Source organism: Podarcis tiliguerta, assembly GCF_965153285.1.
Source record: "Podarcis tiliguerta genome assembly, chromosome: 8".
Taxonomy (NCBI): Eukaryota; Metazoa; Chordata; class Lepidosauria; order Squamata; family Lacertidae; genus Podarcis; species Podarcis tiliguerta.
The window spans coordinates 70,322,900-70,424,673 of NC_139541.1; the positions used below are offsets into that span (position 1 = coordinate 70,322,900).

At 46.8% G+C, this 101,774-nt stretch overlaps 4 protein-coding genes and 1 long non-coding RNA gene across 11 annotated transcripts in view; 3 read left to right on the forward strand and 2 right to left on the reverse strand.

Moving 5' to 3' along the window:
• LSR (lipolysis stimulated lipoprotein receptor) overlaps window positions 1–27,512 on the forward strand; it is a 30,140-nt gene extending 2,628 nt beyond the window's left edge. Inside the window, exons 2-10 of one of the 4 annotated variants that reach the window (XM_083455305.1) lie at window positions 3,227–3,568; window positions 11,096–11,215; window positions 19,027–19,083; window positions 21,175–21,321; window positions 21,728–21,898; window positions 23,049–23,108; window positions 24,534–24,665; window positions 24,824–25,446; window positions 26,569–27,512. In XM_083455305.1, coding sequence (XP_083311431.1) covers window positions 3,227–3,568; window positions 11,096–11,215; window positions 19,027–19,083; window positions 21,175–21,321; window positions 21,728–21,898; window positions 23,049–23,108; window positions 24,534–24,665; window positions 24,824–25,446; window positions 26,569–26,604 — 1,688 coding nt within the window. In that variant the 3' untranslated portion in view covers window positions 26,605–27,512. The remainder of the gene's footprint in view (window positions 1–3,226; window positions 3,569–11,095; window positions 11,216–19,026; window positions 19,084–21,174; window positions 21,322–21,727; window positions 21,899–23,048; window positions 23,109–24,533; window positions 24,666–24,823; window positions 25,447–26,568) is intronic. The other 3 variants (XM_083455306.1, XM_083455307.1, XM_083455308.1) reach the window with 3 other exon arrangements.
• Window positions 27,513–32,829: 5,317 nt separating this feature from the next.
• Window positions 32,830–37,091, reverse strand: LOC310684937. The gene is made up of 3 exons (XR_014514986.1): window positions 37,030–37,091; window positions 35,065–35,236; window positions 32,830–33,899 (listed from the first exon to the last, which is right to left on the reverse strand). It is a non-coding gene; the product is annotated as an uncharacterized lncRNA (long non-coding RNA).
• A 52-nt stretch (window positions 37,092–37,143) lies between these two features.
• On the forward strand, window positions 37,144–53,816 carry GAPDHS (glyceraldehyde-3-phosphate dehydrogenase, spermatogenic). 3 transcript variants are annotated; one of them, XM_083455460.1, is made up of 12 exons: window positions 37,235–37,394; window positions 42,730–42,835; window positions 45,488–45,676; window positions 47,458–47,554; window positions 48,036–48,142; window positions 49,022–49,112; window positions 49,348–49,466; window positions 49,987–50,068; window positions 50,700–50,851; window positions 51,634–51,796; window positions 52,280–52,377; window positions 53,391–53,816. In XM_083455460.1, exons 2-12 carry the CDS (start codon window positions 42,771–42,773, stop codon window positions 53,464–53,466), a joined length of 1,239 nt encoding a protein of 412 aa, XP_083311586.1. In that variant the 5' UTR covers window positions 37,235–37,394; window positions 42,730–42,770; the 3' UTR covers window positions 53,467–53,816. The 3 variants fall into 3 exon arrangements, with proteins under 3 accessions (XP_083311585.1, XP_083311586.1, XP_083311587.1); XM_083455461.1 differs by having other exon boundaries at window positions 37,317–37,394; window positions 42,730–44,322; window positions 44,365–45,676; XM_083455459.1 differs by lacking the exon at window positions 42,730–42,835 and having other exon boundaries at window positions 37,144–37,394.
• Window positions 53,817–62,266: 8,450 nt separating this feature from the next.
• TMEM147 (transmembrane protein 147) lies at window positions 62,267–71,069 on the forward strand. 2 transcript variants are annotated; one of them, XM_083455991.1, is made up of 8 exons: window positions 62,267–62,344; window positions 62,855–62,980; window positions 64,491–64,560; window positions 66,094–66,159; window positions 66,360–66,496; window positions 68,047–68,131; window positions 69,381–69,502; window positions 70,768–71,069. In XM_083455991.1, exons 2-8 carry the CDS (start codon window positions 62,904–62,906, stop codon window positions 70,886–70,888), a joined length of 678 nt encoding a protein of 225 aa, XP_083312117.1. In that variant the 5' UTR covers window positions 62,267–62,344; window positions 62,855–62,903; the 3' UTR covers window positions 70,889–71,069. The 2 variants fall into 2 exon arrangements, with proteins under 2 accessions (XP_083312117.1, XP_083312116.1); XM_083455990.1 differs by having other exon boundaries at window positions 62,334–62,408.
• Window positions 71,070–73,159: 2,090 nt separating this feature from the next.
• ATP4A (ATPase H+/K+ transporting subunit alpha) lies at window positions 73,160–101,441 on the reverse strand. The gene is made up of 23 exons (XM_083454878.1): window positions 101,177–101,441; window positions 97,745–97,876; window positions 96,913–96,972; window positions 94,699–94,902; window positions 94,230–94,343; window positions 92,333–92,467; window positions 90,796–90,913; window positions 89,904–90,172; window positions 89,196–89,394; window positions 87,732–87,841; window positions 86,767–86,901; window positions 85,661–85,853; window positions 84,482–84,657; window positions 82,707–82,843; window positions 81,160–81,310; window positions 79,935–80,103; window positions 79,133–79,287; window positions 78,902–79,025; window positions 77,666–77,811; window positions 76,269–76,402; window positions 75,958–76,059; window positions 75,045–75,136; window positions 73,160–74,275 (listed from the first exon to the last, which is right to left on the reverse strand). The coding sequence occupies exons 1-23, from the start codon at window positions 101,186–101,188 to the stop codon at window positions 74,247–74,249; spliced, it is 3,096 nt and encodes a 1,031-aa protein (XP_083311004.1). The 5' UTR covers window positions 101,189–101,441; the 3' UTR covers window positions 73,160–74,246.
• Window positions 101,442–101,774: the final 333 nt, after the last annotated feature.

Genomic DNA, 101,774 nt, shown 5'->3' on the forward strand with positions numbered 1-101,774 from the left:
TTTCATGAGTCTTCCCCCCCCCCCCCCAATATGGTGCTTTTGGAGCTGCCATGGCACAGATACATAACTCTGAGGTACATTTCCTCATGGATCCTCAATTTTTTTTATAAGGGGTCCCTTCAAACCACCATCACATCAGAGGTCACCTCTTTTTACACAGATATATTTGTTCTGTGATTTTCAACTGATTATATGTAAAAATCATGAGAATCCGTGACTTGAGCCAATGTTCTTTGGTACTGACAGGCACCAGAACCCCTAGTTTATTATGACAGGACCAGGCATGGCCTCCCCTATCCTTCCATGGTTGGGCCCTGAAGAAAAGGTCAAAAAAGTATGCTCCTGTTTATGGCTTATATCTGAACTGAACAAAATGTGTTTAACTTACTAGGATTTGTTTACAATAAACTAATTTTACTTTACACCACAACCAAACTGGCTTCTTTTAACAAACCATAGTTAACATTAAGCATATTTCGGAGTTCAGATACAACCATAATGGATTATCATGGTGTCTGAGCACAGCCAGTACATGAAGTAGTTATGCATGCTTGGCTGTATATGTGGAAAGGTGAAATACTTGGGGCGGGAGACTCCTATTGGAGTTTTGAGTCTCAGGGTTGATTATGAACAGTGGTTGTTGCATGATTTGGTAATCAGATCAGAAGAATTTTATTTGCATCAGCCACTAGCCATAGCAATAAAATAAAATAAAATGTACTGAAGATAGAGAAATGTACAGAATACATTTTAAAGGTGTCCATCAATAAATAATAGGTAGCAATTGGTGTTGACAAGTGTTATGAATAAATTAAGAAGTAGCTGTGGTCCATCACTTCATTTAAGTGCTAGAATGTTGACTGGTTTGATTGGAAGAAAATGGAAGGTGTGTTTATGTAGTATTGCAAATAGCTGCTCCCCTAAATTAGCTGCAAGTAAATTGCCTCCCGCCGACTAGGTCTGCTGAACTGGAAAAACTGTTGTGTGGCTAATGTACTGCAAGAATGTCTTTGTGGATTCGCAAGTTCTATGTAGGCTTATTTACAAGGCTTGGCTAATGAGTCAGTTGGATTACTGGGGAAGATGAGAATAACATATGCTGGGGTTAGCAGGCCATCGATAGGAAGCCATTTGTTCCTTTCAGAATGGGAAACGATTTTCTGTAACCCAGAAGCTGTTGCAAGTTTCCCCTTCTTCAGGCTGTTTTTCAGTTACTGATTAACCCTCCTGGTTTAGCATGTATAGCTCTAGTTCTGTGTTTAGAGCAGGCTGAGGAACTGGCTGGTGGTGGACTAAATTGCCCCCACCCCTTGCAGGCTGACTGCTGGGAAAGACCTCCGCTATCTTAATGATGCAGTTGTGATTGACACATGTCAAAGTTCAATGGAGGTTGCCAGGACTGCTGATCAGTAGTGACTGCAACCTCCTTTGAAGAGGTACTTTCAGCACCATTCAGCTGATTGGTGCTGGGTGTGCATGTTCAAAGAGGCTTGGTGTAGCCACCAATCAGCTGATTTAAAAATGGAGCATTTCCCGCTCTTTAGAATCATAGAATCATAGAGTTGGAAGAGACCACAAGGGCCATCGAGTCCAACCCCCTGCCAAGCAGGAAACACCATCAGAGCACTCCTGACATATGGTTGTCAAGCCTCTGCTTAAAGACCTCCAAAGAAGGAGACTCCACCACACTCCTTGGCAGCAAATTCCACTGTCGAACAGCTCTTACTGTCAGGAAATTCTTCCTAATGTTTAGGTGGAATCTTCTTTCTTGTAGTTTGGATCCATTGCTCCGTGTCCGCTTCTCTGGAGCAGCAGAAAACAACCTTTCTCCCTTCTCTATGTGACATCCTTTTATATATTTGAACATGGCTATCATATCACCCCTTGACCTCCTCTTCTCCAGGCTAAACATGCCCAGCTCCCTTAGCCGTTCCTCATAAGGCATCGTTTAGAGGAAGGCATTCCATTTAGAGGAAGCAGTTTGGATTCAGACTGCTTCCTCCAGTGTTTTGAATCCAAAGTGTTTCCTTTGGAGAAGGAAAAAAAAAAAAGTTCCAGACATCAGGTATAGAGCAGGTGGGGATGATTTGTGGGAAATGTTTTTGCAAGTCAAATTGAGTCCTGTGGCCGGCCAAATTAGTGCTGGAGGTCTCCCACCTCTGGTTTATTGAAAGTAGGCAGCTGGACTGTGGAAGTGTCTAAAATGCAGAGCTGGAGAAAATTTTACTCTCAAACCTTTGTGGTTGTTTTTTCGTGAAATGTGATATATAAATATTTGAGATAAAATAAAGCCTGGTGAGTCAAGGAAAGAGATCGTCTTGAGAAAGATTCCTGGAAGACAGACTAGAAACAAAGGCTCATGGGGTTCATTACTCTCTCTCTTTCACCCCACCATCCTGCATTTCTTTTTGTTTGAAAGATGCCAATAACAACTCTCTGGCTTTCTTTTCTGGCTGTTAGCCGGAAACAGGTTAAGGGTATGAATGAAGTTAAATGCATAATGGTTCTCTTGCCTGTGAGAGTGCATTTCTTTTTTTTTAAAAAAAATGATATTTATTAAATATTTAATAGTTACAAAGAGAAAAAGAAACAACAAAAATTTAACAATCAATACATTAAAAATAAAAAGAAAAAACAATACCACAAAACAACAAGAGAGAGTGCATTTCCTCACTCTGTGCTAATGCCAGTTCTTGTTCCCTGTTGAAGTCGTGATAAAAACCCTTGGCTTAATAAATTTGCTTCTGTATTTGTGACAGCAAAGCTTTCTAGCTCACCTCATGTGTAGAAAGATACATCAGATTCCCAGGAGGCTAGGCTGTGGGATATTTCTTGCCTCTCCATCAACATTTGACAGGTTTGGATGGGCAGCATTTAGTTACAGAAAATGCTGTGTTTTCACTGAGCTTGCAAACACCATGTCTGATTTCCACACTTGAGACTTAAATGTTTATTTCCTCTTGGAAGATGAAGCAGAGAAGCCAGACTGGCTTAACTAGGTGGTAGGGCTGACTGCATGCCCCTGAAATGAATTTGTTAAAAAGCGTAAGGGGCGTTTGCTAAGAGGATAAGGCAGGAGTATTCACAGTCCTGGATTCTAGTGTGCAATGGTCATAGTAATTGACTGTGGTGGAGAAACATTCCAGGAGGGAACTCTGTGGCATTTCCCACTACTTTCCTGCTCATTACGATGTCGTCCTGTCTGACTGTCTGCTCTTATCTCCAGATCCTGCCTCTGCGATGCAAGTCACAGTGCAGAACCCATTCAACGTGGTCATCCTATTTCAACCTGTCACTCTCCAGTGCAACTACCAGACTTCGGCCACCCAACCACCTATTGTCACGTGGAAGTACAAGTCTTACTGCCGGAGCCGCCTGGCAGATGCCTTTAACCCCAGCAGCCAGGACAGCCAGATCACCAACCAGCTGCAGCAGAACAACCCCGGGTACAACCCATATGTGGAGTGTCAGGACAACTCCAGGACAGTGCGGGTTGTAGCTACCAAGCAAGGCAATGCAGTGACCCTTGGGGACTTCTACCAGGGCCGGCGCATCACCGTCACCAATAGTAAGTAAATAGCAACAGGCGTGGTGGCTGTCTCCAAGAACCCTAATAGCAGCTGCTCTGTGAAGTAGGTTAGGTTGGGAATGTTGGGGCCAAAGTCACCCAGAGAGCTTCTTGTTTGGGCGGGGATCTGACCCCAGATCAAAGTCCCATAGGCTAACTGTGGCATCAGATTGCCTTTCTCAAAGAAGGTATGTATGTATGAAGAGAAAGCAGTGTTCTAGGTGGGCACAGGATGATATAAGTTAAGAATGTAGACAGGTCGGGATTATGGAATAGAAGCCAAGATCTGGAAGCTGGAAAAATGGAAGATGTTTTTTTGGAAGTGTATTTCAGTCAGATCTGGCTTATCTTGGAGACAAAGGCCGTGATCCTAAAACACTGTCGCTTATTTGTGGCTACAGATTCACAGCTTGGTACAGCTTCCCAGGGGCTTTATTCTGCTGTTTGTCTTGATTTTTTTGGTACCCAGTTCCTGCTGTCCTGTGATTCTGTCAGTTTCACTGGTGCAGGCTGTTGTATTTGCGGTCTTCTTGCTGTGGCTCAGATTGCTAGGTGCCATAGGTTCCTTTGGTGAGAACAGCAGCAGCATATGCATTCTAAAGACAAGATAACTGTTGGGCCAGAGAGGAGCATGGCCTGAGGGGTGAAGGACTGCATTTAGCCTGAGGTTTGCCACCCCTGGTCAAATGTTTAGCTGTCTTCGGTGGTGCATAAGCCCTAGAAGGATGGGATGTAAATTTTCACATAAAATAAAATAAAAGTATCACAGGGCTCTTGTAATGATAACTGGGTAACATTATGTGAAGTGCTTTGAACACATAAAGCACTGTCTCACTTCTAAAGTATTCTTTCCCCAGGCTTTCTCTTTTGAGTTTCATGGAGATTTTTTTAAACCTACGTCTTATCTGTAGCACAAGGAAGAAGAAAGGCAAAGTGCCAGGATTACAACTGGGTGCGACCAGATTCCACACCTTCCTGTGCCCCAGTTTCTCCGTTGGCTGGAGCTAGAGAACAATAAGTTTACAAGTGCTGGAATGATTAGCTGTGCTTCCTGGCTAGGCAACTCCTCCCCTAGCCTAACATACAGCCGCTTAATGTGCAGAGAGAATTTCGGTTCTGCGAGAAAACTTAATCCTAAAAGCCTTTGGAAAATTGAATTTTTGATTATTTGGCCTCAAGCTACAAAAGCTGAATTTGCAGGCAGTGCAGTCCCCAGAGTTCTGCGTAGCAGCACTCTGCAGGCCACACTTGATAAGAGACTGATTTTGTCATGTAAACTCAGTGCAGGAGTTCCCAGTAATCCATGTTAAAGCCAAAACCAATAGCCTAGATAGTTGAATTTTTGTCAACTCTTGTTGGTAACAGCCTCCCCTTCCTGGGTCTTTCTCAGCCCAGATACTTGAGATTAAACGGAGGTGCCAAGAATTCAGTGTGAGAGCATACAGGCAAAGAATGCTATGCCTCTAAGCTTCTAAAGAGAAATTGTGGTGTTGCAACAGTATTCACATTACTGTATGTATTAGGAGTCTTCCGTGGTGGAGAGAGAGACTGAGTGATAGGTGCTTGAGTCACTTAACAGTTTGACAAATCACAGGCTTCAGTGAAAAATGTTTTGCCTGGGCTGGTAGATTTGAACCACAAACTGCAAGCAGCAGGTACTTGATATGGCAAGATTGGGGAGGGTCAGAAATCTGATTGTAATTCAGGGGTTGGCAAACTAAGGTCCGCAGGCCGGATCAGGCCCAATCAGGATCCGGCCTGCAGACTGTCTGTGGATCGGCTTGGGGATTCTGTTTGTTCGGGCTGCGCCATTTCTCCCCGTGCCATTCTATTCCCCCCCCTCCACACACACCGCGGTGGCGCCTCCTCCCTCCCTCGTCCTGGCTTCTCCCTGCCCTACGTAGAGGAGGAAGGGGGCTGGCTGAGCGCCATTTTAAGCAGCCCCTCCAGAGTCAGCCCTTTCGTGCCGCTCATCTTCCCTCCGCCGCCACCCTGGTGCTCCTGTGGACCAGGGAGCGGAGCGGATGAGCTCGCTCTGCCTACCCACGGGAAAAAGCAGTGGTGGTGGTTGTGGCAGCCCCAGGGAAGGTAAGCGCAGCGGGTGGGGCTGGGGGTGGTGGGGAGGAGGACTACTTGCCCCCCTCGCCTCTTCGTCCAGCTCCTCCTACCTGGTGCTGCTTCTCTGGCCTGCCACAAGGTCTGAGGGACAGTGGACCAACCTGCGGCTAAAAAAAATTGCCGATCCCTATTGTAATTGATGGAGCATGGCACTGAGATGTGTAGGGCCAAATCTTCTAAAGTTTTTAAAAGGTCAAACCCACCACCCTCGGTTGTACAAACCCTGGAGTACTTAAGCAATGTACTTTCTTTATGTTTCGCTTGCATTCACTCTATGTAGGTTTTGAGTTGTTGCTTCTGCATGGATTGAATGTTGTTGTTTTTTTAACACCCTAAAGTATTCTTGCAACCAGCAAATGAACTGCTTGGGGCTCACTACGAACTACATCTTATCAATCGTAAAACAAATCTTACAACCCTGAAAGGGCTTTGAATCCGGTTCTACTTCTAAACCCCAACAATCCTGTTAACTGCTTTTTGATGATATTGGTAGGTATTGCACAACTGGAGAACAGCACAGTTCACTGGTTGATAGCATGACTTCTGAAAGCAGCAAAACCCTATTCCAGGGGCAGGGAACATGCTGGACTGCCAACTTGCATCCTCCCTGAGCATTGCCCACGTTCGCTGAGGCTGCCAGGAGTTGGAATCCCGCAGCATCTGGAAGGCCCAGGTTCCCACATTTCTGCTCTAAGGAGATAGAATGGAAGAGAGAATGGAAGATTGTTTTCGAAGGGGAAAAGAATCATACTTGATTTTATACCTGTCTTTTCCAGCAAGTAAAATCTTAGAGGCATTTTCCCTTTCTCTCTTGCAGAGAGGAGAATGCCTTATGTTGTTGTTTTTTAATTGTCTCAAAATGACTTCCAACAGATTAATCAGACACCTTTTTAGTCTGATTTAATACTTAGTCGAGAGTGAACCCTATTGGCTGTGGTGAGGCTTGGTTCACGCATAACACCAAGCCAGACTATGACTCTGCAAGAGAGTCCATGTTTGTGGGTAACTGGAATGAAAATGGCAGCTGCTTTGCTCCAGCGCCATTCCTGCTGTTGCCACGCTGGCCAGAACTAAGCCAGCTTAATGGTTTGTCTCCCAACAAATTGAGAGCTGTAACCAAGGTTTGCACTTTGTATACTGCTTATGGTTTGCCTGAGGTTTACAGACCATAAGCCTGGGATTGCACGTTATTCTAAAGCAAACCATGAACTAGCTCTGGGAAGAAGAAGAAGGAGGAGGAGGAGGAGGAGGAGGAGTTTGGATTTAATATTCCGCTTTATCACTACCCTAAGGAGTCTCAAAGCGGCTAACATTCTCCTTTCCCTTCCTCCCCCACAACAAACACTCTGTGAGGTGAGTGAAGCTGAGAGACTTCAGAGAAGTGTGACTGGCCCAAGGTCACCCAGCAGCTGCATGTGGAAGAGCGGGACGCGAACCCGATTCACCAGATTACGAGTCCACCACTCTTAACCACTACACCACACTGGCTCTGGAGCAGGGAAGAAGCAAAGTTTCTGCTCTGGGTACCTGCACCTTTGCTCTTTCCTTCTAAGCCAAAGATTGACTTATTATTGGGACTGTTTTCCCAGTAAGCATGCATAGGATTAAGCTGTATATATTGCAGCCCTAGTTCGTTTAAAATAAAATAAACCAAATAAAAATAATTACAAATTGGGACCAAGAACAGCAACCATTCTGCAATCTTTTCACTATCTCGTTCCTGCTGTTGTGCATCACAAAATCGACCCCTGCTAAATTCTGGCAAGTACTGCTGCTTTCTTTTTCTCTCTCTTATGAACTCTGACATCAGCAAAGACTTGAGAGGAGAGGCGAAACAGGAATAAACAGCATTTACTGTTCCAGCAGGTCAGAAGTTCATGGCAAAAAACCTACGGCTTGTGATAACATGTTTCAAAACAAGGGTCGATCGCCAGATTTGGAGTCATCACAGGCATGTTCTCTTTCTTGCCTCCTTGCAAACCCATGGAAAAGATTGCAGTGTGATAACAGGGGTTTTTTCTCTCCTGCTACACTAAGGTCTGACTCACATTGCAGAAAACCAAAACAACCCTTTTGGACACCTGTGCTGTTTTCCCCCTGCTGCTTAAGCTCTGCATAGTTCTCGTCTTAGTAATGGGCAGAGTGAATTTAGTTGTGAAACCTTCAGCAGCACCATAACCAGCAGTTAAAAAAAATAATTGCAATGCACTTTCCATCCTCGCAGCACTTTCTAAGCACCTAATTGCAGTTATTTCAGGAAGTACAGAACGTCTACTTAAAAACTTGGTGCAGCTTAGGCTGATGTTCAGGTTCTGGAAACAATTGGTTTGTAGAATATGCTGATATTCCGCTGATTTGCAAGTGTTGGTGCACTCGAAACAGGGATGGTGAAGTGGTGGCTCAAGACCTTGGTGTGGTCCTGGCCTTTGTACAGAATTTTAGGAACAGGAGAGGGTGGGGAAAGAATACACATGTTTATTTGCAAAACCCATCTATATAGGTTTTTAATGGTCCCGTCCAACTCTATGATTCTATGTTGCTGTGCTTGAGCATGTCCCTAGTATCTCCTGGGCTTATGCAGGTGGCGCTGTGGTCTAAACCGTTGAGCCTCTTGGGCTTGCTGATCAGAAGGTCGGCGGTTCGAATCCCCATGATGCAGTGATCTCCCGTTGCTCTGTCCCAGCTCCTGCCAACCTAGCAGTTGAAAAGCACGCCAGTGCAAGTACCACTGCGGCAGGAAGGTAAATGGCTTTTCCGTGCACTCTGGCACTCTTCACAGTGTCCTGTTGCATCAGAAGCAGTTTAGTCAAGGCCTGGAAAGCAGTTCTGTAAAAGTGAGGCCAACCCCATCAACTCTTGTATTGCCACTGCCGGTGTATCTGATATTTGCACATATATCGGTTTGCTATGGGGAAACATTCCTGAGTGCTGTTGCAGAACAAACCCTATTTTATTTATGCAGCTGTGAACCCCTATAGCAAGGCTGCGGGTTCCCTGCCTGAAAAGACCCAGTTTCTCATTCCTGCAAAACAGCAGAGATGCTGTTTGGACCAGGGGTAGTTGACATGGTGCCCTCAGGATGTTCTTGGACTACAGCTCCCATCATCCCTGACTGACAGGCATTCTCACTGTGGCTGATGGGAGAGAACATCTAGAGGGCACCATGTTGGCTATCCCTGGTTTTTACAGTCAGAGATAGGGAGCCGTACTTGTTGCTTCAGCAACTGCGCTAGAATGTGTATGTGACCAATTTCCTTCTCCCTCACCCAATGCTGCCTCTGTGGACTTGTTAAAGTGGAAGAAGTTGAAGGCATAAATTGCCACCAGGTGAGTTAGCACGTGGGGAATAATTGCATGTTATTTTGGGCTGTATAAGGAAGTGGGGAAGTGGTTTCCCTGTGATCTTAGGTGTTGATGGCTTGATCTACCCAACTAATTGTTGTTAACCTGGCCCAGCCAGAAGCCTTGGAGCAAATGAGGAGTACCAGAATCCAAACCAGCTGAGAGAAAACCCTTTTCCCTGCACTTCCGCCCTATTTCACTCCTCCTATATTTTCCAGGATTGAGTCATTCATTCTCCACACTGACTTTCCCTTGGAGAGCCTTGATGGGCCAAAGCTGTCTACTTTCCAGAGAAGGGAGAATAACTGGCCCATGAATTGCCACACAGCAGCACTGCAGAGTTGTGCAGATGAGGAAAAAATAAATACTTGGGAGATTCAATACATCCTGTGGGCTGGTCCTTGCCTGCTTGCGATTTAATTCTACTTCAAGTTCAACCATTTCTGCATCCTGGTATGACTCAAAGAAGGAAAAAAAGAGCATCTGCTAATAGCCCTTACCTAACCATAGCGAGAGCATCCAATGCAATGTGTTAAAATTGTAACTTCCCTTTTAAGAAGGGAAGTATCACTGTTGATGGATGGAATTTTGTACAGGGAATATTTTTTTCCTTGAGACTTTGGGCAGAGAATCCAGCAAAAGTCTCAAAACAACCTTCCCCCCTCCTACTGCTGGTGAGTGGTCCCAACGTGAACTACCACTGCATTGGATACTACCTTCTTGTACCCTCCTACTAAATAGAAGTGCTTACCTGCACAACTCTTCATCTTTGCAGACCTCCATCCTCAGCCAGGCACAGAGATTGGTCAGTAGTGTAACATTTTCAGAAGTGCAGGGTCCCTTCATCATGGTCACAAGCCACACCCCTTCTAAGATTATGCAAGTTTAGCATAATAATAATAATAATAATAATAATAGAGGTACATTGCAACATCAGTGCCGATCTCCATGTGCTCCCTTCCTGTTAGATCTATTTTCTGTGCACACACACGGGCAAATGATTTGGTGTGCTCCAATATAATGGCTTGTGCTCTACATGAAGTTCAATTATGTTTAGAAGAACTTGCACACCATAAAAAAAAAAACACCTGAATAGCCTTGTGTTTTCGGTTTTCATAAATGCTTGGCTTTGGAGCATACAGTGCCTAAGAACCTTCCTTTTTGTGCTGATTGGGCTGTTCTTGGATGCTGGAGACAGGGACACTGCTGCAGAAATAGTAATGGGTGTTCGACCCTTTGCGACCTTGGACTCTTGCTTCACTGAGTGCAAGGAGGAGAGCTGCCTTAGGTTGTCTCTCTTGTCTGTAAAAGAAGGTGTAGCAGGGACAACTGCCCCCCCCCAGTCAAGCCCTCTTGCAAGAAGTTGCTGGGCAATTTAATTGTGAATTTGGAATGTCTTCCCTGGAGAAGGCCCTCTGACAGTTTCTGGCTTAATCCTAGGACTTTTTTCCCTGGCAGGGTAGGATGGCTTGCCTCTGCAGATTTCCTTTTTTACTTTTCGTGTTCCTCTTGAACAATGAGTCTTCCACCAATTGAGAGAGGCCCAGTATGGTTGCCTATTTCTGATCTCCTTGCAGCAGAAAAGCTAGGTTAAGCTTTTGAAAACAATTCAGGCTGAAATTGGGGCACAGCTTCTCTCTAGGGTCCAGAGCTCGCTTTCAGAGACAGGTGCTATTCAACACTTGTGCACAAAATACTCCACCTTGCTGCAGTTTCCAGTTCTTACATATAGGTAAATTTCCTTAAATGAATGGTTGGAAAGGTAGGTATCTGTATGGTTTCTCGTCATGAGCAATGGTTTGCAGCTTTCTGCGATGCTCATAGATTCCCAAGACAAAAACCAAACTGATGGTACAGTTTATAATAACCAGCGGAAGAATATTATTTTTCTTTAGAACAATATTATGGTTTTGTATGTAGGAATATACAAGGTTTCCCTACAGAGGCGCAACCTTGAGAGAAGATGCCGTGACTCTGCTTAACATTCATCTATCCAAGGAGCTGAGTTTTAGCATCTGGGTTGATACTTTTTTCTTCTTCTCTGCCTTCTTTGTCATCCTTCTCTAGATGCTGACCTCAGCATTGACCAGACAGCTTGGGGAGACAGTGGGGTGTACTACTGCACAGTGACTTCCAATCAAGACTTGCAAGGCAACAACGAGGCCTACGCTGAGCTCATTGTTTTGGGTAAGTGACAAGGCTGCTGTTGAGCACACAGGAATCTCTCAGGACAGATCAGGGCAACTTAATTGCATGCTGTGGGAGGCTTCATAGGAGAGGATGCTCTCGCACAAGTCTAGCTGGCCTACTGGGTAAATCCCCAGGAGGAAAGGAAGACCTGGATGGTTGTCAAGCTTAGTTTGCCCTGCAAAACTGGTGTGTGTACCTTTGCTTTTCAAGTCCCACCCACTCAGAAGAAGATAAGGGGTTTTGGTTCATCCACAGAAGAATGAGGTGATGTAGTTCATATTGCAGGTGGTAGCTTTTATTTTGTTACTGCTAGCCCAAATTTGTTGGGTTACAAAAATACACCAAGGAGAAAAACAACACAGGAGAGAAGAGAGGTGCTGTGCTAGTTTTCACTCAGACTTTTTAAATGTAAGGAAGCATCCAAAATGTTTATCTCCCCACCTCAATAACTCAGGGTCTGAACCGGTGCAGCCCATTCTGTTGCCCAGGCTCTACTGCAGGGGTCAGCACAAGCGGCCCATGGGGGTCGTTTAACCGGCCCATGGACCCCTGCCACCCGCTTGGTTAGCTCCCATGTGCCGTGCTACTGCCCGGAGGAGAGTGGGGACTGCCTTCCGCAACGCTGGCTGGCTTCCCATTGGCTGCAGGAAGCTCCTGCAGCCAACAGGAAGCTGTGCATGCCTCCTCCACGCTGGAAGGAGTGCCGGAAATAGCGTTTGCGTGTGCGTGCGCACACACACTGGCCCACGGCGGCGTCTGCAGGACTGTGAACCGGCCCAAGCCACGAAAACATTGCCGACCCCTGCTCTACTGTCTTAGCCTGCTTTGTGCGCTGCACCAGCAGCCTGAGAAACCGCTTCTGGGACCCCAGCACTGTGCTTCCTGTCCTAGCACTGGCTGTATCCAGGCAGCATATAATTCCTTCTGTTTGATTGCCTGCCATATCAGCCGAACTGCTTTATGCCCAGCTTTGTTATAGCACTGGATCCCTCACACTCCCAACCTATGCCACACCCTATCTGGGACACTCATGCGTAGACACACAAAAATTTGCTACTCGGGTGTCCTCTTGTAGTCAGTTGTAAATACTCTCCAATGTGTGTGTGTGTGTCTTCTGGGAAGAAAGCAGGGTCTCTGGACTGGAGCCAGGCTGCAGGTTGATCTTTGTTTGCTATGCACACTTTCTTTGCAAAACCTCTGTGTGTGCGTGTGCATGTCTGTGATACTGTACTGGAGCAACCAGTTCTAAGTGCGGGTGGAGACTGGCATTCTGAAGTGTCCCTTTATCGCGGGCAGTGCCACGTCACCCTGCCCTATAACATTGGCCCCTGTCATGAGGAATTTTGTGTCCTTTGTGTAGCTTAAAAATATACTATTCTTGTATATTGTTACTTAAGCAAAATGCATGGAATTTTGCTTATTCTACATGTTTCTGCCTTTCTCAATGATTGTGTGCTACGAAGGGCACACAAGCCTTTATGCTACCTGCTGGAAATATTATTGCTTGAGTTGCTAGGGATTGATTTTGGGACCTTGTGCATATGCAGTAGTAGTTGCAGTTAAGACTGTCTTGGGTAGCAGGGCTGGGAACAACCCTTTTGTTTTGTCTGAGGACTTGGGGAATTGTTGACGGTCGGAAATGGATCAGTGGTCTAACTGGGTGAAAGGCAACTTGCTTGGCCTAATCCCACACACCCTCTTCCTTCCAGTTCCATTGTAGTTGGATTAATTTCATAAGGCTTTGCCTGTGTACTTTTCAGGCTCCTTGTTGCATACATTAGGACTAGAAGCTCGTTTTGTTCTTAAAAGAACGAAACCAAACACAGATCCTTAGTGTTGAATTTTGTGCACCAACACGCTGCTTGTGGTTGTGTGCTGTGAGCAGATCTTCCACTATGAGAAGCAGTGAGGAAATGAATGTGAATGGACTTTCCTGCAGTGGCAGGGATTAAGGGTGTGGAGCATCATATCTTATCTGTTTTGTTTATTAACATCTTTTGTATACCAAGGGGGCAACATGCCCTTGGGACCCAGACTTGGTTTTCAAACTGCTGCTGTTCTTTGTTTGTGTGACTGCGTTCTTTAATTTGTATTTTGCAATTTGTGCTGTGATTTTTACTTATCTTTTGCACTCATGGCTCTTGGCTAAATGGAACCTCCATGTCCAGAGCAAGTATATCTCTGTGTACTGTACGTCTAGGGCAAAAAACAACAACATGCGAGGGCTACTGGCCCTGGTGAGCTTCTCAAAGTCATCTGTGTGGCCACCATTAGAATCCAGATTTCAACTAGGCAGATTGTTGGTCCTATCCTGCAGTCTCCTGAGCAACTTTCTGGCATTGCCTGACTGCCAAGTTAACTAATGTTCAGATAATAATAATAAATAATAATAAATTTTATTTATACCCCGCCCTCCCCAGCCAAAGCCGGGCTCAGGGCGGCTAACAACAATAAAAACAATCCAACATTCTAAAAACTTTTCACCATAAAATCAATCAGAAACAAATTGATGGCAACCAGCAAGCAGGACCCTGTGCAGATTGCCAGAGGAGGGGGTCAGGCTGCGCCCTGACCAAAGGCCTGGTGGAACAGCTCTGTCTTACAGGCCCTGCGGAAAGATGTCAAGTCCCGCAGGGCCCTAGTCTCTTGTGACAGAGCGTTCCACCAGATTGGTGCCACAGCCGAGAAAGCTCTGGCTCTGGTTGAGGCCAGCCTAACCTCTCTGAGGCCTGGGACCTTCAGGATGTTTTTATTTGCAGACCGTAGGTTTCTCTGTGGGGCATACCAGGAGAGGCGGTCCCGCAGGTACGAGGGTCCTAAGCCGTATAGGGCTTTAAAGGTTAAAACCAGCACCTTAAACCTGATCCTGTACTCCACCGGGAGCCAGTGCAGCTGATATAGTACTGGATGAATGTGATCTCGCAGTGACGACCCCATAAGGAGTCTCGCTGCGGCATTCTGCACCCGTTGGAGTTTCTGGGTCAGTCTCAAGGGCAGCCCCACGTAGAGCGAGTTACAATAATCCAGTCTGGAGGTGACCGTCGCGTGGATCACAGTGGCTAGGTCAGGGCGAGAGAGATAAGGAGCCAACTGCTTAGCTTGGCGGAGATGAAAAAAAGCCGCCTTTGTTATAGCTGTAATCTGCGCCTCCATAGAGAGGGAGGTATCGAAGATTACACCCAAACTCTTAACGGACGATGCTGGCACTAGTTGCACCCCCGCAAGAGATGGGAGTTGCCCCCTCAATCCCATATCGCCCCGTCCCAGCCAGAGGACCTCTGTCTTCGAAGGATTTAACTTCAACCGGCTCCCACGAAACCATCCAGCCACAGCTTCCAGGCATCTGGTCAGTGTGTCTGGGGCCGAGTCAGGATGGCCATCCATCAACAGATAGAGTTGGGTGTCATCAGCATACTGATGGCAGCCCAGCCCAAAACTCCGGACAAGCTGGGCGAGGGGGCGCATAAAGATGTTAAAAAGCATCGGAGAGAGAATCGCACCCTGAGGCACTCCACACACCAGGGAGTGGCGCGATGACAATTCCCCCCCAAGCGCCACCCTCTGTCCCCGACCAGAGAGAAACGAGCGCAGCCATTGAAGGACTGTGCCCTGGATCCCCACGTCGGCAAGGCGGTGGTCCAGGAGTTCGTGATCGACCATGTCGAAGGCTGCTGACAGGTCTAGAAGAATCAGCAGCCCCGACCCGCCTCGATCCAGCTGCCTGCGGAGATCATCTGTTAGGGCGACCAGAGCCGTCTCGGTCCCATGACCAGCGCGGAAGCCGGACTGGAATGGATCGAGAGCCGATGTTTCATCCAGAAACCTACCAAGCTGTTCAGCAACCGCTCTCTCAATCACCTTACCCAGGAATGGAAGATTCGAAACCGGGCGGTAATTGGATAGATCTAAAGGATCTAATGATGTTTTCTTTAAGAGCGGACGCACCACTGCCTCCTTCAGTTCCCCTGGGAATATCCCAGTGCCAAGGGACAAATTGATGATATCACCCAGGGGGGCCCGCACCTCGTCTGGACACGCTCTAATCAGCCAAGACGGGCACGGGTCAAGAGGACAGGTGGTGGGCTTTCCAGCTCGGAGGAGTCTGTCCACATCGGCTGGGGATATCTGGTCAAAGTGGTCCAATACTGGACCCGAGGACAGTCGAGGGGCCTCCAGTTCCCTTATTGTGTCCAAATTGGCAGGGAGGTCATGGCGGAGCAACAGGACCTTCTCCGCAAAAAAGCTCGCAAATGCCTCACAGCTGTGTGTCGAATTGTTATTTAAATTTGGCTGTCCTTCAAGGGACGTTAAGGACCTAATTACCCTAAATAATTGCGCCGGGCGAGAGCTAGCGGATGCAATGGAGGCCGAGAAGTAGGACTTCTTAGCGGCCTTCACTGCCATCTCATAGGTTTTCATAAAAACCCTATAAGATGTTCTTGAGGCTCCGTCACGGGCACCCCGCCATACTCGCTCTAGCCGTCTGAGGTCCCGCTTCATTTTCCGAAGCTCCTCGGTAAACCAGGGAGCCCGGTTTCTGCGGGGTCGCAGAGGGCGCTTAGGTGCGATCTCATCGATGGCTGCTAGGAGCTGGGTATTCCAGCCCTCAACAAGCTCAGTCAATGAGTCGCCAGGGGGAGCAAGGTCCCGCAAGGCCTGACGGAATCTATCAGGGTCCATCAGCCTCTGCGGGCGAGCCCAAATCGGCTCGCCACCTAAGCAGGGTGGGGGTGGAACGTCAATCCTGGCTTTCAGAGCGCAGTGATCAGACCATGGCACCTTCATTGAGGGAAACATGATCACATCTATACCAACACCAAAGATCAAATCCAGCGTGTGGCCTGCTTGATGTGTGGGGACCGAAACAAACTGGGAGAGCCCTAGTGTCGCCATGGAAGACACCAGGTCCAGAGCCTGTGAGGAGGGAGCGGCATCAGCATGGATGTTGAAGTCCCCCAATACCAATAGGTTAGGAAACTCCAAGGCCCAGCCGGCCACAGCCTCCAGCAGGCCTGACAGGGTGGCTGCTGGTGCGCTAGGTGGCCGGTACACCAGCCAGACAGCCAAGCTCACCTCGGAGCCCCACACTAGGCCAACACATTCAATGCCGGGGATCGATGGCGATGGTAGAGCCCTGAAAGAACAATCTTCCCGGATTAATAGTGCCACCCCTCCCCCCCGGCCCACAGTCCGCGACTGGTGGAGGACGGAGAAACCTGGGGGCGCCATCTCTCGTAGGGTAACAGTATCCCCTTCGCGCACCCAGGTCTCCGTCACACAAGCCAGGTCGACCCCCTGCGAGATAAAGAAATCTCGCAGGGTGGCGGTTTTGTTGCCTATAGACCTGGCATTGCACAACACCAGTGACGGAGGTGAGTTATCCTTGCTCACCCTACCCTCGTTCCTCGGGATGGGGCGCAGATTGGAAGGGGTACGAGCATATCCATATCTCGATCCCCTTCGCCTATAACATCTGCCCCCACCGCCATACCTCCCTCGCCCCACCACGGTAGCAATCCCAAGCCTCATACCAACCTCCATTTACAAGTAGAAAGCAAGCAAAAAACAAAAACAAAAAACAAAAAACAAAACAAAACAAAAAACAACAAAACAACAAAACAATTGTGCCAAGCAACACCAGTCCCCACCCCACTCAATAACCAACCCCAAACCAAAATAAAACGGAACAAAATAAACATACATCAATAAAAACCACCGTACATGGTGGTACAACAAAGTAAAAAGTAAAAACCCCTTTAAAATACTTTAAAATAGATAAAAACATTTTTAACATTTGCTGCAGCAGCACCAGTGTCTTTAGAACTATAGCAGAGGGGAGTCTGGGCCCCGCCCCCTGGGCCAGGTGGAATCAGCCTGAGGGGGGAGCGGCCTTCCCAACTCACAGTGCAGCAGCAGCAGCAATGTCCCTGTGCCTCCTGAGGCCTCTTAAGCTCTGGCGATGGTGAGTCGGTCTGGGCCCCGCCCCCTGGGCCAGATGGAATCAGCCTGAGGGGGGAGCGGCCTTCCCAACTCACAGTGCAGCAGCAGCAGCAATGTCCCTGTGCCTCCTGAGGCCTCTTAAGCTCTGGCAATGGTGAGTCGGTCTGGGCCCCGCCCCCTGGACCAGGTGGAATCAGCCTGAGGGGGGAGCGGCCTTCCCAACTCACAGTGCAGCAGCAGCAGCAATGTCCCTGTGCCTCCTGAGGCCTCTTAAGCTCTGGCGATGGTGAGTCGGTCTGGGCCCCGCCCCCTGGGCCAGATGGAATCAGCCTGAGGGGGGAGCGGCCTTCCCAACTCACAGTGCAGCAGCAGCAGCAATGTCCCTGTGCCTCCTGAGGCCTCTTAGGCTCTGGCGATGGTGAGTCGGTCTGGGCCCCACCCCCTGGGCCAGGTGGAATCAGCCTGAGGGGGGAGCGGCCTTCCCAACTCACAGTGCAGCAGCAGCAGCAATGTCCCTGTGCCTCCTGAGGCCTCTTAGGCTCTGGCGATGGTGAGTCGGTCTGGGCCCCACCCCCTGGGCCAGGTGGAATCAGCCTGAGGGGGGAGCGGCCTTCCCAACTCACAGTGCAGCAGCAGCAGCAATGTCCCTGTGCCTCCTGAGGCCTCTTAAGCTCTGGCGATGGTGAGTCGGTCTGGGCCCCGCCCCCTGGGCCAGATGGAATCAGCCTGAGGGGGGAGCGGCCTTCCCAACTCACAGTGCAGCAGCAGCAGCCTGTGACCTGGTTCTCGTCCCATGCAATTATGTTGTTTACATCAATCCATTCCTCTGGGGGGCTCTAGGAGTTCTCCCCCCAGAGGGAGCAGAGCAGGTAGGGAATATATTGGGACGCCTCTGTGCAGGCAGCTATTTCATACTGTGTGTGTTATTGTCTTGAGGTTTTCTACTCCCAAGTTGGCTAAAACTGGGAGACCTGCTTTCTTCCAGCTAGTACCCTCTCTGTGGAGCATGTCTGCTTCCTGTCACTTCTTGTACTCTTCTCTTTCCTCTCTTTTTTTTATGTCAGAAACCATATTCCGCCCCCATGCTCAGGAACTGCAGCAGGGTGATGTGCCTGGCTGTGCCAGGGTTGCATGTTCTGAAAAAATGCCGGTTGCTTACAGCAGGGCCTGGGAAAGGAAATATTTTCCCAAACATTCCACTCTGTAGGTGAGAGTGCGTGCCTGGCTTGCAGTTGCTCCATCAGGGGGACTGATGGGGACACACACAGACAAACACACCCAGGAATGTGAGTCCTTACCTCTCTGCCTTCTCCATTTCCTTAAGACAAAAGCAATGGGCTTATCTTAGGACAAGGTAACAATTGCAGGCTCATCACTTCTTGGCTGCAGCATTTAAATAAGGACTTCTGTGCATCACAGATAAATCACTGCAGATGGAATTTCTAATATTACCGTTTGCCCTCTAGGGTTCCTTTTCAGTCTGAGGGCCGCATTTCCTCATAAACAGCCTTCCAGGGGCCACATGCCAGCACGGCATGCCGGATGGGTTAGCCTTTGTACAGTGGGCTTCGTTCCAGTTGTGCAGAAGTCTCTTGTTTTCCACACACACACCTCTCCCATCATTCGTGCAAGCTCAGGGCATTATGATAGTCGGAGGAGACATTCTAGCCAACCAAAGCTGTTGAGGAAAGCTCAGAGCAGGGACGGCATGGGTCTGGGGTGAGTCCCAAGGACAGAGGCCTGGAGGGGGCTGCATTTGGCCCTAGGTTCCAAACCACTGGTTTAGCTGGCCCAAAAGTGCCTGCCTCCAGGAGCAGCCAGCTGTATTTAGTAACTTTCTTTTCCCTGTGTTTTTGTTTGTTCTGTAGGCAAATCCTCCGGTGTCTCAGAGCTTTTGCCAGGCTTTCAGATAGGGCATATGGAAGGTACTGGCTTTGCTTCTTTTTCCATGCTGTCTTTCCTGGGGTGGTGAGGGGTGGGTGGATAATACTCCTTTGTTCTTTAATATGCCCTATCCTTGAATCTGTCGGGGTAGCAGTAGGTGTGCCTGGGTTTGGAAAGGAGTCCAAAATGTCTGTCTCTTAGGGTACTTCTTTTGTTAACTTGCTAACACTGCAAAACTCTGTAGGCTTCTTTTACGTTTCTTCCAACCTCCCCACCCACCACCTACCTCTAACTGTGATGTATAAGAGAACTTGTCTTTTCATGTCCCTGCTGTAGAGATGCAGGCTTAAGTGCAGTGTGCGATTCAGGGTCCCTTGAGCCTATAACTGAATTGGGAGTGGTTCACACATACATTGGGGGGTGTTCACCTAAAAAAAAAAAAAAAGGTCAAGTGTGAAGACATCTGAAGGCAGCCCTATTTAGAGAAGTTATTAATGACTGATGTTTTAATGTATTTTTAATCTTTTGTTGGGAACCGCCCAGAGTGGCTGGGGAAACCCAGCCAGATGGGTGGAGTATAATGTATTATTATTATTATTATTATTATTATTATTATTTATTAAAGTTACCAGCATCTGGATTGTGCAGAAAACACATTTGGGCAAGCTGGAACTGGCTGCAGCCTGCCTGCCGACTGTAACTTCATAGCAAACCTTGGTGTTCATTTGCACATGATATTGTTATGATGATGGTATGCACAGGGGTTGCTGTTGTGTCTTAACACTAGCACCCTCGATAAACTGTGTATTGGAGTTCCCCATTGTCCCTGATCACTGGCCATACTGGCTGGGGTGCTGGGAATTGTAGTGCAAAACATTGGGAGGGTGCCAGGTTGGTGAAGGCTGGGTTGTGCATTGTTCTGATATTCTTTGGCTGGAGGACATAAGCAAAGGGTCCCCAGCTTTGGTTTGTCAGGACTTGCTATGGGGCTGCTGCTATGCAAGTCCTTTCAGCCCCAGCAGCTAGTGAGAGGGAAGGGTGAACCACACTGGTATCCTACACAGAATGCAACTGCTTGCAAAGCAGAAAGGCAGTCCCCCTAACACTCCATTAGAAGTTGGTGTGAGAGCTATACTTAAAACCATGCTCTGTAGCCAGCTGAACACAACAAACTCATCCTGGAAAACTATCCTTAAATGACGAGGACTGCTGAGGCTGGCTTCAAAGCATGAATGATGGACACCAGCACTCGAGAGCTTGCTGAATTTGACAGACCTAGGTGGAGAGATCTGTGCCATGAGGCCTTGTCCATCTTTGAGTTGTGGTGTGTATGAGTTCGAAAGAGAACACGCTCCATACTGCAAGTTCTGCGGTCTTCATCTGTTGGGCTAATCCCAGAACCTGTGTTGGTAATATATGGAAATTGGTCTGCCAGTCTAGGATCATACTTCATTTTGCAGCTGTAGGGCCCTTGAGTTTAAAGAACCATGTATAAAAGCAGTGGATAAAGCACCCAATAGAAAGAGAAGGAACGAGAGGAGCAAAAAATGTGGCACACTGAAGGCTTTTGCTTCCCTGGGCGACTTGTTAGGTGTAGGTTCAGCATTGACACTGGACTTGCACATTACTGACACATGGGAGGGATTTTGCCTCTGCAAAGCAATCTTGGTGCAGCAGTTCTTTTGCTTAGGAATATCAAGAGGGGGCTGAGGGCCTGATCCTGATCCTGTAGGAGACAGAACGGCGCAATGAATGGGATAGATGTAGAATGAATGGCTAGATTTTTAGCAGCCCCTTGGGATCCAGGATTCAAGAGGATCTGTTGCATGCACTCAGCATTCAACAGGATCAGTTAGGGTCTGAGAGGGAGGGACTTCCGGGCCTGGGCGATGCAGGAGCTGGTGTGAGGAGGGGGCTGGAATTGTCAGTTTGCTAAGGCTGTCAGACTGTGAGAGCTGTATATTAGGGCAAGGAGTGCCTGGCATCACAACTGGCATTCTCTTCCTTAATGGAAGCTTGTTGGCTCCTTGTAGAAGCTGCCAAGATGGCCTTGCCCTTCTCTCTAGATGGAACTTGATTCATAGGCTCTGTCTCAAAAGGACTTTTCCCTCCCCACCCCCCTTTCTTCCCAGACTGGCTCTTCGTCGTCCTGGTGGTGCTAGGGTTCTTTCTGGTCTTAATGCTCTTTGGGATCTGCTGGTGTCAGTGCTGCCCTCACACCTGCTGCTGCTACGTCCGATGCCCCTGCTGCTCTGAGAAGTGCTGCTGCCCTGAAGCACGTAAGTCGTCTTCTTCTCTTCCCCTGAACCGAGAGCAGGCAGAGCAGCTTCTGTTCTCAGGTCTGCAATGAACCTTCTGCCTGACCCTAGGACAAGTTCTCCCATCTTTGTGTGACTGCCCACAGGCCTATTAGTAAAACACCCTTGGCTCTGTGTCTGAGCAGTCCCTAACTTTCCCCAAGCTACCTAATGCTTCATTATATCAGCATATTTCTGCAAGGGAAACATGGGCAATATGGAAGCCTACATTTGCACTAATGAAAAGCGGAGCAGGGCAGATGTTATCGCTGACCCTGAATTTGTGATTCCCCCGAATGTTGCTGGAGGAATGCCCTGAACATTTGGCTTAGAATTCCTCTTTTCCAGCATTAATATATTGTAATCCCTAACACAAGCATGTCTTCAGTCTACCTTGCAGGGAAAGCTGCAACTTCAGGGGCCCCCAGTGTTTATGCACCCACCCTCTATGCATCCAGTAACCATCTGAAGCAGGGGCCCCCAGCCACTGTGATCCCCATGGGTCCAATGCCTGCCATGTACAATGGTTATGGAGTGGATTACGACAGAGCCAGTTCAGGTAAGTGGCTTCTCCTTGCCAAATCCTTGCTGTCCCAGAGCTAGTTCCCTGCTGGACTGAATTGACAGTTCTAAAAGGCTTTGTGCTAGCCAAGGGCCTGACTCTTGTGAGCTCTCATTTGGGCTTAAACCCAGGTCTGCTGGGTGATAGAGCTGGTTCCTCACTTCTTGTAACTATTTGGGCAGCTGCTGTCTTGCCTAACACAGTGATAAGCACATTCGGCTTTGGAAACAATCATTTAGAGGGGGTGGGTGGGCTCTCCTTCGCTGGAAATCTTCAGGCAGAGCAGGTAGTGAGGATCCTCTGGCTTGCGGGTCAGATGTGGCCTTTGAGGCTGTTTTCCCCAGACAACGCCCACCTCCCCACACCTGATGTGTGATGTCAGGGGTCAGGCAAGTAGAGAAGTGGCTGCCAGTGCACAACCAGGGGTCTTAAAGTGATTTACTCCAGCTACAAAATGAGAGGCCCCAGACCATCTGGGCTGTGAGTCCTCGTACCTGCCTTGCAGGCCTTACCCCACCTCCTGGCCTGGGAGGGCATGGCCCTGACTGACTCCAGCTACAAAAGCTGAGACTGCTGAATTGTCAGTTGAGTAGGGTTTATTGAGGGGCGTTGTTGCTATCTTTATTTTAGAACTTACTATGATTTATGTGGAAATTGTCCAATTAGTGTACTTCTTTATGTTTTATTTATTGTTTATGCCTCCTTTTGCCATGTTTGTAATTATCTGATTTTTTTTATAAGCCGCCTTGCACATTGTTTGAACCTATGGAAAGGCAGCATCCAAATAAAATTATGAATGAATTAATGATTGTGCATTGGCAAAAGAAGGCAGGCTTCACCTTTGCCACCCAGTGACTAATGGGAAGTAGAGCTGAAGCCTCCAGAATTGGCTGTGCATAGTGCTTTGAAGGCCCAGCTTTTGAGACTTCAAAGTGCCGAATCACCTGGCATCAGGTGCTTGACAGGCAACTCTAAGTAAAAGGGGTCTTGTTTACAGGGTATAACAGTGAGCCCCAGAACTGCAAGAATGACCTGATATTGCTTGTACAAGTTTGCAGGATTGAGGAGTGTAGGCTTGAGCAGTCATTTTCATGGCTGAATACCAAAGTTCTTTGACAATCCTTGCTGTCTCTTTATTTCATTGCAGTTGGTGGGAACAGCTCCCAGGTGCCCCTCCTGAGGGATACAGATAGTATTGCAAATGCTGGTAAGAAACATGTGTATTCGGGATAGAAGCAGAACTGTCTGCTTGGACCTTCATTGAGGGGTATATAAAAATGAAGTAGTGACAGCAGGCAACCTTTTAGGTGGGCAAGTGCTTCACCCTTGGCTGAACTAACCTGCTTCATTGTGGGGGAGCTGCTTATGAGCTCACTAGGGGAATTATGCTTTTGTGTGATCCAGCTGTTTGTATTTGCAAGCAACTGAGGTTGAAAGCTTATGGGGTGTGGAGAGAGAGATATTGAGGGCTAATGCTTCCCTCTGCTGCACAGAAGCAGAATTGCTTGCTAATTAATAAAGCTAGAGCAGGAAATTGCTCATGTAGCGAGTTTGCTTAGGATTTCCTTCTCACCTTCCAGATGCACACTTCCCAGGATAGTATGAGAGGATACCGCATAGGCTTCTGAGATATAGCCCTGTTTAGTGCCCAGGAAGGGCACTTGCAAGATCCTGGGCAGCTCCTTGCTACCTCTTCTATGCTGAGCAGGGCCAGCAATGGTGCCTCTTGGAGGAATAGCACCCCACCCCCTGCCAAAGTATCTTAACTGGGAAGAGTTCAATTCCCCCAGTGGGCCATTGCTGACCATACTGGGTGGGCAAGTTCCTATATAGAATCTTCAAGCTCCCAGAATGCAAATATGTGGCCCGAAAAGAAAGCTAAAAATGCAGCAGCAGCAAAAACAAGCCAGAAAATGGACAGACTGGCAGAAAGTGGACAGATTTTAAAAACTCCTGCTTGGAACAGAGGTGGCAAAAGAACATAGGCAGGGTGCTGTTGCCCTCTTTGTACCGATACTCAGTTCTGTAGCAAACCTAGTTCGAGCTGTTCGAGCATATAGCTGTGCTGAATACTTTCTGCTACATGGTTTAGGGTCATAGTGGCACAGATATATGAATGCTATCTTGCCATTTGCACTTAGAAAGCCTTGGAAAGGGATTCATGGAGACGACGACTGCCTCTTGGGGAGAAACGTCGTGCCCAGCAGAGGAGAGAATTTTCCAGGCTGTGTTGGGAGGACCTTTCCCAACATGCAGAGAAATGTGCCCTTGTTCATAGAGTGCCTGTTGCATCCTGGAGGTTCCTCCTTTATTTTTAAATCTGCTGAAGCAGGCAATGAGGTTGTCGTTTATTCTCCCACTTTCCTGCCCCCTGCCCCTTCATCTGCTGTGGGCTGTGCAGGCAGGTTGGGGGGCAGCTGCAGACCCAAAGACTGGGAGAGGCAGGGTGCAGGAGAAGGGACACCTGTTGCCTCTTTCCAGTTCAGAGCTGCATTTAAAGATCTTGGTGGTGGGCAAATCCCTCGGTTGTAGCCCTGTTTGCTGCGTTTTGTCCCGTGGAAGACGTTTGGCTCCCTGCAAATGGGGAAATGGGCCTCTGTCCTAAAGCCTGCTCCTGATGTCTCTTCCCCAGCTGTGCGCAGCGGCTACCGTATCCAAGCCAACCAGCAGGATGACTCCATGCGGGTGCTCTACTATATGGAGAAGGAGCTGGCCAACTTTGACCCCACCCGCCCGGGCCAGCCTAATGGGAGGCTTGAGAAAGGTACTTTGGTTGGGTCCTTCTTTACGTGTGGAAGCACACCGCGGGGCTCCCCAAGAACAGCCCTCAGGGACAGCTGTTTTTTAGGAGAGCATAATAACTAGCTGATGACTCATTTGTAGTCTAGAAGCTTTTAACCCCCTCTTGCACTTACTTTCCAGCCTCCGTGATGAGCGAACTGAGCTCTCTGCATGAGGACGATCGGCGCTACGAACTGCGGCAGGGGCTGGGGCGGCTGCGCGGCCAGGCCATGTCCCCCATCAGCGACGTGGAAGAGGAGAGCATGCGGAGCAGCGAGACCAGGCGCTTGCTACCCCCCTTGCGGCGCGGCCACTACGAGGACCCTCCGTCGCGAGGCTATGGCCGGCGGCCCCGATCCCGCTCGGTGGACGCGCTGGATGATTTGGACCGGGACCCTTACCCAGAACGGCCCAGGAGCCGTGGCCGACATGGCTCTGATGATGACGAGTGGCACCGCCGCGACTATTCCCCGGACTCCCGCGACGACTATGACCGCTACGGTGGACGGCGCAGCCGGAGCAGGGATGACCTGAGGGACCTGGACCGATCGCACTACGATGACCGGATCTTGCAGGAAGCGCTGCGGCGGAAGCAGAAGGCGGCCGGCCGTGAGGACCGGGATCATGCCAGTACACCAAGTGGGAGGCCCGGCAACAGGAGAAACGGAGATGACGATAGCAATGGGTTCCCGCCACCACCACCTCCGTACACAGAGACAGAGTCTGTTTCTTCCCGTGGCAAGAATGACCGCAAGCTCCGGAGGGTGAGTAGGGGGGTAGGGAGAGCACCCTGCCAACATGGTGCATGATAGAATTGCCTTGGAGTTTCAGATGAAACATGGCCTTCAGTTGACTGCTGGATCCTTTTACGTTTCTAGCGAGGTGGAGGAATGAGGCCCTCAAGGGCGATTTGTTTCTTTCTCCTGAGGAGATTGAGCTGCTGTTGGTTCAACAGAGGAGATGTTCCAGGGTAGGAGTGGGTACTTTCAGGTGTTGTGGGACTCCCAGTTTCCATCCACACCAGCCGGCATAGCCGGTCTTCAGGGATGATGGGAATTGGAGTCTAGTAGTGTCTAGGGAGGCCACAGTCTCCCCACCCGTGTTCTTGGGGCTGACCCAAATCAAAGACCCAGCGTTGTACTGATAAGAGTAACTGAAGTGATTGGAGTGGTTCAGTCAGCTTTATAAAGGTAAAGGGACCCCTGACCATTAGGTCCAGTCGTGGCCGACTCTGGGGTTGCTGCGCTCATCTCGCTTTATTGGCCGAGGGAGCCGGTGTACAGCTTCCGGGTCATGTGGCCAGCATGACTAAGCCGCTTCTGGCAAACCAGAGCAGCGCACAGAAACACTGTTTACCTTCCCGCCGGAGCGGCACCTATTTATCTACTTGCAGTTTGACGTGTTTTCGAACTGCTAGGTTGGCAGGAGCAGGGACCGAGCAACGGGAGCTCACCCCATCGCGGGGATTCGAACCTCCGACCTTTTGATCGGCAAGTCCTAGGCTCTGTGGTTTAACCCACAGCGCCACCTGTGTCCCAGTCAGCTTTATAGGGGAAGTTTATCCAGCAGCTAGGGCTTTTTAGGATCTGCTATGGGAATGTTGCTTAAAGGAAGACCAAAACTAGCTTTCTGGTTAGTGGCTCCAAGATAGTAGAATTGGAGACCCACCAGTATCAGTCTTTATTATTGAGGCTCAGGAAGCTGTGCAAAGGTGTTTTAGGGGCCCCGTGTTTGGATCTTGGTCAATAAAAGCATGTGTGTCTTCTATTTGTAGTGTTTTTGTTACATCTTGTGGTGTTAACAGCCTTGGGTTGTTCTAAAAATCTGGTGAGATATAAACATCTTAAAATGTATTACTGAACCTTGACTTTCTTTTTGCCCTACAGAATCATGCTGTCAGCAGGGAAAGTTTGGTGGTTTAACCCTTTCCATACCTCTGCCTTGGGTGGATGAGAGAAGTCCTGTGCCTTGGACAGCTACAGCAACTGTGTCTTGGCTTGTTGATATGAGCGTTATTCACCTGGAGTCTATAAAGTGGAGCAAGTGGAGCTTTCGTGTATGCCCAGCTGACAACAGGGACTGGTTGACTGGACAAAACTTGAGAAACAGACCTCTTGGTGCCTTAGGTTTAACTTCATTGCATATCAGCTGAGAATCTCAAGGAGTTTGCACTGCAGGAGAACTTTTAAGCTCCTTTTTGGGTGCTCCTTTTAAATTTCAGGCCTAGTTTTATTTTTTACGTAGTGTTCAGGAGGGCACTTGAACGCGATCCTACAGTACTGTGCTGGAAACGGAAACCAGTGGTCTTATTCTGCCAAAAGGAGATCTTCCTCTCCCTTTTCCTTTTTGAATAATTTTGAAGACGATTCCAAAGAGAATCTACTGGAACTACATTTTCCGCATAGGTTTTTGAAGTGCTTCAAACACATTTTTTTCTTTTCATTTTATTTTTTATTCCATAAAATTTATGTACCGCTTGATTGTAAAAAGAAAAAAAAAACCAACCTCAAAAGCGGTTTATGAAAGTGGTTTATACATGAGTTGTGTGATTTTGTGCGTGCAAGATTTCCCCCCTTTGTAAACAAAGTATAGACTGCCAGTGCTGTAAATATTCTAAGGCAGGCGTGAGAAACCTGTGGCCTCCCAGATGTTGCTGGACTACAAATTCCATCACCCCCGACCATTTGCTGCGTTGGCTGGGGCTGACAGGAGTCTTAACAACAGCGGCATCACTACAGGCTCCCAACCCTTGTTTCTAGAGCGCAAAGAGCTTATAATTTTGTTGAAATTGCTGTTTTATAGAAATGAAAATAAAACGAGTAGGATTGAATTCTTGACTAGGATGTGATGTTGGAAAAGGGTGGGTGAAAAACATACCTCTTACTAGCTTTTGTGTATTTTTTTTTAAAAAAATAATTATTATTCTGAGGTGGGTTTCTTTTTTAAAAAAAACACATGTAGAGAGGGGAGTTAAGGCAGCTCTGAAGTTAGTTGCGTAAATGTTCATGTTTGTGCAAGTAGGCCACCACTAATTAAAGGCTGAACATAACAGCATAAATAAAGGGTCATGCAATGTTGAATACTACAGATTTCTCCCCCTCCCCCCAACAAAATGGTGAGTTCTATGCCTGTAGCGCTGAGAATTATATCTTTTGCACTGACATTTTCCATTTTAGAGGCCACAGTATTAAGTTGTTCTAAGGCAACTGTTTGCTGCAAACTATGTTTCCAACTTCCTATGGAAGATCCTCTGCCAGTGGTAGCAGTGACATTTAAGCCGGTTTGAGGATGGTGTAAAGTTTGTAATGGACACCCATGTTAGGAACTTGTAAAAATTTGCCGTAGGAGAAGCCTTGAGAGGAGGAAAGGCTTGCAGGGGGAGGAGAGAGGTTATTATTAAGGCCTTCCTCCTGTGCTTATTTTTCCTACTCAAAATCTACAACTCACAGCTGCTTTTCCACTCCTGGAGAAAATACTTTGACTAGAGCAGAAAAGGCTCAGTTTCCTTTCTTCCTCTCCCTTCCACTCATATCTGGAGCCTCTTGCAAGCGCTTTTCATTTAAACACAAAACGCCATCTTCCATGTCTAGTTTGAATCCCTTGTGATGGTTGCAGAGCGGTGGGGGAAAGAAGCGGAGGAGCTTTGATGTTCTCAAACTGTCCAGCAGGTGGCAAGTCAACAGCAGCAACCACTGGGCTTACTATATTGGAAGTGATGGTTGTGCAATGAGTTCTTGCTGGGGTGGCGTCGTGAAATGCTGAAGCGTGCAGTTTTCCAGGCTGGCCATGAGAGGGACAACTTTTGGGCTGGCACATTCACATGTCGTGCTGCGTGACCAAGCGCTGCAAAGAGATGCATGCAGCCCAAAGCCTCCACTCCCAGAGACAACAGAGGCCACAGGCCACAGATGCCCTCTCAATCCAGGGATGCGTGATTTTGGTTGGGTTCCTTTTTTGAATGAAGAGTATTAAATACTGGAATGTGCATTGATAGCAGTATTGGCCTACAGAAGTGCACAGCCCTTCTGATATTTCGGTCTGTCTCTGCACACAAACGCCTGCTTCATAATAAAACCTTTACGACTAAAACCTTACGCGACTAAGCAGCAGCTGGTTGCAGCAGGGCTATCCTTGCAACAAAGTCTCCCCTCAAAAAGGATATTGGAGAGTTGGAAAAGATTCAGAAACAGGTTGTAGTGATGGGGAGACTCCCCTATGTGGAGTGGTATGGAGCTTGCTTTTTTTAGAGACTAAGAGGTGGCAGGATAGAGGCACATAAAATTATACATGATGCGGAGAACGTGAGTAGAGGGAAGTTTACTTTCCCTTGCATAATACTAGAACATGGGGCTGCCCACTAACGAAGCTGAATATTGGGAGATTCAGGACAGACAAAATTACTGATTTATATGGTGCATAGTTAAAGTATGGAATTCATTCCCACAAGAGGTATGGTCACCAACTTGGCTGTCTTTAAAAGAGGATTAGAAAAAATCAAGGAGGCTAGGGTGATGTTTACCTGTCCTGTTGGGAGGCAGTAAGCATCTAAATGCAAGTTGTTAGGAATCGCAGGTGGGAAGAGTGCTGTTGCACCCAGGGCCTGCTTCCCATAGGCACCTGGCCATTGTGAGAACAGGATGCTGGACTAGATGGGCCTTTACCCTTGTATTCTTAAGCAGAGCTGTGTCCAGTATTTGGCATGCAGTAGTGCTTTAATATATCAATATATCTGATTGTGCGTCAGCCAGGATTATATCTGACAGTTTTCGATTGCTTTGCATGCCATGGAACCTAATAGCTGGCAATATTTGATTGATAGCGTGCCACAAAATATGGATGTGATGAAAGGTTCGGATTTACTTATTTGGTTTTATTTTGGCTTGTGTCTGTCATACAGTGGCTACAAGTCCTAACAATATAGGAAGCCAGCAGCACTTAAGGTGGTGCAAGTTACCCCTATTCCAAACTTTGTTCTGGAGTGGGGTTACTGCTGGTTAAGCCAGCCTGAGCCTAGCGCAGGGAAAACAAGCCTTTAAAATAGAGTTTGACCAGCTTTGAGCAGCCTGAGATGTGCTTGTGCCAAGCTTGCTCTTCCCAGCAGATCTTGGGCTTGGATTGCACAGTTACGACCGCAATCCTATACACGTTGTACCTTTCTTCATTGCACAGATGAGGAAACTTGACACAAGCAGCTTGTTCTGACACTGGGGCACTTTAATGGAGGAAAAATAGTTTTTTGATTGTATGCTTTTGTGTGTATTTTTGAAATGGTGCAGGAATTTGACTGCTCAAAGTAAACCAGCAGCAACTCTTGCAAGGGAGGGGATACTAAGATTACTGACCACAGCCCTTAAACCCTTACTGGCTTCCACTGCCGCACAATGCTCAAGATAGTGGAAAAGGGCTGTGTTGTACTCTCCACTTTATATTGCACAAACCAACATTGCAATGCAGATCATAGGCACCAGTAGTTGTATACTTGTGGAAGCTGCTGTGGCATTTGGGTTTGGATTGAAAAATGAAACAATCAGAAATGCCAACAGCTATTCCCAGTGGAGTATTTCTATTCCTAGTCTTGCTTTTCTAGAACAAATTATCCTAAATCCCCAAGTGCACTCCGGCAAGCTGAATTATTTAAAATGCTGAGTCACTAAACTCCAGGTCAAGGAGGAGATGGGCCGCTGTCAGGTCCTCTGCTTGCAGATATCAGTGTGTCTTTGTTTTAAAACTTTGCAAGAGGGACCGCTAGGGCAAACATAAAAAGGCTTTCACTACTTCACCCAAAAACAGTAAAGGCCTTGGGAGGTATATTTACTGATGGTCACATTTTAAACTTTTTATATGCTGCTTTTCAGGTGGACTGTCAATATGGTTGATGAAATTTGGAAACTCTACAAATGCAACCAACACAACCTCCCCCTCCCCCCGAAAAGGCTCTGATCCCACTTGAAAAATAATGTTGTACCTGATGCTGAAAGGATAATGAAAATGGTACAACCATTAGTAGAGAGAGGGGTGTGTTGACCTCTACCACATATCACCCATTAGCAGACATACAGAAACAGAGTCTTACTGAGTTGCTGCTGGGAAAAGGCCTAGCCATAACAAAGACATTTCCACCGTTTTAAAGATTGCAGTAGAACTATGCAATGTGCATAGATGTGCCCAGGTTTCGATTGTGAAGGGTGAAAGCCATGCATGGCATGAAAGATCTTGCTGCTTTTGCCTTGGTCATTTTCAGGTTTTTTGTTATTAGTTTCATTTCTATAACGCTTTATATTTCAAAGAAAAAAAATCTCAACCTTCAAGTTTGAAACATCCTGCTGTAGTCTTCGGTCCTAGCCTACTTTTGCCCTAGGCTTCCATTGTCTTCTAATGCTCCATGAATGAGGGAACATATGGCTTTCCAGATGTTGTGGGACTTCAACTCCCATAATGCCCCCACCCAGCTTTGCCGATAGTGAGGGAAGATTGGCAGGTCCCTTGCCCCTGTTGTAGGCTATTGGCAGCTCAAGCTAGAGCACTATCTGTTTAATACTTTTAATAATAATAATTTTACTATTTATACCCTGCCCATCTGGCTGGGTTTACCCAGCCACTCTGGGTGACTTCCAGCAAAATATAAAAACACAATAAAATGTCAAACCTTAACTTGTCCTGTCCTTTTGTGACATCTGAGAAGCTCAGCTCATAGGTTGCCAATGGCTTCATCATCACTTCCCCACAAAAAAATGGCAGTAGTCATAGAGTGAGAATTAAATCAAGTTTGCAGAATGGTTTGTGTTACCTTTTCTGAAAAAAATATACTGAAGCCTAAAGTAGCTCGGCCCAGCCTAAAACGGCCTCGGCCCAGTATACTTGAAGGAGCGTCTCTGCCCCCATCGTTCTGCCCGGACGCTGAGGTCCAGCGTCAAGGGCCTTCTGGTGGTTCCCTCATTGCGAGAAGCAAAGCTACAGGGAACCAGGCAAAGGGGCTTCTCGGTAGTGGCTCCCATCCTGTGGAACACCCTCCCATCAGATGTCAAAGAAATAAACAACTACCTGACATTTAGAAGATATCTGAAGGCAGCCCTGTTCAGGGAAGTTTTTAATGTGTGACATTTTAATGTGTTTTTAATTTTTGTTGGAAGCTGCCCAGAGTGTCTGGGGAAACTCAGCCAGATGGGTGGGATACAAATAATAAAATTATTATTATTATTATTATTGCTATGAAGCACACTGAGCAAAAAAGCAAACTGGTGTAATTATTTTGACTTTGGTTTTGGGCATCAAACTTATTTGATTGTAAAATGTGGTTTTCTTTGGATGCTTTTGATGTTGAATGCCTAGCACAAGTTATAAATTTAGATGGTAACTTTCCCCCCAATCTATATATTTGCATTCATTTTATGCTAATGCCCCAGTTAACCCAGAATATTGCATGTGTACCCTCCACCATCAGACTGCTTTCTGCCTTCACCTCTTTCTCTCTCATGTGATTCCTTCTTTCTCCATTGCCTTTTCTCTCTCTCGCACGCTCCACTGGAGCTCCTGATGAGTTATTTTTAGTGCTGCTCTACTACTGCCCCGGGCCTCCTGACCAATCTGCAGCAAAGAAGCTGCAGAGTTGAAATGCATCGAGAGACTCCAGCTCCATCCACCCCTTCCTCGGCGGCACCGGGGTGTCTTTGAAGAGGACTAGGGTGGGCAAAAGGGCATTGCATGGCATTTCCCAAAGTTGGCAGTTTTGAAGCAAAGTGGTTAAGGCAGGGTGGGATGGGGCATTGTGCAACACCTCAAGGGATGGTGGTGGCCTTGGCAGAGGAGTTCTTGCAAGCGCTGTCATTGATTCTGACACCATAACCTTTCTTCTTCCTTTTGCACCCCATTCACTGGGGGAGGGAAGGAATGGTACTTTCAATTCAAGGAGGAGGTAGATACTTGACACCTGCTGGAGGTTCTGGTTTTAAAAAAAACAAAACCCTGTTCAGCCACAAAGCATGCATACATACATACATACATACATACATTCATTTTATTTGTATGCCACCCTTCCATAGTTAAAACCATGCTCAATTAAATACAAACATAACAAAATTAGTAATAAACAAAAAAACACATTAGAAAGTATACAACCAAGTCAACAATTTCCACTTTAGATCATAATAAGAACTAAAAATAAAGGGGGAAAAGATACAAAAAGATAAGTAACAGCAACAAGCCCTCTAAGCAATACCTAGCCCAAGGGTCTGTTCAGCCTCAGTTTTTGTAGCCGGAGTCAGTTCAGGCCCCGCCCTCCTAGGGCAGGTGGAAAAAGCCTGCAAGGCAGGGAGCAGGTCTTCCAGCAGTCACAGCCAAGACTTGCTCCTAGGTAAGAGGGTATAGGATGCTACTTGTCTTACTTATCAAAGTTACATACTGGTACTTGAGTCTGATTTTGTTTGTAATGGGAAACAGCAAAGAGATACGGACCTCATTACATCATCCCAAATTGCATAAGACGAAGATTGATTTATTGGACTATATGCTCAATATATATTCCATATATTTACTGGAATATATGTTCTGCCAAGGAACTCTATGGTGGCTTAAAATTAAAAATTACCTATGATAAAGATGCAAAAGACACAACAATAAAATAGAAGCAAACTCCTTTGTCTGTTGATCCTTTGTTTTCTAGGAGCTGATGGCATGAGGACACAAGCCTAGCCAACTCTCTCCCTTTCCCCTTGGGAAATATGTTGGTTAAGGCCTGGAAAGAGACTATCCCAACCAATTGAAACCTGAGCTTTCGAAAAGGACAAATGGGGTAGTTTTCTGTGTGTAGTAAAATCTCCTTCCCTACAGGCCCTCTCGTGAGTGGTCCCACAGTTCTCAGAAGCTTGGGTGGTGGAGACCTGGGAGAGGGCATTATATGTGGCGTTGTGGAACCCCCTTTCCACAGAGGTGTGCCTGGTACAGTTTTTGTCGTACGCTGAAGGTGCTCTCCTTTAAATAAATCATATTCTTCACCATCGCCATCGGTTGTGTCTCCATACTGGTTGCGTGGAGGCAGACGTCTCCTTGAGGCCTTTTCAAAGACATCGAGGCAGGCAGCTGCTTCTGCGGTCCCTCCCCCCTCCCACCCTGTTGCTCCTGTCTTCTCAATTATTAATGGCTCAATAGTGCTGGCTCATCCTGCCGAAGGAGACGTCAGCACGGATGCGGTGCCCCGCCTCTGTTGCTCCCTTGTGGCCGACTGAATGGAGGAAAGCAACTTAAAACAGGGAGGCAATAGCAGCCTGAAAGAACTCCTGCAGCTTTCATCTGCTTCTGTGGCTTCCACCACCACCCCTGTGGGTCTGCCTCCCGCTGTTGCTGTTTTCATCCTTTTTTACCCAGTATGTCTCTCTGTTCCATTTAATCAAACTCAGTGTCTGCATTTATTTGTCCCTTCCCTCTTTCGAGTGTGACAGTAATCTTTTAGGTAAAATACTTTGCCATTAATATTTCTGCCTCTTCCTCCATCTTCCTGTGTGGTTTTTTTTTAAATATTCTGCAATTGCAGTACAATCATAGAACTAGTCTAACTCCCTGCAATGAAGGACTCTCAGCTAAAGCATCCATGGCAGATGGCCATCTGACCTCTGCTTAAAAACCTCCAAGGAAGGAGTGTCCACAACCTCCTGAGGGAGACTGTTGCACTGTCAAACAGCTCTTACATTTATAGCAATCTATTTATTATTATTTTACTATTTCTTAAATTTGTGTACTGAAGACAGCTGGGCAGTTCACAACATATTCAAAATGAGAACACAAAATACGTATTGGAGCAAAAACAAAGCAATAAGACCCCTCCCACAACACATTTAAAAGGCCATAGAATGTTAATCAGCCCAAGGAGAAATATTTTCACCTGGCACCTGAAGAAATGTAATGAAGGTGAGCCTCCCTGGGGAGAGCATTCTACAAATGGGAAGCCGCTGCAGAAAAGGCCCGTTTTCATGTTGCCACTGTATGGAACTTCTCGTGGAGGAGACACATAAAGAAGGGCCTCAGAGCCTGGGTCAGTTCCTATGGAGAGAGGCAGTCCTTGAGGCATTGCAATCCTGAGCCATTTAAGGCTTTATAGGTCTAAGCCAGCACTTTGAACTGGGCCTGGAAGTTAATTGGCAGCCAGTGCAGTTGGGCCAGGATTAGTGTAATATTCTCAAATCGTCTTGCCCCAGTGAGCAACCTGGCCGCCAAATTCTGCACTAGTTACGTATAACATATTGCAGCAAAGTAACCTAGATGTTACCAGAGCATAGACGACAGAAATTAAGCTATCTCTGCCCAAGTAGGGATGGAAGGCAGCCCACACCACTGAGGCCACCTGAGCCTCAATGAAGCAAAGGATCCAGAAATCCCCTGAAGCTATGTACCTGCTCCTTCGAAGCAGTGTAACCCCAGCAACAGCAGGCGACACACCCAGCCATCTGGTCAAGGGAACTGTCCACTAACAATGTCTCAGTCTTGTTTGGATTGAGCTTCAGTTTATTGACTCTCATCCAGTCCATTACCAAGTTAACGGTCCAAACACATCCATTGCCACACCTGCAGATGTAAAGGAGAAGCAGAGCTGTATGTCATCAGCATATACCGTATATAACAATGTACTCCAAAACTCAATAACCCCACTCAGAGGTTTCATGTAGATGTTAAACTGCATAGGGGATAAAACTGAACCATGAGGAACCCCACAATGAAGGCTCTATGGGCCTGAGGAACACCCCCCAAGCAACACCCTCTGCAAACAACCATCCAAGTAGGACAGGAACCACTGCAAAGCAATGCCACCCACCCCTAACTTGGATAGCTGCTCCAGAAGGAAACCATGGTTGGTGTTCTCAAAAGCAACTGAGAAATTAGCTCACAAAAGCTACCAGCCTTCCATTTTTAAATTTTTTTTTTAGTAAGCTGCTGGGAGCTGGCAGAGGGTTCCTGTCCCTCCTCCGGCAACCTGCTACATCTGCCTCTGCATGGTGCAGAAGAGTGAGTTTTCGTCATCTGGCAGGTTGTATGGTTTCAGCACTGTTGGCAGAGGATGATGAATCACTTCATTCTTCCTCTGCCAGTCCACTTACTCACCTTTCTGGCATTCCATGTATTTGCCTACATGCAGTTCCTGGTTGACTATAGCTATCAGACTACTGCTTAAACATAAGAATGGTTTTCTATGCTTATTCTGCATGACTACTGTTAATAATGCAATCAGGTAGTGGAGCAGCAGGCCAGTGTGAAATTTATTTCACAACAGGGGTGATGTCATCTCCTGGGACACTTTTTGCCAATCCTCTGCATGCCAATAAGTTTTTCTCAGAGAAAAACCCACCAATTAAGCTAAGCAGAGGGAGGTTACATTAGCACACATAGCTAAGGGTTAAACGGCTACTTTTATCATGAAATAGCTCCCAAGTTCCTTTATTATGACCAAAGTGTTGTAAAGCAAGCTTTTGAGTTCATCAGAACTTTTCTTGAGGCTAGCTGTTAAGCGAAGGGTTAATAATGAAAGTGTCGATGAGGAACACCTGCACTTCAGAATGCATCAGTGCAATAATTATCACCAACTGTGCTTCTGCATTGCCTTCCTTCTGACCTCATTGTCTGCTTCTTTCTTCTTTAGCAATCACTGGTAGCTGAGTAAGATTGTCTTCCATAAACACGGTTTTAACAATGCACACACAGAGCATCTGTGTATACTATAATCCAGGCCAAGACTTTAACACAGGCTATAGGCCACAAAAGCCCATGCCATAATAATTTGCAATCAAGCCACATATAACTGCTGCTAAATCATCTTCCTTGAGGATTTGGCAAGCAAATATTTCAAACAGCTATGATTATGAGGCTCGTGACTTTTTAACATTCTCAGAAACTTCTGCCCTGAGGTACGTTTTGAAAGAAGGCATAAATACAAGGCTTCCAGTTGCCAGCCAGTTCCACCCCACCCTTTCCAACATCATTCATTGACTACACCCTTTGCTTTTCTTATCCCCATCCCACAAAAAAGTTTGGAACTGCATAGGAATTGTTCTTGGACGTTCTAATTCCTTTATCACTTGCGTGTTTGTGGCCCTGCGCTCCTCTGGCTGGAAAGGCGGGGTTATAAATTTAATAATGTGCAATATATTCGTTGCTAAGCCTTAGAGGTGCCCCCATATCTTTCTTCCACGCGACAGAGCACACCTGCTGCATTCCTACAGGTAATGGGTAGCTTTGCTTTTCCTTTTTAAACAAGGAAACCCGTCACGTGTGAAGGCGCCTCAACGATGCGCGAGAATGAAAACAAAGAATGCCCAGCGACCCTGGTTTCCTTCCTTCCTCCCTGCTCTTTCTCTTCCCCTCACCTGGACAGCAGGTGCACACACACAAAAAAACCCCGAGCCGCGAAAGATGCCCAAGAGGGCAGAACTACGCATGCGGGAAGGAGGGGAGCGCGCGCCGCGGCCGTTGTGCGCGGATGGGGCCGGGTACCAATGGGCTTCGAGGGAGAGGGCGCGCGAGCGCACGCGCCGCCTCGGGCTGACTTGCTAAGTAGAACAAGCGCAGGCGCGCGTGCGCGCAGGTGCCGCAAGAGCGCGTTCGGGGAGGGGGGAGGAGGAGGCGGGGGCGGGAGCTTAGGCGTTGCCTGGCAGCAGAGGGTATATAAGCTGCAGCCCGGCCGTTGCTTTCGCTTGTTCGACGCCATCTGGTCTGTCGCTTGGATAGACTTGTGAGTGGGGCGGGGTGGGGGGGATGCTGCGGCTGGAGAGGGAGCTTTAGGGTGGGCCTAGAGGGTCTGGGGGGTGGTCTGGGTTGTCCAGTCCACCACGGTGGGTGGGGGGTGGGGGGGGTCGTATAGAGGATGCTGGGAGGGGGGAAGGGGCGCCCTATAGAGGATGCTAGCTGGGTGGATGGGGGCTGCAAGGCTGGGGAATGGGGATTATTGTTTAATTTAAAAATCGATGGTCTTGACATTTATTTGCCTGTTAATGCATTTATATCCTCCGTATTCAGTGCTTTTAAATTGCTCGTTGCCTTCTGGTGACTTTTATTCATTCTTTCCGTACATGTGTGTGGGTTTTTTCGTTCTCAAGGTGCACATGGTTCTGCTTCGGCAGCTCACAAACAACCCTGTGAGGTAGGTTGCTCAGAGGGCGGGGGGGGGGGAGGAGAGCCCCCCCTAAAGTGAGCAGCTGAACCACCACTTGGACACCTGCTCTCTTAGCTCCCTAATCTGGTGCTCTAACCCCTGAAAACCACACTAGTGGGCTGAGGTATTGAAAAGGTGGCTTAGGCATCTTTCCAGTTAAGAAATAGACTGTGGCTGGGTAACTAAAATGGAGGCGGAAGGAGAGATGATGTCTGCGAGGACTGCGCTGTGTTGGGGGTTGACCCCAGAAGACCACCGTGAGCTTGGCTCTGAACAGTTTTGAGAAGGGATGCATGAGGGGGCAAGAGAGGCATGGGGCAAAGTGGATGTGTGTCATCTTCAGAGAAGGGGTGATGTTTTGGGGTGGGGTGGATTGTACGTGTGGTTGTCGCGGGGAGTAGCCTTCAAGAGCTAGAGCATTAGGAGAGCTCAGAAGCATGAGTCAACCACATAGCAACATGGTGCTTCTTTCTGCAGTGCTATGAAGCAGATAGCAGGAGGCTTGTGGTCGGGGGGGGGGGGCAGGCCTGTGGACAGGAACAGTCCCTAAATGGCTTTAGGGCATAGATGGAGGAGGGTGCTGTTGTAGTGGACTGGTTTGGGGACTTGGAGGACAGGAGGTGTGGGGCGAGGGGAAGCTCAGCTAGCATGCTGTAGCGGTGAGAGTGTTTCACTAAGACATGGCAGGAACCAGGTTCAAACCTTCACTCAGTCCACTGTATTGGGTGACCTTGGGCGAGTCACCACTTCTCAGCCTAAGCCTACCTCACAGGGTTGTTGTGAGGATGAAATGGGGAAGGAGGACTATGCACACCACCTTGAGTTCCTTGGAAGAACAGTAGTATATAAACATAATAAACACAAACACACCTACCCCACAAGGTGGTTTCAGGGCTTAAATTTGGACGGAGTGGGAGGAGAAGGGGAGCCATGTGTGCCACTTCGGTCTCCTTGGAGGAAAGGTTGGGGTGTAAAGGGGAATAAATTGCAGGATTGCAGGTTTGCTTGATGCTACAATGCAGCCGTTTGGAGAGAGAATGTTGCCCTTGATGGGTGCATGGTAAGGGTGCTGTAAGGAAGCTTTAGGGCTTGCTTTGAAAGTATTTGCAGTGACAAGAATGCTGGATACCAAGGAAGGTTCCCCCATAGGCGCCAGTAGGGAAGCTTCAGTTACTGCTAGAGAAGGCACTAAACAACTGAGAGCAGGAGATGATGATGCAGGTTCATCTGCCTCTGTACCATGGATCTCTCTAGAAATGCAACTGCGTCAGAAAAACCACTGAAGAGTCAAGCCTGGACCATTCCATTTTGAGGACTGTTAAATGGGCAGTTCCTGCCTTTTGACTTTAATTCATCAATGGAAGAAGCATCTCCCTTACTGTGTTTTTTTAAAAAAGAGGAATTTAATGAAAGATTCTGTCCCACCTACTCCCTTCTGTAGAAATAAGCCCGGGTTTCTATCTTTTTTTTTTAGACTGCTCATCCTCTTTGAGGAATAGTATCACACCATTTTTATTGTGTATATTTTGCATAAATCAAAATATAAGAAGTTGTAAAGATTTGTTCTGTGTCAGTTCCAGGTGAGAGAATGAACTGGCTGATGTTTATATATGTTGCCTTTACCCTGGCTGGGTAGTTTTCAATACCTAGGGATTTTTGCAGAGGTAGGGAAGCAAAGACCCCTGTTACCTAGCGATCGAGTTGGTTTCTTCCAGATCAACTGCTAATTGTATGGATCCGTCCTGTTCATGTGACTGTCGCATCACATCGGTGAGATTAGGAAGCAGTGATGTCTGCGTGCAGCCAGGCACGCTCCAGAGAGCAGCAGTTGAAAGATGGCCAGGATTCTCCCTCGGGGATTTCAGAAACTGAAAAGCTACTTCCTCGCAAATAATGCCATTGTTAGAAGGGAAATTAATCTGACTCTTATTTTTGGTAGAAACTAGGCTGCAGAACCGTGTGCTCATTGCAAGAATGAGACTCTGCAAATATGCTGCACCGCTATAAATTCATCCAGTGCCCTGCTGGCAGAATATAAAGCATTTTTTTTAATTCTACACTTTTTATACGTTGATAGCCTGTTCAAAAAAAATCTACTTTCTTGGAGCTGTAGCTCAAAATTTAAGTGCACACAATGTCTACTTAAAACTGCAATCATAATGAAATATTGAGACATTGGAAATGAGACCATGAATATGTTGCAAGCCTGCATTATTGACAACAGCAGGCGAATAGATGGACCTTCGGTAGAGGTGATTCACAGATCAAGTATATAGTCTTTCTGTGAAGGAGGTTGTAAGTCTCAGTTGCTAATATGAGCAGACAGCTAACTGTTATCTTGCTCCAGGCTCCCCACAAACAACAAGAAGGGAAACATGCCTAGGCTTAGACTAAAGGCTAAAAAAACAGACTTCCTATCTTTGGTCAGTGGAAGTCAAATGCAAACTGTTTGTTCCAGGAATGCAGGAAGGAGATAAGAGCCCATTTTCTAACTGAAAATCTGGATCCCGGTTGTTAGCAAGGGTACACTGCAATGGGTGCCAAAGGTTTATACTGAGAAATGTATAGCATGATTAGAACTGTGCAACTAGCTCTAGGTCTGACTAAGACCATTGGCATCTATGAGCTTTGGCACATCTAACTGCATAGGAGTAGGGTGTGGGCAGACTTTTCTGCTGCACCAATACAATCTCAAGGTCACAGCATCTGCAGCCAGGACGTGATGGTTGTAAAATGCTCTGGGGCTGTGAGTATGCGCCTGCCGACGCTGCTCTGGGCTGTGGTTGCTGCTTAATGTACTCTTGGATGGGTTTGGGACTCTGCTGTTGGCCACAGAGCGTCACTGCAGCATTTAGATGCCTGCAGAAGGATGGGAATGTACTCCTGTGATGGACTGTTGCTTCTGTCGTGATGTACTAGGTACACGTATTGAAGGCCAAAATGGTAATGAAGCAATAGAAGAAAATATATCTGATTAATACTCATTTTGTCAAACTTCTGTGGCTGTCATACAGTTCCAAGCTGTTGCATTCATGGAAGCTGCGTAAACCGGAAGATCCAAGAACACCAAATAACGGTGGCAAAATTATTGATGTTTAGGCCAATGTCGTTTTCACAGCAATGCTGCAAAATTGCTATTGCTAAGTTCCCCTTTTTACCGTACACCGTTGTGAAAATGCGTTGGCAAATCTGCAATGGGTTGCAAAATTCCATGGGGCTGTCTGCCAAGGAATCGAAAGGTGTTTCTGTACCGAGCACTTTAGAAATAATACGCTTGAGAGGCTGCAGACCTGAGCTGTTCTGAAACAAAATGGCTTCTGTTCTTCCAGTTGCGGCTGCCAAGATATTTATTGTTTGGCATGCAACATTTTAACAAAATCGGGGAAAATGCAGGATTTCTAAATAAAAGATCAATTGACTAAGATCTTTGCTTCTTTCTTTCCTTGGTTTGATTCATTTTCATATCTCCTTGAATGGGAAGCACTTGGTTGGCAAAAGAGGTACCATTTCCAAAGCATGGCCCCATTAGTATCACTAGTAGGGCTGAAAGTCTGGCAAGCAGTGTTGCTAGAAATAATTGATGGTTGATGGTGGCTGTAGCAGGGAAGGTTGGAAAACCCCCACCTTAACGTGTTACTGGCATCATCTGCATTTTTGAAAAGTCATCTAGTATCCATCTTTATACAAATAAGAGATAATATGACTAAGGTGATCCTGCTCAAGGTTGAAGTGGTGAGATACACAAATGTGATTCTGGTTTTGTATTGCAAAGCCACTATAACTCAGCGGCAGAAATTAATACTGGAACCTCAGGATAGTAAGACACTGTATTTATTCTTTTCTCTGCCTTTTTGTATTTTATGAGTATTTTCCTACTTGCCGTTGGCAGAAGCCTAGGTTAAAATGACCAGGGGAAGCAACTTGTTCTGCTTGTAACAAACCATATAATCATGGTTATATAAACCTGTAGCTTAGACTCAGTACAAATGGGGCCAACAGGACATAAAGCAAACTTGCAGAGTCATCCTGCTGAATGCAAACAAAGGGGCTCAGGAACACAAATGTAGATAGTCATGCTTATGTAACTGTCTTCAAATGTGAAGCTGTGCTCTCTTGATTCATATATAACCTTGGCTATCATCTGTTTCTGGTCTGGGCAGGAGCACTGTGCAAATAGCTGTCCTTGTTTGTCTAGCATTCTGCTATGCCCTCCAGGGCAAAAGTTTCTCCACTTATTCTTGGGTTCTGCACAGGATGCTGAAGCAAAAAAGTAGATTGAAACCTTAAAAGACTTTGGTAGGCAACTGATACAATCACCTCTGTGTCATATTGCTATTGCCATTTTGGCATACAAGCAGTATATACATAAAAATATATATGTTGCATTGTTGAAGTTATAACAAAAAGAGCCATTTCACAATCTTCGGAACTATCAATGAGCTGCTGTAATAAGGCATTTTTCTGTTGCTACTCTTCATCTTCAGGGATGTGTTTGACAATGTTTTCCTAGTATCTGCTCAGTAGGGTAGAACTGGACTGTGGTTCTTCTGAAGATGGCTCCAAAAATCTATTGTTTCAATCTGAATTTTGGTAATCCCTCTAAATAACATTTTTTTTTTTGCTACCAGTGTAGGAACTAATCTTTCAGACTAACATTTCCAGGAAAGCAAGTTACTTGGAGAACATTTGGAGGTGCACTTCTAAAAATTGCCAGACCTTCTTATCTCCCCACTACCCCAGTGCTCTTTGTTCTTATAACCACTTTTGGGCCAGAAGTCCCTGATTCTTATTAAGAACACAGTTTTGAATGGGTGGTGAAAAAACAGAAATGCTGGGGAGCAAAGGAATCTTTGATAATAGCTGCAGCAAGCTTAGCCGAGCAGAAGTTAACCAGCCTCCTGAAATCCTCTTTCAGTATTTCTAGGTAGAGAAACGGTAGATAGGTCAGCCAGCAGAATGAATCGCAGTTGCTCACCGCCACCGGATTGTGGCGGCACATCAGTTAGTGTCAAAGTTTTCAGGTAAGCAAATTTCTTGAGGGGGTTCTGATGAACGTTTAAATACCGGCAGCCTTCTCCATGAGCTGGTAAAGCCAATGTAACTAGAGGTAAGATATATAGTGGTAAAGATAACAGTAAAGCCTGCAGGTTCACAATATATGGTTTGAAAGCCACCCTGTTCTAGGTCTGTTAAACTTCATTTGTAAATGAGGTTCAACAATGGGTAAGGCAAACTCCAGAACCTCAGTGTAACCCATTTAAGAGAACTTTTCTCCAAGTGAGATTCTCCCAAGCAGATGTAAGTTATTTAGGAACTTCCTTTAGCATGTAGTGTGCGCTTACTGAAATTTGGTTAAGCAAGCATGTTCTATCTGGATATGAAAATATTTTTATTAAACCTTTTCACTGTTCTCCATATTGAAGCCTTGTTTACATGTTCAGAAGCACCCAAAGTTGTCGTTTGGGTTAGTGATCCTAGGCGACCAGCCCTCTTTAGTGTGGCCAGGAATACTGGAATGTTTTGGAATTGCCATTTTTCCTTGCTTGCCTCAGTGTATTGTGTGATGGAATCTTCAACTCTTGGATGAAACTGCAGAAAACAACTATGCTCTCATGTATCCTGGCTTTTGCTATGGCAAGGATTCATCTACTTTACATAGAAGCATAGCAAAGTGAATCTCACTCCGGAGAAAACTGTGTGTTCTGGTTAACCTTGACTTGGAGGCTCCCTTCAGTCTTAAAATATTTGGCCTCCCTCCAGGTTTTCAGTCTACAAGGCTATTTTGGCTTGTGACGGTATGTATTGTTACTTTCTGGGGTTCCCCACTTGGCTGTCCTGTGTAATGTGGTCTTACAGGAGCTGCATCATGACACAATTAGTGAAGCTGTTTGCCATTTCCAAGCCTTTGGGGCATGTGGCCTGTCAGAAGTAGCTTAGCAGGCAGCAATTTTAAGATCTTATTCTGGGATGCTTGGTTTAATCCAAGAACAAAACAAAGCTACTGGCAAATTAAGGAGTGGACAGTCTCTCAGAGATATGTACAGTCATTCATTGGATCTTGAACACCTTGCGACTCGAACATTTTGGCTCCCGAATGCCGCAAACTGGAAGTGAGTGTTCCTGTTTGCAAACATTTTTTGGAAGCCAAACATCTGAGGCAACTTCCGCGGCTCCCGATTGAGTGCAGGAAGCTTCTGCAGCCAATCAGAAGCCGTACCTTGGTTGTCAAACATTTTCGTAAATCAGACGGACTTCCAGAATGGATTCTGTTTGACAACCAAGGTACGACTATACTAAATCGGAAGTTTACATTAATTTCGTTGTTCTTGCCCTGGAATGAGCAAACAAGCTTCCTAATTACACAGTAAATCCCATTTTGAAACTCAAGTTGCCTGGCCCAAGGCAAACCATGTAATATGCATTGCTCACCAGAAATAATTCCTGTAATGGGTGTGTTGTAGCTGTGCATTTTATCCAGAGTTAGACCCATTGAAAGTAATGAACCCAGGTTACTTAAACTTAGTTTGAGACAACACGTTAGTTCTTACAGTCAAGTGAAGGGATTGGATCTGCAAAGTTAGGGTCTGAATAAATATAATGGAAGTGATAGGAGCTCATTTTTCCTGCATGGTAAGCCAAGCTTTCTCCTATCTTTGTAATAAAGGAATACTAGTAGTGTGAATGTTGATTAGTCATGAGTCTTCCCCCTGTGCTTTAGGTGGCTATCTTTTTAAAGCATCACATGTAGGGCTTAAAAAAAATATCAATATGAGCAACTGCTAAGCTGACTCTGGAATTAATGGAAGTGAAGGGGGTTCATGATGTCACAGGAGCCATCAAAGCATTGCTGTGTACAGCCAGCTTCTGGTCCAAAGTTGAAGCTCAAGTTACTGAACTCAACCCTGGAGCAGAAATTACCATAGAACAAAATGCTTGTGGCATACTCCGTTTGCCCCACCGCCTTTCCCCTTGGGAAACCCAGTCTTTAGTGGTGAATTGAAACAATCGGCAATTGAGGTTTCTGCAGATTGCCATTTGTTCCACTGTATTGCTAAAGAGCGAATTTTCCGGGGGAAACTGGTGGGGCAAGGCAAAACCACTCAGACCCATGTCTGGAAAGTGTGGGGCAAGTGGAAGACCACTCAGACCCCCCGGCACAGGATGAGTAGATGTGTGCACAAGCCTAGAATTTGTATGTAGACCAGTACGGTATCTGGAAATTCTCTTTAAGTAGCGGGTCTCTTCCTCCTTTTATTGCAACACTGTGCAATGGATTTGAGTCACATGTCACAGTGTAGATCATTATAAACCAAGGTCACTGGGAGGGAGAGAGAAACATAGGACAAGATGAAGTCCATCCTTGTTAGAAAAGTCCTTAAGTTAAATCTTTGTGCCTTGTATAAATGATCTAACCGTCGAATAAAGAATGGGGGGGGGGGGAGCAGGAATAATGAATTTCCTTGGGTTAACCCACATGGGAGTGTGATGGCCCCTTAAAGAATCTTGGAAATGGTAGTCTAGGGAGGGGGGTGATTTTTACTGGCATCACCTACCACAGACTTCTAGTTCTGGGGAGTGAGAATGACTTAAACCAATTAAAATCTGTTTAGCCAATATGATCTTTAGTTGCCTCTGTCCAAGCCAGCATGCTTACTCCTTTCTGATGCTTCCAGGCTCGAGATAAGTGAAGGGTCTCCTCCAAAAATCTCTCCAGAGCCAGCACCTACCCCCGAGGCAGAACCACCTACCCCCGAGGCAGAACCGCCTACTCCAGAGCCAGAACCAGAAGCTCCACCTCCTCCTCCTCCTCCACCTCCACCACCTCCAAAACGTATGGCGGAATTTCATGTTGGGATCAATGGGTAAGGATTTTTCAAAAGGTGTATTTGCTTGCTGGTTTGTTTGTTGTAACACAGTATAATACAGTGGGCAGCTAGCTCAGTGAAGAAACTGGCAGGAGTTCCTTACCAGGGATAGTTAGGAAAGGGATTGAAGATAAAACTGTGATGAGGCTGCACTTGGAACACCGTACTGTGTACAGTTCTGGTTGCTGTACCTCAAAAAGGATATTGTAGAGATGGAAAAGGGCCACCAAAATAATATAGGCTGGAACAACTCCCCTGTGAGGAAAGGTTACAAAATCTGGAGGGGTTTTTCAGTGTAGAAAAAAGGCAAGCAAGCAGAGGGACATGATGGAAATTATAAAATTATGCCTGGTGTGGGGAAAGTGGATAGAGAGAAGGTTTTTTTTTAAAAAAAACCCTGCCTCATAATAACCAAACCCAGAAACATTTAATGAGCCTGAATGTTCAATGATTCAGGACAGACCAAAGGAAGTCCTTGACACAGTACAATATGTGTCAATGCATAGTTATAAATTATGAACCTTGCTGCCACAAAAGTGTAATAATGGCCACAAATTTCAATGGGGTTTAGACTTAGTTCATGGGATAGAAAGCTATCGGTGGCTATTAGTCACAGTGGTGCAGTGCATTACCTCCTATATTAAAGGTGATAGGTTTCTGAATACCATTTTCAGGCAGTTGGAAGGATTGGATCATAATTATGATTTCCAAACTTTGTGCTTTTAAGGAATCCTTTTTCTACACTAGTTGTCTGCTTGAGGAGCTTCGTACATGTCCACCACAGAACCCTTGCATGTTGCAGAGGATTTTGGGGCCTGCTCTTGGACAAGTGTGATCAAACATCAGGCTTGTTGGACCCACTACAATAATGAGGTTCACTGTGCAGAACCATGTGCAAAATGGTGGCTTTAAAGCAGAGCCAGCTCCCTGTTGTGCCCCTTGAGCAATACTCTAGGTTGACTAGCACATAAAAGTACTAGTTTGTATTTGAGTTACTACAGATTAGGGTTTCTTAACGGCTTAATTTGTGTGGGTGTTCATTGTTGTAGTGAAACAACTGGGGCATCTGGAATTCTCACCAGTCCATTGTAAATCTTCCAGTAATCTGCAAGTAGATCCAGATCTACCTTCTGACGACCCCTGTTCCAGGCAACATGCTTAACTCATGTTTCATAGGTCTTTTGAGCCTCACAGTCATTCAGAATGTATAGAGCATGCATTCATGCTACAACAGACCCAATGTTCTCCTGTGCTGAATCTTGCAGAGAAATAGAGCTATTGATGAGCAACATTTTGCAGCAAACTTCTGATCATCTTTACTGATCATTGTCATTGGAGAGCTTTCTGATAACATTCCAAGCAACCCTCTAGAACACAGTTTCTGGATTGGTTAACCAAAAGGTGGCTTCTTGTGCAAGAAAGCAAAATGCAGAGCAGGAATGTCTTGTCTCTGAAAGCTCATTTCAGTGATAGCCAACATGGTGCCCTCTTGATATTGTGGAGTACAACTCTCCTTCCAGCCAATCTGGAAGGTACCAGGTTGGCTACTCCTAAGCACCCATGGGCTTCTAGCAAGGTTTTGAGCTTAATTGCTCATGCTCTGCATCCTGATGTCAACTATGGATCTCAGTGGAAAAAGGCTTTTTAATATTGTGGAAGCCTTAATTGCTGCCTAGAAGAAGGCCTATTCTAGTAACATATTCTGCTTGCTTTAGTTATGTAGAAAGAGCTATGGGGCATTTGCAACTCTAATGGATTGGCTTTTGTCCTTTTTGCAGATTCGGGCGTATTGGGCGCTTGGTCCTCCGAGCCTGTGTGGAGAAGGGGGTCAAAGTTGTGGCTATCAATGATCCTTTCATTGACGTCAAATACATGGTAATGGCTTAATGGTATCCGACTGAACTCCAATTGTACAGTGGCCCTTAGTCTGTTTCCTTGGTAGACTGAAAAGGAAGGTTTTAGGGAGTGGTGGTGGTGCTGAATGGTCAAGATTATGCTGGTTGGTCCTTGGCATCCTGGCACCATCTCAAGTGAAACATACACAGATGCATTTATACCCCATTTGCGTGTTAGTTTACATCAGTAAATCCCAGTGCACATAGAGGTGAAGTGTGTGAAACCGCAATCAGAAAATTGGAAATGTTCAGATTTCTGCACTTACTGTATGTAAGGCCCTGTTCAAGCGTGATATTAACATATGGATACAATAAGGGGGTATTGGGTTGGGGTGATCTGTACCATCCTCATGCTTTCTGCATAAGCTTTTATTTCTAGCCAAGAAAGCAAAAATAAGTAAATCCAGTGCCCTCTGTCTGGCACAATATGGTTGCGGTTGACGCTTCTCTTCCTCCTTTAGGTCTACATGTTCAAGTATGATTCTACACATGGGCGCTTCAAGGGAGAAGTGAAGGCTGAGGATGGCAAGCTGGTAGTGAATGGCTCCAAAATCTCTGTATTCCAGAGGTAAGTGGGGATAAAAGTCAGGGTCTTGACTAGAGGCGTACCCACTCTTGGCAATAATCTGCAGCAGGCTTCTGAGATTTTTGTCCAAGGTTTGTGTAACTGATGACTGGCCCAAAGACTGTACCAAACACGTGACAGATGCATTTTAAAGGATTGTGCGTGTACCTGTGCACATCCCTATCCCCCACAGAAGACTACATCTTTTTCTCACAGGCACGTTGATAAAATCCATATCATCCTTCAGCAGGCTGTGATAGAGTTGAATGCAGAGAGCCAGAGTGCTGTAACAGATGGACTGGAGAAAACCAGATTCAAATCAACCTTGTGGCTACATGACACTGAACTAGTCACTATTTTTGAAACCTAACCCACCTCACGGGGTTGTTAGAAGAACTTGGGGGTGGAAAACCACATACAATGCCCTGACCTCTTTGGAGAAGGCCAGGATAAAATGTTACGGATATCCTGTTTTGGTTCCTACCCCCCTTGGGTCCTTCTACGTACATAGATGTGTACCTGTCTGGCACTGACTTTGCCATTAGCCCGTTGATTGTACCAGGGATTGTAAAAAGCAACACTCTACCATTTAGTCCTCACTGGAATATTTTAAAGCATCCATTCATTACACTTAACAGTTATATATGGACTCTAAAAGCATTTTGTCAGTGCAGAGAGTATCAGTTTATTCATACCTCAATTTTACTAAGCTCTTGATGAAGAGTTTGAAAGATGGTTAATCAGCAGCCCAGTCCTGCAGGCACATGACTGCTAACCTGCCTGTGTCCTCTGGCAGCTAATACCTTTGTGAGAGATTTCTTCGCACCTCCACATACCAAAACATCTACTGACAAAAGGCCTTGCAATCTTGTATTTTTGCAGCATGAAACCAAATGAAATCCCATGGGGCGAGGCAGGAGCTTTGTATGTAGTAGAATCCACCGGAGTCTTCCTCTCCGTCGAGAAAGCTTCGGTAAGTACCTGTGTAGCTTGCTCGGATAAGGGAAGCAATTCTTGGGCCTTTCTGTGACTCTGTGCTGGACTCCCTCCACGGATGCTTGGTTTCTAAATGCACAGGGGCAGATCTCTCTGCTGGAGCATGCTCCCCTTTGTGTGCTGTGTTTCCATCCTACTTACAATGCTTTCTGCATAGCCTGAGTTTGATCTTCAGTGACTGACCAAAAAAAAAACCCTGCCGCCTTCCACAGGCTCATCTCCATGGTGGAGCCAAGCGAGTAGTGGTGAGTGCGCCGTCTCCTGATGCGCCCATGTTTGTTATGGGAGTCAACCATGAGAAGTACGATCCCTCCAGCATGAAGGTTGTGAGGTAAGGCTCCTCTCCACCCCAGCGTTTCGTCTTCTGAGAAGTAGTTTGCTGCATGGCCATTCTAGAGATGGGTCTCTGTGGATGCTTTCCAGCAAAAGAACAATCATGTAGGCAGGGGGCTCAGGTCCTCCCTGGGGGTAGAGGAGTTTGGGTTGGCAGGGTGGTGACAAGAAGGCCTTGCTTTCTCTTTTTCTGCAGAATAGCTGAGCTTGTGTTGCAAAGCAAGGTGCTAATGGGGGAGGTGTAGTAATTCATAGCATATCCCCTGATGGTTGCGGGAGCTTCTAGCCTACCTGGAAAGCTGATGATTTACACAAACTTGTTCAAGATATCCAGAGAAAAGCCTGGAAAATGGAACACGACAATCAAAGCTTGGGGCGTGAACTTTACCTAGCTTTGGAGACAACCCATAGGTCTTTGCTTGCAATGCAGGCTCCTGGGTGTGTTACACACAAAAAGGTTGTGCTTTTTCCCTTGGCCGGTTGTCAAGTCAGCTTAATGTATCCCTCTTGCTTTTCAGCAATGCTTCCTGCACCACCAACTGCCTGGCACCTTTGGCCAAGGTCATTAACGACAACTTTGGCATTTTGGAAGGCCTTATGGTAAGAGCAACACAGGATTGCCTTTGAGAATGGAACTTGCATTCAAGAGCCGGACTTCTGACAAAACCTTTTATCACCCTGGTGTCTTCCTATAGATAGTGTGGTCTAGAAGAAACTGAACTTTCCTCGCAGTGCACAACTCCTATAGCTTTCAGTTACCCACTATAAAAAAGCATTTATCCAAATTGGTGGCTGTTTGAGGATTCAAAACAATATTCTAACAGTGCCATCCAGTCCTTAGAGACCAGGCTTCCAGATAAAATGATTGGGAAATTTAATCCTGTCTTCAACTGTTATGTGATCATGTATTGATTCTTTGTGGCTTATAGAAGTGTTGACACTCTTGTGAATCACTTTTGCTTCCAAAAAACTGCCTGCTGAGAGGCAAAATGGGCATTTTTACTACAAGCGTGCAGCTTAGTTTTTAGGTCTCTGAATCCTGTCACCAGTCAAGATTAGAGCTGCTTTCCTATAAAGTTAACAAATGTGCATCTCGTATGAGTCAATCCCATGTTTTTACATGTAAAACAAAAGTTTAGGTTTCCAAGAAAACCTCAGATATTGCTTGTTAGACCAGAATCGACTCTAAAATGTCTTGCATTTTTCCTTAACTGGCTTCTTCTGTTTGCAGACCACAGTTCATGCTTATACTGCCACTCAGAAGACTGTGGATGGTCCCTCATCCAAGGCTTGGCGTGATGGCAGGGGTGCCCACCAAAATATCATTCCAGCTTCTACTGGTGCTGCAAAAGCTGTGGGCAAGGTCATTCCAGAGCTTAATGGGTATGGAGCATATCTTAGGCCTCTGTAGAAACTAGTTCCTGTGTTTTTGTAGTTATTGCAGCTGTTTGTTGACTACAAAACAGGTTAAGCAGTATTGGCAAGGTATGTTATTTGTGCTCATGCAGAAGAGAGAAACATGACATTGCCCAGCATTATTTTCTTAGGGTAGTTGCTTGAGGTCTCTCAACATTTCTTCCCCATACCTTCTGCCCTGGCTTTCTGATGAGAGCCCAAACACTTGGCCCATACATTAGATTGCCATGAAATGGATTAGCAGTCTTTAGCAGAACAATTGTGGCACATTTTTCATGACTTACAACAGCAGCAGCAGCAACAACACCAACAATTTATTATTATTATTATTATTATTATTATTATTATTATTATTATTACTATTATTATTTATTAATAATAACCCTGCCCATCTGGCTTGCTTTCCCCAGCCACTCTGGGCACCTCCGAACAGAATATTAAAAACACGATAAAAGTTCAAACATTAAAAACTTTCCTAAACAGGGCTGCCTTCAGAGGTCTTCTAAAAGTCAGATAGTCGGTTATTTCCTTAAGATCTGATGGGAAGGCGTTCCACAGGGCGGGCACCACTTCTGAGAAGGTCCTCTGCCATGTTTTCCCAAGAGCAGTGCATAGAATCCAGGTGGTGCTAAGAATTTAATGTGCAGAACCACTTTCCTAAAGTGTATATAATTTTGGCTCCTATTTAGTAGTAATCCTCCAGGATAATTCCCCCCCCCCCGTTAATGCCTAACCTCCTCTTTTAACAGGAAGCTCACTGGCATGGCGTTCCGTGTGCCAGTATGTGATGTCTCAGTTGTTGACCTGACCTGCCGCCTTTCCAAGCCAGCCTCCTATGCTCAGATCAAAGAAGCTGTCAAGAAGGCAGCTAAAGGGCCATTGGCAGGAATCCTGGGCTATACAGAAGATGAGGTGAGTATGGATAGTTTTCTCAGTTGAACAAGCTGTAGAGGGAGAGAAATTCCAAGGCACCCCATTGAGCCACTTATAGGCAAGACAGTTCATCAGAACAATAATAATGCTTTGATTTACACTGCTGGGGGATGCGGTTACATTCTAAGTTTGTTTTTAGCCAAAAGCTGTTTTATTCTACACCAGGTGTGGCATTTAAAGCTGTAGTATATTTTTGACTGTGGAATCCAACATCCAAACTTTTAATCCCTTAGCCAAAAGTCGCTGCCATTCATTCACTAGTAAAATAAAATGTGGGATGCTCTGCTTAAAGTATAAGTATAGCATAACCTGAGGGACTGGGCAAACAGTCTTTACCTGCTGGAGCATCTTACCAACATCTCACATGGCTGGAATCCCAGGGTAACAGGCTGACATCTGTGATGAACCAGTCTTTTTTGTTTTTCTTTTGTATATAATTTAATTCTCACACTTCTTTTGCAGGTTGTTTCTACTGATTTCATTGGTGATAATCGTTCCTCTATCTTTGATGCTGGAGCAGGGATCTCCCTCAATGATAACTTTGTGAAGCTCATCTCCTGGTAAGAATGAGCAGGTGTTTTTCCACACTGGAGCATAGTTGGTGTGTCGCCTGATAATCCCTTCTCAGAAGGAGAATTTGCCACCCTGACTTGGCTTTGCTCAGGTAGCAATGCTGCTTCCTTCGAAAGCTAGCAAGGAACACCCAATTTTGACCAAGCAGGGATGACTTGAAGCAATTGGAACATTTTGGTTTTTTTCATCTGCTGTGAACAACTTACCAACTAGGCTCAATATTTGTATATCCAGAATTCTACAGTGGTGCCTCGCAAGACGAAATTAAGTTGTTCCGCGAGTCTCTTCATCTAGCAGTTTTTTCGTCTTGGATTAGCGCTATTAGCGGTTTAGCGGCTATTAGCGGCTATTAAAGGCTTAAGGGATTAGTGGATTAGCTGCTAAAAGGCTATTAGCGGCTTAGCGGCTTAGAAAAAGGGGATGGGGAGCGAAAAAAACCCTCCAGACTCGCAAGACATTTTTGTCTTGCGAAGCAAGCCCATAGGGAAATTCGTCCTGCAAAGCGCATTGAAAAACGGAAAACCCTTTCGTCTAGCGGGTTTTCCGTCTTGCGAGGCATTCGTCTTGCGGGGCACCACTGTATTGTGTCTACGTGAGAGAGGGAGTTGTATATGTCATAGGCATTAGGGCTGGTTTTCAACATCGGAATATACAGATATGCCACAATGTCTGAAATAAGGATAGAGCTTTGTAGAGGCATTGACTGACTTCAAAGTTTCCCCACAATGTGATTTTTGCAAAGCAAACCCTCCCACCCACATATTATGATTCGTGATATATTACCAGATCAAAAACTATGAAATCAATATCACAATATGGGCTTCAAACCAGTTTGGGACACTATATTGCCCAGCCCTAGTAGGTGCTTCTATAATTGAAAACTGGAGTACTGATTATCTCCTGGCTGATTGTCAGAGGCACCTGGGAACTGTGGATTTGTGTGATTGAGTCATTTGGGCTATGAGCATTACTTAGACACAGTTTTCTTTCCGTTCTGTAGGTATGATAACGAATATGGCTACAGCTGCCGTGTAGTAGATCTCCTGAAGCACATGTACAGCAAGGAGCACGAATGAGCACTGCCCACACTCTGCATTCCAGGCTATCCGACAGAGTGGCCTCTCACCCCTTTAGTCAATAGGTTTGATCTCCTGGCCAGTTCTTCGCTTCGACCACAGAACCCTGAACACTGCACCTTTTGTCACTGTGTAAAGCTTTGTGTGTATGTGTGTACATGTGAGTGTGAATCCTGCTTTCCACAGCAGCTTGTATGAGCTTTAAAAACGTAGTGAAGACAAATGCACCGAATTTCCCCTTGGAGAAAGAGTCTAGCTTTTGGGGTTACACATTGGTTTGTGTGGCTGTAGTGTCCTTGAGATCTCGTAAGCATTGAAATAAAACCACTGAAGTTATGTGAACCTGGAAATGTTTTCATGGGCTTTTATTTTAGCTCCCTGTGGGTCTGCTGAAATGCGCATTTTGACCACACCTGTGTATCAACTAGACATCTTTTGAGCATTCCTAAATGTATCTATTGAAGGAGCATTCTAATTAAAATGCTCATTTTTGCGAAGATCAGAATCCTGGTTTGCCATTAATCTGGAGCTATGTGCAGGACGTGTAAAATCTTTCTCCTCAGCTATAATTTGCTGAGAAACTTAGGGAAAACAGGAAGCTGCTTTTTATATTGAGCTTTTATATTAGTCCCTCTAGCTCAAGCATAGGCAGACTTAAAGCTTGTGGGATCTACTTGGTCTCTATTCAAATCCTGAGGTCCACTAGTCAGAGCCAAGTGCAAAATAGTGGCTGGATGGTTGGAGGACAGCCCAAGTGCAAATGATGGTGGCGGCGGAACCAGTGACTGCTGGAAAGAGCTGTGAGATGATCTAAATATATATACACACACCCCCATCTGAATTGCTACCAATTGGGAGGAAAAAAATGTTTCTCTTACTATGGTTGAACAGGAGCTGATCTGCAAATCATCCAGCAATCTTTTAAGCAGGGCCAGGTCTACCTGCTGCCTGCCTCTGCTGTAGCCTGGTGCAGTCTGTTTCGTGGCAGTGGCACTCTGGTGATGCTGCAAACTGATCGTGGGACCTTTCTGCATGCAAGCACAAGCTCTACCACTGAGCTTTTTAACTTTTTGCACTACCACCATGAGAATGTAAAAAGTACTGCTGTTCAGAGTATTTGCCAAAAGTCCAGACACCTCCCTCAAGGAGGCTGTCAAACTCCTAACCTGGGCTTTTCTATAAACCTTTGTAGCCATAACATGATCTTTTCCTAGTATAAGAATCACAAGCCTTTCAGAATGCTATAACACTTTTGATACTTCATACCATTTTGCAATACGCCCATCAGTCCTTATAACCCCACAATGTAGATATTGCAGGAGAGCAGCTAAGACCAAAAGAGTGCACCCAAGCTAGCCCTAGAGAGGTAGAATTTGAACCTAGCTCATAGCTGCACCAGATTTCAAAGTATGCCAAGTTTATTTGAAAGGCTGCGTGGCTTATGGAGGTAATCACTCCCTGGCTCTACATAAGGTGGATTCTATTCTTCCATATTGTAAAAACTGCTGCCATTGTTTCTGCAGGGGGGGCGGGGAGAAGTCTTTGGTGTGGGGCCTACCGATAGCATTGAGTTGTCTTCCCTCAACATCTAAAGAGCCAAGATGGATTCACAATATAACATGGCAGCAGCAAAAAAAGGGGAAGAGTGACCAGGGACAGTTGCCACTTCAGACAGACAATTTCAGCATGTCCTGGGCGCATACATGCAACAGATGTCATGAGATTTGGGTGCTGATGTTGGGAAAGATGGAGGGCACAAGGAGAAGGGGACAACAGAGGACAAGATGGTTGGATAGTGTTCTTGAAGCTACCAGCATGAGTGACCAAACTGCGGGAGGCAGTGGAAGATGAGTGCCTGGTATGCTCTAGTTCATGGGGTCACGAAGGACATGGCTAAATGGCTAAACAACAACAACAACGACCAGGCAACAGATGCATGAACGTCCACAGGATGCAGAGCTGTGGAACAGGAATAGCCAGCAATATGATCCTCCAGATGTTGGACTCTAGTCCAACAACATCCAGAGGGCACTCTGGCCAGCCACAAAGTAGGGGAGCAGGCAGGGGCAGAGCTGACCTTCCACATGCCCTGCTTATAATCTTCCAAAGGCAGCCGGCTGGTCACTGTTGCTGCGTTTCACTCTAGCAAAAAGTGCTTCCTCTTGCGCAAGGGAGGACCCTGACCCTCTGCTAATCCATATTGCACATTGTAGCCTTCTGAAAAGTTCCTCAAGAGGACGGGGATCTTGTGTTAGCAGGAACAACCCTTGGATTCCACCCAGTGTTGGGTGCCCTACCCCTCACTGGTTCTACTTTGCATTTTCCAGGTGTTTTTGCCTTGCTGAGATGAGTTCTTGAGCTGTGACGAAGCTTCTTGCCTGCCTGGATGGAGAGTTAGGGATGTGTATGTGAGCTAGTGAGGGGTGCGGCCTGGCTTTTGCAGAACTGTAATGTAGCCTGTGGTACAAAGGGTCTTGTATGTGACCCATGGAAGGTTTCCCACAAAGGAATGCTGAAAAAGATACCTGACACCTGGACTAGAGGAGCACTTTCAAATATGTTGAGCAGCTGCCTTCAGGTATTTTCCGCATGGCAGGCAAAGACTCATGCTGCACTTATTGTGTATATGAATGGACATACATCTAGTTCTAGTTCTGCAGTTTTGTAACCTTTTAAAGGCTATGCAAGCATTGGCGTCCTAAACAACCTTGTCAGTGGTTTCAGATGAAGTCCTGCCTGCTGCAGGTCAGTTTTCTGAACAGAGCTATCCAGTGTCTGCGGAGAGCTTGCTTCCAAACGCAAAGTCATGTCAATGACAGAGGCTCTCAGTTCTTGGCTTGGCAAGGAGGACATTCCCAAGTCAAATGCCTCAACGCAGCCCATTGTTACAGCTCTGTCTTTGTGAGCTGGCAGTTCTGGCAAATATTTCCTGCCTCCAGCATGGGATGGAATTCTCTGAAAACTGTAGCCTTATTAACACATTGTGTGCTGCTTGCACAATGCGAAAGCAAGAGCACACAGTTTTCTCTATTGTGCATCTTGTGTGAACTCGCTTGCATTTGAGTTTCAGTATCCAAACCAAAATAGGTGGGAAGGGTAAGAAGGATAAGATCACGTCTGGGCTTTTTGGGGGGTTGATGCTCTTGTGCTCCCGGAAGATTTTGCATGGATGGCCCTCCACATGTTGTTGGACTACAGCACCCATAATCCCTGGCCAAAGGTCATGCTGCCTGGGGCTGATGGCAACTGAAGTCCAACATCATCAGCAAGGCCACAAGTTCCCTATCCCTGCAGTAAAAATAAGACCAGAATGGAATAAAGTGATAGCAGGGAGAAGACGCGGGTGGCGCTGTGGGTTAAACCACAGAGCCTAGGACTTGCCGATCAGAAGGTTGCCGGTTCGTATCCCCGCGACGGGGTGAACTCCTGTTGTGCAGTCCCTGCTCCTGCCAACCTAGCAGTTCGAAAGCATGAAGTGCAAGTAGATAAATAGGTACCACTCCAGCGGGAAGGTAAACGGCATTTCCGTGCGCTGCTCTGGTTCTCCAGAAGCGGCTTACTCATGCTGGCCACGTTGTACGCCAGCTCCCTCAGCCAATAAAGCGAGATGAGTGCTGCAACCCCAGAGTCGGCCACGACTGGACCTAATGGTCAGGGGACCCTTTACCTTTACCTTTTAGGGAGAAGCTCTTAGAGCTGAGGGCCTGAGGGCCATGGCCTCCCCTTGATGTATGTCAGGCATGTCGAAAGTCCATTTCGGGGGCCTATTCTGGCCCCTGTGGCAGTTTATCTCCACTTCATCAAATCTGGCCCTCTTTGAAAAAAGTTTGGGCACCCCCTGTCATCAGCATCTCTTATTCTCAGGTGATGCTTCCTCCCAAAGCTGACGGGAGATATTGCCCTCCAGATATTTTGCACTACAACAGGAATAGCTATCTGCCTTCCAGTCTGAGGGCCTCATACTCTTCTCAGCAACCTTCTGAGGGACACAATCTACCGGTGAGTGGGGCCAGAGGCAGCAATGGGCAGAGCAGCAGCTGTAGATTTTACTTTGTACTGTGGGCTTGTTTCTACATGCACACACACACTACCCTACCACCCAGGGAAGCAAGAGGCATTGCCAGAATTCAAGGACACCTTCCAGCTAGGCAAAAACACTTGGGGCAGAGCGTAAAGCAAGTCCCAAGAGGGCAAAGTCCCTGGGCCGGAGGATCCCCACAGGTTGTGGGAGGCTGATAACAGAGAACACTAAGGCAGATGGACCAGTAGTCTGATTTAAATGTAAGGTCACTGCTTATGTCCCTATCCAGATGGGAGATAAAATCTGTCCTAGTCTCTTTGGCTTTTAATAGTATTTGGCTGTTTGTATGATATCTGACCCCCCTCCTACCCAGCTTGGGAAGCATACCTGTTGTATGATTTCTAGTTGCTGCCTTGTTTTCACTATTTTGTCTGCTGCTTGTTTTCTTTTATTATCCCCATTTTTGTGATTTTGTTGGGCACCTTTCAACTTACACAAAGGATAACTAGCTGTGAACCAAGTAGGACAGTTCCGGTTCCCCTTGATATTCTTCAAGTAGGGAGTCAAAGATTTGCCACAACCCAAGGAATACGCTTTTATATCCTAGTCCAGTAGCTTCTAGTTTTCACTTTGGTCAGAGGGGCAAACCTGTATGCTGCGTTGATCGACCAAGGGCAGAAGATGGTGCTTGTACCATCTTGTTCTGATCTTATCCTGCTCGAGCGCTTCTCATTAGGCTTCACGATTCATTTGAACTTGTGTGGAATGCTCTCAGATCTGATACTCCCTGTTGAGTTGTTTGCTCTGCTCAGTCAACTGTGGCTGAAAACTGCTGTGACAGAGCAAAGGCAGGATTCTATGGCTACCTTGTTGTGATTGAGGGAATTGCTGGAGGATGAAGCCAGAGACCTGTCCAGAATGCCTGCAAAGCCAGGTCGCCCCAACTGCACAATCCCCGCTCTTGCATGCATTTCATGCAAATGTGTTTGGATTAAGCCATAGGCAACTAACGTCCTTGCAAGGAACATGCTTCCCTCTTTCCTTTTCTAGAGAAACCCACAGACCTGTTGCAACTCCTCCTCCTCTCCATAATGCAAGATCTCTTAATGTACAGGTGAATGCCTGTGTTTTCATGTGATCCATTCTCGAATTTGCAGAACAAATGCAAAACAGCAGGCTGGAAGAAATCCCTGCACTGTATCTTTCCCCCGACAGGGTTTGTGGTCTTCCAGGCTCCCGGTGAAAACTGGCGATCAAGGTTGAAATCCCTGTCCAGGTGCCCTCTTTGCAGTTGGAAAATATGGGCTCCTCAGTATGATTTAGTATACAGTCTAATATTTGTGATGGAATCATACCGCCCAAATGTGGATGCCGAAACTCTTCATCCATAGTGCCACCTGGAGGCATCTCTTCTCATTGCACCCAAGCCAACCCTTTCTGTTCTGTTCAAGGTCATCCTGTCTCATTGGGTGCTGCTGTTCCCGAGGAGTGGGAGGAGGAGGGCGGTGCCTCATCCACTTATGAGACCACGTCAGCAGGAGGAGGATGATGAGGTCCTTTAGCAGAGAGATAAAATCACGAAAGTGGAGCAGCTGATTTAGGAGCTGAACGTGCTCCTGATCCATGATCACAACAGCAAATCTCTTGCTACATCCCCATTGACCAAAACCGCCTCCAGTTGGGCTCATGGAGCAGATTAGAAGATTAACAACCTAATTAAACTGCATTCTCCTACCCTGTTGGTAACCAAAGGCCTGTTGTGCTTGAGATCACATACCTGCCAACATTTCACAAATGATAACGGGGAGATGCTTGCAGTGCCCTTAATTCTTGTCCTTCTCCAAGCATGTCCTACTGCTTCCACTATCACAAATTGGTGAAGCCTGTAAGTTTGCTCTGTGCAAATTTTAGGAGCAAAGAAGGTATTTGTTCTTTGAGGATACCGTGGTACCTCGGGTTACATACACTTCAGGTTACAGACTCCGTTAACCCAGAGATAGTACCTTGGGTTAAGAACTTTGCTTCAGGATGAGAACAGAAATCATGCCCTGGCAGCGCAGCGGCAGCAGGAGGCCCCATTAGCTAAAGTGGTGCTTCAGGTTAAGAAGAGTTTCAGGTTAAGAACGGACCTCCAGAACAAATTAAGTACTTAACCCGAGGTACCACTGTAGTTTTAATGTCAGGCCCCTGACCTTTAAAAAAAAGAAAGAAAAAGCTTTCCCAGTGAATCAGAATCGCATCATTTTATATTCAGGAATGCTCAGTCCCTGCCTCTAATTTAATTATTTAATGATAGTTTGTTTTATTATTAAGTTTATATCCCACCTTTCTGTATACTGGGAGATTTTATTAACCAACAGGGCTGCCAGCAGTTTGAAATGCACCACATTTGGGGAAGGGCTGTAGCTCTGTGGCAGAGCATCTGCTTTGCATGCAGAAGGCCCCAGGTTCAATTCCCAGCATCGCCAGGTGGGACTGGGAAAGTACATCATCTTTGAAATCCTGGAGATCTGTCGCCAGTCAGCATACCCGCTGCTGAGCTGGATAGAGCAATGGGCTAACTCTAAGGAAGTGTCCTACGTTTCTAACTTCCAGATGCTGTTGGAGCCTGACTCCTATCTGCCCCAGCCAGCAGGGCCATTGGTCACAGGTGATGGGAATTCTAGCTCAGTTAAAAGAATCAACAGGTAATGGAAATAACTCTGCCTGAAACTCTAGCAGAAACCTTGAGAGCCAGTGTGGTGCAGCAGTTAAAGTGTGGGTTATTATGACCTGAGAGACCAGGGTTCAATGCCTCACTCAGCCATGAAGCTCACTGGGTGATGCTCACTCTTAGCCTAACCTACCTCACAGGGTTGCTGTGAGGAAGGGGAGGACCATGCTATGCTATCTTGAACTCATTGGTGCAAAAGGTGGCACATAAATGCAGTAAATAAATAAAATGTCTACCTGAATTACAGCAATTATACTGAATGAATGAATTTTATTATTTCGGTCACAGACCAGTTCCAGCCCACATACAATATCAAGGAAGCCATAAAACATGATAGGGATACATTTGAATTTGCAATTAGGTATAACAGGGACAATACAGATATAGCAACAGTTTAAAAATATATAAATTAAAACTTAGTCACTAACATATAACCTAAAATTATCATTTAAGGCCTTAATCATTATGATTGCACAGCCATAAGTTTTATGGCAATCACACAGAATTTGGCTACCCTTAACGTGATCTCAGGATCCTTGTCCTCTACCAGGGATTTAGCAATTATATTTAAACCTGCATCAGCCCAGATTAGATTAGAATATGCAATTTGGACACACTTTTGTGTGTGTGATACATTTCCTCTCGTTTGGGCATCCCTCAGCAGCAACCTTCGAAACAGCTACAGGCCCAGCCCTTCATCACTCAGCTGATTTGCAGTTTAGGAGGGTTGAATTGAATCTCCTTTCCGGATGTTTTGCAAACAAAGCAGCACCTTGCCCTCAAAGGACACTTTTGTTGGTGTTGGGTGGCTGGTGGTTTAGTTCAACAGGAAATCAAGCAATCTGTTCCAAGGGGATGAAGGGATCCCAGCATGGACACGGCAAAACTGCCTGGTAAACGGAGAAAGAGAAGGGTCCGTCTTTGCGCCAATCTATTCTCTGACCCCACCCTTCCAATCCTTCCATCTCCGCCTTAATAAAAGGGTCAGAGATAATCTCTGTTTATGCAAGGGGATTAGGCATAAGGAACAGAGAGAATCCCACACAGCTCCTGCGGCATCAGCAGGGAACATCTGGCCACGCAGGGATGGATTTAGTTTTCTTTGGCTTCGGGCAAGAGGAAATGGGGAATGAAGCAGCCACAAACCTGGCAAGTTTCGTTCCTTGCCATCATAAATTCGTAGGCTTGACTCTTGTAAAGCTTTCCACTTTTTAAACTGGCTGGCCCTCACTCTGCGGCTGTTCTCACGCACCATTTCTCACCCCCATGGTAAGCTGCAGCAAAAGCTTAGAAAGCACTACTATCATTAATTGCATTTATATCTCACCTTTTTATCCAAAGAGCTCAAGGTGTGGTGTACATGGTTCCTTCCCTCCTCATTTAATCCCCACAGCAACCCCAAGACGTAGGTTAGGCTGAAAGAGGCTGGGTGGCCCAAGGTCACCCAGTGACCTTCATGACCCAGTGGATATTTATTGCAGCAAATTATTATTATTATTATTATTGGTTGAATTCATATACCGCCCTATACCGGGTCTCAGGGCGGTTCACAAATGCTTTTATGAGCAAAGAAGAGGTCACTGTTATGTGTGCTGTACAGAAGAGAGGGGAGGAAAATGTAAGCATTTGATCACTGGAGCCGAAATGCAAGAAGTATAATCTGTCGCGTTTTTGCACAAAGGACACGCGTGCACCGGGGACAGTCTGTGTAGCAGCAGGATCTCTCTGGTTTTGCCAAGTGAATTGCTCCACTAGTTCCAGAAAGGGCGGTGGAGAACTACGATTCCCATCACGCAACTGTCGCCGCAATGAATCTATCGAGCCTTTCTGTTGATCCAGCGACAGTTCACGGATGTCGCCGGAAGGCGCCGCTCGCCGCCCTTCTTTGCGCAACAACACGCTTTTAAAGGCGTGCGATCGCCTTGCGAATGAAGAACTACGACGCCCGCCATGCCCTTGGGGCGCCGCTCGCGTGGTGCACCTTGGGAGTTGTATTGCGTCCGTTCCGAACGCAGGCTAGACAGGGACTCGACAGAACTACAAACCCCATGATGCAAAGATAGTTAAAGGAAGGGAGGGAGAGGGGCACGAAGCTGCACGCATGCGCAGATGCAGAGGGGAAAAGCAGGGAAGACGTGAGATCAGTAAGTACCGGGGGATCAACAGGAGTGGAGGGCGGGGCAAGCCTCTAGACCCGTCTACTCAGGAGTAAGTCCCACTCAGTTCCATGGGGCTTGCTCCTGGGTAAATGCTCGCTTTCCCGCAGCCGAAGCAGAGGCTTCCTTGTAGGTTTTGAAGCAGAGGCTGAATGGCCACCTGTCATGGGTGATCTCGCTGGGATCCCTGGACTAGATCACCGTCAGGGTTCCTTCCAACCCGACAATTCTGTGACAGGTCCCCCTTTCCCCGACCCCGAGGTTACTTGCAATCCTGGCAGGGGAGCCTGCGGCTTTCCGGGGGTCGCTGGACTCGCCACTCCCATCATTATCCCTGGGCAGGAGGTGGGTGGGAGTTGGAGCCCAGCGACCCCCAGATGGGTTTCGCGGGTGGGGGAGTCGGGACCCCTTGCCTCCCTGCTGTGGGTCAGGATGTGGGGGAGGCTGCGCCTGGTTCTTTGCTGTGCTTCTCATCCTACTCTCTCCTTCCTTCCGGAGGCGGCAGGTGGGACGACCTCGAGTCTCGACCCGTCAGGCTGGCTGCGAGATGACCCTCTTCCACTTTGGGAATTGCTTTGCCCTCGCCTATTTCCCCTATTTCATCACCTACAAGTGCAGCGGCCTGTAAGTGTTGTGTGTGTGTGTGTGTTTGGGGGGTGGTGGGAATGTGAGGTGCATTGTTGGGGGTGATGTGGGGAGGTTCTGGCCAAGCTGGGAGGGACTTGCTTCACCCTTTATGGTAAAGGTAAAGGGACCCCTGACCATTAGGTCCAGTTGTGGCCGATTCTGGGGTTGCGGTGCTCATCTCGCTTTATTGGCCGAGGGAGCCGGCGTACAGCTTCCAGGTCATGTGGCCAGCATGACTAAGCCGCTTCTGGCGAATCAGAGCAGCGCACGGAAACACCGTTTACCTTCCCGCCAGAGCGGTACCTATTTATCTGATTGCACTTTGATGTGCTTTCGAACTGCTAGGTTGGCAGGTACAGGGACCAAGCAATGGGAGCTCACCCCGTTGCGGGGATTCGAACCACCGACCTTCTGATCAGCAAGTCCTAGGCTCTGTGGTTTAACCCACAGCGCCACCTGCGTCACCCTTTATGAGCAGTGCATTAAAGCAGTAGCCTTTTGAGGGGCACATAACGGATGGCAAGCTAGAATGGGAGCAGGCTTTACATGGGATGGTGTGGCCTCATTTGTTTAGTAGGGGTTGTGGGGTATACAAAACAGACTGGTTGGGGGGCATGCTGGCAGGCCAAACTTTGTGCGTTTCAAGGCAAGCCTCAGCAAAACTCACCCACGCAGGTTGATCTGGCAGTTCCACCTCTGAAGGTGATACTTGTGCCTTTTAATGTGTAGGGACACAGGAAGCTGCCTTATATGTCCATCCATTTCAGTATTGCCCACACTGACTGGCAGCAGCTTTCCAGTGTCTCTCTTTCTCTCTCCCATTCCTACCTGGAGATTCCAGGGATTGAACTTGGGATCTTCTGCATGCGCTCCCTTTGTAAACCACTGGCAGCCTCAAGCTTGTTGTTGCTTGGGAATTCTAAGAAGCAGAAATATCAGTGCCGTTCCAAAGGCTCAGCCCACTCTCTTGATTCGAGAGAGCGTCAGATTGTATCCAAACGCTGCTGAGCACTCGGTGCTTGATTCCAGGCGCTGCATGCGAAATTTGGTTATGATACCTTCACAGGTGCCCAAATGTGTAGCAAGTAAACAAACCAAATTTCCAAAATATAAAGGGTGGTAAATAAAGTGCTGGTCCTACTCAAATCACACTCACTGAAACTAATAGACATGGCTAACATTGGTTCATTAATTTTAATTCGGAGCAGGGCTTAGCTTATTATGGGCTGCATGCAGTTATGTGAACCCTCCCCACTCTGATGCCCTCCAGCTGTTTCAGATTACAACCCCCCTCATCCCCAATCATTGGCCATGCTGGCCAGGACTGATGGGAACTGGAGTCCAAAACATCTGGACACAGTACTGCCTTTTATCTCATTCTGTGGGGCCAGGGGCCAAGAAATAAAAGCTCTGGCAGGGGAAAACAGCCATTAACAAGAGAGCTCCTTCTGCTTCAGAAATATCCCATCCCACAAAGTGCTGTCTTTTTTATTTCTGCCCCTTTCAGGTCAGAGTATAATGCCTTCTGGAGGTGTGTCCAAGCCGGAGCTACCTACCTCTTTGTCCAGCTTTGCAAGGTATTGCCTGACCCCTTCGCTGTCTTGAAGCTTTGAGGAAGTAGCACATGAGAATCTGGATGCCGAGAATGTGAAATCCATTGCAAAGGAGGCACACAGCTCTCTCGGCAACACCCTTGCGCTGGTGCATAGTTTGATGGGTTGTGCCACGGACTTTCTGAGTTTGATCCCATTGTGGTTTCTAGCAAGGCAGGACTGGGGAATATGGGGCCTTCTCAGTGTTGCTGTACTCTTAACTCCCATTGGCACCAGGCAGCATGGCAAATGGTGGGGGATGATGGGAGATGAAGTTCAGCAACATCTAGGAGGCCTGTCACTGCAGCGGTGAGAATATTTGTTCTTGTTTGGGCCATAATTCTGTATCCACTAAGCTGGGAGTAAGTGCCATTGTTGGACTTCACCCTAAACTGGGCAATCCTATACAGTGGTACCTCGGGTTAAGTACTTAATTCGTTCTGGAGGTCTGTTCTTAACCTGAAACTGTTCTTAACCTGAAGCACCACTTTAGCTAATGGGGCCTCCTGCTGCTGCCACGCCGCCGGAGCACAATTTCTGTTCTCATCCTGAAGCAAAGTTCTTAACCCGAGGTAATATTTCTGGGTTAGCAGAGTCTGTAACTTGAATTGTATGTAACCTGAAGTGTATGTAACCCGATGTACCACTGTATATGTGTTAAGAGACCTGATTCTCATGATCACCTGCAGACTCTCAGAAAATGAACATAGAAGTTGTTACTTCCCTCTCTCAAAGCGCTAGAACTCCTGAGTCTGTCAGTGAAGCTGGATGTTGCAAGATTCAGGGTAGACAGAAGAAAAACATTTCTTCACACAGCACAGAGTTAATCTGTGGAACTCTCTTCCACAGGAGGCAGGAATGGCCACCAATTTGGATGGCTTTAAAAGAAGATTATAGACAGATCCATGGAGGTTAAGGCTATCAATGGCTACTAGCCACCATGCGCTTCTGAGTGCCAGTTACTGGGGGAAACAGTGGGGCAGAGTGTTTTCATGCTCAGGTCTTGCTTTGGGGGCTTGTCACAGGCTCCTGGTTTGCCACCGTGAAAACAGGATGCCAGACTAGGTGAGCCATTAGCCTGATCCAGCAGGACTCTTTGTATATTAGAATCTGGGCGCATGAAGCCAGCTAACAATGGGTACTCAATGGACCGTTCTGTAGGTGTGATTTCAGTAGCTTTTCTAAAAAAAATGCTGTGCTGTGCTAACTTTTTCACTCTTCCCAAAAGGGACAGGGCCTTTTCAATGGTGGCCCCTGTACTTGGTTGTGAAGTGCCCTCCCTGGGAATAGTGCCCCCTCCCAACTGTTGCCTTTCACCACAACCCTTAAAATGTTAATCGTGAAATCTTGCTGCTCATTCTCATGGGTTGTAATGAAGGCTTGAATCGGAGAGTGTTCTATATTTTCAGGATTCTGGTAGAACATAACTATGTCCACTTGTCCACTGTACATTTCCCTCCCTGTTTTTATAAATGTTTTCATTCATAAATGCTGGTTGCTGCCTTCTTTCTCTTACAGATGCTGTTCTTAGCCACCTTCTTCCCGACTTGGGAGGGCGGCGCAGGCGCTTACGACTTCATTGGAGTAAGTCTGGCACTTGGGCAAGCAGGGCAGGGTGGGACCCTACAAGGATGGAGGTACAACTAGCTGTATCACATACTACTGACTGTCCTACATAATTGGGAGCATCCGTGCTTGCATAACTTGAGGGATGTGGATTCGGGAGGAGGGAGGGAATTGGGGTTTTCCTGTCTATTGCTCTGAAACCTTTCCTCTTGTACCAGGAATTCATGAAAGCCACCGTAGACTTGGCCGACCTGGTGGGCTTGCACCTGGTCATGTCGCGGAACGCAGGGAAAGGGGAGTACAAGATCATGGTGGCTGCCATGGGATGGGCCACAGCGGAGCTCATCATGTCCCGGTGAGTTGGGCCTTAGCCCCGTCTCAGGGGGTGGAGCCCAGAGCTAGTGAGGGAGGTATGAGGGCGGAGCTCAGTTGTAGCCACTTATCCCAGGTGTATGCGAGGTTCTGATGTGGGTTTTTATGCCTCTGCCTCCTCCATCAGCAAGCTTGAGTGCTTTTTTTTTTTTTTACGTGCTTTTAATCCACATCCATTCATCTGGAGAAACTATTAAACCCCTCATGCAAATGAACGTAGCAGGCACTAGTATTCTGACTTTACCCACAAAATGCCTCCAACAACTGAAAATGAATAGTACCTATTTGACCATCAATTGCATGGTTTGTTAAAAAAACCCTATTTTTGTTTTCTTTTTCATCATCACCTTACAATTGCTTAACTCTGCCTTCCTCCTCCCTTTCAGCCAATTCTTTGCACTTTCAATTTTCTGTCAAATTCCCCACAACCCTGATATGTTTCTGCAACCAGCTGGAACAAATATTCGCTTTTCTTTCTCTTCCCCCCAATGATTTAAATAACTCTTTTAAGTTGTTTAAAGGGTGTCAAGGGGTGTGAGTTCATTCTCATGAAGGTGTGGTTCGTTTCTAAAATGATAGGCGCTGGGACTTGAATCTGCCTGGAGGGGCTAATCCTTACGCTGCCACATAGCTTGGATTGTTGCTTCATTGCTGAGGCAGACACACTCTGCACATGCCTGTGGAAACTTTAGTGTGTTGGATGTTCCCAAGCTGAACTTTGACACAGAATAAATAAAAAAAGATGGTCCAGTAGCACCTTAGAGACCAACTAAGTTTGTTCTGGTCATAAGCTTTCGTGTGCATGCACACTTCTTCAGATACCTTGGTATCTGAAACTTAGTTGGTCCTTAAGGTGCTACTGGACAATTTTTTTATTTATTTTGACAAAGAATATTAGGCTCTGGTGCTACATTCTAGGGAGCCTTTGTTATGAGCAATCCTGAGTGTGCAGCCCTAGGTTTCATTTTGAATTTGGAAAGACTTTTATGGCTCATAATTACAGGCTGATCCCTGGTTGTGCAAGGGCTTTTGGAAGGTTGCTCTTATTTATTTTTCTTTTTGCAGCCAGTGTGTGTGTCGTGTCTGTGTGTGCATGTGTAATGTCTGGTTTCGAGATGCTTGGATGTAGCTGCACGCAATCAGCTGTGACAGACCAGCTCCACCAGGTCTCCTCCTGCCTTGCTGTCATCTTGGAGCAGCCATTCCATCTGGCTGCCTCTGTGGGAGAGACAGGAAGCAGAAGGCTCATTCCATTCCCTTTGCCAAAAGCCCAGCTCCATCAGTCACCTCCTTACCAGCTGGTCATTGTAAGAACAGCTGGTTAAAAATTGGTGCCTGAGTTTGACTTTTTCCTCTTCCCTCCCTGTCCTTTTCCTTTGCGTGCCATGCTTTTTTAGATTGCAAGCCTGAGGGTAGGGATTGTCTTGTTTTAATTGACTGCCCACGGGCCACTCTGGGGTCCTTTTGACTGAAGAGTCAAATGCTCTGAAGAAATGAATAAATAAATAAATGTGTGAACTGTGCTTTTGACAGATGCATCCCTCTCTGGGTGGGAGCTCGTGGAATTGAGTTTGACTGGAAATACATCCAGATGAGCATCGACTCTAACATCAGTCTGGTAAGGGCTGATTCTGCTGTTGCCTGTTGCGAGCTTCTCTAAAGCAGTGCCCCTGCTGGTGGGGAGGAAGTATGACATTTGGATAGTCTTCCCTGCTTTTGTTTTCTTCCCCTGCTGTTCTAGTGGTGGTGTTTTTATAAACACAGCAGTAGAGTTGACAGAAGAAATACACTTTTGTGTGTGTGTCCCTGTGTGTTCCGATGAATCAATCCAATTAACTCTTTGAGTAAAATTGCAAAACTTTGTATATGGGTCTGAATGCTCGTGAGAATAATAGTTCAGAAGAGACTATAACTCTCAGTGTTAATGTTCCTTCTGAACTGAGCTGTTCTTAAGTGACAGTGGACTAGTTGCAATCTAAAATAATGCATTTTAATAAAATCCATGCCTTCTATGAGGCTTGTATAGCAGGCAGCCTGGAAATTTTACGGATGTATACTTATAGCAAAGTCACTATCTGAGTGTGGATCCATAGGCAATCAAAACACCACTGTCTATATACAAAAGGGAAGTATTGCATCATATAATTTTGGATTGCCCTCTTCTCAACACCCATCGCAGAGATCTCCTAGTGACTCCCTTACAGCTCAAAATACAGTCAAACCTTGGTTGTTGAACGTAATCAGTTCTGGAAGCCCGTTCATCTTCCAAAATGTTCAACAACTGAGGCGCAGCTTCCAATTGGTTGCAGGAGCTTCCTGCACTCAAGCGGAAACTGCGTCGGACGTTTGGCTTCCGAAAAACGTTCAAAAACTGTAGCATTTACTTCCAGGTTTTCAGGATTCGAGAGCTGAAATGTTCCAAAACAGAGGCGTTCGGGAACTGAGGTTTGACTGCATCAATTTGCAAAGGGCCTGTAATCCAATATTTGTTGAGGGATGATACTTCTGAAACTACCAATATTGTTTTGCGGTACTTAGCCGAGGTCTTTAAAGCTAAATCTAAAGTTGCCTGATTTATTAAATGGTGGGTATCTAGTCTTTTATATACTGTATTGTCTGTGTTTGGTTTATCAAAGTATTTGGGTGATTTTGTATGATTTTACTGTTTTAACTTATACCAATAAAGTCTAGTTACAAATTACAATTATGGATAACAGTGGTGTACAGGGCGTATGATGTAGCCTGTCTAGGAGAAGAAAAACTCTGGTCCTAAGCCTCCGCTGCCTTGCGGGGATGTGCTACAGAAAGGATTTGGAATCATACCTCTGTTTGCTCCCCTCACGCCCCCCCACTTTTTCTTCTCCCAGGTCCACTATATTGCCACGGCTGCCCTGGTATGGATGTTTACACGCTACGATTTACCCAAACACTACCGACTGCCCCTCACTTTCCTGCTGGGAGTCAGTGTCTACAAGGCTTTCTTCATGGAGTGAGTCACTGGGTGCTCGTAGCTTGGAGGTGGGACTTGGGGCTTGTGCGTTTCGGGCCGTGGCTTCCATTAGCTGATTGAATATAAGTCACCTTCTTCTATTCCTTCAATACCGTGTTCAGTATTGTCTACCCCAGCCTCCCAGATAATGTTGGACTGCGACTCCTGTTATTTTATTCATTGCATGCACATTCCATCTTTCCTCCGAGTTGCTCAACATGGTGGTTCTCTTTGTTCCCATTTTATCCTCACAACAACCCTGCGAGGGAGGTCGGGCTGAGAGTTGAGGGACTGGCCCAAGCTCACTCAGTGAGCTTTCATGGCCGAGCGGGGATTTCAACCCGGGCCTCCCAGGTCCTAGTCCAACACTCTAACCACTGCGCCACACTGGCTCACTGTTAAAGGTAAAGGTAAAGGGACCCCTGACCATTAGGTCCAGTCGTGACTGACTCTGGGGTTGCGGCATTCATCTTGCTTTACTGGCTGAGGGAGCCGGCATACAGCTTCCAGGTCATGTGGCCAGTATGACTAAGCCACTTCTGGCGAACCAGAGCAGCACATGGAAATGCCATTTACCTTCCCACCGGAGCAGTACCTATTTATCTACTTGCACTTCATGCTTTCAAACTGCTAGGTTGGCAGGAGCAGGGACCAGGCAACAGGAGCTCACCCCGTTGTGGGGATTCGAACCGCCGACTTCCTGATCGGCAAGTCCTAGGCTCTGTGGTTTAACCCACAGCGGTCAATATCATCCCAGTGGTCAGGGATGCACAGGGCTGGCAAAAGAGGGGTATACACTGACTAGAAGAGGCTCTCCAAGGTTTTAGCTGGGGATCTTTCCCATTCCTACCTTGAGAGCCTAGCAATTAAATCTGGGGACATTCTGCATGCGGAGCATGTGCTCTGCTGCTGAGCTAAGACCCTTCCCCAAATATATAAGCATTAAACATTGCAGGATGTTTTTTTTCAAGCATGGAAATTTTAAGCACGGAACTGCGACCTCCTGCCCCACTAAATCCTTACAGCCACGGAAGGACTGTAGTTCAGTGGTAGAGCATCTGCCTTGCATGCAGAAGGTCGCAGGTTCAATCCCTGGTGTCTCCAGGCAGGGCTGAGGAATGCTTCTGTCTCAAACCCTGGAGAGCTGCTGCCAGCCAGAGTGGACAGCACTGTGCTAGATGAACCAGTGCTTTAATTTGGTAGAAGGCAGCTCCCGATGTTCCTCTGCTCCTTACCAACCCTCTCCCTTTTCTTTTCCTTCCCAGGTCTTTCGTCCATGTTTTTCTCCTGGGCAGCTGGACAGCCCTCCTGGTCAAGGCTGTCATCACTGGTCTCCTTTCCCTCAGCTCCCTGACTCTCTTTGTCACTCTGGTACATGGCAACTGAGGGTTCATTCCTTCCCACTCAGGGAGGAGACATTGCCTTTGCATCCTGGCGGGATTGTCCAGCCAAGTCGCTGTCACCAAGTCGAGACACGGTTTGATCCTGCCCATGGTGAGATCGGCCTCAGCGCAGCCTCTGCTTGCAGGCGAGGGGAATAATAATAATAAACAGGTTTTGGTATTTCTGTGGTTTGCAATGGTTAAGTTCTTTTTGACTTTATTGGAGGTTTTTAAATGGAGGTTGGGTGGCCATTTTGCCAGGGATTCCTTAGCTGCAATTCCTGCGTTGCAGGGGGGTTGGACTAAATGTCCCCTGGGGGTCCCTTCCGGTGCTACAATTTTATGATTCTGTGACTGTTGTCTGAACAGGCCTGTTACGCTGCATGGGAATGGCATCAAATGTGGGTCTTTGTTTTCTCCTTGAAGTAGGCGTGATCAGTGTCAAGTCAGTGGTGGCTTTGCAAGGAGGTGACTTGAGTTGTCACAGAGTAAGGCAGGGTAGGTGTAAATGCATTGTAGCTGCTGAAAAGCATCTGCGTTAGACCCAGGAACCAAATGCCTGCTAGTGTGTCTTCCCATCTGCCTTCCCCTTGTCAATTAGAGGGCCCCACCACCCCAAAATAGGTTTGCTTTGTGTGAAAATAATTGCTTCCTGCACATCTCTAAATTTAGGGTGGAATAATAGAAGAGTCTAACAGCAGTAAGTGACAATTACATGGGTGTGTGCTCCCAAAAGCTTCCTGTGGAAGTGGGGTTCTTTCCATCAGGTTGAAGGGAGTCTTAGTGATGTATGGAAGTGAGAGCTGGACCATAAAGAAGGCTGATCGCCAAAGAATGGATGCTTTTGAATTATGGTGCTGGAGGAGACTCTTGAGAGTCCCACGGACTGCAAGAAGATCAAACCTATCCATTCTTAAGGAAATCAGCCCTGAGTGCTCACTGGAAGGACAGATCGTGAAGCTGAGGCTCCAATACTTTGGCCACCTCATGAGAAGAGAAGACTCCCTGGAAAAGACCCTGATGTTAGGAAAGATGGAGGGCACAAGGAGAAGGGGATGACAGAGGACGAGATGGTTGGACAGTGTTCTCGAAGCTACGAACATGAGTTTGACCAAACTGCGGGAGGCCGTGGAAGACAGAAGTGCCTGGTGTGCTCTGGTCCATCGGGTCAAAAAGAGTTGGACACGACTAAACAACAAGAAGCAAGCTCTCTCTCTACAGTGTGTTATTTTCCCTAGTGAGTTGGTTGGAGGTTCTTGAAAATGTACATACCTATAGCAAAGGGACCCTTTAGCTTTCCGTATAAGGTGGTGCACAGGGCAGTGGGTGACTCTGCTCCCTGTTGAGGGCGATTGCCATATTTTGATTCATGCAGACCCTGCAGTTCTGCATGCCGTCGCAAACATTTTCAATGCGCATCACCAAATTCCAGCGACGGCATATGAAGAAATAATTGTGCAGCTCATGGTTGAGATCTGCTATGGCGGGGGGTGGGACTGGATCTGGCTGACGGGCCAGGTCCTTATCTCTCCCGTGGGCCAGGTTTTACAAGTGTCAGATCACTCAGTGCCATCGTGATGCGGTGTTTGAAGTGCCAATGATCAGCTGGTGGCCGGGGCTTCAAAGCGCTGCTCAGAGCTCTTTGCACAAGCGCTTGCAGAAAGCCCTGTCCTGTGCTTTGACGTTTGGTTGGTTGGCGTGCAGTAGGTCTGTAGTGCCCAAGGATCTGCTGGTTGGTGGCTCAGCCCCGTTTCTGCCTACCCACTCCTATATCAGGGATTCCCAACCTGGGGTGCAGACTTACTCCAAAGGAGCAGTGAAGAAGTTATCCCACCCCCACCGCCTTGCCACCTGCTCCTTTGCTTAAAGGAGCACGGGAAGATCCTTCAGAGGGTGCCTTTGCCAACATAGCAATTTTAGTCAATTGTACCTTAGGACAAAGAAGGAGAAAAACATCTGCAGAGGTGCCTGGTCAGCTGGAGTAGACCCTGCTTCACCATGGTTAAGCAGCAGCATGGCTAGCTACAAGCCTGTTGACACTCAGTGGGCTACACAGCTGTGCAAATTTTGCTTGTATCAGAAATCCTTCGTATGATGACAGACTGCAGCACACACCATCACTGACTGTCTGCCATGCTTGCTGGGGTTGATGGGAGTTGTAGTCCAGCAAAATCTGGAAGGCCATGGGCTCCTGGCCTCAGTAAATAATGCTGACCCAACATCACCAAAAACTTGAATGCAGCTCCCATATAAACGAAATGCCAATCTGCATTCATTGGCTTATCTTTTGTCATTTTATTTTAATTCTGTTTCTCATGCCTTGCTCGCCCTCCTCCCCTCTGCTCTGTCACATAGAGATTTTGTTGGCATGCTGCTTTTACATGCATATTTACAGCCTTCAGAGTTAGAAACATGGTATTTATTTTTTTAAAAATGCACATGAAAACTCTCATGATCTAGAAATCCTGTGCCAATTTGTTACTCGGCTGTGATCTCAGCACCTGCAATCATAAATATATAATTTCCCTCCACTCTGCATATCAGCACCCTTAAATCATTTCTTGACGAAGGGCTAGCTATCTTCCCCCAAAGTAGCTGAGTGGGAACTGTGGTAGCCTGAAGTTTAAGTTTTATCTTAAAGGTGTTGTTTGCATCAACAGAAGTATTGTGTCCAGATCAAGGGAAGTAATAGTACCACTCTGTTCTGCCTTGGTCAGACCACACCTAGAATACTGTGTCCAGTTCTGGGCACCACAATCTTAAGAAGAATATTGCCAAGCTGGAACATGTGGAGGAGGGCAGCCAAGACGACCAGGGGTCTGGAAACCAAGCCTTATGATGAGTGGTTGAGGGAGTTGTGTATGTTTAGGCTGGAAAAGAGAAGGCTAAGAGGAGATACGACAGCCACTTTCAAATATCTCAAGGGCTGTCACATGGAATATGTAGCAAGATTGTTTTCTGCTGCTCTAGAAAGTAGGGCCTGAACCAATGTATTCAAATTGACAAGAAAGGAGATTCGGACTAAAAATTAGGAAGAACTTTCTACCAGTAAGAGCTGATCAGTAGTGGAACAGACAACCTCGGAAGGTGGTGAGCTCTCCTTCCTTGGAGGCTTTTCAACAGAGGTTGGGTGGCCATTTGTCAGGAATTCTTTAGCTGAGATTCTTGTATTGCAGAGGGTTGGACTAGATGACCCTTGGGTCCCTTCCAACCATACGATTCTGTGATTCTGTGGTGTGGAAGGTGGCAGGCTTGGCTCAGCAGTACGGTTGTTGATGACAGAAGCAAATCCTTGATTTCCTTGTCTCTGTTGCACAAGCAGGGGAAACGGGAAAAAGCTCCGCCCAAAAGAAGCTTTGCCTTTAGTAGTAGAGTTCTTTGTCCCACCAACCTGGAGGAATGGAAAATTTTTATGATTAATTTGCAGAATTTGTATCCCATCCTTTGGCCCCCAAAGGCTCTCACAGCCGCATACAAAAATCAGTCCCCTGCCCACAGGCTCATAATTTAAGAAAACGAGACAAACGAGGGGAAAAGTAACAAGATAGAGGAGAGAGAAAGCAAGCTGAGGAACAAGTCCTTAAAAATTACAGCCAATGTCAGTGTCGGTTCTGGCTGTCTTGCCCTTCGTTCAGATAAAAGATGAATAAGAAGTGTAGATTAGTATATAAAATCACACATGCCATGCAGAAGGTGGATAAAGAAAAGTTTAACACTAAAACTCGTGGGTATCCAATGAAGATTTGGGACAAATAAAAGAAAATACTTCATGGAGCACATAGTTAAACTATGGAACTCACTCCCACAAGAGGCAGTGATGGCCACCAACTCAGATGGCTTTAAAAGAGGTTTGGGCAAATTCATGGAGGACAAGGCTACCAGTGGCTTCTGTGTCCTACAGCAGGAATTCAGAAGCAGGCTGCCTCCGACCATGGAGAGAGACCATTGCAGGCTTCCCTCACAAAGCCCAGGGAGCTGGAGCATCACATTCCTGCCTGCTGTTCTGAGTGCTGTTTTGGCCGCCAGATGCAGGACCAAGACCAGAAGGTTGACCCAAAGGTCAGTAGCCACAACAGGGCAGGAGAGTGTGCCTGAAGACTCACATGTCGTATCTACATTGGCAGATGCAACAGGTGAATTCTCTTCCCCCAGTTACTTACTTCCAGGGTGTCTCCGGACTCCCAGCTTTCGGATTTCATCATAGACGAAGATGAGAAGGCCATAGGGTAGCGGCACCAGCCACCACTGGAATCTAAGCAGGGAAAAGGGTGTTCAGTGCTACATTGCTAAGCCAGCCAGCTGAGCTCAGTTATTGTTTCATTGAGTTGGCCCAAGGCAAGGCAGAAAACCAACCTCAAAAATGAGGTAGCATCACTAGCAAGACAAACAAAGGGAGGGGAGACTAGCAGCTACATATAAGTGTTTATCGCAATACGTTTCAGGAAAAAATTCTTTCTCAAGGATTCTGTAAATATGCAAATAACCTTGGAAAAAAGGGTAACTGTTGCAAAATAAAAACAGAGTGAAATCTCTTTTGTAATCTAAAAATTAACCAATGATTTACCAGTAGATCTCAATTTGCCCTTTGCTGGCCTAGGAGATGCTTCCACTAACAGAACAAAGCTGCTGGGCTGCTGTCCATGGTGCTGGGCAAAAGAGAGCCCTATCTACTGTATACAGTGGCTGTGCTCATCTGCTTTCCAGCTTTCAGGCTAGCATGGAGAAATAGGAAGGTGAGCTGGATGGGTGAGTTAAGTGGTGGCGTCACAACTCTGTACAAGGTGATGATACCAAGTCAGGCTACCTTGCTCCATCTATCTGGAGGTGCCATTCATATGTTGCCGGATATCCACTCCAGTTGGCATAGCAACATGGCCAGGGGTGATGCTGACCAACAACATCTAGATGGCCCTCCATTGACTGCATTTCAAGATACATCAGTTCAAAGAAGCTTTATTAGATCCAGCTGCCCTGCTGTCTTCTACAGAGTATCCTCCATTGGTTGTTGTTGTTTGTTTTTTGGGAGTGGAGGGGAGGGCTAAATCTGCCCCATGGAGGCATGTGAGGTCTTACCTTATAGGCATAAAGTTGAAGATGTTGGGCATCCCAGGGCAGTAGCAGAGGAAGCAGCCCAGGCAGAGCTGGAACACGATGGCGATCACCAAGACTTTGTTCCTGAAAAGGGAAGGGGGTGTTTCAGGGTGGGTGGCGAATAGGAAGACCCATGTCTGCTCTTGGTTTCAGCGAAATAGGTAGCATGATTGAGGGGAGATGGGGGCAGGGTGCTTCTATCACAATAACTCCTGTTACAAGAACGGAAAATGTAGCATATTGTATAGCACAGAACCGTGTTTGGCTTGGAGATTCATTCGGCTCCCACGTACCGGAAGAATCCCTGCTGGAAGACAGAAAGGCGTCGCGTTTTGCGGATGAGCACATCGGCGATCTGGCACATCTCAATGCTGATGAAGAAGACGGTGTAGCAGGTGTACTCCTGGTACAGGCGCTGCCCAAAAGTCTGCAAGTGGGAAGAATCGTGAGGACGGAGTGATGCTTGGCTATCTTCTGCCCTCTCTCCCTGCACCAGCTGCACCCACCAGCCCAGGGGGCCCAGTGGCACCTCCTGCAAGGGAAAGGCTGAGCTTCCCATTCCTTGCACAGGATCTGGGCTCTGATGGACAACCTGTGGCCTTCTAGGTGCTGTTGGGCTGCAACTCCCTACTGTGGGCTATGCTGGCTCCTTTGTGAGTCATTCCAATAAACAATGGGGAACACTTCCATTCAGGCAGATGGGGCACTGCCCTATCAACCTCAGTCTGCCTGAAGCCAGCCCCCACCTGCCTCCCATCTTATGTGCAACCCGCCCTGGGTGTTGGTGTGCCTCCTGCTCGGTCTCAGTGCTGCCTCATGTGGAACTGAACAAGGAGGAGAAGGAGGAGGAGGACAAAACCAGAATAAGCTGGCTCTGCCTGCCATTGGATCTCTGGCTCCACCTACTGCTGGCCTCCCTGCCTTACGCCCTACCAGTCCTCAAGGGAACCAACCACCATTGATAAAATACTATACAGTCATACCTCTGGTTACAGACGCTTCAGGTTGTGTTTTTTCGGGTTACGGACCTGCCGAAAACCGGAAGTACCGGAACGGGTTACTTCTGGGTTTCGGTGGTTGCGCATGCGCAGAAGTGCTGCATCGCAACCTGCGCATGCACAGACGCGCCACTGCAGGTTGCAAATGCTGCAGGTTTGAAACGTGCATCCCGCACGGATTATGTTCGCAACCCGAGTGTCCACTGTATATGATTTTAGTGATTAGCTGCACCCTCCAGGATTTAGGGCAAACCTTGATGCTTTAAACCTACTCTATCTCTCCATACACAGATGCAAAGTTCCTGCCTGATTAGGGCAATTTAAAGTTGTTGTTGTTTTAAATAATAATTTAACAGATAATTCAATCAAACATTGCAGGCCACATCCATCACACTTATTTCCAGTAGCTGGCATTCAGAGGCTTACTGCCTCTGACAGTGGAGGTATAGAATCATAGAATTGTAGAATTGGAAGATATAGGCCAACCCAAGGTAGAACACAGGCATCATAGCAAATCAACAGTGTTCTTTGTGCTTCCTCAGTCAGCTGGCTAAGTGCTTCAGGACCCTTGTTCTCCTCACGTTTCTTTGTCTTTAAACGGGCCGCCTTTCAGAGACAGGACTGTCCCCAACAAAGCAGGACATCTGGCCATCCTGCCTGGAGGCCAGAAGCAGCGTGTCTCCTCCACTCACCCACTCTTGTCCGTAGCTATCCTGAACATCTTGGATATGGTCGTTCTCCCAGGCTGCCCGAAGGCCCACACACTTCAGCGGGTACCAGCCCTCCTGGGCCATGGCAGTGAAGTAGTCGGTGAAGCCGGCAAAGGACTGGATGGCTCCTGCGTGGCAGGGAAGAACAGGGGAGTTTGTGTCAGTGGGCGGCAAATCCATTAGAGCACATGCAGCCACTGCCCCCCTGACCCAAGCTGTCCCCAAACATTCCCAACCTGCCTGCCTGGTATAGTGGGCCTGGAGTTTTGGGAAGGGTCATGGACCTGCTACCATTTCTGCAGCAGAGTCTTGGCAGCATCCCTTTCTCCAGAGTCCCAGAGCCACCCAAATCAGCTTGAAAGGGGAGCTTTTAAGCCACTGGGAAGAAGTGTTACCACCTTTCTTGCTGATGAGTGAAAGGAGGTGAGTCGGCCACAGAGGATTGGCTCCTCGGGTCAACCTGGAGAAGGTGTGTGGGAAGAACACCAAGGAGGAGAAGTTGTTCCCTTTGCTCCAAAGCTGAGCACTGAAAATAAGGCACATCAGTTTCAAGAGAACAGTGTGCAAGTTCCGTTACGTACTGTTGACCTCTATGGAAAAAACAACTTTAGTCACTCTGAAAGAAGAAACTGGAGCAGCTTCAGATCATTACCGTGCATGCAGTTGCACAGAAAATAGTAGCTCTGGATCAGGGTTTCCCAAATTTGGGTCTCTAGCTGTTTTTGCACTACAATTCCCATCATCCCTAGCTAGCAGGGGTCAGGGATGATGGGAATTGTAGTCCAAAACCAACTGGAGACCCAAGTTTGGGAAACTAATCTAGATGAAAGGTGTCCTGTGGAGATCTGCATGGATGTCTGTAGTGGATCCCTAATTATTATTGTATAATTATATGTTTATATATAATCTTAGAAGGTTGTATAATCTCAGAAGGGGCGTGGCTGTGAGGGAGCCTGGCTGCTCTCATCATGAACGGATCCTAAGCTTCTGAATTTGCCACTGCACAACTGTCCATCACTGCTCAGATGATGTGCCTTTCTCCTCCCCACGGGATAAGGCATGGTGGGGCAGGTATCTAAGCCAATTCCTGCCACTCCCTATAGAAGCTCCACTCCACATGGAGCCCACCTAGGCTTCCCTGCCTTGTCTCACGCAACATAGCTTGCTCTCCCCCGCTTTCCAACCTCTAGGCTCCCCCCTTCCAGCTCTAATACGCACCGATCTGGAAGTAGGAATAGACCGCTAGCGCTTCGTTGACCAGACGGTCCCGTCGAGGGTTGCGTGGTTTCAGGTGCATGATGTCACTCTCAGCCCTCTCATAGGCCAGGGAAACTGAGGGGAACTGAGAAGAGAGATGAGATAGGGTTTTTTGTTTTGGAGTTGGGGGTTGGAAACAAGACCGAGGAGCCCTGGGAAAGAGCCTCTGCTCGATTAGTGTTGGCCACTCACAATGTCTGTGCACAGCTCGATAAACAGGATGGTGATACAACCCAGGGGGAGTGGGACACTGACAGTGATGTAGATCAGATAGGGCGTCAGCTCTGGGATGTTCTTGGTTAGGGTGTACGCGATGGATTTCTTGAGATTGTCAAAGATCAGGCGCCCTGAAAGGAAGAAAAGAATGAAAGGAAGATGGCAGTGGGTTTAATGGACGACTCCTGTCGTTGATCTGGGATTTCTTCCATCGAACCTTTCTGGATGTTATCTGCAGGTCCCTTCCAGGCCTGTGATTCTGTGTCCAGCAAAGTTTGGAATCTAATAGATGAAGCTGTTGAGCCGGTCATACCAGCCTCTTTGTAAGGAAATGGCCTTAGCTGGCCAGTTCAATGCTCTCATCAGCATCTCAAAGAGTGAGCCTTGTTGCCATAGTGATAGCAAGAGGATGCTGCTGTCCAGGAAGGGGGCAGGCACAGCACTGTGTTCTCATCTGCTTCCCAGAACACAGTATCAACTTGCTATGTGACCACCCAGCCCCTAAATGGTAAAATCTGCTGTCTTGCATGACACACAGTCAGGGTTCATGCATATCTAGTGGTCCCCTTTAGACATCCCTGGCTAATTGCTAAGATCTCCAAAGGAGAGACTGCTGGCTTTTCCATGATTAGTGGAATGCCACCTTCTGACACTTAGGAAGTGGGTCTTCTCGGTGGTGGCACCTACCTTCCAACATGAAGTTGCCACCATCAGATGCTGATATATGACCCAAAGGCACTAACCCGCCCCCTTGTGCCACAGCCTCCCAAGAACAGACCTTGCTCGACGCCAGTGACGATGGAGGCGAAATTGTCATCCAGCAGGATCATGTCAGCAGCGTTCTTGGCTGCGTCGGATCCGGCAATGCCCATTGCCACACCAATGTCAGCTTTCTTCAGTGCTGGGGAATCATTCACCCCATCTCCTGTTACTGCCACAATAGCACCCTGCGAACAAGGAGAGAGAGAGAGAGAGAGAGAGAGAGAGAGAGAGAGAGAGAGAGAGAGAGAGATGGGCCTCCTGCAGATAGGTGTTTTATTGCAGGTGCATGCTGTTAATACATCCGCAACACAATCTTAACACATCCGTGGTGCATTTACCCCATTCTTGTTTGTTCTTTTATGTTTCCCCAGTGATCCCATATTTACTGCTGTCCTGAGCAGGAACAGTGCAACAAAAGTGGAAGATAAACAAACCGGAACATTTTTGATATACAGTGGTACCTCGGGTTACAGACGCTTCAGGTTACAGACTCCGCTAACCCAGAAATAGTACCTCGGGTTAAGAACTTTGCTTCAGGATGAGAACAGAAATCACGCGGCAGCTAAAGTGATTAGCTAAAGTGGTTCCTCAGGTTAAGAACAGCTTCAGGTTAAGAACGGACCTCCTCTGGAATGAATTAAGTTCTTAACCCGAGGTACCACTGTAAAAGGTTACAGGATTGCAGCAGGAAGTTACAGGATGTGCAGTGATTGGCAAAGAAGCAGTGTGAACGCCCCCAAAACTTTTGCAGGCACAAACATTATTGAAAGTGGGATTGTGTGTGACATTATGAGCAGAAATAATCACTAACGTGCAATAGAAAGGATGTCTGGATGGGCTCATTCAGGGATCTACAGATGGAACCTGCAACAAAATGTTGCTGTATGGAGTTCAGAGTCCCAGCCAGCCAGCTCTGCCCTTTTCCAGGATATTCCATTCCATTCCCCCCATCAAAAGTCAGTTATCATTCCATGTGGACTGAGCATGCTCAGTTCTCATTGGGCTGTCCACACACCCCGGACAGCTTAGTTTCCCCTCCTAAAGATTTTTGTCCTTCTGCACACCTTAAGGTTTCCTCAGGTGCTTTGTCTTGTTATACAGGTAGTGATATATTTTATGCACAACCATCAACGCTCATGCCTGAAGACTGGAAATGGAGGGAATGATAATCGTATGAAGCAGGTGGTCCAAATTCACAGCGCCCACAATACCTTCTGCAGTTAGGGTTTTGTGCCCCTTACCAATTTCTGACAGCTTTCCACAATGATGAGCTTCTGTTGTGGGGAGGTGCGAGCAAAGACCATCTCTGGGTGCATTTTGAGGATCTCCACCAACTCTTCGGTTTCCATGTCTTTCAGCTGGCCCCCATTAACCACACAGGCTCGGGCGTCCCTGGATGCCGAAGCAGAGAAAGGGAGAGCCCCAGGGTCACATACATAGACAGGGCCTTTGTAGTGGCTGCACCAATAATTGTGGGGAAAGTGTCATGGATGGGCCCTTTTCTGATTGCCTTTTTGCTGGCTGGTCAAGACATTCTTATTTCAGCAGCCTTCTGCCTGCTAAGTTCATTTTGACGTGTGATCAATGCCACAGTTGTTTCAGTTGGGTTTTCAATGTGTATTTTATGGATTTGTATAGTTGCAAAACACTTTCCATTTTACATTGTCCTGCAATTTTACATTGCTGAAATCTGCCCTAAGTGATTCATGGGCACTAGAAGGGTTGAGACAAAAGTTTTTTTTGTATAAATAAAAAGCCTCAAGTTTTCAAGTGAGAGCCTCTCTTCAGCAACAAACAAGATAGTGGTTTCAATGCCAGATAAAAACAACTCTGTCCTTCCCTTGTTTCAGTGTGGCTGGCTTACCACATTTTGACTATTATACCCAGAGTCAAAAGTCACCTAACTGCACTTTGGGATGCTTCTGAGCAGGGTGGATAAAATCAATGATTTTTAAAAAATAATTTAAAATATCTGATTTTTAAAAATGTAAATCGGATTTTTTATATAAATTGCTTTTGGATGAAAAATCTTTCTAAAGATAGTTTTCTATTTAAGTTACATTATAGTCCAAAGGCTATTCATTAGGAAATAAGAATTTGTTTTAAGTTTTTCATGTGTGCTAAAACTCAGTCTAAGTTTTTTTTTAAAAAAAATATGTTTAACCACATCAGTTAACAAACATGGATACATATGCTATAATGTTATTGTTTGAGTTAAATAAATTGTTTAAATTGTTATTAAGGAAATGATTATTTTTCTCCTCCCAATAAAGTACAGCAGAAAAGTTGTCCCAATATAAACAGTTAACTTATTAAACCTCACAATAATTTTATAATTATCTCTGTCTATGTATTTCTGATAGTGCAACCAATCAGTAATTTTTGACACAATTGTAAAAACTACTCTGAAAATTTATTATTCCAAAAACAAAACCTTCATCTGGTTGTAAATATGAAGGTTATACCAGCAAGAACGAGTCTTTCTGTAAAAAAAGAGATTTAAATCAAGTCTTACTGACTAGTGATTTGAATCATGATTTAAATCAATTTGATTTAAATCAAAGCCATGCTACTTTTTTTTAAAAAAAAATCTTTATTAATTTAAAATAAATACAGATGTACATACAAGTAAACAAACATACAATCAAACAAAAAACAAATAACAGAAAAATCGAACAAACCACCACACTATACGATATAAGAAGATTAATATAATTATCATCATATATACTCCTGGTACAAAGCCATGCTGCTTCTGAGGCAAAACTCTCTGTGTTTAGATACTCACCGCTTGTTGACCTGCTCCACGGGAATGCGCAGGCGGGTGGCGATATCTTCGACCGTTTCGCTGCCCTCAGAGATGATGCCCACACTGGCAGCAATGGCCTTTGCGGTGATGGGATGGTCTCCTGTCACCATGATCACCTGGAGACGACAGGGCAGCGGTTCAAAATGGCCCTTCCTGAAGTGATCTTTGGTTGTCGTTGCATCAGCACAGATTGAATAAGCCTGACTGGAAATTGCTGACGAGAATGTTGGTCTAGGTTCAGGGAGGCATCTGCACTCTACATTTAAAGCACAATGAGACCACTTTAAACTGTCACGGCTTCGCCAAAATAGTCCTGGGAACTGTAGCTGGTTATGGGTGGTGCTAGGAGACGCTCATCCCCACCACAAAGCTACAATTCACAGAGTGGATTGTGGGAACTGAAGTTCCGTGAGGGGAATAGGGGTCGCCTAGCACCCCTCAAGACCCTGAACAAGCTACAGTTCCCAGGGTTCTTTGGGGGAAGCCAATGAGTGTTTAAAGCGGTATGATATTGTATGGTGCAGATGGGAGTCCTGGATTCAAATCCTAGCTCATCCATAAAGCTACTTGGGTAGCTGACCTTGGCTCAGTCACAGTCCCTGAGTTTGTCTCAAGGGAGGGTAGGAAATACATGTACAGTGGTACCTCGGGTTACATACACTTCAGGTTACAGGCGCTTCAGGTTACAGACTCCGCTAACCCAGAAATAGTACCTTGGATTAAGAACTTTGATTTAGGATGAGAACAGAAATCATGCCCTGGCGGCGCGGCGGCAGCAGGAGGCCCCATTAGCTAAAGTGGTGCTTCAGGTTAAGAACAGTTTCAGGTTAAGAACGGACCTCCGGAATGAATTAAGTACTTAACCCCAGGTACCATTGTAGTTCTAATGTCAGGCCCCTGACCTTTAAAAAAGAGAAAGAAAAAGCTTTCCCAGTGAATCAGAATCACATCATTTTATATTCAGGAATGCTCAGTCCCTGCCTCTAATTTAATTATTTATTTAATGAGAGTTTGTTTTATTATTAAGTTTATATCCCACCTTTCCACCAAGGTGGCACACATGGTTTCCGCCCCCCCCCCCCCCGTGATGTTTATCGTGACTGAGTGGGGATTTGAACTCTGGCCTCTCAAGTCCAAGTCTGACATTTTGACCACTAACCCACACTGGCTACATACCACTGCAACTCTATATATGACTAACGGCCACTAGAGATATCATCCCTATTGCCCATACAAAATGTAAATTATTATTTTTCGCCAAGATGCTTGTTACTAGGGATGACTTAAGACATTTTGCAGCCTGCAGTGAAGAACAAGATGGTGCCTGCCCCCCAGCCCTGCATGCCTCCCATTTCCACAATCAGAAGCTGGCTGAACTGGCAGGTGAATCTTATTCCAGTATTGCCTAGCCTTGAATCCTCAGATGTTGGACTACAACTCCCATCATCCCTGACCATCGGTCCATTCTGGCTGAGGCTAATGGGAGTTGTTGTAGTCCAACAACATCCGGGGGACCAAGGCTGGGAAAGGCTGCCTAACACTGGTGACAGGATAGTGCGGGTGCAGAACAGACTGTGTCCTACCCTCCAACAGAGGGGAATGGCACACAGTCTCAGGAGAAATGCTGCCGCTCCTCCCAGTATCTGCCACCTGAGGCAGTGACCTCACTCTGTCTAACGATAGGGCCGGCCCTCTTGGTTGCTGCTAATTCTTCCGATGGAGCCAGAAACACTCCGGAACACCTGGCAGCATACCCGGATGCCAGCGGTGCGGCATTTCATGACAGCGTCAGGCACGGTGGCTCTGGGTGGATCAATCATGGAGATGAGACCTGCAAAGCAGAGCCCACTGGTGGGGAAGTTCATCTCGTCGCTGTCGAAGTTGTAGCCGCGTGGGAACTCGCTCTGGGGAAGGTACAGGTGGCAGAAGCCTGCGGGGAAAGAGAGAATCATGGTGAGGCCTCTGCCAAGGGTGGACACTTAGAAGCATCGTCAGAAAAAGAGGAAACATATCACCACAGGAGAGGACATGGATTTGCATATAATCTGCATATGGTAATATTTTCCTTTTCAGTATTGTTTTCTACTAGGTTGTGTGCCACCTTTGGAAGGGAGTGGCAAGGTAGAAATGCAATTAATAATATGTAGAGATATGCATTTAGAAATAATTGGGCCACAGCCACACCATACATTGAAAGCGCTATGCACTTTGAAGAGTCATGGCTTTCCCCCAAAGAATTCTGGGAGTGCTGAGAGTTGTTCGGAGACCCCTATATTCTCCCACAGAGCTACAATTCCCAGAGTGGTTTAACAACCAAACACAGGGAATTCGACTCTGGCTCCACCTACTGCTGGCCTCCTGGCCTCCTACCCTTATGGTCTCATTGGACACTTGCTTAGGAAGGTCATAGCTCAGGGGCAGAGCACCTGCCTTGCATGCAGAAGGTATCAGGTTCAATCCCCAGCATCTCCAGGTAGGGCTGGGAGAGATTCTTTATTTAAAACCTTGGACAGCAGTTGCCGGTCACTGTAGATGATACTGACTTAGATGCGCTAATGGTCCAACTCAGTACAAGGCAGATCCCTGTGTTTCAGCCAGTTGACATGCCAGTTGCCAGGATCAGCACAAGTACTGGGCATCCTCAGGATGAGTGCTGGGCGGCTTAGAGCTGTCATTGACATTTCCCACAATGCCCTTTGACGTTCCAACACCCCAAGCCATTGTGGGAAAGTGAAATGGGGGCTCCATGTCGCTCCTGAGAGCACTGACACTGAGAAAATCCATGAGAGGGAGAGAGAGTTTTGCTATGTGTCCCCTCAAATCTATACAGCTGGCTCTGATGGTACCTCAGAATACAGACCTGGCCTTTATCAGGTCCCAAGTTCTACCAACAGCACACCCACCCACACCCACCCCTCACCCTCCCGACTTACCCAGGACACGCTCGCCCAGACCGCCAAGGTCCATGTAAGCTGTTTGGAAAGCCTCTTTCCATTGTTCGTCAAGGGGCAGCTCTTGACCCTTGATCATGATGGTGGAGCACCGTTCCAGAATGCGCTCAGGAGCTCCTTTCATCACCATCAGGTAGCGCTGGTCTCGAGGGTCGTCGAGCTCATGGATGGACAGCTGGAGCGAAGAGAGGGAACAGGAGACTCAGGAGGAGCCATTCATAAAAATATGCCCTGCGTTTTAGCTTCCTTTTTTTCGGCCTCTCGTTGGGGAGAACGGGACTGAGGCCTAGTCTGGGCACATGGCAGACAATGGTGCCATCAGGGCAGAACTTTTGTGAGGGGCATTCTGCAGAAGCATCACCCCTAAATGCAAGAGGGGTGGGCTTACGACATGTTGAAGTAAGCGATGTCATAGGCACTGCTATTCAAAATCCAGAGGCCAAAATGAACTAATGCTACACACTGGTAAACTGCACCGCTTCAGGATGTGGGGAGCTCACTCCATTTTTGAACACATGTGACAAACAAACAAACAACAACAACATCTCCCCACAAGTTCAATACAACAACGAGCAAATTAGAGAGAAAGCTTCAACCCTGAACTTCTCATTGCAGTGCTAAACTTCTACTTGCCTGAAGTTTTCCTTTTTTTAAAACAAACAAACATCCCCCATAGAGGAGCATTCAAAAATGCGACCTTGCATTCTGAAGCGATGTAGTCCCCTCCACCACCTTGGCACTCTAGCACAGGGGTGGGGAACCTTTTTATTTTTAGAGCAAGGGCCACATTCCCTTCAAAGCAACCTTGTGGGGGCTGCATGCCAGTGGCGGGTGGAGGGCTGAGGCAAAATCAGGAGCAGCAACCCGTGTAAATGTTTCCTATATCCTTCATCTATGCCAGCAAGGGGCGTTATCAGAGGTGAAGCTTGCTTTGCAGGCAGGGTTGGTGAGTACAGAAGAGAACTGGGTCTTTATGGGCCAATGAGCTGCCTCAGAGTTTTCTGCAGTTCATTCTGAGATAACTGAACAAGGGTAGCTGAGGCTGGCAAAGGCCTAGTCAGCCCTTGGGAGCAGAGTCAGCAGCTGACCTGGAACTTGTTGGTAGAGTTGAAGGGGATCTCGCAGGCTTTCTTGTAGCGGTCCCGGTACTCCATCACATTGCCCAGGGTGATCTCGGAGAACTTCAGCAGGGCTGTCTCTGAGGCGTCTCCGATGACGATCCGCTGGGGTCGGATGCCAAAGAGAAAATGGACACAGGTCAGTACAGCTGAAATGCAGCACCAGGGGCGAGGAGAGAAAAGGCACATTTTAGGACCAGCCCTGATGTGATCTAGAGACACCGTCTCCACAAAAGGGACTGACAAGTTTACTTACAGATTGGCTGGAGATGGAAGAGTCTCTGAGCATAAGAAGAAGGCTATTGCCACACATGTAGGATTGGTGGGCAGGGTGCAGGCTCCTCCAAGCTTGATTTGACACAAACAAGCACCAGAGATACAGTCTTCCCCCAACCCTGGGTCCTCAGATGCTGTTGGACCACCTCCCATCATTCCTGGGCATTTGCCAAGCAAGTTGTGAACGATGGGCTTTGTAGTGTTTTCCCTATATGTTATTATATTGTGAATCGCTTCAGGATGCTTTATGGGAAGCAATTCACAAATAGAACAAAGAATAATAGTTCAACAGTGCCTCTGTCTGCTTATCAATGGATTTGGTTGATTCAATAATATATGATATTATTACTCCTTAAGATTCATTCCACCCATGAGAGTAATGGCTTTTATGTTATTCTGTGTTTAAAGGCTTCTATTTTTATTGTACCAGCCTGATGTGTAGTTGTGGTGCTGTTGTTGTTGTTGTTTAACCCAATGATGTGTTTTCTTTAAGTTGCTTTTCTTGCTTTAATTAAAAAGTATATTATTATTTTAAACGAATACTATTTAAATTATTATTTGAAACATTAGCTTCAGCTAAGTTGATGCATTGTGTGCTTTTGGACTGCATATTTACAAGCAGAAATGTATCCCAGCCATATCCCATTGCTCTTCCTTACCTTTGGGACAGGGACGCTATCCTGGCCTGATTTGAAAAAGGCGCGGTTGCAGAGGCTCACCACTTTGCAGAGAGCTCTCCACGTCTCAGAGGACTGATCAAAACTTTGCCCTGGAAAGCACAAAATGAGACAGAGTGACGGGAGGTGGCACTAATAGTTTTTTTCTGTATCAAACGGCTTAGGACCGAGTTATCCAAAGGATTGCTTTCACTCATATGAACCAGCCTGGGCCATGACATTAGCCCCAGAGGCCTTGCTCACTGCAAGCATTTAATGATTCGAATGAACTGGTATGTTGGTGTCCATTATAGTTCAGATATTATTGTTTGAGGTGCCTGCGGTCCCTACCCTTTACCCAAGAGTCCCAGGGAGGCCAACCATTACATTAAAATAACAAAGAATTGTCCAGTAGCACCTTAGAGACCAACTAAGTTTTTTCTAGGTATAAGCTTTCGTGTGCATGCACACTTCTTCAGATACTCTGTAACAGAAGTCACCAGACCCTTATATATAGAGGAGGACATAAATCTGACATCAGGAATCACAAGACAGAGAAACCAGTAAGAGAACACTTTAGTCTCCCAGGACATTCAATACAGGATATCAAAGCAGCTGTCTTATTACAAAAGAATTTCAGAAACAGACTTGAAAGAGAAGTTGCTGAATTACAACTTATTACTAAACTGAAAACAATGGAGAGACCTGGTCTGAATAGAGATATTGGATTCTTGTCTCATTACACATGCTAAAGCTATTTTTGGTCATCTGCATACTATCTTTTGCTTTTTCCTGTAGGACTAATTGCAGTAATTAAAAGTCGTCAACAGGTTTACCATACCCATTGAGTCCATCACCCATCTCCTACTACCCTTCTGAGAAATTCCCCACCCTCCCTCTATATATAAGGGCTTGGTGATTTCTGTTTCTGAGTATCTGAAGAAGTGTGCATGCACATGAAAGCTTATACCCAGAACAAATTTAGTTGGTCTCTAAGGAGCTACTGGACAATTTTTTATTTTTATTTATTTTTTTTGACTGTGTCAGAACAACATGGCTACCTACCTGAAATTAAAATAACAATTGACATGGTGACATTACATGGTGGTTTCTGACATCAAGGAGCAGGTTTCTGGCTGTGTTTGGATATGATTGGTTGTGCTGGGTGGCAGGAGGAGGGAGCTGACAGCCATGGCCACCTGCTGGACTGCTTCTAAGTAGGAAGGAAGGCAGGCAGGTGGGGGCTGACTGGGAGAAGACTGAAGATGGTGGAACAGTGCCCTATTCACCCTAATGGACCAGCCTCCACCAATAGTCATGGATGATGGGAACTGTAGTCCAACAACACACATATTCCTCATCCCTGATTTAAATCAATTGACCCTGCCTTTCCTGGCCAACCCTATCCATTAGTCTCTCGGACACAAGTGCCTCTGGCCCAGCATATGTGAAGCCCAGACTCTGCACCTGACTGATCTTCTGTGGTGTCTGCTGTATGGATCTGGTTGTCAAACCAAAGGTGGGAGACAGTCATGCGGTTCTGGGTGAGAGTTCCTGTTTTATCAGAGCAGATGACGGAAGTTGAGCCCAGCGTCTCAACGGCCTCCAAGTTCTTCACCACACAGTTCTTCCGGGCCAGGCGTTTGGCTGTGAGGGAAAGACAAACCTATGAAGAGAGAGAGACAAAGACAGAGAGATAGAAATGTAGAAAACTTCACCTGAAAATACATATAATGAAGGAAAGGTTACTATGTTTCAGGGGCTGCATGCACACTATAACACTAAATCACATTTGAAACACATTTCTCCCCTCAAAGAATTATGGGAATTGTAGTGTATCCTCATAGAGTTGCAATTCCCAGCAACCCTGTACAAACTACAATGCCCAGAATTCCTTGAGGGGCAAAATTTGCTTTGAATGTGCTTCAGAGGAATAGCGTGTGCGCAACATTCATTAAAAATGAGCAAGAGGGGGCATGATAAATCTATGAAGATTATGCATAGTATGAAGAAAGTGGATAGGGGGAATTTAGCTTTCTCTTTTTCTCATAAATCTGTAACTCTGAGGCATCCACTGGAGCTGAATGTTGGAAGATTCGGGACAGACAAAAGAAACATATTGAGGGCCACAGATTCCCCATCCCTGCCCTAAAACCGAGGGAGAGCGATACTTACAGTGACAGTTGCCAGAAGGCCCTCGGGGACGTATGCCACCACAATGGCCATGAAGAAGACCATGGCCTTAAGAAAGGGGTATCCAATCACCATGGCGACCACAAAGAAGGTGGCCCCAAAGAAGATGGCCAGACCAGCAATGATGTCGACAAAGTGCTCTATCTCGATGGCGATGGGCGTCTTCTCATTCTCCACGCCCGAGGCCAGGCTGGCAATGCGCCCAATGATGGTACGGTCCCCAGTGTTAATGATGATACCCGTGGCTGTGCCTGTGAGGACACAGGGAGATAAACAGAGCTGGTACGGGTTCATAAATGTGACCCCCCTCCAAACTTCTTTAGGTAGGGGCGTGTCCAGATGGCCAGGGCCCCCAGGGTGCATTCTTCACAATGGGAAACCATTCGTAAAGACGCTGTGTGGATTTGGGCCAGGCCCTGCCAGCTTTGTAGATCACGGGAAGCAGCAATGGTTGAGTAGCTTTTAATGGTCCTCCTGTTGCCTCACCCAGGATGAAGGCCCTCAAGAAAAGTGGTCAAGGACTGCATACTGGCAGTGGGCAGGGCCAAATCCCAAAGCAGGACCATAATATAGATATATGCACTCCATACACACACACACACACACACACACACACACTTCTCTCTCTCTCTCTCTCTCTCTCTCACACACACACACAGACACACACTTCTCTCTCTCTCTCTCTCTCTCTCTCTCACACACACACACACAGACACACACTTCTCTCTCTCTCTCTCTCTCTCTCTCTCTCTCTCTCACACACACACACACACAATTCTCTCTCTCTCTCTCTCTCTCACGCACACACACACACACACACACACAAATACACAAACACTGTCCACCCATTCACACACACTTGACACCTTCCTACCTTCTAAGCACATGGTAGAGAAGAAGGCAATGTTTCTGGTTTCCAGGGGACTCTCGTGGGTGCACTCGGGGGCTCTTGTCTGAGGCTCTGATTCCCCAGTCAGAGATGAATTATCCACCTGAAAGGGAGAGAGAGAAGCGTGATTCTTGCATGTGGCTATTTGCCATGGACTGCCTCTCCCCACATGAACTGACATGGTCCTCACCGAGATAATCATCTGAGGCCCTTCTTTGTGTGCCCTCTCCATGGGACACAAGAAGAAGCCTTTTCAGTGGTGGCCCCCCTCCTTGTGGAAAGCTCTCCCCATGGAGGCATACCTGACACCATATTTATGTACTTTTATGTTACAGGGAAATATTTTTCTCTTTATCTGGGCTTTGGTCCTTAATTTGAAGGGTGGCACGGTGGCCTCTATTAGAGGGGCATATCTGCATAACTGTGTTTTTAGCTTTCTCCCTTGATTTTATAAATTTAATTTGTTTTGCGCCACTCTGTGAGAAAAGGGACTAACGGATATTGATATTAATATCAAAAGCCCTTGCCTACCCCTCGCTTTCCTCCCTGAAATTTACTCTCCTCCTCCAAGCTGGCATTCCAGAAAGGTGGGTTTTATCCAATGTTTGTTAGCCTCAGACCCTTGGAAATTAAAGGACACCATCACCTTAGGCCCATCAATTTCAGTGGGTGTATTCTGAGCAGAATTGAGTTGGATACAAACTCTGCTTGTAACAAACAGGTGAGTCTGGACACCTGGATAGGTGAAAATCCGTTGGCAGGGAGGGATTTGTTTAGGTAAAAGCGGCTGGTGGGGGAAGGGGGAAGCCCTCTGCTTCTCTGCTGCAACTGCGTAGAAGTGGCTATCAGGATTCACATGCTCCAAGTGACCAGGCAATGCGTCAGCTCCCTTCCCAGTCCCCTTCTTGTCCAGCACTTTCTTCTCACAGTGGCCAGCCAGATGCTTCTGGGAAGTACCCAAGCAAGGTTGTAGCCTTCTTGCATTGTCTTTCTCCAACAACAGGCATACTGCCTCAGGTAGTGGAAGTGGTACATACAGTGGCGTAGCGTGGGTTGTCAGCACCCGGGGTAATTTGTGCCTCCCCCGCTGCACTGTCCCTCCCCCAGATAGTCCCTCGCTCTCTCTCCGCACTGCACCGCACGCCTGGCACCCTCCCCTCCACAGTGGGCGGCGACCCGGCGGCTCGGATCGGATTTGCACAGCCAGCACTGCAGTGAGAGAGAGTGAGTGAGCCGGGTAGGGGCAGAGAGCTGCGAGTGCGAGCGCACCCCCCCCCAGATGTTGCGCCCGGTGCGGCCGGCCCCCCCTGCACCCCCCACACTACGCCACTGGGTACATAGCCATCATACGTTGTAGCCATTGGTAGCCTTGTCTTCCGTGAATTTATCTATTTGTCCCCAGTCAAAAACAAATCAGACTTTATGGTTTGCTTCATCCAGGAGAGGGCAGCAGAGGCACAAGCTTGTGAGAAGGTAGCATTTGCTTAGAATTTTCCCCATTCCCCAAAAAGATCTTGTGTACCTTGCAGCCTTGCGAGGTGATAATCCTGATGTCTGCTGGGACTCGGTCTCCCCCTTTGATCTCCACCAGGTCACCCACCACCAGCTGATTGGCGTTGATCTGGAACTTGTCGCCATCTCGAATCACCGTGGCTTGCTGTGGTCGGGAGGAGCAAGAGTCTGACATTAAAACAGTGGTACCTCGGGTTACAGACGCTTCAGGTTACAGACTCCGCTAACCCAGAAATAGTACCTTGGGTTAAGAACTTTACTTCAGGATGAGAACAGAATTCGTGTGGCGGCGGCACAGCGGCAGCGGGAGGCCCCATTAGCTAAAGTGGTACCTCAGGTTAAGAACAGTTTCAGGTTAAGAATGGACCTCCAGAACAAATTAAGTTCTTAACTCGGGGTATCACTGTAAATCAAACCACACCCAGATAAATCAAACCACACCTCCAGATGGGACTATTGTAGTGCGGGACACAGGTGGTGCTGTGGTCCAAACTACTGTGCCTCTTGGGCTTGCTGATCAGAAGGTTGGCAGTTCGAATTCCTGTGACGGGGTGAGCTCTCATTGCTCTGTCCCAACCTAGCAACTCGAAAGTCCAGCAGTGCAAGCAGATAAATAGGTACTGCTGTAGTGGGAAGGTTAACGGCGTTTCTGTGCGCTCTGGTTTCCGTCACGGTGTTTCGTTGCGCCAGAAGCAGTTTGGTCATGCTGGCCACATGACCCGGATAGCTGTCTGTGGACAAACACCAGCTCCCGCAGCCTGAAAGTGAGATGAGCGCCACAACCCCAGAGTCGCCTTTAACTGGAGTTAACCGTCCAGAGGTCCTTTACCTTTACCTGTGAGCCTGCTGCCATGATCATGCAGCACCTCTGCTGAAATAGCAGCACTGGCTGGTAATTTGCTGCCTAGTCATGGCTGTCTACACCAGGGGTCAGCAAGGTTTATCTTGCCTGGGCCGGATCGGCCCCCCGGAAATCCCTTCGTGGGCTGGATTCCCCCCCGCGTGCCTGTGATTTTCGTGCGCAAATGTGATTTTTGACACCTGAGTCTGCGCAGACACGATTTTCAGCACCACAGAAGTGAGTCCCCATGCTGCACTGTGTCAGTTTAGCACAGCGCACGAGCGGGCAGCTTGGTTCGGGGGTGGCTCATGGAGCGGTCAAACGACCTCCACAGGCCGCTTCTGGCCCATGGGCCTTAGGTTGCTGACCTCTGGTCTACACATTACTGTTTATTCTGGTTCCAGTGTTCTCCCACTGCTGGTGTTTGAAGCTGAATACTCATGACATTAGTCACAGTCCATAAGTGTCTTGTAGCTATCTTGCAGTTTACCCATCAGATTCTTTTGCCTCATCCCTTTAACTGAAGATGCTTGGGATCAGACATGATTATGATTATTATTTAATATACTACCCTTCATCATAAGATCTCAGGGCGGTTCGCAGAATAAAATACAGGATAAAAACAAGTTTAAGGTTCCTGCTTGGTGCAATGAATTCTTCCTTCCATATGCTAACAGAAACTCTTCCCCAGAAGATAAAGAGAAGCCAGGGGAACTCTGAATCCCCTCAATTAATTGATCTTAACAAAATAAGTTACTGACCACAGAAGAAAGCACTCAAAGCATGAAGTCTGCTGCTGAGCTTTGATTTCTTTCCTTCAACTATTTGGGTGCAGCAGGAGTAGAAAAGATCAAATGCTCCCTCTTACATTCCTTTAGTCTCCTATGGCTATTTTTCATTAAAAGAAAGAAAGAAAGAAAGAACTTGGAATTGCCAGTTTCACTTCTACAAATTACAGGAGCCTGATCTGTGGTTGTGTGTGCACACCTGCGTGTAAACCTGGCCTGATGCTTCGCTGCCTTCAGCCACATTTGCAACAGCAGTCACCCAGGAACTTTCCCCTTACCTGCGGCACTAGATTCTTGAAGCTCGCAATGATGTTGGTGCTTTTGAATTCCTGGTAGTAGCCAAAGCAGCCGGTCACGACCACGACAGCAATGAGAGCAATAGCCAAGTATAGCTATATGGGGAAGAAAGCAAAAAAGAGCCTATGATCTTCCTGTAGTATTTTGTCACTCCAGCAGCTGCTACGCCTTCAGTTTCCACTTTAAAATTCTGCATTTGTTGGAGCATCACTGCTGGGTGACCTGAACTTCACAACCTTTCGCTCACCAGTTTTATTTCTCACCACTGTGTCCTCCTCATAGCATCTTTTAAGTCAGGGATGCAGAGTGGTATGGACAACAGGGCCCTCATAGGACTACAGCTCCCATCAGCCCCAGCCAGGATGGCCAAAGCTCAGGGATGATGGGAGTTGTAGTCCAGTCACACCTGGAGGGACTACAGCTTCTCCCAGCCCTGCTTTCGGCACTTACGTTGTCTGCACTGGTGAGGTCACCTTGCCCGAGCTGGATGCCAAAGGCAATGAGGCAGATGGCTGCTGCCACCCACATGAGGCACTGCAGCCCCCCGGCCAGCTGGCGGGCAAACTTCACATACTCAGGAGTGCCCTTGGGGGGCTTCAGCTCATTGGGGCCATCACGAAGAAGGATCTCTCCTGCCACAGTGCTGCTCAGGCCCTGGAAGTAGAGAGAAGGGGAGGCAGGACCATTAGAAATACTTCCCCCCAGGACTGGAGTTGGGGAATAGACAATTCTGAGTCCCTAGCTTGTCCTCTGCTTTGACAGTCCCAAATATTTGGGTCCAAGAAGGCTACCTCCCTGAAGTGTAGGTGGGTTCCCATGAGGCAAGACAGAGTGATAAAAGGAAGAACTTTTATTGAACTACATCACTGGGAAACAGAGTCAAAACAGCTGCTTATACAGTGGTACCTTGGGTTACATACGCTTCAGGTTACATTCGCTTCAGGTTACAGACTCTGCTAACCCAGAAATAGTACCTTGGGTTAAGAACTTTGCTTCAGGATGAGAACAGAAATCGTGCTCTGGTGGCCCCATTAGCTAAAGTGGTGCTTCAGGTTAAGAACAGTTTCAGGTTAAGAACGGACCTCCGGAACGAATTAAGTACATAACCAGAGGTACCACTGTATACATTTCTGTAAGCCTGGGCCACTCCCACTCCCAACTTGATTGGCTGTCTAAACTTCCAGACTGCGAATCACGACTCAGAGTTCAAGGGCCAATGGCAGAGGCCCAAATCCTGAAATGTTCTGTGATTGGACAACATGTATCGAATCAGAACACAGGCGCTCAGATTCCTTAGTCCAGACTCAAGCTCAGGCAAACACAGACCACTGAAAACACAACACTCCCCAAAGCCCATTTGGTGGCTGTGCTATAGCTGGAGGCAGTAATGCTTCTCAATCAACAATTTCTGGAAGCTACAGGAGGGGAGAAGACTCATGTTCTCAGGTTCCTGCTGGAGGGTTTTTCCACAGCTATCTGAGTGGCTGCTGTGAGAACAGGATGCAAGATTACATTGTTCGTTTACTCCCAAGACTATGAAGCGCGTTCCAAAGAGGTCATGAAAGCAAATGTGGGTTGGGGTGGGGGGGAAAGCTTCTTCAACTTTTCTTTTACAAAAATGCATGGCTGGGGAAAAAAATGCACCTTGAAATCAAATCTTGATATGGCAAAAGAACCGATTTCAAGCGGATTGTGTTTCTAAAAGTTCTGACACAGTAGCTCAATATTTGCCAGAAGAGCTGGGGCTTTTAGCTAAAAGAACAAAACAAAAAACCACAACAATTGAATTCTCTTGGAAATAAAGTTAGTTGGACAGTTTAAGTACTCCTTCTTACCTAAGAAGCATGATATAAGGTCCAGAGGTAGCATTATTATCAATTTACGAGGGGGTGGAAGGTTCACAGGCTATAAAGGACTTGCTCACTAATTTATTGACTGCTACACAAATTATGATAGCTAGGAAGTGGAAGGGGCAAGCAGAATATAAAATAGGAGAATGTTATAAAGAGGTGTGGGGATATAGCTATTAATGATCAATAAACATGTGCCATGAAGGCAGTGGCGTAGTGTGGGTGGTGCAGGGGGGGCCGGCCGCACCGGGCGCAACATCGGGGGGGGGGGGGGCGCTCACACTCGCAGCTCTCTGCCCCTACCGGGTTAGGGGGAGCAAATTACTTGCCTTGCCCCGGGTGCTGACAACCCACGCTACGCCACTGCATTAAGGTAAGATGGGGAATACGCAGGAGAAATGATTTCGAGGAAATATGGAAGGTGTTTGTAGAATCTGTACTGTTAAACAGAAAGGGGTCAAACCATCACAAGGGGTATTGAAATTTTGCGATGTTGGAATGGTTGGGGGTGGGGTGCACATTTTTATTCTTATTTATTTATTATTATTACTTTGTGAAAAGAAAAAAGAAAAAAGAAAAAAGAAAAAAGAAAAAAGAAAAAAGAAAAAAGAAAAAGCATAATATGCCACTGACGTTGTGAGGTAATATGTGCTTTGAGTATGAATTTTGACATTTTGGACACATTTTTTAAATCCCTGTAATGTTTTGTTTCAACACTAGATGGCACACAAACATTCAGATCGGGAGAACCCCAGACAAGAATACACCACACTCAGATTGTCGCATATCCCCTCTTTAAACCTGTGGGCATCACCTTGGTGACACTGGTCCGATGCTTGAGCTCCAGGTCTTCTATGGACAACTGGTGATCATCCTAAAAGGGAAAGCAGACCCAAGATGAAAAGAGAGTGGCTTCAGAGGGGGGAGGGAAAGGGATATTGGGTGGCAGGGACTGCCTGCAGCTGCCGCTCCCTCACAACTACCACATAAAAGGTAAAAAAAGAGAGAAAAGGTAAAGGGCCCCTGGATGGTTAAGTCCAGTCAAAGGCGACTATGGGGTTGCGGCGCTCATTTCACTTTCAACCCGAGGGACCTGGCGTCTGTCCACAGACAGCTTTCCGGGTCATGTGGCCAGCATGACTAAACAGCTTCCGGTTCAACAGAACACCATGATGGAAACCAGAGCGCATGTAAACGCCGTTTACCTTCCCTATTTATCTACTTGCACTGGTGTGATTTCGAATTGCTAGGCTGGCAGGAGCTGGGACAGAGCAATGGCAGCTCGCCCCGTCATGGGGATTCGAACCACCGACCTTCCGATCGACAAGCCCAAGAGGCTCAATGGTAAGCCTACAGGGGCCCCTCAGAGCAGAAGGGACCCCACCTTAAAGCAGCCACCATCCCTGCCAAGGTCACCCAATGAGCTTGGTGGCTGAGCAGAGATTTAAACCTGCACCCTTTGCCAAGTCACCAAGTTGCCTTTCCAGATAACAAGTAACACTGGCAGCAATAGATAGGATGGTAAATATGATAAATAAATATTATGGAAGTGTGACTGCAAGCAAGGGCCTTTCCTCAGTTGTCTCTCTGTCTCACGGAATAAGAGTCCCTTTGAGAACGTCCAAATCAGCATTCAGCTGACTTACCACATCCATCTCTTTCTTCATACTCTCCAACTTCTCTTTCTTCTTTTCCCCTTTCTTCTTCTTCTTGATCTTGACATCCATTTCCCCACCAGGATGTTTCTCCATTTCCACCGAGTACATCTCGTACTTGTCCTGAAGCCAAGGGCGAGGGGAAAATAAAGAGAGATTTGTGAACTTGAACTGATGCACCATGGCAATGTAATCAGCTGAAACTTTAGTTTTGGGGAAAGGCACTCTGCACATGCTCAGAAGCACACCCTTTCATTAACCGCAAGGGGAAGGGACTTATGAATAGAGGCATTATCATCTATTAACTGCTGGGAAAGGCACTTCATACATGCTCAGAGGCGCTGTCTTTCATTAATTGCTGGGGAAAGGGTACTTTGCACATGTGCAGAGGCACTGCCTTTCATGAATGGGGGAATGCAGGTGGCACAGGCTGAGAGGCACTATTAATGGGAAGGAAAGGCACTTCACACATGTTCAGAGGCCCTGTCCTTTATCGTATTTCGGAGCTCAAACCCAACAATCTCCCTTGCAGTAGAGACTGAATTCAAATTCGACAAGATAGGAGATTTTCTCAAAGTGAGGGTTCTTGTTAGGGCACCCTTTCTTTGTGCCTGAGAAACTGGGTAGTGGTGGTCACGAGCTTGGCTGGATCTGTGCCTCAGCATAAGAAAAAACAACCACAACTCGAGTGGATTAATCTGCCTGCATTTGTGTAGGAGAACAAAACCAGTAGTTCTAAGCGGGGGGGGGGGGGGGCGTCCTTTCTGTGTGTTGGATGCAGTTTACTCCAGGGATAAGTGGATTTAAGATTGCAACCAAAATTAATTGAACCATGGCAAAACCACAGGTCAGCCCAAATCAGTTTGATTGGTTCAGGATCGAGGATTTTTAAACCCTGCTGATTTCAGTGGGATACTGTACTTGACCCCCCCCCCGCCCATTTAACATGTGGGACATCTCTCTTTCTCTCTCTCCTCTCTCCCTACACATAGCAATTCTCTCAAGGTTTCTCCTCATATTCTTCTCTCTAGTTGGGAGAGGGATTGTTCACTGATATTAATTTTTTGTACTGTATCTTTATTTTTACAGTGGTACCTCGGGTTAAGCACTTAATTCGTTCCGGAGGTCCGTTCTTAACCTGAAACTGTTCTTAACCTGAAGCACCACTTTAGCTAATGGGGCCTCCTGCTGCTGCCGCGCCGCTGGAGCACAATTTCTGTTCTCATCCTGAAGCAAAGTTCTTAACCTGAAGCACTATTTCTGGGTTAGCGGAGTCTGTAACCTGAAGCGTATGTAACCTGAGGTACCACTGTATATCTTTTTAGAGTTATGTGGGAAACGTTCCATTTGGTTGTTTACTTTTTGGTGAGTTTTATTTATTGTTTATGACTACTTTTGTTATGTTTTTTTTTAAAAAAATTATGTACATTTTTTCATGTTGTAAGCCACCTTGAGCATGGTTTTAACTATGGAAAGGTGGCATACAAATAAAAAGATTAATTAATTAATAGTTATGAGGTTTAGAAATTTTTTTAACACCCCTGCCGGAAGCTGAGATTCTGCTCAGATGGTTGGATTCCTATTTCTACCCTGTTCTATGTTCTGCTGTGAGTTCACTGCCTGGATAACCCCCAGGATATGTGAAATGAAGCCAACTTATGAAATCTTACATCTGTGCAAGACTCAACAACTGGCTCAACTTCCTAAACCCAGAACGACGGAAACTGTATTACAAATTGTCATGATTGTTCTCAGCCTTGCTATGTCTGTCGGCTGCCACTTATTCAACTTATGCAACATCTAATCTTGGGTGTTGCATTCACAATTAACAAGAAGGACTAGAACCCCCACTTTGCCTAAAAGCATGCATTGAAAGGTGGCAACATCTCGCCCCGTTGGCTCTAGATGTCGAACATGACAGGGTGATTTATAAGATGCCAAGGGCAGGAAGAAGCAAAGCTGCCAATTTCACCTTCTCATTTCCCACTCTTCTTTTCAGCTCTCCACATTCCCACATCACTTTGCCTGTATGCATTTTAATACAAACTGTAACCTAGTACGGTCAAACCTTGGTTGTCAAATGTAATCCATTCCGGAAGCCCTTTCGGCTTCTGAAATGTTCGAGAACTGAGGCACGGCTTCCGATTGGCTGCAGGAGCTTCCTGTACTCAAGCGGAAGCTGTGTCGGATGTTTGCCTTCTGAAAAGCATTCAAAAACCAGAGCATTCGGGAGCCAAAACATTCCAAAATGGAGGTGTTCGGGATCCGAGGTTTGACTGTAAATGCAATTCTGTACACCACACTTGGCTGGAGAACTGCATCGAAAAATTCAGAGCAGCGAGAATTTCAAAGTAATTGCTGTATTTTTGTTTTCATGGTGTTGAATGTTAGGAGGATTTCCTTTTAAATATGAACTGGGTAGAATTTCTCCCTCATCAAGGGGGACCTTTGGAAACCATCATAGCAGAGTGCAGGTTTAACTCTGGCACTGTTGCTTTTCTGCAGATTTGTGCATGAATCGAGTGGGTAGGGTTCTCCAGAAGACTGTGACACCAAGAAATGCAGAACTGGAGGGACCACATTGGACATTTAGTCCAACCCCTGATCATTGCAGGGATCTTGCAACTGCAGCATCCCTGACTGAGGATGAGCCAGCCAGTCTCTGCTTCAATACTTCCAGTGAAGGAGACCCTGCCATCTTGCAAGGCAGTCTGGTCTACTATCACACAACTCATTCCATTAGGAAGTTTCTCTTAATGTATAGCACAAAGTTGCTCTGTTGCCTTCCCATACATTCAGTCTATTCCTGTCCCTTGAAGTAGCAATAAACAAGTCACTCCCCCCTTTTGCATGGCAGAATTTCAGATATTTGAAGGCAGTTATTCTGTCTCCTCTTCATCTCCTCTTCTCCAAATTAAAAGCAGCCAACTCAACTGTTCTTCATAGAACTTTATTTTCCAGATTCTGCACCATCTTTGCTGGTCCATTTTGCCTGCCCCGTGATATTTATGCAATAATAGTGAATTAGTGGTGGGTTCAGGCTGGGCCATCCACAAACCATTCTGCTTTATTAGCTGTTCTGCAACACCTCTCCAATGTCACTGACACCAGGAGGGCAGTTCTTGCGCTGCAACAGTGCAACAAAAGTGGAACACCGCCCCCCCCCAACAGAACATTTGTGGTATGAAAAATTACCAGACTTCAACTGGAAACTACGGGGCTTCAGAATTTGGAAACCAAGTGGTATATCTGCCCTGAAACATCTGCAGCCACAATTAGTATTGGACGTGCGATCACGTAGAGCGTCCCTGGTCCCACCACAATCACAGATCATCAAGAATTCACAAGAAAAAGGAGGCCAGAGATGGAAACCTAAAACCTCTGTAAAACGGGGGTGTCTAGGTGAAAGCAGAAGTTCCTTACCGCCTTCCCCATTTTGATTCCTTTGGGTCTGTCTTCTCTAAGGCCAACAAGACAGACCCGGGTGGGTCTTGAGTGTCAGGCTGCTGCAGGTGCTCTGTGGCTCAGGGAGGGTAAACGGTGACCCCTCTCGGGTGTCCCCCTTTTATCAATTCCTCTGGGTGCCACCTTGTCCCAGGGAGGAGAGGGGATGCCAAGCCCTCTTGCGTGCTTTTTTGAAGTCACGCACCAGGAGGTGACAGCCTCGGAAGGGAGAAAACAAACACCCTTGAGAGCAGGCTTCACCTTGGACTCCCCTTTCCACCCATGGCAACTCCCTCTGGAGCAAACACATTCAGGCGTCGAAGGCAAAGACCTTGAAGGTGAGGGGGATGAAGGAACAGGCCATATAAAAGGACAGACCTGGTGCCATTAAATACAAGGCTCTGGCGGAAAGCCACAGCTGTGGCTCAGTGGTAGAACATCTACTTTGCAAGCTGAAAGGTCCCAGGTTCAATCCCTGCCATCTCCCTGTGTGGCTGGAAGAGACCTCTTGATTCCCCCCCCCCCCAGTATTAGTGGCCACTGAGCATACTCAGTTCTCACAAGGCTGTTTCTGGGT

Excerpts from the sequence above, each read along its gene's own strand:
- ATP4A (XM_083454878.1), bottom strand. Across the intron at positions 92,468-94,229 it reads TCAAGAATCTAGTGCCGCAG|CAAGCCACGGTGATTCGAGA; the intron begins GTAAGGGGAAAG and ends TCCCGACCACAG. Across the intron at positions 76,060-76,268 it reads TTCCAGCAGGGATTCTTCCG|GAACAAAGTCTTGGTGATCG; the intron begins GTACGTGGGAGC and ends TTCCCTTTTCAG.
- TMEM147 (XM_083455991.1), top strand. The coding sequence starts at position 62,904 with ATGACCCTCTTCCACTTTGGGAATTGCTTTGCCCTCGCCTATTTCCCC. Across the intron at positions 62,981-64,490 it reads ACCTACAAGTGCAGCGGCCT|GTCAGAGTATAATGCCTTCT; the intron begins GTAAGTGTTGTG and ends TGCCCCTTTCAG. Across the intron at positions 69,503-70,767 it reads TACAAGGCTTTCTTCATGGA|GTCTTTCGTCCATGTTTTTC; the intron begins GTGAGTCACTGG and ends TTTCCTTCCCAG.
- GAPDHS (XM_083455459.1), top strand. The coding sequence starts at position 37,159 with ATGGGCTTCGAGGGAGAGGGCGCGCGAGCGCACGCGCCGCCTCGGGCT. Across the intron at positions 45,677-47,457 it reads TTTCATGTTGGGATCAATGG|ATTCGGGCGTATTGGGCGCT; the intron begins GTAAGGATTTTT and ends TCCTTTTTGCAG. Across the intron at positions 50,069-50,699 it reads GCATTTTGGAAGGCCTTATG|ACCACAGTTCATGCTTATAC; the intron begins GTAAGAGCAACA and ends TTCTGTTTGCAG.